The 130,749-nt window shown below is 39.8% G+C and overlaps 4 protein-coding genes across 6 annotated transcripts; 2 read left to right on the top strand and 2 right to left on the bottom strand.

The window, feature by feature from the left end:
• Window positions 1–45,824: 45,824 nt before the first annotated feature.
• On the bottom strand, window positions 45,825–46,786 carry LOC102970143 (phospholipid scramblase 1-like). The gene is made up of 2 exons (XM_042967979.1): window positions 46,655–46,786; window positions 45,825–46,616 (listed from the first exon to the last, which is right to left on the bottom strand). Exons 1-2 carry the CDS (start codon window positions 46,784–46,786, stop codon window positions 45,825–45,827), a joined length of 924 nt encoding a protein of 307 aa, XP_042823913.1.
• A 9,002-nt stretch (window positions 46,787–55,788) lies between these two features.
• LOC102954189 (putative protein ZNF720) lies at window positions 55,789–59,928 on the top strand. Its single transcript, XM_042967980.1, has 3 exons — window positions 55,789–55,803; window positions 59,195–59,321; window positions 59,822–59,928. Exons 1-3 carry the CDS (start codon window positions 55,789–55,791, stop codon window positions 59,926–59,928), a joined length of 249 nt encoding a protein of 82 aa, XP_042823914.1.
• Window positions 59,929–78,561: 18,633 nt separating this feature from the next.
• Window positions 78,562–81,076, top strand: LOC122234237 (zinc finger protein 345-like). Its single transcript, XM_042969999.1, has 2 exons — window positions 78,562–80,829; window positions 80,996–81,076. Exons 1-2 carry the CDS (start codon window positions 78,562–78,564, stop codon window positions 81,074–81,076), a joined length of 2,349 nt encoding a protein of 782 aa, XP_042825933.1.
• Window positions 81,077–105,623: 24,547 nt separating this feature from the next.
• Window positions 105,624–130,478, bottom strand: LOC102954470 (zinc finger protein 345-like). Of its 3 annotated transcripts, none has more exons than XM_042967973.1 (5): window positions 130,257–130,478; window positions 125,544–125,670; window positions 124,943–125,038; window positions 109,627–110,436; window positions 105,624–106,870 (listed from the first exon to the last, which is right to left on the bottom strand). In XM_042967973.1, exons 1-5 carry the CDS (start codon window positions 130,269–130,271, stop codon window positions 106,833–106,835), a joined length of 1,086 nt encoding a protein of 361 aa, XP_042823907.1. In that variant the 5' UTR covers window positions 130,272–130,478; the 3' UTR covers window positions 105,624–106,832. The 3 variants fall into 3 exon arrangements, with proteins under 3 accessions (XP_042823907.1, XP_042823906.1, XP_042823905.1); XM_042967972.1 differs by having other exon boundaries at window positions 105,624–106,110; XM_042967971.1 differs by lacking the exon at window positions 105,624–106,870 and having other exon boundaries at window positions 107,921–110,436.
• Between the last annotated feature and the right edge of the window lie 271 nt (window positions 130,479–130,749).

Below are 130,749 nucleotides of genomic sequence, written 5' to 3'. Positions count from 1 at the left end.
TGATCTCACAGTTGGGGAATTAGAGCCTAGCATGGGCTGTCTGCTGTCCTTGTGGAGCCTGCTCTAGATCACCTGTCCCTTCTCCCTTTGCCCCTCCTTTGCCCGTGTGCTCTCTCTCTCAATAATAAATAAACATTTAAAGAAGAAATTCCATATAAAAAAGGATTGTTCATAAATGTAATTTTACTTCAGAAAAAAATTAATCACAAGATTATTCTTCTACTTTGTCAGAATGTATCTGAATTTCATCCCAAATATTGATTTGTTTATAAAGTGATTGTCAGGATATTTTCCAACTTTGACAGTGTTTGTTGATTTAGAAAGGAAAGTTTTGTGCTAGTCAGCTTGGTTCTAAACAATGGATTATACCCTTACACTCTGTGTAAGAGGAGGAATATATTAAGAAAATAATACATTTTTAATGGGTTTTAAGTGCTTATTTGTAAAATTTTTCGTTAAAGCATTTTATGCTTGATATAAAAAAAATACCTTTCCTGTTTTACTGTCAATGAAGACATGCCAACAATCCAAATGCTCCTTTTTCATGGGTACGTAGTCGCAGTTTAAATTACAGTTATATAGTAGGTTTCCTTTGAAAGGATTAATCTATTTTTTTTATATGTAGACTGCGGTTAAATTTTGTCTTATTCTGGTTTTGCATTCTATAATAATGTACTTTCTTTTGTATGGGACTTTCCCCACGAGGTGGTTGTGGTTTCATTTACCTGTGTATCTTGTTACAGGATGACAATGTTCATCTAGTGCATTTTAAGACAATGTGAGTTTAAGTCAATTATGAATCAACCAGGCCCCTTACCAATAAATTTATGTATGTATTTCTTGGTATAAATATGACCCATACATACTTTGGGACTCATCTTCTTTCCTTCCTTGGTTAGTGGTCAGTAAATGTTTTATCATGTCTAGGTGAATTGTCATAATAATAGACAACTAATGTCTTGGTGAGTCATCATAACAGATAAATAATTTCATCATGTATTTATTGGTGACCTTATATTCTTCTTGCGTGAGAGAATTACTTTTGTGCATTGAAAGTCATTTTTCAACATTCTATACCTGCAGGGTGCCTGGGTGACTCAATCTATTAAGGATCTGAGTCTTGATTTTGGCTCAGGTCATGAACTCAGGGTCATGAGATTGAGTCCCTTGTTAGGCTATGAGCTAAGAATGGAACGTGCTTCGGATTCTCTCTCTCTCTCTCTCTCTCTCTCTCGCTTCCTCCCTCCCTCTCTCGTTCTGCCCTTCCCCTGCTCTCTCTCTCTCATGTATGTATGTGTGTATATTACACACACACACATATTCTGTACCTCTGTATCAAATTTAGATTTTTTATCCTTATTTGTGGTCTTATACTCATGACATGCTTTGGTACCATTCTCTTCAACTTTTCCAACTTCTGTAGTATTTTCTCTGTGGTTACATAGAGATTACATAAAACATGTATACAAACACATTTTAAACTGATATTCTCAATTGCATACAAAATTATTCTACATATCACCTCCACCCCTGCACCCACCTTAAATTACTGATAATACAATTTCTGTCTTTTAATATGTACTTACCTAGATTGATGATTTTTGTACTGTTTTTTTTTTTTAATTTGTTTATTTAGAGACAATCGGCAGGGAAGGGGCAGAGATAGGTGGGGATAGAGGATCAGAAGTAGGCTCTGTGCTGACAAAACAGAACCTGATGTGGGGCTCAAACTCAACCTGTGAGATCATGACCTGAGCTGAAGTCTGTTGCTTACCATACTGAACCACCCAGGCACCGCTGATTTTTTATACTCTCATTGAAAAAGATACTGTAGCAGAAACTAAAGTGACTTGTGCTCGCTCATTACAACATGACAGATTTGTGTATTTTTTATAAATTTTTAATGAGTTTTTATTTTTGAGACAAAGACATTGCAAATGGGGGAGAGGCAGAGAGACAGAGACACAGAATCCGAAGCAGACTCCACGCTCTGTCAGCACAGAACCCAAAGTGGGGGCAAAACTCATGGACCTTGAGATCCTGACCTGAGCCAAAGTCAGTCACTTAACCAACTGAGTCGCCCAGGCTCCCCAATTGTATAAATTTTTACATTTAGCAGAGGGCTTTATGTTCTCATGTGTTTTTAGTTATTGTTTAGAATCCTATTATTTCAACCTGAAGGACCTCCTTTAATGTGTCTTGTAGGAGAGGTCTACTTGGAAACGTAGAGGGGTTCTTACTTGGGAAAGTCTCCATTTCTACATTCATGAAAAACAGTTTGGACAGGTAGGGTATTCTTAGTGGATATGTTTTGAACTTTCAATACCTGAATACATGGGCCTGTGCGCTTCTTCCTATAAGATCTGCTAATCATCCCACTGAGCTTACAGGAGCTCTCTTGGACGAGATGAGTGGCTTTTGCCATGCTGGTTCAAATTTCTCTTCTCGCCTGTGAGTTTTGATAGGCTAATTATAAGGTGTCACCGTGTTCACGTCTTGACATTTACCCTACTATGAATTCACTGCGCTTGTTACATTTGTCTCTTCTTTCCACATACAAGACTTGAGCTCTTCATATCAATGCTCTTCCCCTTTCCCTCCCCTCTCCTCAGGGGTTCCCTTAATATACATATTGGATGGCTCTTGGTGTCCCATGAGTCCCTAGACCCTGTCCTTTGATTCTTAGCAGGTAATTGAACACAAGAGTACTTTAGGTTGTCTGATTCTTTCTTTTACTTGATGAAGTCTGTTGTTGACCCCTTAGTGTATTTTTAAATTCAGCAATTGTACTCTTCATCTCTCAATTTCTTGTTCATTGTTGGTGATATGTTCTGTTTCCTTGGCTTTACATTTTGGTCATGAATAGTTTTCCTGCTATCATTTAGTTACCTACCTATTTTTATTCTTCCCCCATGAGCATCTTTATGACGGTTATTTTGAATGCCTTGTCAGTCAATTAATAGTGCTTGTAATTTAGGGCCACTTTTGGAGATGTATTTTGTTCCTCCAATTGGAACACAAAATCCTATTTCTTTGTATCCTTTTATATCTTTGGTTGACATTTGGGAATTAAAAAGCAAACAAACAAAAACCCACGAAAACAATGAAAACAAAACAAAACAGAAAAGTGAAAATAACAGCCTCTGGGCCCAGGATTATGGACTTGGTTTGTACAGAGGAACACAAAGTACAGTAATTCTAGGTACAGTGACACATGTTCTGGGCATTTGTCATGTCTGAGTTTCTGTAACTGCTAAGGTAAAAAGTGTAGTTACTCTTTGGAGACCATGATACCTTCCTCTCTCATTCTTCAGCTCTGTAGTCTCCCCAGTGTTTGAACAAATGCTCACCTTTTGTCTGAGCAGCCACCACAGTGTATCCAGAAGATGCTCTCATTCCTTCTGCTTCCCATGCCGTGCATGACAGAAACAAGTCCCTCAAGACAGCAAAGAAACCAGATCGTTGAACATACATTTGTTTCTCTCCTCGACAGAGGGAAGACTTTTGTCACTGTGTTGTCATGGAGTGTCAGGCAGCTCTCATGGAGAGTGGGCAGCTGTTGTAGGCAAGTGTCCTAAACGTTCTTTGTCTTTTTACTGTGACTCTTCTTCCTTTGTACTTGTCTGGGTGTGCTGTATTCTCCTAATGGACTTCTGGAGCCCTCAAAAACTCCTTTGGTCTATTTGTGTCTCCAAGGAGGAGCAAAGTCCTGGTGCTTCCTATTTCTTCATTCTGCTGATGTCCTATCATGGATATTACTTTTGCACATTAGCATACTTACATATATGCAATGTAGTAAGTGTGATGACTTCTTTTGTATCTTTTAGTTGTGTCTTCCCATAACACCCTAGGCTTGTTGGTCGACAACCAAGAAGAGTCCTTTGGTACAGTGATATGGGAAAAAGTAGACACTGTGGCCCTGAGTATTTAAACTTAAGGGATGATGGGGAAGGTGATGGGGTGTAGGGAAATGCAGAATGTTTATTATGAGGGATATAACCAAACAGGCACAATTACTGGTAATGAAATGCTACTGCTAGAAGAGATCAAGGATAAAAAACCTTCTGGGGAAAACCTCACCTTAACTCATTATATTTGGAGAAAATGTCTTTGGAGCAAAAGTCAAAAATCCAGTTTTTAAAGAGACATATTCTCTGGAAGGACATTTGGAAATTCTGAAAAGTCACCTAGCCCATACTGAAAGTATTCCAAATATAAAATTGGATTAACCACTGACTGAAACAATTCTGTGAGTTACACATTTGAAAAGGGAGATAAAAATTTTAAATGTGATTGATTTGAGAAGTCCTGCTTGGAGGTCTCATTATTCTTCCACCAACACGTAATCCCCCTGTTCCCAAGGCTCTGATTTTGATAAACACAGGAGGGTTTTATCCAAACATCACTGTTCAATAGTTACAATACAACATTTGATTTGGAGCAACTATTTGTGTGTGTGTTGTTACAAAGGCCTTTAGTTGAGGACTCTAGCTTCTGTAATTACTGAGGTGTTTATAGTGGAGACAGAAGTTACAAAAGCAATGAGTTGGGGAAAACATGAATTGAGGGTGAAATGCTAATAAGCATGAGAGAACTCCATCTCCAGAGAACCAGTATAAAAGTAAGAAATGTGAGAAAGTCTTCTATGTAAGCTCGAATCTTCTTGTACATCATCGTATCCTGACTAGAGAGAAGACTTAAAAATGTAGAGATTCTGAGGACCCTGATCACTTAGAGATGTAATTTTGTGGTAGAGTTTTTTCTTACAGTCCAATTAATTACTAAGCACTAAGCAGTATCATTTAAATTACGATAGTTGCATGCCTACATGGATTAAAACACTGCAAAAAGAATTTTAAAAAATGTAGTAACTCTGGGACAGCTTTTAACTAGTCTTCAAAACTCACTCAACAGCAGAGATTTCATAATGGGAAGAAATCTAACAAATTTATACAAGGAGGCAAAGACCTTACCACTCAAAACTTATCAACCTAAGGAAATACATATTGGGGAGAAGGCTAAATAAAAATATTTAAATATGAGCAAAATTGTTAAGCCCAACTACAAACTTTCTGAACCTCAGGGAGAGCACACTGAATGAAACCCTACAAATACAAAGGATGTGGTGAAGCGTTTAGTTTGTAAGCAAAACTATTCAACATGAGATAATACGTCCTGGGGAGATGACTTATAAATGTCAAGAATATTGGCAGTCTTGACCTGAACTGAACCCTTACGTAACATCAGAGAAGACATACTGGACGGAAACTCTGGAAATGTAATGAATGAGGAAGGACTTTTGGTTTTAACATACACTTCAGTAAATACCAGTGTCTTTATAAAGGGTAAACACGTCACAGATGTAGACATTTGGCAAACTATGGAATGAAAAGGTAAATCTAAGAAAGTCAGAGAATTCACAGCAGGAAGCAATAAGTCAATACCACTTTTCACATATGATTCTAAATCAGAGTGTTTATTTAGAGTAAAACCCAAAGTTTAAACACCGAGAACACTTACATCAGTGTGGGCGTATCGGGCCCTAACCCCCCTCCCCCCAATGGAAAATATGTGGGTATCTCTTGAGTCTCCAGAGCTTAAAACCATACCTACTTTTCCATGGAAATAGCTTAGTGTTGACCTGAAGCCTTACATAGAACATTGCTGGTGAATCATCCCATTCTTTTCTTTGTTGTCTGTATTATAAGTGGTATTGTTACAATTAAGTAAGCTTGAGAAAACAAAAGATTAAGGAACCTATAATGAAAACATATTTACAGTAGTTCATTGGATTTATATTTAAAATAATCTCTGTATAAATGGATGCACACTGTTTAGACCCATATTCTTGAATGGTCAGCTATATTTTGGAGATGCCTGAAAGGATCAAGGGGTAATGGATATCTGGGAAGGATAATTATTCTCTTTGTTTCTATTGACCATATCTGAGGGTTTTTTTTTTGCATGGCATATTCTATTAATTTTTTAATTTTTTTTAATGTTTATTTACTTTTGAGACAGAGTGTGAGCAGGGGAGGGGCAGAGAGAGAGAGAGTGAGGCACAGAATCTGAAGCAGGTTCCAGGCTTGGAGCTGTCACCACAGAGCCAGATGCGGGGCTCAAACTCACAAATGGCGAGGTCATGACCTAGGCCAAAGTCGGATGCTCAATCAACTGAGCCACCCAGGCGCCCCTGCATGCCATATTTTATTAGTTTTACTCATAGATCATCTCATGCTATGGCTTTATTGCTTATGTCATGCAAAATGTTTTGACTATTGTCTCACAGACACGAGGGTCTCTTTTATGATGGGAAATTCATGCTGACCTACATAGTGTTGGAAGTTCTAGCATCAGCAATTAGACAACAAAAGGAAATCAAAGGCATCAAAATTGGCAAAGATGAAGTTAAGCTTTCACTTTTTCCAGATGACATGATACTATACATGGAAAATCCGATAGACTCCACCAAAAGACTGCTAGAACTGATACATGAATTCAGCAAAGTTGCAGCATACAAAATCAATGTACAGAAATCAGTTGCATTCTTATATACTAACAATGAAGCAACAGAAAGACAAATAAAGAAACTGATCCCATTCACAATTGCACCAAGAAGCATAAAATACCTAGGAATAAATCTAACCAAAGATGTAAAAGATCTGTATGCTGAAAACTATAGAAAGCTTATGAAGGTAATTGAAGAAGATATAAAGAAATGGAAAGACATTCCCTGATCATGGATTGGAAGAATAAATATTGTCAAAATGTCAATACTACCCAAAGCCATCTACACGTTCAATGCAATCCCAATCAAAATTGCACCAGCATTCTTTTCAAAACGAGAACAAGCAATCCTAAAATTCATATGGAACCACAAAAGGCCCCGAATAGCCAAAGTAATTTTGAAGAAGAAGACCAAAGCAGGAGGCATCACAATCCCAGACTTTAGCCTCTACTACAAAGCTGTCTTCATCAAGACAGCATGGTATTGGCACAAAAACAGACACATAGACCAATGGAATAGAAAAGAAACCCCAGAACTAGACCCACAAACGTATGGCCAACTCATCTTTGACAAAGCAGGAAAGAACATCCAATGGAAAAAAGGCAGTCTCTTTAACAAATGGTGCTGGGAGAACTGGACAGCAACATGCAGAAGGTTGAAACTAGACCACTTTCTCACACCATTCACAAAAATAAACTCAAAATGGATAAAGGACCTGAATGTGAGACAGGCAACCATCAAAACCCTAGAGGAGAAAGCAGGAAAAGACCTCTCTGACCTCAGCCGAAGCAATCTCTTACTCGACACATCCCCAAAGGCAAGGGAATTAAAAGCAAAAATGAACTACTGGGACCTTATGAAGATAAAAAGCTTCTGCACAGCAAAGGAAACAACCAACAAAACTAAAAGGCAACCAACGAAATGGGACAAAGATATTTGCAAATGGCATATCGGACAAAGGGCTAGTATCCAAAATCTATAAAGAGCTCACCAAACTCCACACCTGAAAAACAAATAACCCAGTGAAGAAATGGGCAGAAAACATGAATAGACACTTCTTTAAGGAGACATCCAGATGCCCAACAGGCACATGAAAAGATGCTCAACATCGCTCCTTATCAGGGAAATACAAATCAAAACCACACTCAGATATCACCTCACGCCAGTCGGAGTGGCCAAAATGAACAAATCAGGAGACTATAGGTGCTGGAGAGGATGTGGAGAAACGGGAACCCTATTGCACTGTTGGTGGGAATGCAAACTGGTGCAGCCACTCTGGGAAACACTGTGGAGGTTCCTCAGAAAATTGAAAATAGACCTACCCTATGACCCAGCAATAGCACTGCTAGGAATTTACCCAAGGGATACAGGAGTACTGATGCATAGGGGCACTTGTACCCCAATGTTTATAGCAGCACTCTCAACAATAGCCAAATTGTGCAAAGAGCCTAAATGTCCATCAACTGATGAATGGATAAAGAAATTGTGGTTTATATACACAATGGAGTACTACATGGCAATGAGAAAGAACAAAATATGGCCCTTTGTAGCAACGTGGATGGAACTGGAGAGTGTGATGCTAAGTGAAATAAGCCATACGGAGAAAGACAAATACCATATGGTTTCACTCTTATGTGGATCCTGAGAAACGTAACAGAAACCCATGGGGGAGGGGAAGGAAAAAAAAAAAAAGAGGTTAGAGTGGGAGAGAGCCAAAGCGTAAGAGACTCTTAAAAACTGAGAATAAACTGAGGGTTGATGGGGGGTGGGAGGGAGGGGAGGGTGGGTGATGGGTATTGAGGAGGGCACCTTTTGGGATGAGCACTGGGTGTTGTATGGAAACCAATTTGACAATAAATTTCATATATTGAAAAAAAAAAGAAATAATAGCAGAAATCTTGGTAATCCTGGAAGGAAACAGACTTCCAGATCCAGGAGTAGCAAAATGGATAAAAACAAAAAAATATATGTTTCCTCTAGGAGACTCATTCAGACATAACTCACCTGCAGATTGACAATGAGGAAATGAAGAAACACATAGCATGCAACGGATGTCAAAAGAAAGTCAGAGTGGCAATACTTCTATCAGACAAACAAGACTTTTTTGTTCTTCTATTGTGTTTATCCTGCTTGGTGTCATAGTAATGCTGGCCTCACAGGATAGTTTGGAATGTGTTCCTGATCTTCCACGCTTTATAGGATTTTGAAAAGATTACCTTTAGTTATTATTTTTTTAAATGTCATTTAGAATTGACCATGGAATGCATGTGATCTTGGGCTTTTCTGTGCTGAGAGATTTTTGATTCTGAATTCAACTTTCATTCTTCTTTTACCTATAAGAAGATTTCTAAATTTGTGGGTTTAAGGTTCACAATTTAATCTTAGTAACATTTTTAGGAATTAAGTGGATTTTTTTAAATGTTCATTTATTTCTGAGAGAAAGAGAGAGTAGAGCAGGCAGAGAAGGTGCAGAGAAAGAGGGAGACACAGAATCAGAAGCAGGCTCTAGACTCTGAGCTCTGAACACAGTGCCTGACCCATGGGTCAAACTCACTAACCCTGTGATCAGGACCTGAGCTGAAGTTGGGTGACCAACTGACTGAGCCACCCAAGAGCCCCAGAGGATTTCTTTTCTAAGTTACTTGTTAGGATACAATTGTTTATATAGTTGAAGCATTATCAATTTGTTATTTTTCTGGTTAAACTGGACATTACTTTCAAGGTTATGTTATTTTTTATTCTGGTCTCTATTTTATTTAGTTCTGATTTATCTTTCTAAATAAAATGATTTCAGATTTCCATTTGTTATTTCTTCTCCTACTAAATTTCAGCTAAGAGTCTTCCTATTCTCGATCCTTTTGGTGTAATGTTGTTGACTTCAATGTTTTCATTATTTGAAGCATTTATTTAAAAAATAAATTTTTAAAATTTAAAACCTTAAAAAATAGGAAAATCGAAAGTAGTGAAAAACCTACCAGAAATGAAACAAGCAATGACCAAAATAATATAAAATAAAAATAAGGATTCTTTAGAGTTTTCTAAAGATCATATCATCTGTGAACAGAGATTTTTTTTTTTTTTTTGAGTTTGTAGCCTTCTTTAGAGTAGTGTATTCCTTTGATTCGGTAACCTGGCAATGCTGGTACCACAGAGTATTTTCATATTTTCTCTTTTCACTCCTTGGAAATACTTGAAGAGATTTAAAGTACTTTCTCATGAGCTGTTTGTTTGAATTCTCCAATGAATTCATCGGACATAGGACTTTTCCTTATTTGGAGTTAGTTTGATTTTTTTGTTTTTCATTTGTTTTGCATGTTTTTTATTACTCTTTAAGTCTACATAGTTGTCAGCGGTAGTGATTTTTTTTTTTCAGGATGGAGTACAGGTCCTTCTACCATTTTTTGAATTCATTCTCATCTCTTGGTATATATTTGTGGGCATATAAGTATCCTCTATTGCCTCTCATAATTATTTTTATTTCAGTCATGTCAGTTATAATGTGTCTACTTTCACTTCACTGCTGCATTTAGTTGGTCTTTTCTCTTTCATTCTGACTTGATTGAAAGGTCTATCAATTTTGTTCATCTTTTCTGAATGCCAACACTTCCTATGGTTGATATGGTCTTAGTTTTACTGTATCCTGTCTTAAGGATTTCACTTTTATGTTTAAGTTTCCTTCTGTGGTGATTTTGGGCTCATGTGGTACTTTTCTTGATTATTCAAGGTATAGGAAAATGATTTGCACGATAGCATGACAATACTACAGAATTATCTATTCGGCTATATGGTCAGTGTCTTGTGTGCAAGGTTATGTGTCCATGGAGAAATGAAGTCCTGATGATTCATTCTCAAACATTTGGCTGACGTTTTCTGATTGATTCTAAGGTTGCACAATAGAAGTCTTCAGTATATTCATCTGAGAGTAGTAAGTGGGATGATTTTACTTTTCTGTTATTTGATATCTTTCAGCTGTATCTTCACAATGCACCCAGAATTTCCCGCCAAAGCCGTGCTTAGAACCTTCTCTCCAAAAAGTGTCAATGGGTGAACATAGTACCCATGAGAATTTACACTTAATGATAGACTGGGACAACGATGGGGAGAGTGAAGGACATCAAACATATCATGACGGACATTTCCAAATGGAGACATCTGCCCATGAGAAGAATCTCACTGCCCCATATGGTGAAGGATATAAAGCATTTTGCAAAACCTCCCCTTGTAAGTTAGCTACTTCTACAAACCAGTGTGTTTCCGTCACCAAAAACTCACGTCAAAGATTCAAACATATTTATTTGTCGAAAGAAAACTTGGAAAATCTGGGAAGTTACCTCATTCAGTTGGGAAATAAGTACTTGAACCAATTTGAAAATAGGATTGGAATGACCTTTCTGAAAACTATAGATTTAAAAATAAAGAAGAAAGTGTTAAGGGGTGTCAATTTGAGGGGCAAGACACAAAGAAGTCAACCCTACAAAACTATGAGAGTATTTTCAATGGACATAGAATTGCTCCTTGCAGTGAATCTGAGAAAACATTTAACCAGGGCTCAAATGTTAACAAATGTCTGCGTACTCATTTGCCAGACAACCATTTTGAATGTAATAGAGGTAAGGAAGTCTTTTCTCAAAGATCTAAATGTATTATACAGAAGAGTACACATATGAGAGAAAATCCTTATAAATATAATGAATGTGGAAAAGATCTCAAGCAGTCTTCTGATGGTGATCATCAGACGATGTGTGAGGGGAAACACCCATACAGATGTTATAAATCTGGAAGTGTGTTTAGTCAGTCACCAAGACTAAATACACATGAGACAATTGGTACTGGAGAGAAAAGGTACATGTGTAAGGACTGTGGCATAGTCTTTCATTGACAGTCAACACGATCTCAACATCAACAAATGCATGCTGGAGAAAAATCATACAAATGTAAAGAGTGTGGTAAAGCCTTTAAGGACTGCTCATAACTAAATAGTACCGAGCAAATCCATAATAGAGAAAGACTTGACAAATGTCAACAATGTGGCAATGTCTTTACCAGGCACTCAATTCTTATTCACCATCTCAGAATTCATAGTGGAGAGAAACTTTACAAATATAAGGAATGTGGCAAGGCCTTTAGCCAGCACTCAAACCTTATTCAACATCACAGAATTCATACTGGAGAGAAACCTTACAAATGTAAGGAATGTGGCAAGACCTTTACCGGGCACTCAATCCTTACTCAACATCTCAGAATTCATACTGGAGAGAAACCTTACCAATGTACGGAATGTGGCAAGGCCTTTACCAGGCACTCAATCCTTACTCACCATCTCAGAACTCATACTGGAGAGAAACCTTACCAATGGAAGGAATGTGGCAAGGCCATTAGCCAGCCCTCAATACTTACTCCACATCACAGAATTCACATTGGAGAGAAACCTGATAATGTAAAAAGAATGTAAGTCAGTCCCTATAAGTGGTGCCCAGGCCTTACGGGAAATCAGAGAATTCCTATTGGAGAGTAGCCATGCAAATGTAAAGAATGTGCAAGCTCTTCCTGCAAGTCACATCTTACTCCACCTTCTAGCTATCACATAGGAGCCAAACTGTGATATGGAAAGTGGCCACACCTTACCTGCAATTCAATCTTTGCTCACTATCACAAAATGCACCCTACATGCAAACCCTAGAAATGTCATGAATGAACAAAGACCCTCATTTTAAATGTACACTTTAGGAAACACAAGAGACTGCATATAAGAAAGTCACTGGAAAGGTAGATTTACAAAAGTATTTCATTGAACATCAAATGTCAATGTTACAGAAATCGAGTAGAAAGGAGTACACCAGTCACTCTATTCAGACATTGCTTCAAAATACTTAAGGAATAACACAGAGTTAGACACTTGGAAAACATATATGCTATTCTGGTTCAAAAGATCTAGGGGATAGGTTTTTGCATAGGTATACTTAATTTCAAAATGTGCTTTTTTTTTTTTTTTTTACATTGACCCTATTTGGGATTTGTAAGTAGCAAGTATTAATGTATTCCTACTCTCAAATGACTTCAGAATATTCATTTATTCCTAGTGGGTGTGTGAAACCATGTGGCTGACTGTTGTTGCATCAAAGGTATGAGATGCCCTTCTTCATTAGGTGGGACCCAGGCATGTCTAATTTTCCACAGATGATAAAGGACAGTATGATGCACAACATCTGAAACAAATCTAAATGGAGATGCTGTTTGTGGTTATACCATTGATGTAAGTTGTCATGAGACAGGTGTTGAGAACACCATTGTCCATTTATTAACTCTAAACACTTCCTGCATATTAGAAAGGAAATGTTTTATGATAAGGTCTTAAAGGCAAAGAGGTGGCAGTCCAGTGAACTGATAGATCTTTATAAGAGCAGTAGTCAGAGCACATGAGTTGATGTGGCTGCATTGAAGACATCTTCACAGATGGCAGCCAGAGCCTAGCTAACTCTTCCCCCAAATGGCATAAATTGTACATCCACATCTCTCAACAATTACATCCTGCCTGATATTTATGGAAATCACTACTCCCATGTCATTGTGCCAACACATGAATGCTTTTTTACCACTTGTATTCTATATTTTGAACGATTTGTTGAGTCGAGTGGATTTGAAAGGCATAAATTGGTCTGTGTGAACTTAATATATTTTAATTAATAAAACATAATTGTTTTTAATGTGTTAACATGGATGTGTAATGAATGAAGTGTGATCCAACCAGCAATGTTACCACATCCTCTTGTATTTAAGGTTGTAGGTAACTGATGGAATCTATAACTCTTTTCCTAACACAACGGCATAACATACCCAGTAATCCGTTTTCTCCGCGGCCTTAGGATTTACATAATGTGCCATTATTTTTCCTCTCGTTTATCCATGATACCATTTTCTCCTCTTTGTGAATACTGTGATATTATTATGGATATATTATGGAGTCTAGAAGGGTACTGCTGACCTTTTACCTAAGGTCCCCCGTGAAACGCTATTTGGCATTCATTTTGCACAGCCAGTCCATTTGTTTTTAAGTTTATTTATTCTGAAACAGAGCATAAGCATGGGAGGGGCGAAGTAGTGGGGAGAGAATCCCAAGCAACTCTGCTGTCAGCACACAGCCAGACACAAGCTTCAGACCCATTAACTGTGGGATCAAGAGCCACATGCTTAACCTACTGAGGCATCCAGGTGCCCCTAGCCAGGAGTTTTACAGGGTCTTGACTGACACCAGCCCCTCTCACTAGTACATTCCCTAGACAACACCCTACAGACTCACAAGATAATGTAACTTTTGATAAGACCGTTTTAATCTGCCCCTGTGACCAACCGGGTCTGCTTTCTCCCAGTGCTTTCCCCTCTGTGTCCCCTACAGAAGGCACAAAGCATGCTTAAACCTGCTTTAGTTTGGCAAAATCTGGACTTAGCCGGGGCTCTAAAGCATGCCATCATGGCAGCTAAGACAGCTAGCCTCCAGTCATTGGGGGGTGGGTGTTGTTTTCATGTGCATATGAAGCAAACATGCACATATGCTAGTACTGGGTGTGTAATAGATACCCCATAAGTAGGAGAAACAAATTCCAATAGCAGTGATAATGTAGCCCAGATGAGACACAGAAAACATACAAGGTAAAGAATTAGCATAGTGGATTCTGCGTGTGGAGGAAACACCTGTCCCAGGTTGCACAACTGAGAATGCATATAGAAACATAACTTCTACTTGCTTTATTTCCCAGTTGTCACCATATCTCCGGTGCTATGTTTGTTTGTTTTTGGTGCCAGATTTGTAGACATCACAAACATTCTTCTGTGCCTGTGTTGTGGTGAGAGTGTCCTCACTAGCTGCTTAGTTGAGATGAGAGAGATGTAAGGCTGTAGGTATTTAGACCTGTAGTGTTGGGATGATGGGTGGGAATATAAGTAAAACATGATGAAGCCATCATCCTCAGAGAGTAAGCTAAGACCTATGAAAATAAAATTGAAGAACTCTTTCCAATGCAGGGAGGTACCTGGAGGTGGTACCCTTTAGTCACCCAGGGTCCTAGGCAGTTCTTGGTGGTGTCATTGGATGAATAAGTGTCATGGAGATAAGGAATTGGCAAATATGGTGGGTTTCTGAAGATTGGGGATGTCCTCCTTTATCTCCATGATTGCACTGAATTCCTTTGTCTTACTGAGGCCCAGAAGCTGTCAGATGACAATGATTACTGGTTTGCCCAAGCCTAGATTAGAGGCAGTGGATGGAGGAGGGGTATTAGATGATGTAAACATTTTGGGCATAGCTTTAAAATATCACATGGTAGAGTCAATTTTGGAGATGAAGATTTCTGGACACTGTAATGGGATCAGCAGGACGTGTGCTGTGGTCGTTCAAGCACTAATACCCCAAGATATAACTCCAATGAAAGTGAGATCCAGTGTAGATGGGTGAAGACAATTCATTGTTGTGAGGGATATTCCTGTCATCAGTCAGCCTCAAGATGAGTATAGTCCTGTCCTCTTGCTCTGTCCAGGGCCCAGATTTGTTGGAGCAGCAGTTCAACTGTGACAGGCAGTGAGTTTTCCTGATTCCAACAGTCCAGCACAAGTGTTCACTGACTCCTGAAAGAATAAAGATTTGGTGTGTATGTGAATGTTAGTAGACACAAAAAGGTATGAAACCTTGCCATTTTTTAACATTTATTTGTGAGAGACAGAGCATGAGTAGGAGAGGGGGGGAGAGAGGGATAGAGAATCTGAAGCCAGCTACAGGCTCTGAGGTGTTTGTTAGCACAGAGCCCAATGTGGGGCTTGAACTCATGAAGTGGGAAACCATGACCTGAGTTGGAGTCAGAAGCTCAACCAACTGAGCCACGTAGGCATCCCTAAAATCTTGGCATTTGTATCAATGGGTGGTGTTAGAGAGTGTTATGCTAAGTGAAAACAGTCAGAGAAAGACAAATCCTATATGATTTCATTCACATGTGGAAATCAAGAAACAAAACAAGTGAGCAAAGAGAAAGAAAAATAGCAAAAGGGAGAGGCAAACCAAGAAAAAGATGCTTAACTATAGAGAGCAAACTGATGGTTACCAGAGTGGAAATGGGTAGGCAGATGGGTTAAATAAGTGATGGGGAATAATGAGGTCCCTTGTGAGTTGAGACCTGGGTGTTCTATGGAATTGTTGAGTCAGTATATTGTCCACAGGAAACTAATGTTACACTGTATGTTAACTACCTGGAAGTTAAAGAAAAAACCTCTGGGAAGTGTTTTGTTGTTTACTGATTGAGGAACCTTTTCCTCTTAGGTTAACTGACTTCAGCAAGTGCACAGAATATAACTTGGTGAACAAATGGAAACATTTATCTCTTCTTCCTACCTGGTCCTTCCAGATCTCAGAAACTCTCTATTCTTATATGTTTATTCTAATACATGTATTTGCGTAATTTCCATAAGAATCATTTCTCCATGTGACAAGACGCAGTGGAAAACACTGTTAGGTAACCAAGACTTTGACTAGAATGTCATAGCTGAGAAAGACCGAAATCGATTCAGAAATGAGGAGACGGCTATAAGGATCTCTGATGGACTTCATGGACCCAATCAAGCCCCCTTGGAAGTATGAGCATGATTCCTTGCTTACAGAGTCCCTGGAAGCCTTCCCAGGTGAATCAAGAACTTTATTTCCTAATAGGTTCAATAATCTTGGCATGTTTTAGAGACCTCAAGAATATAGAAATTCACCCAAAACTATGGATGTTGCAAGTGAAACCTGATGGCAAGTATTTGGCTTCGTTTCTGCCCTTGAGAGGCTACTAAAAGTTTAATCTAGTGACGTCTTATGAAAAATTCCAGCAAAGCTGGTTTTAAAGAGTCTATTGGTCAAATCTCTATTGTGGCTGCACTTATGTAAATAAGGAGGTCAAATTTTTTTCTCCAAATACACTGAGTTTGCAATCCCATTACTGTTAATTTGGCTCTACTTGGTAAACTGAGGATGATTATTGACAAAAATGTTTCAATAACACATCTTTGTAGATTTAGACTTTAATAGTATTCATCATAAATTGTACCAGATCCTGTTTTCTTCTTGTGTCCTCCAATGAGTGGCTAGAAATCCTGAGAAGAAAATTTCTATTAAATCTGCATTAAATTTGAGAGAGAGAGAGAGGGAGAAAGAGTGCACCAGTGAGGGAGGGGCAGAGAGAGAGAGTGAGAGGGAGAATCCCAAGAAGTCTCCGTGCTGTCAGTCAGGGCACAGCCCAAGGCTGGCTCAATGCCAGCAACTGTGCAGTGATGATCCAAGCCACAATCAAGATTCGGACACTTAATGGACTCGGCCATCCATGGGCCCACCACCCCCATAAAGGAATATTTTGATTTTTCTCCTACCTTTCTGTCTTGGAATCATTTGAGAACTAAAACTGCCTTCTTTCCTGAAGCTCTGGAAACTTTATATAAGTACTTGATGGAAAGAAATCGTCATAATAGCTCATGTACAGACAATCTTAGTTCTGTGGCTGTATAGGCCACTGAAAAGATTACCAGAGGCATTTGAACTATAAACCAGGAAGATCCTTCAGGTTGCTCCTACTTGCCCTCACTGTATCTGAAGATGATTCAAGTCTGACATCTACACGTCTGTGCCTCTGGCTACCCTGAGAAGTCAGAGACTGGCATAAGAGTTGATCTCATCATGAAGCATAGTTGTTTTCTTTGGTTTTCATAGAAATGGCTCATTGAATAACATTACATGAACCACAGGGCTAACTTTGAAAAGGCACCTTCATCGTGGCCTCCTAAAACAAGTTTGACTAAACAGTTCTATCGTCAGGACTAAAATGCTAGATCAGTGACGTGAAACAACGTAGGCCAATTTTAATATGTGCAGCTTCCAGGGAAGTTTCATATGGGGGAATGGAAGGGGTTTAGGACAGCCTTTCCAGTCCCCTCACCCCCAGGATGGCCACTTTGTCATGCAGATACTTTGACATGAAGGTACTTGAGAACCTGCTGGTTCAGGAGAAGCTTTTCCCCCTTAACCACCCAGAAGAGTCTAAATTGGGGAGTCTTCCCAGAAAAAGAGTTATTAACAGAGCCAAAGTTACCTCAGTGACCCATCTGTAAGGTAGGACAAACATCTAATTACCAAGAATGTGCTCTTCTGATCACCCCGTGAAGTGCATTGCTTTCCTCTGAAGCTTCAGGCCCCTACCCCTTTTTCCTTAGTTCACCATGATATTTGGCCCTGATGCTGCTGGACAGTCTTTGGAATTTCCATGTTTGTGTGGATTTCCTGTACATATGTGTATTAAATTTGATTTTCGCCTGTCAATCTGTCTCATGTCCATTTGATTTCTCATCCAGCTAGAAGGACCTTTGGGGAGACAAGAATTCTTGTTCTCTGACAGAGGGTTTGACTTTAATGCCTCATTTCCTGTCATTCCATTTCACGTATAAAAAGATGCTGGGGCAGTAGAAAGTACTTCCACAGGAGTTCATCTTTTTGAGCACAGTTTTTGTCACTATTTCAGCAGATTCCTTATTTATTATCAGTGTGGACACTAGCTTGTCAGTGTTTTCCTTAAAAGCTTCTAAGGAGCACTCAAAATATGTATCCCGCTCAATTTGTCTAGCCGATTAGATGGCTCTCTGAAGGTGGGTGATTAAGCACACAGATTAAATGTTTCAAGGGACCTCACTTAAGCCACTTGAGCATTGAAATCATCCTTAGGATCATTTTCTATTTATTTAGGTTTTTGCAAACATGTCCTCCATGTGTGTTAAACACGAGTCCCACCAGATTGTTGGAAGGTGGTTCTCCATCCTTTTTCCTCATTGTGATGGTTTATTCTGATTCCTAGTGGGATTAGATGCTCAGCACTACTTTAGGAGTTTCAGCTGTGAATGATCTTGCTTCCTCAGGCATCATTCTGGAGTTGGTTGATTGTATTTTGTGTCTTGGTTTTCTCTGGACTTAGCCTGCCTAAATTCACAGTGCTACAAATGTTACGGGTCTCATTTGTCTATTCTTGATGTGAGAGTGCAACTAAATTATTTGTGTTGTGAGTGGGAATCCTTGTAGGATGGCTTTTGGGTGCTATTGACTCTGCCCCTGTCTAATGATGGAGCTAATGCCCTTTGTCTTTGGATTCATTCAGAATCTCATCTACAGAATGTATCAAGCATTTACATTGGAAACACTGTGAAGAAGTTTAAGTTTCTAAGACAAAGAGTCATTTCTGCCACACACCTGCAATCTGTGGTTTCCTGACCATAAAGTTTATTGTGGTCGTGCAGTGTTACCAACAAATTTGTCTTTCTTTTAGTAGAGTCCCAAGGGAACACCAATTGATTGTGTAACATGCAGCCTCACAGGCTGCACGTGGGGAGCCAAATCAGCAACACTTGCCCATTGCTAGCCAAGAAGCAACTGAAACATCACACACAGAAAACTAGAATGAGAGAGCATCTCAGATGCTGAAACCTGCTATAAACAGAAGAGAACCAGTCCTCAGGAAAATGAGTTGATGATGAAACACCAACCAAGTAATTAAGAAAGTTCTTTACTTTCTTAATTCCTTATTTCTCTCCAGCCAGATTCCTTATTTCTCTCACTGCAAAATGAAAGCACCATAGTCAAGAGACATTTCACATTTTCCTTCATAGTCTTCTCAAAGGTAACTTTTTTATTTGCTCAGTCATTTTAAACTAACCCTTTGTGGGGCACCTGGGTGGCTCAGTCAGTTAAGAGTCTGAGTCTTGGTTTCATCTCTGGTCGTGATCTCACAGTTTCATGCATCTGAGCCCCAGTGGGGCTCGGCACTGGCAGCACAGAGCCTGCTTAGGATCCTCTCTCTCCCTCTCAAACCCTCTCCAACTTTCACTGTCTCTATATCCCTCAAAGAAATAAACTTAAAAAAATGATAAAAATAAAAATGAACTACCCTTTGTGTGTGTGTGTGTGTGTGTGTGTGTGTTCCTGACAACCTAATTCTAAATTTTTTTGTGTGCCTTTAATATAGAACAATTGTTTTGACATGAATTTTCCTGATGTATATATTTTTAGGTTGAAAGCAGATGCATAAAGTTTGGGACAGGTGACATTTGTGGTGTGTCTGTATCACAACAAATGTAAAAATGTCACAAATATTAGTCTGCTAAAAACTCCTTGCATTATAAATGCATTACTTCTGGTTCGTAGTTAGTTTTCTTAAGTCCATTTTTAATACCAAATATTGTTTAGGTTGGTGACCTCTCTTCAGGCCAATACTGTCCAGATGGTATAAATTTGTAAAATAAATCTTCAAAACTGACCATTCCTCTGCATTCAAGAGCAAAGCACATACATGCTTGTGTAGAGCTCAGAGGTGCAATACATTTCTCTTGAACATTTGGGAAAACATGAAGTCTTTTCAAGAACATCTGAGAAACAGAATAATCCTAGCCTGCTGACACTAAGGAAAAAAACTTGCCTGAAACTCTGATTTTGTTTCTTAGCAATTTCTGTTGCTTAGAGAGCTCAAGGGCATGGTTTAGTTGAGGATCACTAAGAAACTGGGTGTCCTTGATTGGAGACCTGTGAGGCCATGTTAGCAGATGTTACTTGATAACTTCTGCTGCCACTTTGCCTGATACCCCAGAGGTGTATTCCATCTCAAAAGACTTTGAGTTACAAAAATATCTTCTTCTTTTTCTTAAAGGATTTATTAGGTGCATATGGTAGCTCAATCTGTAGGGTAGTGCTGATTAACTGCTTGTAAGCTAGTGGGGTTACATTACTATCTCTTGAGCTTCGGCTGCATAATCTTTGGCTGGCACAGCTGGGACTGGGGCCAATATGGCCTGTAGTGTGCATTCTCTGCTCAGGTCCTGGTCTCTGGGTGGTGAATTCAAGCGACATATTGGGCCTCTACTTAAACACCAAAAAAAAAAAAAAAAAAAAAAATTCTCTTGGGCCTACAGTGTATCAGTTGTCTTTGGCCCCAAAATCCTTTATGCCAAAGTTACTCATCTTGGGGCAACCTATCCTCGGCCCCTAGGGAACATTGCTTTAAGGTATTCTCTGCATACAGAGCTGTGTATCATGTTAGATAAACTCTAGGTCAGATAACCTTGGTAAAAGCTTGTTTTCCATTTGTTGGTTGTTTGGCAAAATACTGTCATAAAAGCCAAAGGAATTATATATTTGGTCTCAAATTATTTTTGTATTTATTGTTTTGCATTAACTTACAAAGAATTGTTACAAGGCTGTCTAGTGACTACTTAATGTTTAAAATGGATTGCTGTCATAATTCAGATACCAGGAGAACTTGTACTTGCCATAAGAGCATTCGATTCAAATCCTTCAAGTATTAGCTTTTTTAGGAAATGATTTTCGAGAATTCTACATTGCCCTCTCTCCTCTATCTACCGAGGGCAATGTTGGGCTGGAAATTTGAGAATCTCCAACACAACTCATATTCCTATTTTTAAAATAAATGGATTTTGTTCTATCTAAACCATACTTGGTCACCATTTTGGAGCAAAGATGGAGCCCTGGGATGTAAAGAAAAAGTGTTTTACATCCAGATTGGTGGGAATGAATCAGCAGATGACACAGGTTCGGTCCAAAGGCAAAGGAGGAGACTGCACCTTGCCATGTGGTTTGAATGGAAATGATTTTCAAGAAGCTTCCGTTCATTGATCTTGCTGTCACCAACAGACAATCCTAACACTCACCAAGCTTTTACATCCTGTGACATTCTCGTTCTTCTCCCCTGCTCGTCCATCATATTCAAAGTGAGGGGCAAAGAACTTTCCATAAGCAGTTAGGGTCTGCAGGATCTGTCTACTTTTCTATGGTTTTTGCGGGTCTGGGGAAATTTGTGCAATTTTCTGAGGAACTCTACACTAGCCATTTTCTAAGTTCCATTTTGCCCTCATGACAGAAGTTGCTTTTTACCGTATTTCTTAACAAGTAGGATATTCTAGTTTTATTTATGTGAAGTTCCTGTGACTGTGTTCTATATATATTACTCAGCATATTTAACAACAATCATAGTGTTTCTTTATGCAGAGATTTCTTACTGTTGTTGCTGTTGCTTGCAAAGGACGAATAACACCCTTGGCATTTTCTGTAACAGTGAGATTATCTCTTAATAAAAAATTCTCTAATGTCATTTAAAGGCTTATCATAAAATTTTTCTTACCACCCATTTCTTTACTTCCAATTTCAGTCTCAGTTATTACAACCCATGCTCAGTAATAATGGATTGTCTGAGAAATTTATTTCTTTAATGTTTCTTTGTTTTAAGAGAGAGGGCAGGGAGGGGTAGACGGAGTGGTGGAGAGAGAATCCCAAGAAGACTCCTGGCTCTCAGTGAGGAGCCTGCTGTGGGGCTTAATCCCCGGAACCATGCGATCGTGTCCAGCCAGAAATTAAGAGTTGGACACTTTACCTAATGAGCCACACAGGCACCCCATTCTGAGCAATTCATGTCATATAACATATGCTAGTGCCTCAAATGCATGGGATTTTTGAGTGTACAGTCTCAGTTTATACTGATATGAAAGGATCCTTTTAAAATAATAAATGTTTTATTCAGATTTTTTTGTTACAACTACTCTTATTGTTGTTTTGTATTTCAATAAAAAAGCTTCCTTTTTTGTGAATGGAAAATAGCTTTATTTTAAAATATCTTTTTTTTTCTCCAAGTTTTTATTTAAATTCAATTACTTAACATATAGTATAGTATTGGTTTCAGGCATTGAATTCAGTGGTTCCTCACTTACATACAACACCCAGTGCTCATTACAGGTCCTCTCCTTAATGCTTGTCATCCATATGGCCCAGCCCACTACCACCTCCCTTCTGGCACCCCTCAGTTTGTTCTCTATACTCAAGAGTCTTTTAAGATTTGCCTCTTTCTCTGTTCTTATTGTATTTTACTTTTCTTTTCCTTCCCCTATGTTCATCTGTTTTGTTTCCTAAATTCCACATATGAGGGAATTCAATTGTCTTTCTCTGGCTGACTGAATTCACTTATCCTAATACACTCTAGTTCCATCCACATTGTTGCAAATGGCAAGATTTCCTTCTTTTGGATGGCTGTATAATATTCCATTGTGTATATATACCACATCTTCTTTATCCATTCAACCCTCCATGGACATGTGGGCTCTTTCCATAATTTGGCTATTGTTGATAGGGCTACTATAAATATAGGGGTATATGTGCCCCTCGAATCTATATTTTTGTATTCTTTGGGTAAATCCTAGCAGTGTAATGGCTGGGTCATAGGGGGGTTCTATTTTTCCCTTTTTGAGGAAACCCCATATTGTCTTCCAAACTGGCTACACCAGAATGCATTCATACCAACAGTGAAACAGTGTTCCCCTTTCTTGGCATCTTCACCAACATCTGTTGTTTCCTGAATTGTTAACTTTAGCCATTCTGACAAGTGTGAGGTGGCAGCTCACTGTGGTTTTGACTTGTATTTCCTTGATGATGAGTAATGTTGAACATCTTTTCATATGTCTGTTGGCTATCTGGATGCGTTCTTTGGAAAAATGTCTACTCGTGTCTTCTCATTTCTTATCTGGGTTATTTATTTTTGGAGAGTTGGTTTTGATAACCTGTGTATAGCCTTGGTTTACTTGCCCACTAATTGAGCTGTCATTTCCAAGTATCTTCTTCTAATCTCTAGGTTGTCTTTCAGTTTTTCTGATTGTTTCTTACGCTGTGCAGAAGTTTTTATCTTAATACTTCATTTTTGCTTTTGTTTTCCTTGCCTTTGCCAGCATGTCTAGTAAGAAGTTTTTTGTGGCCAAGGTCAAAGAGGTTGTTCCCTGTGTTCTCCTGTAAGATTTTGATGGTTTCCTGTGTCACATTTAGGTCTTTCATCTGTATTGAATTTATTTTTGTGTATGGTATAAGAAATGGGTCCAGTTTCTTTGTTTTTTAAGTTTAATTATTTATTTTGAGAGAGAGAGAGAGCATAAGCAGGGGAGTGGTGAGAGGGAGGGGAAGTGAGAAGGAGAGAGAGAAGATTCCAAAAGGAATCATCCACGCCAACAGCACAGAGCCTGACACAGGGCTACAACCCATGAACGACGAGATCATGACCTGAGCTGAAATCCAGACTCAGATGCCCAACCAACAGAGCCACCCAGGTACCCCAGAAGATGGCCTACTTTCATTTCTCTGCATGTCACTCTCCAGTTTTCCCAACACCATTTATTGAAGAGACTGTCTTGTTGCCTTGAATGTTCTTTCCTGCATTGTCAAAGATTTGTTGACCATATAGCTATGGGTCCCCTTCTAGGTTTTCTATTCTGTTCCATTGATCTACTTGTCTGTTTCTGTGCCTATACCATACTGTCTTGCTGATTACAGCTTTGTAACATAGCTTGAAGTCCAGAATTGTGGCGCTTCCTGCTTTCCTTTACTTTTTCAACAACACTTGGCTATTTATGTTTTCTTGTGGTTCCATACACATTTAGAATGGTTTATTCCAGCTCTGAAAAAAATATCAGTGTTATGTTCGGGATTGCATAGAATGCGTAGATTGCTTTGCAGAGTATAGACATTTGAAGAATATTTGTTCTTCTAAGCCATGAGCATGGAATGCTTTTCCATTTCTTTGTGTCATTTTCAGCTTCATTCAGAAGTTTTCTATAGTTTTTAGAGTACAAATATTCTACCTCTTTGGTTAAGTGTATTCCTAGTTTTTTTTTGCGGGTTTTGGTGCAATTGTAAATATCTTGCGGTTTTTGGTGCTATTATAAATAGAATTGATCTCTTTCTTTATTTTTAAATTCTTTTTTTAATTTACATCCAGGTTAGTTAGCATATAGTGCTCTAATGATTTGAGGAGTAGATTCTAGTGTTTCATCCCCTATGATAAACCCAGTTCTCCTCCCAGCAAGTGTCCTCCATAATGCTCATTACCCATTTTGTCCATGCCCACACTCCAATCCCTCCAGCAATCCTCAATTTGTTCTCTGCATGTAAGAGTCTCTTATGTTTCCCACCTCCTTGTTTTGATATTATTTTTGCTTCCCTTCCCTTAAGTTCATCTGTCTTGTATCTTAAATGTCTCCTATGAGTGAAGTCATATGATATTTGCCTTTCTCGGACTGACAAATTTCGCTGGGTATAATACCCTCTAGTTCCATCCATGTAGTTGCAGATGGAAAGATTTCATTCTTTTTGACTGCTGAGTAATACTCCATTGTGTGTGTGTGTGTGTGTGTGTGTGTGTGTACACACCGCACAACTTCTTTATCCATTCATCCGTCCATGGACATTTGGGCTCTGGAATCGATGTCTTGGTTTCTCCTTCTCCTGCTTCATTACTGGAGTATAGTCATGCAAATGATTTCTGTGTTTTGACTTTATATCTTACAACTTTGATGAATTCGTGTATCTGTTCCAGCAGTTTTTTGGTGGAGTCTTTGGGGTTTCTACATAGAATATCATGTCGTCTGTGAAGAGTGATAGTTATACATCTTTCACGCCAATTTGGATGGCTTGTATTTCTCTTTGTGGTTTGATTTCCGAGGCTAGGGCTTCCAGTACTATGTTGAACAAGTGGTGAGAGTGGACATCCCTGTTGTGTTCCTGACCTTAGGGGAAAATCTCTCATATTTTCCACAGTAAGGATGATATTAGCTGCGGGTCTTTCATATATGGCCTTTGTGGTTGTGAAGTATGTTCCTTTTACCCCTCCTTTTTGAGGGTTTTTATCAAGAAAGGATGCTATATTTGTCAAATGCTCTCTATAAACCTTCTTTGTAAAGATAGTAGCCACTACATTAATTAATTGTATTTTTGGATTTTCACCTATTTTTTATACTTTTGGATAACAATTTTCACCTGAGTACTTTTGAAGAGACTGTAGAGTTTTTTTTTTTTTTTATTGTTGTTTATTTACTTTTGGGAGAGAGAGGGAGACACAGAATCCAAAGCAGGATCCAGGCTCTGAGCTCTCAGCACGCATGCAGGTGTGGATCTTAAACTCACACACCCAAACATCATGACCTGAGCTGACTTCGGACGCTTAACCAACTGAGCCACCCAGGCACGCAGAAGACTGTATCAGTTTTAATCCAAATAGGAATCAGTCAGATTTCAATTGTCAATAACATTATATGTGTATTTGTTGTGTCAATATTAAATGTACATTTTCGGTATGACTTAACTTGTTTGTTTCTTTTCATGGTAACTTGTCAAAGGTTGTTTCACCCTGGGTAGGCTGTCATATGGTATTCTTGTCATCACCTATTTGTGGGTGAATTTATATTCTCTTTGAGAAGCAAACAGGTTTTGGAATTGAAAGTAATCTTTTTTACCTTGGGTTGGTAATCTTATTTTATGTGAATTCTTCCTTCTAAAACCCTGGGAAATGAGTATGAGATGTTCATTTATCAAATGAGGGTTTGGTTGCTGGGTGAGCCTTCCTGGGAGTAGAGATTGTTTCTCTTCTTTTGCATTATCTTAAAAATAATATTAAGAATAATATTGGAGGTGAGGGCACAAGTATACACAGCAGAGTGGGAGATAGTAAAGAAGGCTGAAATAGAGGCTCTGAGGAAAATTTGATGGGCCAATCATTTGCATTTGTGTATTTGGTCAATTTGAATGTGTGACTGTCAATGCACATCCCAGAACTGGAAGATGAGATGTGACATATTACCTTGGAGGCACAGTTTGAACCATAAAGGTGAAACTGCCTCCCCAAACTGTAAGTCCTTTCTCTCCTCTAGTCTGAATGTCAGAAAAGTATGAATGCCAACTTGGGCCGCCCAGCAGGTATAGTAGTCAGGAACTCTGTTCTCAGAGCTGTTTTGAGAGGGGGGGATCAGAGACTAGCAGTGGAGCTGTGGAGAACAATTTCTGGTGTAAGAGGTAATTTTTGACAGAATCTGAAGGGAGAAGTCTCTGTTAGGGTCTGCAAGCCCCATGTAGGCAGAGGTACTATTCCCGATTCATATTCTGGGGCAGCTGAGCTGTGTACCCACAACATTAAGCCTGAAGTATGAAACCAGCAACTGGGGACGTGAGAAGTTCCACTGGAGAGGTGGAACTGATGGTTGGCTTATGAGTTTCTACTACACAGGTAGTCCTGGGGAGCCAGACCCCACTCCCCATCCTTCTCTGTGGTCCTGTGCATTGCGAGAAGGTCCTCATCTAGGTCCTGGAGGGCTTCACCTGCATTCACCTTGTGCACATGTGGGAAGTTTTGGCAACAGGAAAGACAGAATTGGGAGAGGATATCAAAAACTCTTGGTATGATAAGGGTGTCTAGGTGACTCAGTCAGTTGGGTGTCCATCTTTGACTCAAGTCATGATTTAGCAGTTTGTGGTTTTGGGTGCTGCTTGGGGCTCTGTGCTGTCAGCCCAGAGCCTGGAGCCTGCTTCAGATTCTGTGTCTCCTTGTCTCTCTGTCCCTAACCCACTCGCACTCTGTCTTTGTCTCTCTCAAAAATAAACATTAAAAAGAAGAAGAAGAAAAACTCTGGGTGTGGTTACAACATTGTTCAGAGGGAGGACTGGTCTGGACATAGGCTCTGGTGTCAGTTTATCAAAAATGTGAACTCAGGTGTGTGGGCTTGGTTGAAATGGGATTCAAGACTTGTGCCCTGGAGACCTGGGATGGTGGGAAAAGGAGCACATGAATGCAGGTTTTGGCGCTGGAGGAGCTGTTGGTGCCACCCATCCTCTGTGCGCATGTACATTTGTTGGAGAAACTCTACCTGTGCAGGAGCTGTGGAGAGCCTTTGCCAAAAGTGAGGTCTAGGCGAGGGAGGGCAGAATCACACTGGTGTCCTAGGTGCCAGTGCAAAGGGAAAGGTGAGATGCTGGTAATGGTGTCATACTGAGTCTTCTGTCCAAGGTGCAAGTGGGCGAGGTGTTCAGACCAAGTGGGAAAAGCGATCAAAATAAAAAGGGGTACTGTGCAGGGTTAAAAGATGAACTGATGTACATTCCAATTTTCAAGACTTCATTTGGCTCTTTGATTTGTCCATTCAAATAGGCATGGTCTATCTGTAGGAAGTTGTGGTAAGGTTTTTATAGAGACGATGTGGAAACAAAGCAAATGCAGGGTTTGATTGGATATATCGTAAGCATTTCCCTTCTTTTTGGGAGTCCTAATTGACTGCAATTATTTGCTCATATTTTTTTTCCATTCAAGTGCAATACTGAGAATTAAGTTATGGTTTCCTTATAGAGCCTACCAAGGCATTAGAGCCTCTTCAGGTTTTGGCTTCACTATTTATTTAACAGTGGAAACACATTTGGTAGGACATTACCGGATTCATATGTTTTATTGTCTGTTGTTCTTGTTGTTTTTCGTTTGTTTTTCTTCTTTTCCTTTTTTCTTTCATTCCTTTTTTTTTCTATTTTGAGAGAGAGAGTTCAAGCAGGGGGAGAGGGGCAGAGGACAGAGAAAGAGTCTTAAGCAGGCACCATGCTCAGAGTGGGGCCCAACTCAGGGCTGGATCCCACAACACTGGGAATATGAGCTGGGCTCTAATCACTAATTGGTTTCTCAGCTGACTGAACCACTAGGGCACCCTTTTGGTTGGTTGGTTTGTTTATCCATTTGCCAGTGTGATTTAGCAATTGTCCACCCATTGTAAGAATGGTTCTTATGGTACAAAAATCCCTGTCCCAGAACCACCCAATTAAGTCACATGTATACAAAACAAAGATCCACATTTCAACATGTGTGTGATAACAGAAGACAGATACATTCAACCATGCAGTTGTATAAAAAAGAGTGTTTCCACATGGAGGTTTTCCTTACAATTACCTTGGGATATGAGGTGTTTCTGTGTTGCAGTAGATCCGTTTCTACCTGTGTGAAAATATCACCTTCATGTAACATGGTTAAGGAAAGCATTTGATTAAGTTCAATGTGACAATACTTATGTAAACGTTGAACCAAGTGCAAACTATTTTAGTGTCTTTGTGTTATACAATTGCAAATGCAATTTACATACACTGTGAAACTGCATAGTAGGCAGGATCCACCTCAACCTCACAGACTGTTATGTTTGAAGATCGATCTATTATTGATATAGGTAATTAATGGAGATTTTTACTTGATTTAAATATTTTATGAGTTTATCGATTTCATTTTATTTTATTTATTTATTTATTTATTTTTAATTTTTTTTAACGTTTATTTATTTTTGGGACAGAGAGAGACAGAGCATGAACGGGGGAGGGGCAAAGAGAGAGGGAGACACAGAATCGGAAGCAGGCTCCAGTCTCTGAGCCATCAGCCCAGAGCCTGACGCGGGGCTCGAACTCACCAACGGCGAGATCGTGACCTGAGCCGAAGTCAGATGCTCAACCGACTGAGCCACCCAGGCGCCCCTTCATTTTACTTTTAATGACAGGCCAATGTGTCGTTGTTTTCTACCACTACCACAATCAATTGCATGCATTGAGGAGCTATAAAAACATAATTCTGTTGTTAATAAGCCTGAAATTCAGTGGACTTGGCTGAGCTTTCTGTGGAGGACACTCTAATGTTAAAATCAAGGCTCATGAGGCATTGGATCTACTTGGGAACCTCTACAAGAGCAGTCACTTCCAGGACCATTCAGGTTGTTGGCAGAATCCATTTTTTGTTACCATGGTTTCCACATGATCTCCATGGGCACACCTTGTGCGTGGTATGTCCAAAGAAGAGAAAAAGTGTTGAGTCTCACTGTTTACTCAAGATTTCAACTGTGGTCCTTCATTGTCTATTCAGTTGAAAGGCTTACTGGGTGTTTTATAGAAGTAAGGTTTTTGCCTCATGGGCTGAAATTCGAAACCGTTCACAATTGTGAAATCAGAGAATTAATGGGTAGAATGAATTCATGACAGACAAATGGACCCTGCAATTGTCATCTCCCCCAGCTGCACCCCTCTTCTCCTCTGTGTCCCACATTGTGACCTCAATCTCTTCACTCCTGGAGCCTCTAGATATCCATGAAACCTGACTCTTTCCCTGCAAATGACACTTCTGGTCGTCTTCATTGCTGTTCTCAGTCCATCAGGTGCAATTTTTTTTATTTCTATATGTTTATTTAATTTTGAGAGAGTTTGAGCAGAGGAGGGGCACAGAGTGAAGGGGACAGAGGCTCTGAAGTGGGCTAAGCACGACAGCAGCAAGCCTGATGTGGGGTTCAAACCCATGAACCGTTAGATCAAACCTGCGCCAATGTTGGACACTCCACCTACTGAGGCACCCGGCATCTATGTTTCTTTCTCATTTAAAAAATAAAATAACATGTTCATTTGCTTTTGAGAAAGCATGAGCAAGGGACAGGTAAAAGGAGAGAGCGGCAGGGGATCTGAAGCTGGCTCTGCATGACAGCAGCGAGCCCTATGCCATCAGGTGTATTTAGACCTCTATACAAACAAAGCACATTTCACGTGATCCCAGAGCCCTCATCCCGAATTTCCTTCCCTTCCACTGCCCCTAAATACTCCATTCTCCATTCTTTCCTCCTTCCCCATTCCAGTACGTCAGCCCACTTCCTGTGTCTTTTATGTCCACTGCTCTCGTGTGCCAGCCAACATTTATCAGGAGTCTTTACTTCCTCATGACCCAGAACTTATTATCCCCACCCCTACACTTCCTGACTGTTTCTCATGGGCTCTGTAGCTTACTGATTCCCGCCGTTCTCCCAGCTGTCAATGTCCCCGAACATCCACGCTAATCATCTTTTCTTTCCACGCTTTCTCTCTGGTTGGAGCACTGAATTCTCTCTGGACTCCATTCACAGGCAACTATCTCCCTTCCATCCCTATGTTCTCTAACCGTTCATAGGCAGAAAACGTTTGTATGCTCTCAACCCAACCTTGCCACTTCACTCCCTTTCGCGAATTAATTTGTCATCCATTATTCCCCTCCTTCCTAGGATTTTTTTTTTTACCCTCTTATTCTCTCCACACATATAGGCCAGCCTTACTGTCCCTGCCTACACTCCACTCCCAACCTCAAACCGGTAGTGCACCTTAACCCCTCAGTCACATTTCACAACCTAGTGTCTTTTAGCCTTAGTGTGGGTTACATAGTGTGCATCAAATAAATATGCCCGAGTGCTAACCCTCAGTACCTGTAATTGTACCCTTATTGGGCAGTAAGCTCTTGGCAGATGTCTTTACATTAAAATGAGGTCATGCTAGATTTGGGTCAATTTTACTCCAATGACTAGTATCCTTATAAGAAAAGAAAAATGAAGACACACAGAACAAGATGTGATGATGAAGGCAATGATGGAGTGAGATACACCGACAAGCCAAGCCAGACCAGGGACAGCTGACAGTCCCCGGAGTTAGAAAGAGCCAAGTCTCAATTCTTGAGGTACAGTGTGGCTCTGCCAACTGCTCACTTCTGACTTCAAGAACATCCAGAACTGTGAGATAGTAATTCCTCAGTGTGCTTAGACTAAGAGACCAATGCAGCATTGCTCATTTTAGCCAGCCTATATTGTATATATGCAGCATATTATCTACGCAACTGACTATGGACACAAGTTATTTTCATGTCTTGGTTATTATGAATAATGGGGCATGTTGTTTAGTTTTTACATATTTGTGAGTTTTCTAGTTTTGTCCTTGTAACTGACTCTAGTTTCATGCCATTATGGTTGAAAAGCTGCTTGATGGGATTTCACTCATAAATTTATTAAGATTTGCTTTGTGTGCCAACATATAATCTATACTGGAGAATGTTCTGTGTCCGTGTGAGAAGAATGTGTTTTCTGTTGCTGTTGGATGCAATGTTGTAAGTCCGTCTGCTGAATGTCCTTGAAGTCCGATGTTTCCATATTGATGTTGTGTCTGAATACTCAATACATTATGGAAAGCGCAGTGCTGAAGTCCTGCTGGATACTTATATAGGTGCTTTTATGTGGGGGGGGGCGGTAAATATACAAGTTCTATCCTTTGGTGGAGTTGACTCCTTTATTTTTGCAGTTTTCTTCTTAGCAAAAGCAGCTTATATTTATTCCAAAAAACTGTAAAAGTTTACTATATATCTATAAAAGAAAGTGATTTTAAAAATAAGTGATGCGTATGTATCCAAATGTGACCAAATCAACACAACAATTCAATGCACAATAAGAGTATTATGTAACTCATGGAACAAAAAGCAAGACACAACTAAATGGTTTGTCAATACAAATGCTACACACATTTACAAACCTACAGCTGTAATGCAACACAAACAAATCCTCAGTACATGGGATAGCTACCTTTCTCCTACATTAAAGGAGTGAATGTCTTCTATGTAGTAAATAGGCATATAATGTATAAAAACTTTAGTCACATGTAATGTAATCTAAAATGTGGGACCCAAGTGGAATGTAAGGTTAGCTTATGGAAAGATACACATTTCAGAAATAACTCAACTTGAAATAAATCTGCTATATTGACACAGTGATCCATAAAAAAACCATCATTGCAAATGTATACAAAGAACTGCCCAGAAATATCAGAAACATTACTGAGAGGTATTATGGTACCCTGCCTGAAATAAAAAATAACTTGCTTGATGTGTTTATAAGCATAGATAACAATGAAAATTAAATACCATGTGAGTGAAAAAAATTGCAAGGTATAATAGCACGATGTTTCAAAAGTGAATAATCTGGGAAAGATGTATTAGCCTGTACAGGTTGGTTTTGATGAACTCTTGGCTGCTTTTGCAGTAAATTACCAAGATTTTCATTGCAACAGTATTTTCCCCCACACTTCAAAATCTGGAAGCATTAGTCTTTCCAACATTGTCATTTAGCGTTCTTTTTTTTTTTTTTTTTTTCCCAACCCTCTAAACAGAGCAATCGGTTTTTGAATATCAAGTTGCCATTTCGAGGAGTCATAAGATACAGATGTTCAGAAACATTACACAAACTACAACTCAGGCACCTGCACAAAAACCACCAACACTTATGGAAAAAGGTGTTTCTTTTCAATGTGGTCAGTACGTGAGTTAAAGAACCACACTATTACTGTCCTCCAAAAACAAAATGGGGACAAACTTTATTGTAATTCTGCCAAACAGCACATTAACTAGAAACCCTGCACAAACTGACCTGTTTAATACTGACCTTTGCCGTGTCTTATTATAGTCCTTGCACTCAATTCTATTTTGTCTGAAGCATAGCTACCCCATTTCTTTTGGTTTCTGATTGCATGCAATATCGTTTTGAATATCTACACTTTCAGGCTGAGTGTGTTGTGAGTCTTGTGAAGGCAGCATAGTATTGGGTCTTGGATTTCTTTCCATTCAGCCAATCTCTATCTTTTGATTGGGGAATTTAGCCCCATTATATTTAAAGGAAGCATTGATACAGGCATGGAGCTACTGTTGTCATTCTTTTCTTGGTTTTCTGGCTACTTTAGAATTCTTGCTCCCTTTCTTATCCATTTTCTCTTTACCTTTGTGATCTGATGATTTTCAAGAATAGTAAACCTTGATTCTTCTCTCTTTACCTTTTGGGTATCGATTGCCACTTTGGCTTGGTGGTTACCATGAGGATTCAGAAGACATGACAGTCTATTTTAAGTTATATACACCTTAGATTTGCCTACTGAAATTCCTTCAGGCCTGAGGTGATTCTTCAAAAATGTGAATGTAGAATCCTAGCCATTTTAGGAAGGTTTTGCTATTCTCTTTCTGATATCTGTGAATGTTTTTTTTCCTTTCAATCACATCAGTTGATATTCTGTACTTGTAACTATTGCTATGATAAGCCGCATTACGTTTTTGAGTGGACTGACCCTCTTTTCCTTAAAGACCATTTACTACAACATTTTATTTGTAATAGACACGTTTAGTTGAAATAAATGGACAATGGTGTCCTGAACACCTCTTTCATGATAATTATAGCAAGGTTAGAAGCACAGAAAGTATCTCCATTTAGATTGTATTCAACTCTTCTTCACATTCCTTGGAGAATTACATACGTATAAGTCCGACCTAAAGAAGAAGGGAACTCATATCATCGATGTAGCAACACTCAGGCACATACTTTCACACACCCAGTAGGAATAAATGAATTTTCTGAAGTGATTTGAGAATAAGGAGTATATTAAGGTTTACTAGTCACAAATCTTAAATAAGGTTAATGTAAAAACATTGAGATTATACCTATGCAAAACTCCATCCCTTTTATCATTTAAAGCATAATAACGTATACATTATCTAAATGTTTAACTTTGTATTATTCCTTCTAATAAGTGTTTTGATGTAATGTCTGAATACATTGACTTACTGCTTTCTGCTGTGAATCCTGTGACACGTGTTGACATTTTATGTTCAGTTACATATGTTTTTAAATACTTCTTTCAACTTAAGTTCTTTTTTTTTTAACTGAATAGAAAAAATTTTATTTTATTTATTTTTTTTCAATATATGAAATTTATTGTCAAGTTGGTTTCCATACAACACCCAGTGCTCATCCCAAAAGGTGCCCTCCTCACTACCCATCACCCACCCTCTCCTCCCTCCCACCCCCCATCAACCCTCAGTTTGTTCTCAGTTTTTAAGAGTCTCTTATGCTTTGGCTCTCTCCCACTCTAACCTCTTTTTTTTTTTTTTCCTTCCCCTCCCCCATGGGTTTCTGTTAAGTTTCTCAGGATCCACATAAGAGTGAAACCATATGGTATCTGTCTTTCTCTGTATGGCTTATTTCACTTAGCATCACCCTCTCCAGTTCCATCCACGTTGCTACAAAGGGCCATATTTCATTCTTTCTCATTGCCACGTAGTACTCCATTGTGTATATAAACCATAATTTCTTTATCCATTCATCAGTTGATGGACATTTAGGCTCTTTCCATAATTTGGCTATTGTTGAGAGTGCTGCTATAAACATTGGGGCACAAGTGCCCCTATGCATCAGTACTCCTGTATCCCTTGGGTAAATTCCTAACAGTGCTATTGCTGGGTCATAGGGTAGGTCTATTTTTAATTTTTTGAGGAACCTCCACACTGTTTTCCAGAGTGGCTGCACCAATTTGCATTCCCACCAACAGTGCAAGAGGGTTTCCATTTCTCCACATCCTCTCCAGCATCTATAGTCTCCTGATTTGTTCATTTTGGCCACTCTGACTGGCGTGAGGTGATATCTGAGTGTGGTTTTGATTTGTATTTCCCTGATGAGGAGCGACGTTGAGCATCTTTTCATGTGCCTGTTGGCCATCTGGATGTCTTCTTTAGAGAAGTGTCTATTCATGTTTTCTGCCCATTTCTTCACTGGGTTCTTTGTTTTTCGGGTGTGGAGTTTGGTGAGCTCTTTATAGATTTTGGATACTAGCCCTTTGTCCGATATGCCATTTGCAAATATCTTTTCCCATTCCGTTGGTTGCCCTTTAGTTTTGTTGGTTGTTTCCTTTGCTGTGCGGAAGCTTTTTATCTTCGTAAGGTTCCAGTAGTTCATTTTTGCTTTTAATTCCCTTGTCTTTGGGGATATGTCAAGTAAGAAATTGTTACGACTGAGGTCAGAGAGGTCTTTTCCTGCTTTCTCCTCTAGGGCGTTGATGGTTTCCTGTTTCACATTCAGGTCCTTTATCCATTTTGAGTTTATTTTTGTGAATGGTGTGGGAAAGTGGTCTAGTTTCAATTTTCTGCATGTTGTTGTCCAGTTCTCCCAGCACCATTTGTTAAAGAGACTGTCTTTTTTCCATTGGATGTTCTTTCCTGCTTTGTCAAAGATGAGTTGGCCATACGTTTGTGGGTCTAGTTCTGGGGTTTCTATTCTATTCCATTGGTCTATGTGTCTGTTTTTGTGCCAATACCATGCTGCCTTGATGATGACAGCTTTGTAGTAGAGGCTAAAGTCTGGGATTGTGATGCCTCCTGCTTTGGTCTTCTTCTTCAAAATTACTTTGGCTATTCGGGGCCTTTTGTGGTTCCATATGAATTTTAGGATTGCTTGTTCTAGTTTCGAGAAGAATGCTGGTGCAATTTTGATTGGGATTGCATTGAATGTGTAGATAGCTTTGGGTAGTATTGACATTTTGACAATATTTATTCTTCCAATCCATGAGCACGGAAATTTTTTCCATTTCTTTATATCTTCTTCAATTCAAATTACGTTATTTTTGGTACTCTCTGCTGTTTTCCAAATGGTATATTTATGAAGAAGGGCTTTCTTCATTCATTAGGTTTGTATGGTTTGAACTCACATGCATTTGGAGATATTGAATAAGGATTGAATTCCAGATGAAAGCTTTGTCATTCTCTTTACATTTTAGAGATTTCCTCTTATATGAGAACTATGATTTTGAATAAGGTAGGACTTCCACCTAGGGGTTTGCCACATTCATCACATTTGCAATGTTCCTCCTATGTATGAACCATGTGATAGTGACTAAGGCTTGAGCCATGTGAAACGTTTCACCACATTCTCTACAATTATGAGGGTTCTCTCAAGTATGAATTTGGTGGTGTGGAATGAAGATTGAGCACCATTAAAGGGCTTCCTAGATTCTTTCTATGTGGAAAATCATTTCTATAACACATTCTTTGACAAGAAATCAGGGATCAGCATTGAGCAAAGTCTTGCCACATTGTTTACTTGTGTATCGTTAATCTTCCATGTGGAGTCTGTGATGTGGAGTAGCATTGAACAGTCCTTAAAAGTTCTCTTAGAGTCTTTGGGAGCCTAGGTGGCTCAGTCACTGAGGCATCCAACTTTACCTCAGGTCATGATATCACGACTTGTGGGTTCGAACTCTGCCTCAGGCTCGGAGGTATCTAGTCCGACAGCTCAGACCCTGGAACCTACTTTTGATATTGTGTGTCTCTTTCTCTCCACCCTCCTACTCATTCTGTCTAAGAAAAAAAATTTTTAATAAAAAAAAGTTCTCTCAACGTCTTAAACTCTGTCTTAAACGTTTGCTCCAAAATGGTTTGTGTGATATTGAATAAAGGATGAATGGTGATTAAAGCCTTTTGCACACTCGTTACATTGGTAAGGTTCTCAACTGTGAATTTTGTCATGTCGAGTAAGTTTTGAGTGTTTGGTAAAGGCCTTGCCACATGTCTTACATTGTTAAGGTTTCTGTCCAGTATGAATTCTGTGATGATCAGTAAGGTTTGACTGCAACCTAAAGGCCTTGCCACATTCTTGACATTGGTAAGGTTTCTCTCCAATATGGATTCTGTGATGCTGAATAACGCTAGAACAGAAATTAAGAGTTTGCTGCATTTGTTACATTGGTAAGGTTTCTGTCTGGTATGAATTCTGTGATGTCGAGTAAGGATTGAGTACTCACTAAAGGCCTTGCCACATTCTTGACATTTGTATGGTTTCTCTCTGGCATGAATTCTCTCATGTCGAGTAAGCTGTGAGTACACCTTAAAGGCCTAGCCACATTTGACATGTGTAAGATTTCTCTCCAGTATGAGTTCTGTGATGTTTACTAAGGTGTGAGTGCTGGATAAAGGCTTTGTCACATTCTTGACATTGGTAAGGTTTCTCACCAGTGTGGATTCTGTGATGCCGAGTCAGGGTTGAGTATTCACTAAAGTCCTTGCCACAGTCTTGACATTTGTGAGATTTCTCTCCAGTGTGGATTCTGTGATGTTGACTAAGGGATAATTGCTAGCTAATGGCCTTGCCACATTCTTGACATTTGTGAGGTTTCTCTCCAGTGTGGATTCTGTGATGTTGACTAAGGGATGTTTGCTGGCTAAAGGCCTTGCTGCATTCTTGACATTTGTAAGGTTTCTGTGCAGTATGGATTTGCCCGTGTGCATGGAGTGATGACCCATGCTTAATGGTTTGACCACCTTCTTCACATTTGTCAATTTTTTTGCAGTATGCATTTGCTGATGTTGAGGTAGTGTCGAGTGCCTGTCAAAGGTTTTGCCACATTCCTTGCAAATGTACCTTTTCTCTCCAGTACCACTTGTCTTATAGGTATTTAGGCTTAATGATTGATTAAACATGTTCCCAGATTCATTATATGTGTATGGGTTTCCACCCCCATGAATCCTCTGATGATCAGCAATACTGGAGGACTGCTTCAGAGCTTTCCCACATTCATCATACTTAGAAGTATTTTCTCCCCTCTGCATACTCTTACTCTTGGTACATTTGGAGTTTGGATAAAAGATTTCCTCATCTTTATTAGATTCAAAATGGTTTTCTTGCAGAGGAGTCCTCAGACGTTTGCTAACATGGGAGCCCTGGTTAGACTGTGTCTCAGATTCACTGTATTGAGCCAGTGTATCTCCATTGAAAATGCTCTGGTAATGTTGCAGGGTCACCTCCTCTGTGAAGCACCTCCCAAATTGAGACGTCCTAGGCCTTTTATCTTCATTTTTGAATCTCTGAGTTTTAGAAATATTTGACTGAAAGGCCAATCCAATCCCACTTTCACAACGGTTCAAAGCATTGTTTTCAGCGTGGACGAGGTAACTTTCCAAATGTTCCAAATTTTCGTTGTACAAATATGTATGTTTGCATATTTGAATGGAACTTCTGCTTACAGGTGAACAGTGCTTTGCACAAATAGTGGATGTAAAAAGGGCAGTTTTCCGAGAAGTTTTATGTCCTTGGCCACCTGCAGCTGTGAAGTTCTTGTTATGGGCGGTCGTCTCAATTGGACCACGTCCTTCATGAAACTTCTGATGTGCTTCATTCTTTCTTCCACTGTCCCAGTTTATCATTAAGTGTAAATTCTCAAGGGCATGATGTTTCCATGTACCCAGTGACACATTTTGGGAAGAGGCTTCTATGCATGGCTTTGGCAGGAAGCTCTGGGTGCCATGTGAAGATATAGCTGAAAGATAGCAAATAACAAAAAAAGGAACATCATTCCAATTACTACTCTCACATGAATGTACTGACAACTTCTAATATACAACCTTCAAATCAGTCAGAGAATGTCAGGAAGATGTTGAGAAGGATTCATCGGGAATTCATTCTTCCTTGACACAGAAACTTAAACACAACGTGCTGAAGATATAGCCTAATAGATCATTCTGTAGTTGTTTAACAGTGTAGCACAAATCACATTCCTGTGCCACAAGAATCAGGAAAGTACTTTATGAGCCAAAATTTAGAAGGACATTTAACTGAAAAGTCAAACAGAAATTATGCAAATACGATATAGCAAAAGTAGGAATAAAACAACAGGACGAGTTTGTTTTCAGAAATAACCCAAAAATTTCACAGATCTATAACGCCATCAAGTAAGGATGAAAAATTGAAGTTCACCTAAAATCTGAAGTGAAGAAATAAAACAAGACACAGTGCAAGTGATATCATAGAAATAAAAGTAATTATAATTGGGAAAAAGGATAATAACATGCTAACAAATATGTATCCAAAAAAAAAAAAAAAAACTACGTATTTCAAAAAAGGTATAACCTACCTGACATCATCATGGAGAAAAGAACATAATGAAAGGGGAGCCTGGGTGGCTTAGTCGGTTGAGTGTCCAACTCTTGATTTTGACTCAGGTCATGATCTTAGGGTCATGTGATGGACCCCATATCAGGCTCTGCCCTAAGCATGAAGTCTGCTTAAGATTCTCTCTCTCTCTCTCTCCCTCTACTCCCACTCACTGAATCTCTCACATTCAAAGAAAAAGAAAAAGAAAAAGAATAAAGTCAACTGATTTACAACCACTAAGTATATTAAAACTGTAACAAATAAACTCCCAACAAGGAAGTCCTGTACCACATGAATTCACAGGATCATTCATAGACACACACGACAAAGTACTAGAAATCTCCCCAAACATTTCCAGGGAGGGAAGAGAAGGGAGATTATGAAACCACTTGATCATATGAGCATTAACAGGTTATCAAAGCCAAAGGAAGGTGCGACAAGTATACAAGAATATGAATTACTACCTGTGGGGAATATTCATGCAAAGTCCACCATAAAACTAAGCAAATAGGGGAGCCTGGGTACCTAAGTCAGTTAAGCACCCAACTCTTGACTTCAGCTCACATCATGATCTCAGTCGGGAGATCAGACCCCATGTCCAGCTCATTGCAGACTGTGAAACCTGCTTGGGATCCTCTTTCCTCCTCACTCTCTACCCCTCCCATTCTCCTCTTCCTCCTTCTCCTTCTCAAAAAAACAAAAACCAAACTGAATCAAAAGCACATTTTACCATTTTACAACATAATCAACTGGGAATTCTTCTTGAAATTCAAGGGTGTTTCACCATATGGCAAACTATCGAGTTGGGACTGAGTTGGGACTGCACGTTACAGACTAAAGATCACAAAGAGAGGATAATCTCAATTGATACAGGACAGGAAGTGAGCATATTGGACACCATTTTACGATTAAAGATACTCAATAAAGGAGAAATCAAAGGAAACTTAGTCAACCTAATAAAGATCATGTATGTGTGAAAAGCTGAAATCTAACATAATCAATGAGAAGACCAAAAGCTCCTCCTATAGGATCAGAAACAAGGTAATGAAGCGACTATCCCACTCTCATTCCACACAGTACTGGGACTCTTCACAACAATTAGGCAAGAAAAAATACATAAAAGGAGACCAAATTGGGGGCGCTTGGTTGGCTCAGTCAGTTAATTGTCTGACTCTTGGTTTTCAAGTGGCTCCTGATCTGACACTTTGTGAGTCTGAGCCCCTTTGGACTCCTCTGCATTCAAAGACTATCCTTGAACATGCCTTGGAGTGCTGTTCCAGTGGTCACAAACTCCTTTAGTTTCTGTTTGACTGGAAATCGCTTTCTCTCCCCTTTAGTCTGGATGATAGTCTTCCTGGATACAGTATTCCTAGCTGCATATTTTCCCCATTCAGCATTTTGAATCTACCTTTCCTCCCATCAGGCTTGCCAAGTTTCCGTTGAGAAATCTTGAGCTGGTCTTATGGTTTGTTCATGGTAGGTGAAATACTTCTTCCACATTGCTGCTTTTAAGATTTTGTCATTCTCATCATCGTTTGCAAACTTGATTCCAAGATGTCTTGGTGCTGGCCTCCTTTTGGTGATTTTAATGGAGTTCTGTGCCTCCTGAGTCTGTAGGTCTGTTTCCTTCAACTGATTAGGGATGCCTTCTGCTACTGTTCCCTGAAATAACTTCTCTAACCCCCTTTCTCATCGTCTTCTGTGACCCCTGTAATATAAATGTTATCACTTTTGATGGAGCCCCTGATTTCCTAAGTCTATTACATGTTGCCTAAGTCTCCTCTCTCTGTCTGTCTGTCTGTCTCACTCTCTCCACCTTAAGCTTCACTATTTTCCATTATTTTGTTTTCAAGGTCACTAATTTGCTGCTCTAATTCCCCCAACCTGCTGTTCATTGAATCAATGTGTTTCTCATCTCATTTATTGCATTCTGCATCTCTCATCCTTTGTTAAGCCTCTTGTCTCTGTGTTAAGAGTCTCACTGTTGTTGTCTTTTCACAAGCCCAGTGAGTATCCATAATGTAGTTCCTTCAGTTTACTATTGAGAATGTTACTGACAAAGGTTTCACTTAGAACTCTGGCTGTGGCCATAACTTGTTCTTTCATTATGGATAAAATCTTCCATCTTGGCATTTTGTCTAAGTCTCTGGCACCCTCTGTATGTTAAAACATTCAGTTATGTCTCCTGCTCTTTCGTTGTGGCCAGTGGTCTGCTGAGGCTCTCCTTCCAGGGTTTGGACCCTGTCCTCAATGGATTGAGTTTTAACTAGTTATGCTGTGGGCTGCTTGTGAGATGAGACCTGACATCACCTCCACCAGAACTGAGGCCCTACAGAACTGTGTGGTCATGTGAGGTGTGGGAAACAGCTTAAGCAAATCTCTTGGGGAGGGGCAGCCTTGCTGGGATTGAGTCAGGCTTGACTGAGATGGGCAGTCCCACCAGAGGATAGGGGCTTGGGGCTTGTTGTAAGTAAGGCAGACAGCCAGTGTCCCCGCTGTGCCCTTTCTCTCAGGGTGCTCTGTGTTCCTGCTGAGGAGGATGGGAAGGAAATGGAACGAGCCAGCTCATTTGTTGCCATCATGCACCTCATTGAAGGGCCACTAGGATATCAAATAATCTCACTCATGTGTGCCCCAAGTGCTCTTCACATTGCTGTTTCCATGCTGTCTACCCTCAGGTTGTGGGCCTACCTTCTGTTCAGGAGCAGTGCAGAGCCCTCTAGAATCTTTCCCAGCCAAGCTTGCTGATCTTGAAAACTCGAGGCTTGAAGCCACACTGCTTGCAAGAACACAAAAAATGCAGGCCTTCTCATTTTCCAAGACAATGACACTAGGGAAATATTCTCCTTGTGCATTCTCCTTTGGGCTCCACTCTCCTACCCTTCTCCACAACCACTGCTCCCTGCTTTCAGCAGCACTATAATCTGTTGCTTCCCCAGCCAAATCTCTATACTTCCTACAATCTTCGATGTGCCTCTTCTCTCTCATTAGCTGAGTAGTTCCTCTGTCAGTCTTAAGGTTACTTTTTGGGATACTTAGGATAGCTTGGTGGTTATCTACATGTGTGTGGGTGGGATGTGATGAGGGTAGGATACTCCTAGTCTGTCACGATACTATTTTCTTTTTCTCTGAAGAATCCCTATTTTTTTTTTATTTTAAATTATTTTATTGGAGAAAGAGAGTTTGTGCAACTAGGGAGAGGGGCACAAGGAGGCAGAGACTCTCAAGCAAGCTCCATGCGGTGTGGAGTCTGAGGCAGGGCTTGATTCCATGACCTTGGGATCATGACCTGAGCCAAAATCAGCAGTCAGACACTCCACCAACGAATCAGCCAGGTGCCCCTGAAGAATCCTCATTTTGAAAAACTTATTAAAACTCAAACAAATTTTACAAAATTGGAGATTACAAAACCAACACACAAAAATTCATTCTTTATACACAACAAAGAACAATTCCCCCAAAGATATAATTACAGTTACATTATCGTCACAAAGAATAAACTGCTTAAGACTTAAAATAATGTTAGAGGTCAAAACTAGTGAAAAGAAAACTATAAAATATTGTGAAGAATCGAAAGAAGTAAGTGAAAACACATCCATGTTCTTACATTGGAATACATCAAATTATCCAACTGTCAGTATACTCTAAATGATCTACTGGTTTCTTGCCCCCTCCATCAAATTCCCAATGACATTTTTGGCAGAAAGATCACAACCAAATGGAACATTCACATGGATATTACAGGATAATATATAACCACAATAATCTTGAAACATAAAGAGTACTCTGGTGGCACCAAACTTCCTGATTTGCAGCATACTAGAAAATCATTTATCAAAATAATATACTACAGAAGAAAACAGAGGCATGCAATAATGAAAAAGTGATGGTGACCTACACGTGCACTTCAATGTCAATGTGTATGAAAACAAACAGAGCATCTTCTTAAAACTCACATTTTGATTTGGATTTTTAGGTGGGGCCTGAGTTTCTACATTTCTCACAAGCCTGAAACTCATGCCAACATCTTCACTTCAAGAGCCACGCTTCTATATTCCAAGAAAAAAAAAAAAAAGAAGAAGAAGAAATCACGGAGGACTTTGAACTTGAAGAATAATGAGCAAATTACTACTCCTCATATCATGAACAGAAACAACCATTCTCCTTGAACACTTACTACACAGTACAGACCATTCTAACAGTTTTGCATAAATTCACCCACCAATCCCAGTAACTTATAAGAACACTAGTATTGTTTTTCATCTTTCAAAAGAATATGTGGCACAATTGCAGTAATAGTATAGTATGTGTCTTTATCCAGATGATCTGACTTAATTCACCTAAGAGAAACACACCAACCATTATACAGAGATCATCCTATAAGAAGGTTCACAGAAAGTTTCAATATGACAATGGTAATGCAAATATGATAAAACCACAAAACTGAGTAACATAAAACGAAAAGTGAGGATACCACATAAATTACGAATATTACAAATTGAATACAAAAGAATAAAAGTGATAGAATAAAATGTTTACTCTCCTTAAAACTAAGAAATGTTTTCAATGACATAAAGCTTATATATCTATTGGTGGAGAAGGGTTTGGTGACTTGCTAACACCACAAATATACACACTCACAAATAGAAATAGGTATTGTTTTTGAGTCTTTTATAGCATTGAAAGTCTAGGTCTCAATTCTCTTTTGTGCTGGATTACATTTTACAATTTGAAGGCATTTGAACATATATGATGCATATTTTCTTTTTCTGGAGCAACAGAAAAGAGATAAGGAAGAGTATATATGGGTCACACCGGCAGAATACAATGGAAATTTACAGGACTGAGCCCTGATTCACAATCTCTACTTCAAACAGCAATTCCTACAGCACACATAGGAGAAATCCTTCATTCCAAAGCAGACAAGAAACAAAGAGAAATGAAGGAGGAAGCTTCCAGAATAAATGAGATGATTATGCATATCTTCCCATAAAGATACTTAATGATAACAGAGAAAATATATCCACCTTCTAGTGGAGGGATCCAGCATAGAGCACACAGGAAATAAGGAACCTGTAATGGGTCACATTGGGATCAAGTGCCTAACATTCTTCAAAGGACACATATGACAGCTGTGAAATAAACGTCCAGAACAAATATGTAATCAGTGTCTACATGCCAACATGAAAATATCCATTTTATTCAAATATCAAGCCAATAAAGCATGGCAAACAATTCAAATGATCATCTTAGAGAGACTCCTGGAGGAAGAAGAGGGAACACGTAACTAAATTATATCAGGAAAACTCTGCACGACCAACAGGTCAACCCAAATGATCTACCTCATACCTCATGAGGTGCATGCCATGTCAGAATTTCGATCTAATGAATCAGAAATGAATCTCATGAAGAACCCTCAGAAAGTAAAAACGTTTATGACAAAGACACAGGAATTTGCTATTATACAAGAAAAAAAGTTGGAAATGATGAAGTTACTAAGAAATAATGTAACCATTGAGACTTCATTACAGATTGTGAGTTCTAAGTTCTCAATGTTCTAGTTCCCCTGTGGCATTAATGTTGGTAGGAATGCGAGAATACACATAGACTAGTTCACCATTGAGGAATGGAACACATAGAGTGGAAATTTCTTATCGTTCATAAGAAAAATGAACTTCTGAAGTGAAACAGAGGATGAGATTTTCTCATTTTAGAAAGTGCTTTTTTATCTGATGAAAGTACTCAATCTCAGTGTTGTACGATGAAGATGAAAGCCTCAGTGGGGTGCCTGGCTGGCTCAGTTTGTTGAGCATCCGACTTCAGCTCAGGTCATGATCTCATGATCTGTGAGTTTGAACCCCACGTCAGGCTCTGTGGTGACAGCTCAGAGCCTGGAGCCTGCTTCTGATTCTGTGCCCCTCTCTCTCTGTCCCTCCCCCACAATGGCTCTGTCTCCCTCTCTCTCTTGCTCAAAAATAAATTAACATAAAAATTTTTTATATCCATAATTTTTAATTCAGTTGTTTGTTCATGTAAATAACAGACAGTTACTGCAGTTTCTACTCAGATGGAATATATATGTTCTATTGAACACCTGAGTGCTCTCCTAACTATCATGCTCTGTGAAAGACAGAATGAATACTGGAGCTAAACATTCCACGTGTAAATAATTACTTCAAAAATTATAACAATCCTCCAGTTCTAAATGAATTTTTAAATGCATCCTTCTTTAGGGCATGTCTTTTTCAGAAAATCATTTAAAAAATCTGTAATTTATTTTCTTATCAATAATGAAAATTTTTTTATAGTAGCAGATTAGCTTACAAAAGAAGCTTAATATACTGTGACTTGCTGAACAAAAGACAAATATATGTTTTATTTTTCTTTGGTAATATGAATATTAAGTATTAGTTTAACATAATTGTAAAGGAAACAAATTATATTCATTTTTAACTTTTTTGAACATACATTATTTGGAAAATAACTATTGTTACGTGTGAAATAAATTGGAACCATATTTAATAAAATGCACATTTATATTTTAAAATTAATAAGGACTTAATTTGGTGTAAAATTTGAAAATAAAACAGATTGTAGTTCGGAACAATTTGCCACAGGAAGTTTCATGATTAAATATAAAAAAAATAACATATCCTTTCTCTAAAATACACAATGAAAAAGAAAATGTATAAAACAAAACAAAATGCATAAAAACATTTATAGGTAAGTGATATAGAAAATAAACTCTATAATTTGAAAAATCATCACATATACCAGGCATCACAGTAGAATTCACAAATGCTAGAAGTCATTTCAATAAAGAAAAGAAAACCAATTAGTTTTTCCTTGGCAAAGTCCCAGTAAGTATACAGACTTCACACTTTCTGAGGCTTTCATTGATCCCCTACCACACTCCTTTTTATTCTGTGTTTCCACTCCTTCCAAAAAACAAGAAATCAATGCGGAAACATGCACCAAGCATTACAGCTTTCATTTTCACATCAAGGTCTAAAGGGAACTGGATACCAAAGTTGTCAGCATCCGTAAATGCCTCTCTCACAAAACCAGTCCACTGCTTGGAAATCTTGCCAACTATAGTTTCTTCATCAAAAGATTTAATCTCAAAATCAACATCTGCACAACAGCTGCACACAACACATGGACCAATAATTTTTAGTACATCCTCTCTCCTCTCATTTTGAATTGTAAACCTTGGCAGGCATGGATGCCAGGTCTGAGTAACATAACCTACAGGTACACGAGGAGGAGCGTGGACTTCAATCTCCTGAAGGCAGCAGGGGCAACAACAGCTGTCACACCTTAGTGGTCTCTCCAGAGTTATAACTTCTTGGCCCATATTATCGATAATCCTCATGGTAAAAGGCCGAGAAGCCCCACAGCAATTCCGGGTACAGCAGTCTGTATCCTCTACTGCAAAGTAAATCTGTCCAAAGCTGTTCTTAATTTCATATTTGTTATTAGTTTCAAAACCTGTTATGACTTCCAGAAGCTCAATTTGCTGACAAACCAGTATCTGATCTATCTGACTTAAATATTCCAATCTGGGTGGACAGCCTGATGGAGGTGGTGGTGCTGGCATCCAGGGTACCCCTTCAGGTCCACCTGGCTGATTATACACAGGCTGGTGTTGGACAGGAAACCCTACTGGGCCAGCACCTGAATAACCAGCTGGTGGAATTGAGTAGCCAGCCTGGGGGCCAGGATAGCCAGCCTGGGGGCCAGGGTAGCCAACCTGGGGCCAGGGTAGCCAGTATGTCCTGGAGGTCCTTGGAGTGTTGCTGAAGGATATTGAGTAGGATACTCAGATGGTAAATTCATTCCTGGGTGAGGAGCATTCAGTTGTCTGTTTTGCTTTTCCATGATTTATAGAGTTCTGGGGCTACAGGTGCTCTACACTGCCGAGAACCCTAACATAAAAATTTAAGAAAAGAATTAAAGCCTCAGTAGCATTGGAAAGCATAAACCAGAAATCACATGATCCCTGTCCCCAATGTTCCTGCGATTTGGGCACCAAACACAGTATGTCCACCACTACCCTGACACCCGTCTCACAGGAGGCAAAACAGAAATTGGCAATGGCTTAGGATAGAATATCTCAGAAATATGGAGAATTCCCCAGGCCCCTCAATGCAATGGAGAAGCTCTAAGACTTTGGAGACCATCAAACTCCAAGGGGGCGGTCTCCTGGCACTCACTGTGGAGATGATGGACCATCACTGGAACAGAAGAAAGAATCCTTAGAGAATGTAAGAGCATGATGTGTTGGATAGCTGATGTCCTGCCATGAGAGGGACAGACATAATACTAGGCTTCTCAAACTAATTTCCTTTCAAGGAGAGCTACTCCCACCACATTTTAAGGTCTAGTTCACCCTGTTTACATTTCACTTTTGTCATCTTTTCATTCATGCCCAGCAACCTAGGGGTGAGGCTACAGTCTTCTTTCTCTTCACATTCCAGAGCTCCCTCTTTTGTTCTAAAAAATAAAATAAAATAAAATAAAATAACCAGGTCTGGATTTGACACAGTGACACTTGGTTATCAGAAAAAAAAAGGAATGTAACTATTTCTCAGATTCTACCTTTCAACCCAATATTGTGCTCAGTACACAAGAGAGGACAGTGCAGAATTCTAGAAAATGATTTCCCAAATGCTGTGGCCCAACAGCCCCTTTAGTACACTCAACAGGAATTTCCAGTGTTCACATCATAACCTCACTTCCAAGTACTACCACTACAGGAAGGAGTAGCAGTTGGGAGCATGCATATGTGGGCAGTACCAATTTATGCCACTCAATGTTTACAATTACCACTCATCTATAGATGATGATGCTCTTACCAAACCTTAGAGAAGGGGAATCTACAGCTGAAAAGGACACCTCAGGAAGATATTTCTCTGTATCTACAAACCCCTACTTCTTTCCCTGACTGCAGGGATCTGAATCCCAGTCATGCAAAGAGGATGTTTCCAAGAGACAGTCTTCAAAGGAAGGAACAAACCCCTGAGTGTGGTTTGGGAAGTCTGGAAGGAGTTATCCTCACCCAAGAAGAGGAGGTGTCCATAGGTCCCTAACATCACATCCCTGTACATTTCTCACTGACTCTGGTTCAGGCATCCCCACTCGTCCTGGGAGAATTCTATGGCCACATCCCTGAAGGTCAGAAGTCCCCGCAACAAATGCCACAGTTACCAAGTAGCCATAGGCAGCATTCATAATGGTACCTAAGATGCAAGAGGGAGTTAATGTCACCAGCTGGACCCCAAGACCTGACCTTCACTGCTTACTTGTTGGTACCCACTGCCCTTAGTCCCTCATTTTATTTCACTTCTTCTTTCAACCTTATCTGTTACTTCAGGCAACAACACCCCAGGGCCATCGTCTCCTGTGATGGAAACAGAAGGTTTACAACAAAAGGTAATGTCTTCTGAGAAAGAGCTTATACCCACCTTGTCTGAGCTCATCCCCTGACTCACTCCTAAGCACGTGGACAGTGGTGCCAACCAAGGGAATAAGATTGTTACCATGACCTCATTATAATACTGAACTCTCCAGCCAAGGGAAAGCACAAACCTCATTTACTATGTAACATCTAGAGTATGTATAGAAGGGTTTGCTTTAAAAAAGAAAAAATTCGAATGTGTATTTATTTTTGAGAGAGAGACAGACAGAGCATGAGCAGGGGAAGGACAGAGAGGGAGACATAGAATCAGAAGCAGGCTCAAGTCTTTTGAGTTGTCAGCACAAAGCCCAATGCAGAGATCGAACTCACAAACCGCAAGATTTTGAGCACACAGCCTGCAAGATCATGACCTGAGCTGAAGTCGGATGCTCAGCCAACCGAGCCACCCAGGCACCCCTGTATACAACTGTTTTCTTCAGGCCAAAATGGTGGCATGAAACCAACAGCAAGTCTTGCTATTAAACTAAGTAAGCTTTTTTTCTATTGGGGAAACCTCTCCTTATCCCTTCTTACCCCCTCCTTTTTTTTTTTTTTTTTTTGTCTTTAAGGAACCAAGTCCCACACTGGAAATATGATGACAAAGGCTGGCAACACAAACACACTTCCTGTTGAAACCTATGGATCGTGTATTTCCCTATAACCCCCCCACCCCCACCCCCAGCCCCTTCTTCTGGGTGGGCTTGCAAGATTGAAGGCTTTAACCTGCTTCAGCCTCTTCTGCCTGGGAAAACAATAAAGCTCTTATTCCTCTTTTCCCAAACTCTGTCTTCACGTTATATTTTAGCTCTGAAGAACAGAAATCAGTTTTTAACAGCAGAAAGAATGTGTACGAGAAGACAATATTTTTCTTCATCTGTTCTCTGTTCTTTGGCCAGCCTATCAATTAAACTGACATAAGGCATGGTCACAAGAGAAAAAAAATAATTTCTTAGTTATGAAAAACTGAAAGATGATGAGACTCAAAGTCAGGCAGTTGATACTTATATACCATTTTGAATTAAGGAGAAGGGGATAGGGATTTACATCTCAAAAAGTAGGAAGTACATTCAAAGAGAAAGGAAAGAGCAAAAGTTATACAACATATGTTTGCCCTGCCAGGCAGGTAACTCTTTATAAAATGTTCATCGTGGGTGCACCTGAATGGCTGAGTCAGTTAAGTGTCCCTCCTTGGCTTAGGTCATGAACTAAGTTGGTTAGTTTGAGTCCCACATCGGGCTCTCTGCTGTCAGCAAAGGGCCCACTTCAGATCCTCTGTCTCCCTATCTGCTCCAACCCTGCTCGTTCTCTCTCTGTCTCTCTCTCAAAATAAATCAATAAACTTTACAATAAATAAAAATTAAAGTTTCATCTTTGCTGTTAGCTCCTTCCTGGTAGAGATCCTTCATCTAATTTATTCTTGGTATATGTATCAGCCTCAGAAAAGAAGGACATTTTTCCATTGCCAGCAACTTAGAGGTTGCTAGAGGATATTTTGTTAAGTTAAATAAGCCACATGCAGAAAAATATATACTGTATGAAATCACATACACGCAAATCTTAAAAATGGCAAAATTATTAAAGATTAGCAAGTTTGTTGCCAGGGGCTGAGGATGGGAGAAATGTTTAGATGTTGGACAACTGGCAAAAAGCACTAGTAATGCAGGATGTGTGAGCAGTGAATGTTTACACCTCGGTGAGTGTGCTTAATACTAGTGTATTGTACCCTTGAGATTTGCTAAGAGAGGCTATCAGAAGTGTTCTCAAGACACACGCGTACACAAACACATATTAACAATGGGAGATGAGGGATATGTTTATTGGATAGATTGTGGTAATGACTTTGTAAGCAGGACCCAAGGGTACAGGAGCACCTGGTTCCAGTGGCCCCAGACCCAGTTCTGCCACTCATGGCTGTCCAAATCAAAGGGCAAGACAGAGGACTTTTGCTGCCTCAATTTTGACCTCAAACTTGCTCACTGGTTTCCTTCCAGCTTGTCTCCTGGCTCAGGAGGAAGACCCTGAGGACGAAGTATCCCTCAGGGGAACTGGAACTACCCCTCAAGCCTCAAAGACTGTCCTGAGCCAGAAAGACCCTACCCTAGACTGACTCGTAGACAATGACAGACTTCATTGTCTACCTGCAGGTCCTGACTCCTTTTGCCCCTCCACCCACCTCTCCCCTTTTCCCTTCCATACACCTGGAAGTGTATCCAGCACTTTGGAGACAGTCCTTGAGACGTTATTCAGCCATCTTTGCAGTGTCAGCCTCCCTGAAATAACTACCTCTCGTGTTTCACCACCTCTCATCTCTCTGCCTTTGGATTTTGTCAGTGGCAAGTGGCTAAACCTGGTCTGCGTGGGTCCCCCAGAGAAGGCAAGAACAGCAGTGGGATGATTGGTGATAAAACAAGAAGGAGATTTTTTTCACGGAGGCCAACACTGAGAAGAGAGGTGACCAACAACTCAAACACTGTCCCCAACCTGCTGAAAATCCTTCCAGGTTTATATAAAGAAAATGTAGGACGAAGGGTGGTGGTACAGGCAGGTGGTGAAGGCCAGGCCAATCATTGCGTTGCTGTCAGGCAGGTAGGGTCCTGCTGGCTCAGGGCAGTCCCTATTGCTGGAGGGGGTAGTTTCCTTCCTCATCCTGGGATGCTTTGCCTGCTGGGGCTTCTTCCTGAGCTAAATGCTGACCTGGAAAAAAGAATGGAATCAGTTAGAAAGTACAGACAAGGTCAAAAGAGAGACAGTTGAAGGCACTGCTGGGTCTTCTTTCCATTTCACAAAGTCTATGTATATATTTACTTTTTAAAACTTGACTGACCTCTAGATGTTCAGAAATGGGAAACAGGGTGATGAATGGGTTGGCTCCTGAAACTCCCATGGAGCAAGAATGTCATATCCCCTTTTGGGGGTGTCAGAATTCCTGTCCCTTTCCGGTTGTTCAGGCTGAACTAAGAAATTGACATGAGACTGGGTGGCTCAGTTGGTTGAGGGTCTCTTGATTTTGTTTATGAGATCAGGGTTTGTGAGATCAAGCCCCACATCAGACTCTGCTCTGACAGCACAGAGCCTGTTTGGGATTCTCTTTGTCCCTCTCTCTCTGCCCCTCCCTGGTTCTCACTTGCTCTCTCTCTCTCTCTCTGTCTCCCATTCTCTCTCTCTCAAAATCAATAAACTAACATTTTTAAGAAAATTGAGACTGGCAAAGACTATCCTTGTAACCTGTTTCTTTTCAAAAGAGTCAATTGACATCAAAGCTCAATATAGACCAAGTGAACTTCAGCACATCTATCCATTTCAGTTCCTCAGCCTGGAAATGTCTATTCATTATTGACTACCACCAGCTTTCTTTTTATATGTATCAGCTGACACATCCACCTGCATTTTCTTCTGTCCCAGGCAGTTCACTATTACAATTATAACTGAAAATACTTAAACATGCTAACGGATTTCCTTGAGTATTTCATCTGTCAAGACATCAACATTTCTCCTAGGATACAAGACACAATGTTCACCACTTGGTCTCTAATGCCTGCATTCCCTAAATCCTAGCTTTCCCTACAGCTTCACCTGTAGTCAGTTGCATTACAGTTCAGAAACAATTTCCTTTACCTCTGTTTCTTGAAGGACCTTCTAACCTTTAAACTGTCTTTGTGCAACAGTCTTCAAACTCCGCACCCAGAAATATTGGGAAACTATAATGTCTCATATTGAAGATACACATTCAAAGATAATTTCAAGTGTTTCTTCATTATTACAGGGAAAACTGTTATATTACTGCTAAGACTCTGGCCTTATTGCTGGAACCATTAACAACATAATTGTTAATAACAAGCTGCTTATATGATAATTATGAAAGGTTTCATTTTATGCATGTAATTTATTATTTTTTACTAGATAGATTACATTTTTTCTTAGTTTATTTTAATTAATTTATTTTGAGAGAGAGAGACTTCCAGCACAAGAAGGGGAGGGGACAGGGAAGGGAAGACTGAATCCCAAGCAGTCTTCACGTCATCAGTGCACAGCCTGATTGGGGCTGAACCTCAAACCGTGAAATCACCTTAGCCAAGATCAAAACTCAGAGGCTTAACCGCTTGGGCCACCCAGGATTCCCTAGAATACATTACTTTATTCACAATTTTACTTACAACATCACTGACATGTAATTGGCATAACATTCTGGGAGGCATGAATATATAAATGACTGACAGGAAGAACAACAGACTACATTTTTCTCATGAGATGGGGGAGTTTGGGTATAAAGGTTACAAAGATGCTCCCTAGGACAAGGATGCTTGGGGTAGCTGTTATTTCAGGAGACAATCTACTTGTGGTACTACTCCTATCAATAGGTTGGCCCCTCAGCTTGCACATGCAAAGCAGGAAAACCATAAATGAGTCCTAAACACAAAATATCTGAGGTGTGAGGAACATCATCCTGTCTAGAGGATGTGAGAGTCTGCAAAAGAAGTCTTAGGAAATTTAGGAAGAGTAAAATCATACAAGTATCTTATTTTGGCCACCATGGACAGAAACTAAGTTATTCTTTGCTTTTAATGTGTATTTATTTGAGCGATAGAGAGTGAACAAGTGTGAGTGGTGGAGGGGGAGAGAGGCTCCATACTCACTGTGGAGCCCCATGTGGAGCTTGACCCATGCCCATGAGATCAAGACCTGAGCAAAATCAAGAGTTAGACACCTCACCAAGTGAGGCTCCCAAACATCTCCAATTCCATTTTTAGTTATTTTAAAACCTCATCTACTGTTCTCCTGAATGGCTCCTGCACCACTTTGCATTCCCACCTACAGTGCAACAGGGTTCCCCTTCTCTTCATCCTCTCCAACACCTGTGGTTTCTTGTGTTGTCAATTTTACCCATTCTGACATATCTCATCAGTGGAAAGTGATATCTCATTTGTGTTTCCCTGGTGATGAGTGATGTTGAGCATCTTTTCATGTGTCTGTTAGCCATCTGCCTATCTTTCTCCCAAAAGTGTCTATTCATGTCTTCTGCCCATTTCTTAACTGGGTTGCTTGTTTTTTTGGGTGTTGACGTTGAGAAGTTTTTTATAGATTTAGACTTTTCATTCAAGTCTCAATTACTATGTCATCCCCATCTTTCCAAATGATAGGGTTAAGTTTGTCCTTTTTTGGTAAAGTACATACACTTTGAGCTATAAGAGAGAATTTTGGAATCGAATTTCGGCAAAAACCAAACAGTCACAAAAAGCCTCAGAATTGGTACTTAGTGGTAGGTTTTTGATTTTCAGGATGCCTTGAAACCTAGTCCTTGTTCTGACAGCAAGTGCCTTAAATACCCATGCTGGTTTTGAGCAAACTGCAATTTTTCTTTGGACACTTGATATCTCTTTAAAAACCAGAAGTTTTCACAGGTGTATGCTGGTGTCATGCAAAGAATCTTGAGAAGGGGAGCAGAGAACAAAATTATGTACATACTATAACAAAGGAGAGCCTGCAGAAAACTTACTATCATCCAATATAGCCTTAAGATTGTCATCCATAGGATGGACCCTCTGTGGGACCCTGAGGCATTACTGCCCAGGTGTATTGACTTTCCTCCCAAGTAAAGGTAAAAAGATACTGGATATCCCTGTCAAATGGACTATTTTTAAAAGGACTACATGGGCCAGTTTCAGGTAAAAATTGGTTTTCAGTAGGAATCAATGTCATTAGGGCATGAATGTTGGGAAAAACAGGACACAGACAGATACGAGTGTTATTTATTGCTCAGGAGTCCTAATCAAACTTCCATCCTCAGCCTTCGGGTTTTCTCACAGTTACAATAGGGGTGACACAGGACTGGAACAACTCCCCTCCTGATATACCCTTCCCTTGCCAGGACTCTCCTTCCCAGGAACCCCCTTTCCCCCAGGACCCCTCCTCTTCCCCAAAGGAGCTCCTCCACCCCCTGCTCTCTGCCCCCTCACCCAAGGCTACCATGGTCCCAGGTCCTGGCCTTCATAGCAGCAGTGGCCCAATATGGCTTGAGCATGACCATTGATCTAGGGCCTAAGCCTTGTAATCCACTATAATGTGCTTGATGCCTTGTTCTGTTTCTTTATTTATAGGGTAATAATTCCAAGCATAGATTTTGAGGGATCTATTTGAAACTCAATGAGTGATGCTCTGTGGACTGTGCCAATATCCATTGAACATTTTCCTCACAAGAAGGTTGGTAGCTCATCCAATAGGACTAAATGATCAGTTCCACTAACCTCACATCAAGTGCCATCAGAGACAGAGCATAGAAAACACGTTGAAATGTCATTTATCTCCCCTTGTTTCCAAATGTGGTTACTACTGTCAAATCCTAGATTTTCCCCCTTTTTGGGAAAAAGAAATTTTGGCATGACATTTTCCAAAGAAATCTCAGTCCAGTAAAAGAACTGCAGCAAGTGAATAAGGAGAAATGGGTGTGTAATGCTCCAAAGGCCTAGACACAAAGGAGTAAGTTCATAGACAGGGACCCATTGGTATTTATTGAAGACCTGTATTCTTTGAATTGTTTTAGTTCTCTGAGGCAGGGGCTGCTGGTAGCATTGGGTTGGAGCATTAAGAGTGTAGCTCAGGTGTCAGTAAGGACAAAGACAGGTTTATTCCCAGGGCACAGAGTAGTTTCTCCAAGCCAACTGACAGGGAGGTCTAGGAAGACACCTGTGGTTCCTTGGAGCCCTGTCTTTGGGAATTAGGAAGACATGGAAAAGGCTGGCTAAAGAGCTGAAGGTGTGTTTGGCTCTTAATTTTGTAACTCTCTTTTTTCCAATGTCCAGAAACTCTGATCACTGGGGAAGAAATGGGTTTAAACCTGGATAATAACCAAAGCCTTCCTTACTGCTCCCAATGGTTCCCAATGGGATCGCGTGTGGAGTTTCAAAACCGACCCTTGCTGTTGGCCCCCTCCTCAGATTCTGTCGATTGTTGTAGTGGGAAACAACAGTGTTGGCTTAATTAAGTGCTCCAGGTGATGCTACCTAAGGCCAGAGTCAGTCGGCAAGGCTTCCCATTAATTTATGAGATTTGAGTGCAGGCTTTTGCTCAAGGAGAGGTAACAGGATCTCCTCTACGTGAGTGTGGGAGGATTAGGTCTGTGCAGCACACTGTTCCTATGCTGTAGCAGAATTTGTGGGTGTCTGTGGGAGTGGAAGCCACTGAAAGTATACAAGGAAAACTCAAGAGATTGGGCTCCAAGTACGTAGTCTCCATTTCTGAAAAGCTCCTGACACAAAAAACTCGGAAGTTTGGCCCACCTGCACTTCAAAGTCCTCCCTGCCAGTGAGCACTTTTCTGGTGAAGACGTTCTATTGGTGCCTTTAAAGGCATTTTCTCCTGATGTAGCTGAGATTTTTCCACAAATACCTTCTGAGAAAGAAATCTAGAGGACAAGGGGAAATAAGAAATGGCCAGCTCTCAGGTAAGCTTGGTGCCCAGGTCAGAGGCTGTGTCACCTTTTCCCCCTAAAATTCCATGCATTTAGAAATCACAAACGTTGATTTCTCTGTGTTTGGTGTTTCTGCTGTATGTTTTCACCAAAGCTTTAAAACTTTCTCAGGAAAGATATTCAAGGTTAGGTCTTTAGAACTCTTCCCCCGTATAAGCACGGATCTTCTCTACATTCTCAAACAAGGCTTTCACTAGGACATCAACACTTGTCACTTTGAAGTAAAGTCCTGCAAGTATTGCAAACATTCCCTTTAGGACAGATCCAAAGGGGAAGTTGTTGAGTCCAAGATTCCAGTTGCTGATGGGGTCTGGTGCTGGGATTTCAGTCGAGGAGAACTGTTCCCCTTTAGTTCATCATTTAGTACCTGTCTGTAGAGCAGGATTAAGAAAATGAAAAATACAAGGCCCCCAGTATCTTAGGAGTCCTCTTTAGCATATGAGAGTCCTTCTGGAGACCACCCTTTTGTTTTTCCCTCCCACACCTGTATAGTATATAACCAGTCACTCTTCACAACCCCACTGTGGCACATGGTGCCCACAGGTCCTCTCCTTGTGCCATAATAAAGCCACTTTTTCGCAGTAAAAAAATTAATACAAATATACACAGCCTTGATATAAGGTCCAGAACAACTTGGAAAGTTAAAAAAGTGGGGGGGGGGAATGTTTATAGCAGCACTCTCAACAATAGCCAAATTATGGAAAGAGTCTAAATGTCCATCAACTGATGAATGGATAAAGAAATTGTGGTTTATATACACAATGGAATACTACGTGGCAATGAGAAAGAATGAAATATGGCCTTTTGTAGCAACGTGGATGGAACTGAAGAGGGTGATGCTAAGTGAAATAAGCCATACAGAGAAAGACAGATACCATATGGTTTCACTCTTATGTGGATCCTGAGAAACTTAACAGAAACCCATGGGGGAGGGGAAGGAAAAAAAAAAAAAAGAGGTTAGAGTGGGAGAGAGCCAAAGCATAAGAGACTGTTAAAAACTGAGAACAAACTGAGGGTTGATGGGGGGTGGGAGGGAGGGGAGGGTGGGTGATGGGTATTGAGGAGGGCACCTTTTGGGATGAGCACTGGGTGTTTTATGGAAACCAATTTGACCAGAAACTTCGTATATTGAAAAAAAAATAAATAAAATAAATAAATAAATAAATAAAATTTAAAAAAAAAAAGCGGGGGGGGGTAGTCTTGGTTTGTAAAATGTGAAAAAGATACTCCGTTTAAATATACTAGACATTACAGGACAGGGAAACAGCCATCTAAATGTGGCTGTTCATTCAGATGGGGGCTTCCAAATGCAGGTCAATGATCCTGTGGAAGCTGAGGGCATGAGCAGTGAAAAGAATTCACCTATGGCAGAAAAGGTGATAGATTTGTGAATACACCTCAAGGGAGTGGTGGGCAGGACAGCAGAGGAGAGGCTCCTGCCTTGAGGCAGTGACTTGGGGCTAATTTTGCAGGGGGAAGATGCGTATGTATGCTAACTTACGGAATTTGCCCTCATGTGGTAATTCTGCCTGGATTGTAATGGGTTACAAATGGGTTGTAAGTACCCATTTGTTAGTTCGTTAGGGCCTATAGATATTTTAAGGCAGGTCACCTGTTGGGCCTGCCTCTCTTCAGCCAGGTGGGCCCTGTGAACTCCTTTACAATCTGGTGCTCAAGCCTGTTTGCCTCAAAGCAGCCTCTACTGAAAGTATATGTGATTGAAGTTTGTATAAATCCACTGTATTCTCTCATAATTAGACTGACAATCAGATTTACTGTTTGGGGGCCAACAGAACACACCAGGGATCATGTGTTCTTTGGTGTGTCTTAGGCACTGATAGCAATTCGTCTCCTTACACTTCGTGTTCACTTCTTTAACTGGCCTGGTTCACTCTGCCAGATTTCTCCTCTATAACGTTGATCTTTCCCCCCATCTTTGCTAAGGATCTTAGATTTACTGAGTGATGTGCAGAAGCATCACATTTCAGCTGGAAACTTCTTTCTTCTGGGTTTCTCTTTGCTTGTAATTTCTGGTGAGGAGAACGGAGCCAAAACAAATGTAGCTTCCATTAAATTTCCTTACACCTTGAAGCCCATTAATAAAGGAACGTTATACCCTGCCTGTCTCAAGTATTTAATAAAAATTAAACATTGAGGCATGAAAGCAGCTATGATTTCCTTGAGGTAGGGCATACCCTGCATGTCTTAGGTGCCTATCATTGGCTGCAAGGTGTAAGGAAATTTAATTGAAGCTACATTTCCCCGCTTGAACGAATTACAGCCTTACATCCTTAAGGTTGTTAAAGATGGAAGGTCTCCTCTTCAGTAGCTTCTTCCTGCTGAATCGGTTCCTACCGTTGAGTGGAGGTTGGCCAGTTGAGAATTTAGTAGGAGTTGGAAAGGCAAGGCAGTTGTCTTTAGAGTTGATAACATGTGGGAGTTTCCGTGAACAGAAAGAGTCATCTGTCCCCTTGAAGTCCTGCCACTGAAAGGGTCTTGTCACCAGGTGGAGAGAAAAAGGAGAAAACAGCAAAACATGATAAAATGACAAAAATGAAAGAAAGCCAAGAAAGTTTGTATTTACCTCCACGCTCTGGTCACAGAAACACCCTTCTATTTACTGCTTTATATTTTCAGAAAATGAAAACAAGATTCACATACTTGACATGTTTGTGTGTTAAAATCCTCAAATATAATAGAGTCGTAGATAGAAAGTGCAGCACGTGAGGTTGTCACACACAGGAACCTTGATTTGCAGCCAATAAGCAGATCAAAGGGAATAACTTCCAAAGGAGAGATGCACAGAGCAAGAGGGAGGGGCGTGATCATTTCCTTTTATTTAAGATTTGGGTGGACAATTAGGAAGTGGAGCCATGTCATTTTCTCTGAACTGGGCATAGGGCGGCACACGTGCCTTAAGAGAACACTTCTGTACATACGCATGTGTTATGCAAATGAGGTTTGTACTCCCCCTCGGGTGGAGATTTTGGTATTACACGGGGGTCAAGGTAACAGTCCTCACTCCATGAGTTAACCCAGTCATCCATCTGCATAGGTATGAGTCGGGGGTTACACGCAAAGTTGGCCTGCCCAAGCTCTTCCTTAGGGCGGTCGTTACATGTTGTTGTATGTTTTCTGTTTCCATGACAGGAGACTGTGCCCATAGGGTGTTTTGCCAGAAGTAAAAGATAAGGTAGAAAAAAGAGGTGAAGTAAAATGATGGAGTATGGTCTGTGGGTACAAGTAGGTAAGCGGTGAAGAACAACTCTTGGAGTCTAGCTGGTGACATTAGCTTTCTCTTGCCTCTTAGGTGCCATTATGAACTCTGCCGATGGCCACTTCATAACTGTGGTTTTTATTGCAGACACTGCTGACCTTCAGGGACGTGGCCATTGAATTCTCTCAGGAGGAATGGGAATGCCTGAATCACAGTCAGAGGGAACTGTACAGAGATGTGATGTTAGAGACCTATGGACACCTCCTCTTCTTGGGTGAGGATATCTCCTTCTAGATTTCCCAAACCCCGCTCGGGTTTTGTTCCTTCCCTTGAAGAGTCTCTCTTGGAAGCTTCCCTTTTATATGACTGGGACTCAGATGCCTGCAGCAAGGGAAAGAAATGGGGATTTGTAGACATAGAGAAATATCTTCATGATATTTCCCTTTCAGCTTTAGCCTCCTATCTTTTAAAGGTACCATCATCATTTTTGTAGATAAATGGCAATTCTAAACATTGAGTGGCATAAGACAGTATGGCCCACATCTTAAACTCCAACTTTTACTCCTTATTGTATTGGTAGCACTTGGAAGGTAGGTCATGATTGAATGTTTGAAAGTCCTCCTGCATGTTGTAAAGGGACTTTTTCTTGTGCAACAGTGTTTGGGAAATAATTTTTTAGAATTCTCCCATGTCCCTTGTTGTCTGCTGAGTACATTACCACGTTGAAAGGTAGAAACTCCAGCAATAATTATATTCCTTCGTTCTGATAAACAGGTCTTGTGTCAAAACCAGACCTGGTCATCGTTTTGGAGCAAAAGAAGGAACTGTGGGGTGTGAAGAGAAAAGAGACAGTAGCCTCACACCCAGGTAGGTGGGAGTGAAGCACACGACACAGGTGAGGTCCAAATGTGAAGGAGGAAGATGGATCTTACAATGTTGTTCAGGTAGCTCTCCTTGAATGGAAATTCATTTGCAAAGCCGAGTTTTATGTCTTTCCCTCTTACAGAGGGACATCTGCTCTCTAACACATCATGTCTTTGATTCTCCGAAGAGTCTCCTTCAGCTCCAGGGAAGGTCCACCATATCCATGGTGAGGACCTCCATAATCTGAGAGCTTCTCCATTGCTGTGAGAGCCCTAGAAGATCTCTCTGTATTTCTGAGGAACTCTATGCTAAGTCATTTCTAAATTCTGTTTTGCTGCTTGTGATAAGTGTGTGAGGGTAGTGGTGGGCCCATTGGGGTTTGAGGCAGAAGCCTTGAGAACACTGGAGACAGAGCTCTCATGTTTTCTGGTTTAGGATTTCCAAAGTTACAGAGGATTTAATCTTAAGTGTACAAAATTGAGGCTCAGTAATTTCATAAGATCACAGAACACATCCTTCAAATGAGAAAATCTAATCCTTTATTTCACCTCAAAATTTATGTGTCTTTGTAGTAATTAAAATTTGAAAAATCCACTCTGTGTTCCACTGCTCAATGGTGAAATAATTTAATGTATCTATGTGTTTCATAATTAACTATACATTAATGCCATAAGGGAGCTAGAACATTTACAAGTTAGAACCCACAGTCTATAATAAAGTTTCCATCATTACCTTTATTTCCTAGTAATTGCATCATTTTATAATTTTGTATAGTTGGAAGTTCCTGTGACTTTTTCATATGTGTCTTCACTTTCTAAAAACTTGTATATGAGACGCATCTCTGATTTTTTAAATCAAAAGTTCTCTATGACCTGGGTATGTGCCTTGTAGGAAATAGAGGGTGACTGAGTGGCTCAGTCAATTGAACATTGGACTTGGGCTCAGTTCATGATCTCACAGTTGGGGAATTGGAACCTAGCATGGGGGTGTCTGCTGTCCATGTGGAGCCTGCTTAGATTATCTGTCCCCTCTCCCTTTGCCCCTCCACCGTTTGCATGATCTCTCTCTCAGTAATAAATAAACTTTAAAAACAAAAGGAATTGAAGTAGATAATTACTAAAATCCATATTAAAAAAAGAAAAGGATTGTTTATAAATGTAATCTTACCTCATGAAAAATTAATCACAAGATTATTCTCTCACTTTCCTCAACATGTATCTGAATTTCATCCCAAATATTTATTTGATTATGAAGTGATTGTCACTGTATATTCCAACTTTGGCAGTGTTTGTTGATATAAAAGGAAAGGTTTTTTTTAGTCAGCTTGGTTCTAAAGAATGGATTATACCCTTACACTCTGTGTAAGAAGAGGAATATCTTAAGAAAATAATACCTTTGTAATGTCTTTTACGTGCTTATTTGTAAAATTTTTCAGTAGTTGATTTTAATGGATATCTTTCCTGTGAATTGCCAATGAAGACATGACAATTCAAAAGCTTCTTTTTCATGGGTCCATAGTTGCAGTTTAAAATTATAGTTACATAGTACATTTCCTTTGAAAGGATTAATCTATTTCTTTTATGTAGACTGGTTGGAGTTAAATTTTGTCTGATTCTGGTTTTGCATTCTATAATAATGTACTTTCTTTTGTATGGGACGTTCCACACATGAGTTAGTTGTAGTTTCATTTACCTGTGTATCTTGTTACAGGATGTCAGTGTTCATCGAGTACATTTTAAGAACATGTGAGTTGGAGTCAAGTATGAATCAGCCATGCCCCTTACCAGTAAGGTTATGTATGTATTTCTTTGTATAAATATGACCCATACATAATTTGGGACTCATCTTATTTTTCTCTTTCCTTGGCTAGTGGTCAGTGAATGTTTTATCATGCCTCAGTGAATTGTCATAATAATAGACAACTAATGTCTTGGTTAGTTGTCATAATAGACCATTAATTTCATCTTGTATTTATTGGTGACTTTATATTCTCCTTGCATGAGAGAATCTCTTTTATGAATTGAAAGTAATTGTCCAACATTCTATATTTCCAGAGTACCTGGGTGATTCAGTATGTTAAACATCCAAGTCTTGATTTGGGTTCAGGTCATGAGCTCAGGGTCATCAGATTGAGTCCATGTCAGGCTATGAGGTGAGAATGGAACCTGCTGGGATTCTCTCTCCTTCTCCTTCTGCCCTCCCCCTGTTCTCTCTCTCAAAATAAATAAATAAATAAATAAATAAATAAATAAATAAATAAATAAATAACAATAATAATTCTCTACCACTGTATCAAGTTTAGAATTTTTTTATTATACTCTTTTCCATAAATTTTATTATGAGGATTTTTTTCTTATAGTTTATCTGAATTTTCTTTTTTTAGTTTACATCCAAATTAGTTAGTGTATATTGCAACAATGATTTCATGAGTAGATTCCTTAATGCCCCTTACCCATTTAGCCCACCCCCCTCAACACTCCCTCCAGTAACCCTCTGTCTGTTCTCCATATTTATGAGTCTCTTATGCTTTGTCCCCCTCCCTGTTTTTATACTATTTTTGTTTCCCTTCCTTTATGTTTATCTGTTTTGTCTCTTAAAGTCCTTATATGAGTGACGTCATTTGATATTTGTCTTTCTCTGACTAATTTCGCTTAGTGTAATACCCTCCAGTTTTATCCACATAGTTGCAAATGGCAAGATTTCATTCTTTTTGATTGCCGAGTAATACTCCATTGTATAGATGTACCACTTCTTCTTTATCCATTCATCCATCAATGGACATTGGGCTCTTTCCATACTTTGGCTATTGTTGATAGTGCTGCTGTAAACATTGGGGTGCGTGTGTCCCTTCGAACAGCACACCTGTATCCCTTGGATAAATACCTAGTAGTGCAATTGGTGGGTCATAGGGTAGTTCTATTTTTAGTTTTTTGAGGAACCTCCATGCTGTTTTCCAGAATGGCTGCACCAGCTTGCATTCCCACCAACAATGCAAAAGAGATCCTCTTTCTCTGCATCCTTGCCAACATCTGATGTTGCCTGAGTTGTTAATATTAGCCATTCTGACCAGTGTAAGGTGGTATCTCATGGTGGTTTTCATTCATATTTCCCTGATGATCAGTGATGTTGAGCATTTTTTCATGTGTCCATTGGCCATCTGGATGTCTTCTTTGGAGAAGTGTCTATTCATGTCTTTGCCCATTTCTTCACTGGATTATTTGTTTTTTTGGTGTTGAGTTGGTAAGTTCTTTGTAGATTTTGGATACTAACCCTTTATCTGATATGTCATTTGCAAATATCGTCTCCCATTCTGTCTGTTGCCTTTTAGTTTTGTTGACTGTTTCTTTGGCTGTGCAGAAGCTTTTTATTTTGACAAGGTCCCGGTAGTTCATTCTTGCTTTTGTTTCCCTTACCTCCGGAGACTTGTTGAGTAAGAAGTTATTACGGCCAAGATCAAAGAGGTTTTTGCCTGCTTTCTTCTTGAGGATTTTGATGGCTTCCTGTCTTACATTGAGGTCTTTCATCCATTTGAGTTTATTTTTGGGTATGGTGTAAGAAAGTGGTCCAGGTTGATTCTTCTGCATGTCGCTGTCCAGTTTTCCCAGCACCACTTGCTGAAGAGAAAGTCTTTATTCCATTGCATGTTCTTTCCTGCTTTGTCAAAGATTAGTTGGCCACACATTTCTGGGTCCATTTCTGGGTTCTCTATTCTGTTCCACTGACCTGCGTGTCTGTTCTTGTGCCAGTACCAAACTGTCTTCAGGATTACAGCTTTGTAGTGTAGCTTGTAGCTCTGGGATTCTGATGCCTCCTCCTTTGGTTTACTTTTCAAGATTGCTTTAGCTCTTTGGGGTCTTTTCTGGTTCCACACAGATTTTAGGATTATTTCTTCTAGCTCTGTGAAGAATGCTGGTGTTATTTTGATACAGATTGCATTGAATATGTAGGTTGCTTTGGGTACTATTGACATTTTAACAATATTTGTTCTTCCATCCAGGAGCATACATCTTTTTCCATTTTTTGTGTGTCTTCAATTTTTTTCATAAACTTGCTATAGTGATTTTCAGTGTACAACTTTTTCACCTCTTTGGTTAGATTTATTCCTAAGTATTTTATGATTTTTGGTGCAAATGTAATTGAGATAAATTCCTTGATTACTCTTCCTGTTGCTTCATTGTTGGTGTATAAAAATGCAACCGATTTCTGTGCATTGATTTTATATCCTGAAACTTTGTTGAATTCATGAACCAGTTCTAACAATTTTTAGTGGAATCTTTAGGGTTTTCCATATAGAGTGTCATGTCATCTGCAAAGAGTGAAAGTTTGACCTCCTCCTGGCCGATTTTGATGGCTTTTATTTCTTTCTGTTGTCTGATTGCAGAGGCTAAGTCTTCCAATACTATGTTGAATAACAGTGGTGAGAGTGGACATCTCTGTCTCATTCCTGACCTTTGGGGGAAAGCTCTCAGTTTTTCCCCATTGAGGATAATATTAGCATTGGGTCATTCATATATGGCTTTTATGATCTTGAGATGTGATCCTTCTATCCCTACTTACCTGAGGGTTTTTTTTTTATCAAGAAAGGATGCTGTATTTTGTCAAATGCTTTTTCTGCATCTATTGAAAGGATCGTATGGTTCTTGTCCTTTCTTTTATTGATGTGATGAATCACGTTATTTGTTTTGCAGATTTGAACCAGCCCTGCATCCCAGGTGTAAATCCCACTTGGTTGTGGTGAATAATTTTTCTAATTTATTGTTGGAACTGGATGGCTAATAACTTCTTGAGGATTTTTGCATCCATGTTCATCAGGGAAATTGGTCTATAGTTCTTTTTAGTAGGGTCTCTCTCTGATTTTGGAATCAAGGTAATGCTGGCTTCATAGAATGAGTTTGGAAGTTTCCTTCCATATCTATCTTTTGGAGCAGCTTCAAGAGAATAGGTGTTAACTCTTGCTTAAATGTTTGGTAGAATTCCCCTGGAAAACCATCTGGCCCTGGAATGTTGGTTTTGGGAAGATTTTTGATTACTATTTGATTCCCTTAGTAGTTATGTGTGTGGTTCAAATTTTCTATTTCTTCCTGTTTCAGTTTTGGTAGTGTATATGTTTCTAGGAATTTGTCCATTTCTTCCACGTTGCCATTTTATTGGCATATAATTGCCCATAATATTCCCTTATGATTGTTTCTATTTCTGCTGTGTTGAGATCTCTCCTCTTTCATTCTTGATTTTATTTATTGGGGTCCCTTCCTTTTTCTTTTTGATCAAACTGGCTAATTTATCAATTTTGTTAATTCTTTCCAAGAACCAGCTTCTGGTTTCATTGACCTGTTCTACTTGTTTTTTGGTTCTGGTAGCATTAATTTCTGCTCTAATCTTTATTATTTCCTGTCTTCTGCTGGTTTGGGGTTTTATTTGCTGTTCTTTTTCCATCTCCTTAAGGCATAAGGCTACGTTGTGTATCTGAGATCTTTCTTCCTTCTTTAGGAAGGCCTGGATTGCTATAAACTTTCCTCTTATGACCACCTTTGCTGTGTCCCAGAGGTTTGGGTTGTGGTGTTATCATTTTCATTGGCTCCCATATACTTTTTAATTTCCTCCTTAACTTCTTGGTTAGCCCATTCATTCTTTAGTAGGATGTTCTTCAGTCTCCAAGTATTTGTTACCTTTCCAAATGTTTTCTTGTGGTTGATTTGGATCAAATTTAGAATTTTTATCCTTAATTGTGGTGCTATTCCCATGACATGATTTGGTACCATTCTCATTAACTTGTGTGTCCTCTGTAGTATTTGTGGCTTAATAAAGATTACTTAAAGCAACTTCAAGGTATAAAAACTCATTTTAAACTGATACTCTCAGTTGCATACACAATCATTCTACTTTTCATCTCCACCCCTGTGCCCACCTTAACTTACTGATGTCACAATTTCTATCTTTTCATAGGTACTTTATTACCTACATTTATGATTTTTTATACTCTTTTTTTAAAGTTTGTTTCTTTTTTTATTTATTTAGAGCAAAGGATCAGGGAAGGGTCAGAGAGAGAGTGGGACAGAAGATTGAAAGAAGGCTCTGATAGCACAGAGCCCGACATGGGGCTCAAACTCATGAGCAGCGAGATCATGATCTGAGCTGCAGTTTGATGCTTAACTGACTGAGCCACCCAGGCACCCCTGATTTTTTTATGCTCTTACTGAAAAAAGTATTGTAGCAGAAATTAAAATGACTTGTTCTACCTCATTACAAGGTGACAGGTTTCTATAATTGTGTAGTTTTTTTAGATTTCGTAATGTGTTTTTATTTTTGAGAGAGAGACAGAGAGTGCAAATGGGGGAAACGTAGAGAGAGACAGACACACAGAATCTGAAGAAGACTCCAGGTTCTGACTGCAGCACAGAGCCCGACATGGGGGTAGAACTCATGGACCTTGAGATCATGACCTGAGCAGAAGTCAGTCACTTAATCAACTGAGTCACCCAGGCACTCCAATTGTGTATTTTTTATATTTAGCAGAGAGCTTTATGTTCTCATGTGGTTTTAGTTACTGGTTACAATCCTCTTATTTCAACCAGAAGGATTTGCTTAATATTTCCTGTAGGACAGGTCTACTTGGAAACTTAGACTGGTTTTTACTTGGGAAAGTCTCCATTTCTACATTCATGGAAAACAGTTATGCTAGGTAGGGTATTCTTAGTGGATATGTTTTGAACTTTCAATACTTAAATACACTGGCACTTTTTCCTATAAGATCTACTAATCATCCCACAACTAATCTTACAGGAGCTCTCTTGGATGAGACGAGTTGCTTTTGCCATACTGGGTCAAATTTCTCTTCTTGCCTGTGAGTTTTGATAGGTTAATTATAAGGTGTCACTGTGTTCACGTCTTGATATTTATCCTACTGTGAATTGACTGAGCTTGTTGCAATTGTCTCCTCTTTCCACATACAAGACTTGAGCTCTTCATATCAATGCTCTGCCCCCTTTCCCTCCCCTCTCCTAAGGGGTTCCCATAAGGTACATATTGGATCACTTGTTGGTGTTCCATGAGTCCATAGACCCTGTCCTTTGATTCTTAGCAGGTATTGAACACAAGAGTACTTTAGTTTGTCTGATTCTTTATTCTACTTGATCAAGTCTGTTGTTGACCCCTTAGTGTATTTTTAAATTCAGCAATTGTACTCTTCATCTCCCAATTTCTTGTTCATTGTTGGTGATATGTTCTGTTTCCTTGGCTTTACATTTTGGTCATGAATAGTTTTCGTGCTATCATTTAGTTACCTATTTTTCTTCTTCCTCCATGAGCATCTTTATGGTGGTTATTTTGAATTCCTTGTCAGGCAATTAATACTACTTTATTAACTTAGGACCAGTTTTGGAGATATATTTTGTTCCTGTAATTGGAACGTGATTTCCTCTTTCTTTGCATCCCTTGATATCTTTGGGTGACATTTGGTAATTAACAAACAAACAAAAACAACGCAAACAAACCATAAAAACATAAAACAAAACAAAGAAAAGCCTCCGGGCCCTGGATGATGGACTTGATTTGTAAAGAGGAACACAAAATAGAGTAATTGTTGGGGCAGTGACACACGTTCTGGGCATTTGTCATGTCTGAATTTCTGTAACTGCCAAGTTTAGAAATGCGGTTACTTTTTAGAGCCCGTGATACCTTCCTGTCTCGGTTTGTCTTCAGCTCTGTAGTCTCTCCCGTGTTTGAACAAATGCTCACCTTCTGTCTGAGCAGCCAACACAGAGTATCCAGAGGATGCTCTCATTCCTTCTGATTTCCATGTCATGAATAACAGAAGGGAACCCCTCAGGACAGCGAAGAAGCCAGATCGTCGAACATACATTTGTTTCTGTCCTCAACAGAGGGAACACTTTTCTCACTGTATTGTCATAGAGTGTCAGGGAGGGTGAGCAGCTGTTGTAGGCAAGTGTCCACGTGACTCTTCTTCATTTGTACTTGACTGTGTGTGCTGTATTCTCCTAATGGGCTTCTGGAGCCCTCAAAAAGGTCCTTTGGTCTATTTTTGTCTCCATGGAGGAGCAAAGTCCTGGTGCTTCCTATTTCTCCATGCTGGTCGTATCCTATCATGGGTATTTTTGCACATTAGCGTACTTACATATATGCATGTCAGTGTACTAACTGTGATGACTGCTTTTGTATCTCTTAGTTGTATCTTTCCATAACACCCTAGGCTTGTTGGTAGACAAACCAACAAGAGTCCTTTGGTAGAGTGATATGGGAAGAAGTGGACACTGTGGTCCTGACTATTTATACTTAAGGGATGATGGGCAAGGTGATGGGGCGCAGGGAAGTGCAGAGTGTTTACTATGATGGGTATAACCAAACAGGAACAATTATCCGTAATGAAATGCTACTCCTAGAAGAGATCAAGGATAGAAAACCTTCTGGAGAAAACCCCACCTTAAGTCAGTTATTTGCAGAACAGTGTCTTTGAAGCAGTAGTCAAAAATCCATTTTTAAACAAACATATTCTCTGGAAGGACGTTTCGAAATGCTGGAAAGTCATCTCGTCCATACTGAAAATAGTCACTGGAAGTATTTCAAATATAAAGTTGGATTAGCCATTCCCTGAAATATTCTGAGAGTTAGGCATTTGGAAAGGAAGATAAAAATTCTAAATGTGATTGATTTGAGAAGCCCTGTTTGGAGGGTTCATTATATTTCCACCAACACGTAATCCCCCTGTTCCCAAGGCTCTGATTTTGATAAACACAGGAGGGTTTAATCCACACATCACCGTTCAATAGTTACAATATAAGACTTAATTTGGAACAGGTATTTATGTGCTGTGATCTTAGGAAGGCCTTGAGTTGAGCCCTCTAGCTTCTGTAATTACTGTGTGTTTATAGTGGAGATAGAAGGTACCAAGGCACTGAGTGTGGGAGAAACATGAATCCAGGGTGAAATGTTAGTACACAGGAGAGAATTCCATCTCCAGAAAACCAGTATAAGATTAAGAAATGTGGAAAAGTCTTCTATGTAAGCTTAAATCTGATTGTACATGATTGTATCCACACTGGAGAGAAGACTTACAAATATAATCACTCTGGACAGCTTTTAGCTAGTCTTCAAAACTCACTCAACAGCAGAGATGTATTTAATAATGGGAAGAAATCTAACAAATTTATACAATGAGGCAAAGTCTTTACCACTCAATACGCTTCTACCTAAGGAGGTACATACTGGGGAGAACCCTAAATAAATGTATTTAAGTATATATAAACACACACACACACACACGCCCAGCAAAGTTGTTAAGCCCAAATACAAAATTTCTGAACATCAGCGAGAGTACACTGAGTGAAACCCTACAAATGTAAAGAATGTGGTGAAGCATTTAGTTTGTAAGCAAAACTGTTCAAAATGAGATAATACATCCTGGGGAGGTAACTTACAAATGTCAAGAATATTGACAACCTCTTTCCATGGAACTGAACCCTTCCTCAGCATCAGAGAAAACATACTGGATAGAAACCTTAGAAATATAATGAATGAGGAAGTATTTTGGGTTTTAATATACACTTCAGGAAAAACCAAAGCCTTTATAAAGGATAAAAACTTTACTAAGATGTAGACATTTGGCAAAGTATGGAATGAAAAGGCAAATCTAAATAAAATGAGAGAATTCACCCCAGGAAGCAGTAAGTCAATACCACTTTTCAGACATGATTCTAAATCAGAGTGTTTATGGAGAGGAAAATCCAAAGTTGAAACCTGGATATCACTTCCATCAGTGTAGGCATAAGGGGCACTAACCCCTCCATCATGGAAAATCTGAGTATCTCTTGAGTCCTCGGAACTTAAAACCATACCTACTATTCCATGGAAATAGCCTATTGTTGACCCCAAGGCTTACCTACAACATTACCAGTCAATCATCCCATTCTTAGTTGTCTGTGGTATAAATGGTATTGTTAGAATTAAGGAAGCTTGAGAAAACAAAAGATTAAGAAAACTATAATGAAAACACATTTACAGTAGTGAATGGGTTTATATTTTTAAAAACCTGTGTATAAATGGACACACCCAGTTTACATGCATGCTATTGAATGGTCAGGTGTATTTTTAAGATGTCTGAAAGGATCAAGGCAGAATGGATGTCTGCAGAAGGACAATTATTCTCAGTCTGTCTCCTTTTTTCTATTGTCCATATTTGAGGGTTTATTTAACATGGCATATATTACTAATTTTACCCATAAATCATCTCATGCTATGGCTTTAGTGCTTCTGTGCATGGAAAATGATTTGATTTTTGTTGTCTCACAGACATGAGGGACTCTTTTATGATAGGAAATTCATGTTTACCTATTTTTTCCTGGGAAGATTAAGGACTCTGGTATGTCCTACGTAGGAAGGAATCTTACATGCGGATGCTGTTTGTGATGGATATATAAGAGTGACATCAGCCACCAAGAAGTGTTCAAGGCATCATGTTTTGCAAAAAAATGCTTGACAGAGAAACGTTCTGAATTTAAATATTTTGCCAATTCGTGTGTAGAAAAAATACAGTGGTAGCTCATAAATACCTGAGTATATCGTCATAATAGCAATTGTTACAAGTCAAGAATATTAGTTATGTATCTGAAATCAAGATATTTTCACGGATATCTGAGGAAAGTATAGCTAACTCTTCTCTAAAGGGGTGAAAGATGATTGTCGATCTACTTTTACTCAATAATTAGCCTTAGTTTGAACAACATGGCAAGTACAACTCACAAATCAATACATTAGAGAAAAACATAGTGGTTCTTGAAAGATTTCAATGTGTATTTTGACCAAGGATCACACAGTGATTTTGTAGTGGTTTGTTAAGAGTCTATTTGAAATTAATATATATTCATTAATCATCCTGAATGGATTTGAATATGTTAACACGGATTTATACTGAAAGAAGTGGTATCCTAATGCAACCTTAGCCTGCCCCATCTTCATCAAGGTTGCAGGTAAACAGGAACACAAGGTACGCTTGACTCTTGTACAAGATGAGTTTGAGCTGTGTGGGTCCAACTTATAGGCAGATTTATTTATAGTACAGTACTGTAAATATAACTTCTCTTCCTTTGAATTGTCTTAATGTTTTCTTTTCTTGGGCTTCCTTGGTGGTAAGAATACCATAATAAACACCTATAACATACAAAGTATATTTTAATTGACTGCTTTTCTTGTCAGTAGTAGGCTATTAAAATGACGTGTTGGGGAGTCAAACTTGTACACAGATTTTCAACTGCATGGGTGGTGGGTACACCAAACCCCTGCCTTATTTATGGGTCACTTGTACTTGTTTAAGCAGTGCGGTGCTATCACTAATAATTTTTTTTTCCAGTGGACTTAAACCTCAAATTCGTTGAACTTAATTTTCCCAAAGTTTACATATTATATCTTTTCTTCCTTTTTTAAGTGCTGGGGCATTAGGTGCTTTTAATAAGGATGCTATAGGAGTATTATTGAGAATGTAGCTGAACAATTTCCTGATACTGCTGCCTTGCAGTCCATTTTGTATAAACAGACTGACTACAGGGATTTCAACTGACTCTAGCTTCACCCAATAGCAAACTCAGTAAATAATAGCCCCACAGTCACAAGCAAACAGAGGTTCCTGATAGGAGTTCCCCAATCATCATTTGTGTAAGAGTGCCCACTCTCAGTATATTTGCCTGTCACATCCTTTAGAGAAGGCCCCTGCAGAGAGCGTCTGCCATTCTCCACTCATTTTGATGTGAATTGTGCATTCTAGACTTAGCCCAGGAGCTCCACAGCTGTCCAACCACGCACTCCAAAAAAGACACATGTCCCAATTCCTGCCATTCCCTCTGCCTGGGCTCATCCTTGACCTCTACATCTTGCCCCCCATGACATGTTATATGCATACTCCATGGCCTATGAGTAGTCATTTATTTCTCTTTATTGATCCTTGGCCCACGGAATGATGCACACTGGTTCTACCTAACACCTACTAACCGAACAAAGTTACTACAAATATAAGACCTCTCTACCGAACTCAATCACTATTTAAAGTCTTAACCTATGTGTTTAGTTTAGTTTTTTTTTCCTTCTGCGGTTTCTGTGACCATGTGGAACACAGATTTTTATGGTTTTGATAGGCACAGAATGCAATATGTTATATTAAGTTAAAGAATGATTTTGGAATAACAGTACTAATTAGGAGGAAGTAGACGTGTGCATATGTGTGTACCCAAATATAGATCTTAAGAAGGAATGGGAATATTTGTTCAAATGAGGATATTCAAAATCTCAAAATTGATGATTTCCTTACAACCAAAAATGTTACGAATTTAAAAAAAAAAAGGAATACTTCTCTACATTGTTTGTATTGGCTGTATGTGTCCTATATCTCTGTGCATCTTGGTGTGAGAATCTCCCCATGCAAATCCTGTCGTGCCTGCCTGGCTATCACTCATGTAGGATGTACTCTGTTGCCATGTTCCAAAGTTTATAAACTGTTGTTTCTATGACTTGTGCAGTGATTTTAAGATTAGTTTGCATGAAATGACATGGTGTTCAAATGTTATTTGAATATGGCAGTAATTCTACAGGGAGTATATTAAATTCCATGTAGTTTATTTGATACATTTCCTTCCTTCTCGATTGGAGAAGAACACTGAGTAAAACTTCTTTAGATACTATTCTTTTCCCTTCTCAAGAGTGACCTCATCCAAGTTACTCCCTTTAGTGGAAGAATTTGCTGAGGTGAAAACTTGGAGAACCGTGAGTCATGGGTTGTTTTCAAATTTATTTGAAAGGAACATGGACAGTGCTGAGAGTTTAGTAGATGTTCTAACTGTAGGAAGAAAACAGTATTCTATTAAGAGTGATGATGCAGCTCAAGATAAGAGATAAAAAAAACATCCAGGCTGAAGCATTGGCATGAATTCTTCATGTGGGGAAGGACATCTGTTCTAGGCTCCACGAGTGACTCTGAATTATAGAAGGGTAAATTTTACTCGTTTTCTTTCCAAATCCTCTCCAGTTCTTCTGTCTCCTCATCTCCATTCCAGTGATGTAGCCATCACGATTGTTCTTTCCTCAGTTAGGGAGACTGCCCCCTCCCACAAAAGCCATGCTGGCTCTTCTTGGTTTTTAGTAGCTTAGAATTTTTAAATTTTTAAAAAGTATGCTTAATTATCAGAGGGAGAGAGAGAGAATGGTGAAGGGACAGAGAGGGAAAGTGAGAGAACCCCAAGCAGGATCTGCACTGTCAGCACAGAGCCTGATGCACGGGGCTCAAGCTCATAAACCGTGAGATCATGACTTGAGCTGAAGTCAGATGCTAAACTGACTGTACCATCCAGGCGTTCCTAGAATTTTTTAATATAAAAGAAATGGTTGGTAGTTGAATCAACTGAGCCATTTCTAATATCGCAATACATTGTTGACACCACTTCAATGGAAGGAACAGGAAAAAAAAAACATCAATTGTACACAGGATTCCTTCAGGCACTTAGAATGGAGAGAATTATGAGGACAGATAAAACATGAGGATAATATACTTTGAGAGGAAGATAGTTCCTACTAAAAGCAAGTATGAGAAACTCCTGAAATGTGATGAAAGCTCTGACAAGAAGCTCCCTGTGGTCACTGCAAGGTCTTTGAAAACTTCTTGTGATGAACAAATGTGACAGAGATGGGGACTTGTGAATCAACGTGGTGGTTTTCTGGGATTGAGTCAGATCCTTTTCTCATGATTGATTAAATTGTCTAGTGGTACTGTGGACAAGATGATGTTGGATGCCATAGGTGTCTGTCCTTTCCCAGGCCCAGTTTTGTGGAGGTTGATGGAGAGGAGAACGTTGTGGGCATAGCTTGAAGATGTCACATGCCAGAGATGGTGTTGAAGAGGAAGAAGGCTGCTGGACACTAACAGTTAGAACCAACAAGGCATGTGGGTAGTTCCTCAAAGCACTGGCATCACAGGAATATAAGCCCAACATAGGTCTGATCCAGTGTTGATGGGTGTTCTTCCAGGGATCCTGACCCACAGCTGGCAGAGACCTTCCTCACATCCACTCAGCCCTGTTGTGAGTCAAGTCTGTGCTCCGAACTGTGTGCAGAGCACTGATTGCTTGGGAAGCTGGTCACCAGTCACCAGCACTGAGCATATTTCTGCTCTAAACAGCCTACCCAGTTTTTAGGCTAGATGACGCTATGATGTTTCACAGCCTGGGCTGTCCTTACACCCATTCGGACCTGAGTGGGAAGAGGATATCTATCAATTGTAGAAACCAATAAGATAAAGTAGGGTAGCATGTTCTACCCACATTTCACATTGGCTCAACAGAAGGACAAGAATTCCTTTTCAATACCTGTTATTTGGGGGTATTGAGATTTCCCCAGTGATGTCTCATGTGAATAGTTGCCAGTTGAGCTTACTCTGAGAAGTACTGAGTGGAAATTACCTCTGTCACTATTTTTGTGATGTCACTCCTTTATGATGAATGTTTTTATGTCTCATGAGCTAAGAAAGGTTTCCCTATATACATGTATTTATATTTGTATGCTTAATACAAGTGTACATGTGTGTATAAATATGCACACACACACACTAAGATTGTTTATCCATGGAGTAGAATATTAAAATAGTGTAACTTGATATTGAAAAATAACACTATTAATACAGTGACAAAGTCCTTCCTTTTTTTTTCATTAAATTTTTTTTTTACATTTATTTATTTCTGAGAGACAGTGAGAGATGGAGCATAAGTGGAGGAGGGGCAGAGAGAGAAGGAGACACAGAATCCGAAGCAGGCTCAAGGCTCCAAGCTGTCAGCACAGAGCCCAACGCGGGGCTTGAACCCACAAACCGTGAGGTTATGACCTGAGCTGAATTCGGACGCTCAACCGACTGAGCCACCCAGGAGCCACCAAAGCCCTTCCTTTTAAAGATTATTCTATATGATATATTGCTTTGTTGCTTGTTTGATTGGTTATGACTGCATGGTTGTTGTCTTTTGCTTCTTTTCCTATTGTTATCGTCTTCTTGTAGGTATAGTTCTAGGAAAATTTCAATGGACTATCTTCAAGCAAATTTTAGCTGCCAGGAACATATTGTTTACTTACGTTTAGAATTCTAATGAAGATATTGTGGTTTGGATTTACCACGTTTGTTTTTTCCAGATACCTTACCTATTTTTTGTTTCCTGTGTTTCCCTGTATTCATATTCAGAAAATAGTTCTAAATTTCATTCTATTTCTCTGGACATTGTATACTCAGTAACATATTACTTTAGGTAGAAATTAAAACATACTTTTTTTTTGAAGCATGCTTTTAAAATCTAGTCACTGTGTGACATTACTTTCTACATTTAATTTCAATTTGTTACTATATGTACACTGATACTTATCTATTGACTACTATTTTTTGATGAGTTTTTTCTTTTTAAGTGAAATCACATGTACAGATCACAAGGGAACACTTCAGTAGAATTTCACAAACGGATCACATCTCTATGATCCACTGAGAACAAGAAACATAAATGTTGGTCCTCTATAATTCTTTTTCATGGCTAGTGGGTTTTTTTAATATGTTTTAGAAATCTTCTCTAATATTGAAACCACAGGAACAAATCTTTTTCTTTTTCCAAACATATCATTATCTTTACGATTCCAATCAGAAATGTATTAAAAATACCTGTTGTGTGGTTTGCGTACAGACATAGATTTCTATTCTTTGTCTTTCCCCAACATGGCTACAAATTTCAGTGTATTCTGAAAATGTTTGAGCATGCTTTCTTTTCATTGGCTTGAACAAATCATTTCTTCACATGGACTAACCTCATTATTATCTTGGAACAGACTTCTGTCAGTTCTCTGTCTTTTTCTGCCTCTAGTGATGTTGAGAAATCTCACAAAACTACACCCTCAATGTCAGTTTTGAGGTCAAAAACGTTCTATCTGGAGCCCCTTCTCTCCCCTGCCCCTCAGCATAAACACAGAGCCACCCGAGGGAAGTAACTCAGTAGAGACTCTGGATGTCTGCCTACCTTACTCCAAGCTCCCACCTCCCTATGCTCTGGTGGGCCTGCCCTTCTCTGTCAAGCCTGCCTCATTCTCAGCAAGGTCGGTCCCTGCCCCAAGAGACCTGGACAAGTTGCTGCCCACACCTCATTTCCTGACCAAACAGTTCTGGAGGGCCTCAGTTCTGGTGGAGTTGATGTCAGGTCTCAATTCACAAGCAGACTGCAGTGCATCTAGCTATGACTTACCATGTTCAGGCCAGGGACCCTACACTGTCCATAGCAATCAAGGAGAGCATCTACAGGCCGCTGTCTAAATGGTCTATGGGAGACATAACTGTCTTTTCTAACATACAGAGGAAGGCAGGGCCTTAGACAAAATGCCAAAGTGGAAGAATTTATCCAAAGTCAAAGAAGAAGATATGGCCATGAAGAGAGATTTAAGTGAAATGGTTGTAAGTAACATGCATGATGGAGAATTGAAGACAATATTCATAAGGATACTCTCTGGGTTGAAAAAAGAATAGTGAGAACCTTACCAGGGAGCTAAAACAGCTAAAAAAGAATCAAACAGAGAAGAACAGTGCAATGAATGAGATTGAGGGACACTTGGGTGGGTCCTTGAATTAAGCATCCAACTCTTGATTTTGGCTTAGGTCATGATGTCACGGTTTGAGAGACAGAACCCCAACTTGTTCTCTGCAGTGACTGCCTCTGGAGTCTGATAGGGATTTTCTCTCCCTCTTGCTCTGCCTCTCTTGTGCCTTCAGTCTCTGTATCTCTCGGAAAAAATAAACAGTTTTTTTTTTTAAATAAAGAAAAGGAAAAGATTGGAAACAGGCTTAGCAGTGAACAGCAGGCTGGAAGTACCAGAGGAATGACTTTGTCACCTAGAAGAAGAAAAAAATGAAGAAAAATAATGACTCTAAGCAAAAGACAGGAGAAGAATCATGCAACAGTATTGACTCGGGGAACTCAGAGACTCCATCAAATGTAATAATATTGGCATGATAGGAGTCTCAGAAGCAAAAGGGAGAGAAAAGGGGGGGGGGAAGTACTTTATTTTAAGAAATATTAGCAGAAATCTTCCATAATCCTGGAAGAAAAGAGACCTCCAGATCCAGGAATATCAAAATAGATAAAAACAAAAAAATAAAAAACTATATGCTGCCTCTAAGGACTCATTTAGACATAGAGACACCTGCAGGTTGTTTTCTTAGAAAAGAAACAGGTTGTTTTCCACTGCTCCCCAGTGGATTTCTTTTCTAAGTTATTTGATTTGTTAGGATATCATTGTATATCTAGTTGAAGCATTACCAATTTTGTTATTTTTCTTGTTACACTGGGCATTACTTTCAATGTTATGTTATTTTTTATTCTGGTCTCTATTTCATTTATTTCTGATTTTTCTTTCTAAATAAAATATTTTCAGATTTTGCTTTGTAACTTCTTCCTCTACTAAATTTCAGCTAACAGACTTCCTTTTCTAGTTCCTTTTGGTGTAATGTTGTTAATTTCAATGTTTTCCTTAACTGAAGCATTTATGACATTAAAAAATAGAAAACTCGAAAGCAGTAGAAAACCTAGCAGAAATAACTCAAGCGATGACCAAAATAATACAAAATAAAAATAAGGATCCTTTAGGGTTTTCTATAGATCGTGTCATCTGTGAACAGAGATAAGATTTTTAGGAGTTTGTAGCCTTCTTTAAAATAGTTATTCCTTTCATTTGTAACCTGGTAATGCTGGTACCACAGAGAGTATTTTCATATTTTCCCTTATCTTCACTCCTTGGAAATACTAGAAGAGATTTTAAGTACTTTCTCGTGAAATGCCTGTTTAAATGATCCACTGAATTTATCGGACATAACAGCTTTCCTTGTTTAGAGTTAGTTTGTTTTTTTTTTTGTATTTGTTTAAATTACTCTTTGAATCTACTTACTACTCAGCAGTAGTGATTTTTTTGTTGTTGTTTTCATGATGGAGTATAGGTGGTTATACCTTATTTGAATTCATTATCCTCTGTTGGTATCAGTTTGTGGGCATATAATTATCCATTGTTGCCTCTTTTATTCATTTCATTTCAACAGTATCAGTGATAACATGTCTGCTTTCACTTCACTGCTGCTTTAGTTGGTCGTTTCTCTTTCATTCTGACTTGATTGAAAGGTCTATCAATTTTGTTCATTTTTTCTCAAAGCCAATGCTTCCTCTGGTTGCTATGGTCTTAGTTTTACTGTATGCTATTTTGTTGATTTCAGTTTTATGTTTAAGTTTCCTTCTGTGGTGATTTTGGGCTCATGTGGTAGTTTTCCTGATCATTCAAGGTGTAAGAAAATGATTTCTACGATAGCATGACAGTACTACAGAATTATCTATTAGGACATATGGTCAGTATGTTGCATGCAACTTTATGTGTCCGTGAAGGAATGAAGTCCTGATGATTCCTTCTCAAACATTTAGTCGATGTTTTCTGATTGATTCTAAGGTTACATAATAGAAGTCTTCAGTATATTCATCTGAGAGGAGTAAGTGGGATGATTTTACTCTTCTGTTATTTGATATCTTTCAGCTGTATCTTCACAATGCACCCAGAATTTCCTGCCAAAGCCGTGCTTAGAACCTTCTCTCCAAAAAGTGTCAATGGGTGAACATAGTACCCTTGAGAATTTACACTTAATAATAGATTGTGACAACGATGGGGAGAGTGAAGGGCATCAAACATATGACGGACATTTCCAAACGGAGACATCTGCCCATAGGAAGAATCTCACTGACCCATATGCTGAAGGATATAAAGTATTTTGCAAACCCTCCCCTTTTAAGTTAGCTACTTCTGCAAAGCAGTGTGTTTCCGTCACCAAAAACTCAAGTCAAAGATTCAAACATAAATATTTGTCGAAAGGAAATTTGGAAAATGTGGAAAGTTCCCTCATTCGGGTGGAAAATAAGTATTTGAACCAATTTGAAAATAGGATCGGATTGACCTTTCAGACAACTGTTTCTGAAAATCATAAATTTAAAAATGAAGAAGAAATTGTTAAGGGGTGTCAATTTGAGGGGCACGTCACAAAGAAGTCAACCCTACAAACCTACGAGAGTATTTTCAATGGACATAGAATTGTTCCTTGCACTGCATCTGAGAAAGCATTTAACCAGGGCTCAATTGTTAACAAATGTCTACGTACTCGTTTGCCAGATAACCATTTTGAATGTGATAAAGGTAAGGAAGTTTTGTCTCAAAGATCTAAACATATTATACAGAAGAGTATGCCTATAAAAGAAAATCTTTATAAATATAATGCATGTGGGAAAGATCTGAAGGAGTCCTCCAGTGTTGGTGATCATCAGACAATTTGTGTGGGAAAAAACACATACATTTGTAATAAATCTGGAAGTGTGTTGAGTCAGTCACAAAGACTAAATGCACATAGGACAATTGGTCCTGGAGAGAAAAGGTACACTTGTAGGGAATGTGGCATAGTCTTTCATTGGCACTCGGCACTATCTCAACATCAGCGAATGCATGCTGGAACGAAATTGTACAAATGTGAAGAATGTGGTAAAACCTTTAAGGACTACTCATCACTAAATAAACACAGGCAAATCCGTATCAGAGTGGGACATCACAAATGTCAACAATGTGGCAAAGCTTTTAGGAGGCACTCCTACCTTCCTAGACATCAGAGCATCCATACTGGAGAGACCCCTTACCAATGTAAAGAATGTGGCAAGGCCTTTAGCCAGCGCTCAACCCTTACTCAACATCTACGAATTCACACTGGGGAGAAACCTTACCAATGTAAATATTGTGATAAGGCCTTTAGCCAGCACTCAAACCTTATTCGACATCATAGAGTTCATACTGGAGAGAAACCTTACCAATGTAGAGAATGTGGCAAGGTCTTTGGCCAGCACTCACACCTTACTCAACACCACAGAATTCATAGTGGAGAGAAACCTTACCAGTGTAAAGAATGTGGCAAGGCCTTTAGCTACCACTCAGTCCTTATTCACCATCACAGAATTCACACTGGAGAAAAACCTCACCAATGTAAAGAATGTGGCAAGACCTTTACCGAGCACTCAAACCTTACTCGTCATCTGAGAATTCATACTGGAGAGAAACCTTACAAATGTAAGGAATGTGGCAAGGCCTTTACCCAGCACTCAATCCTTACTCGACATCTCAGAATTCATACTGGAGAGAAACCTTACAAATGTAAGGAATGTGGCAAGGCCTTTACCAGGTACTCAAATCTTATTCGACATCTCAGAATTCATAGTGGAGAGAAACCTTACAAATGTAAGGAATGTGGCAAGGCCTTTAAAGGACCCTCAGACCTCACTCGACATTACAGAATTCATAGTGGAGAGAAACCTCACCAATGTAAGGAATGTGGCAAGGCCTTTACCAGGCACTCGCACCTTATTCAACATCTCAGAATTCACACTGCAGAGAAACCTCACCAGTGTAAAGAGTGTGGCAAGGCCTTTAGCTACCACTCAGTCCTTATTCACCATCATAGAATTCACACTAGAGAGAAACCTCACCAATGTAAAGAATGTGGCAAGACCTTTACCGAGCACTCAAACCTTACTCGCCATCTGAGAATTCATACTGGAGAGAAACCTTACAAATGTAAGGAATGTGGCAAGGCCTTTACCCAGCACTCAAACCTTACTCGCCATCTCAGAATTCATACTGGAGAGAAACCTTACAAATGCAAGGAATGTGGCAAGGCCTTTACCAGGTACTCAAATCTTACTCGACATCTCAGAATTCATAGTGGAGAGAAACCTCACCAATGTAAGGAATGTGGCAAGGCCTTTACCAGGCACTCGCACCTTATTCAACATCTCAGAATTCACACTGCAGAGAAACCTCACCAGTGTAAAGAATGTGGCAAGGCCTTTAGCTTGCATTCATGCCTTATTCAACATCTCAGATCATGCTGGAGAGAAACATTACCAATGTAAAGAATGTGGCAAGGCCTTTACCAGGCGCTCAAACCTTATTCAACATCTCAGAATTCATGCTGGAGAGAAACATTACCAATGTAAAGAATGTGGCAAGTCCTTTACCCAGCCCTCAATCCTTACTCGACATCACAGAATTCACACTGGAGAGAAACCTGATAATGTAAAAAGAATGTAAGTCAGTGCCTGTAAGTGGTGCCCAGCCCTTACGGGACATCAGAGAATTCCTATTAGAGAGTAACTGTACAAATGTAAAGAATGTGCAAGCTCTCCCTGCAAGTCACAACTTACTCCACATTCTAGTTATCACATAGGAGCCAAAGTGTGAAATGGAAAGTGGCCATGCCTTTACCTGGAATTCAATCTTTGCTCGATATCACAAAATGCACCCTAGATGCAAACCCTAGAAATGTAATGAATGAAGACCCTCATTTTAAATATACACTTTAGGAAACACAAGAGATGCATATAAGAAAGTAACTGGAAAGATAGATTTACAAAAGTATTTCATTGAACATCAAATGTGAATCATGTTACAGAAATCAAGTAGAAAGGAGTATATCAGTCATTTCATTCAGACATTGCTTCAAAATACTTATAAGGAATAACACAGAGTTAGACACTTAGAAAACATATGTGCTATTCTGGTCCTAAAGATCTAGTGGATCGGTTTTTGAATAGGTATAATTAATATCAAAATGTGCTTTGTTTTGTTTTTTGTTTTTTGGGTTTTTTTGCTTACATTGACCCTCTTTGGGATTTGTGACTAGCAAATATTAATGTTTCCTACTCTCAAATCCCTTCGGAAGATTCATTTATTCCTGGTGGATGTGTGAAACCATGTGGATGACTTGTTGAATCAAAAGTATGAGATGCCCTTCTTTATTAGATGGGACCCAGGCATGTCTAATTTTCCACAGAAGATAAAGGATAGTTTGATGCACAACATCTGAAGCAAATCTAAATGGAGATGCTGTTTGTGGTTATACCACTGATGTAAGTTGTCATGAGACAGGTGTTGAGAACACCATTGTCCATTTATTAATTCTAAAAACTTCCTGAATATTAGAAAGAAAATGTTTTACGATAAGGTCTTAAAGGCAAAAGAGGTGGCAGTCCAGTGCACTGATAGATCTTTATAACAGCAATAGTCAGAGCACATGAGTTGATGTGGCTGCATTGAAGACATCTTCACAGATGGCAGCCAGAGCCTAGCTAACTCTTCCCCCAAATGGCATAAATTGTACATCCACATCTCTCAACAATTACCTCCGGCCTGATATTTATGGAAATCACTACTCCCCTGTCATTACATCAACACATGAATGCTTTTTTACCACTTGTATTCTATATTTTGAACGATTTGTTGAGTGGATTTGAAATGCATAAATCGATCTGTGTGAACTTAATATATTTTAATTAATAAAACATAATTGTTCTTAATGTGTTAACATGGATGTGTAATGAATGAAGTGTGATCCAACCAACAATGTTACCACATCCTCTTGTATTTAAGGTTGTAGGTAACTGATGGAATCTATAACTCTTTTCCTAACACAACGGCATAACATACCCAGTAATCCGTTTTCTCCGCGGCCTTAGGATTTACATAATGTGCCATTATTTTTCCTCTCGTTTATCCATGATACCATTTTCTCCTCTTTGTGAATACTGTGATATTATTATGGATATATTATGGAGTCTAGAGGGGTACTGCTGACCTTTTACCTAAGGTCCCCCGTGAAACGCTATTTAGCATTCATTTTGCACAGCCAGTCCATTTGTTTTTAAGTTTATTTATTCTGAGACAGAGCATAAGCATGGGAGGGGCGAAGTAGTGGGGAGAGAATCCCAAGCAACTCTGCTGTCAGCACACAGCCAGACACAGGCTTCAGACCCATTAACTATGGGATCAAGAGCTACATGCTTAACCTACTGAGGCATCCAGGTGCCCCTAGCCAGGAGTTTTACTGGGCCTTGACTGACACCAGCCCCTCTCACTAGTACATTCCCTAGACAACACCCTACAGGCTCACAAGATAATGTAACTTTTGATAAGACAGTTTTAATCTTCCCCTGTGACCAACAGGGTCTCCTTTCTCCCAGTGCTTTCCCCTCTGTGTCCCTTACAGAAGGTCAGAGCTTGCTTAAACCTGCTATAGTTTGAATGGCGAAATCTGGACTTAGCCAGAGGATCTAAAGCATGCCATCATGGCAGCTAAGACAGCTATGTGCCCCCAGTCATTGGGGGGTGGGTGTTGTTTTCATGTGCATATGAAGCAAACATGCACATATGCTAGTACTGGGTGTGTAATAGATACCCCATAAGTAGGAGAAACAAATTCCAATAGTAGTGATAATGTAGCCCCAGATGAGACATAGAAAATACACAAGGTAAAGATTTAGCATAGTGGATTCTGTGCGTGGAGGAAACACCTGTCCCAGGTTGCATAACTGAGAATGCGTATAGAAACATAACTTCTACTTGTTTTATTTCCCAGTTGTCTCCATATCTCCACTGCTGTGTTTGTTCATCTTTGGTGCCAGATTTGTAGACATCACAAACATTCTTCTGTGCCTGTGTTGTGGTGAGAGTGTCCTCACTAGCTGCTTAGTTGAGATGAGAGAGATGTAAGGCCGTGGATATTCAGACCTGTAGCGCTGGAATGTGGGATGGGAATAGAAGTAAAACATGATGAAGCCATCATCCTCAGAGAGAACGATAAGACCTATGAAAAGAAAATGTGAAGGACTCTTTCCAACGCAGGGAAGTACCTGGAGGTAGTTCCCTTTAGTCACCCAGGGTCCTAGGCAGCTCTTGCTGGTGTCATTGGATGAATAAGTGTCATGGAGATAAGGAATTGGCAAAAGTGGTGGGTTTCTGAAGATTGGGGGTGTCCTCCTTTGTCTCCATGATTGCACTGAATTCCTTTGTCTTACTGAGGCCCAGAAGCTGTCAGATGACAATGATTACTGGTTTGCCCAGGCCTAGATCAGAGGCAGTGGATGAAGGAGGGGTATTAGATGATGCAAACGTTTTGGGCATAGCTTTAAAATGTCACATGGCAGAGTCGATTTTGGAGATGAAGAAGACTTCTGGACATTGTAATGGAATCAGCAGGACATGTGCTGTGGTTGTTCAAGCACTAATATCCCAGGATATAACTCCAATGAAAGTGAGATCCAGTGTAGATGGGTGACCTTTCAGGAAAGACAATTCATTCTTGTGAGGGACCTTCCTGTTGTCAGTCAGCCCCATGATGAGTATAGGCCTGTACTCTTGCTCTGTCCATGGCCCAGATTTGTTGGAGCAGCAGTTCAACAGTGACAGGCAGTGAGCGTCTCTGATTCCAACAGTCTAGCACAACTGTTCACTGACTAAATGAACAAATATTTGATGTGTATGTGAATGTTAGTAGGCATAAAAAGGTATGAAATCTTGCCATTTTTTTAACATTTATTTATTTTTGAGAGACACAGAGAGGCAGAGCATGAGCAGGGGAGGGGCAGAGAGAGAGAGAGAGATACAGAATCCGAAAAAAGCTCCAGGCTCTGAGCTGTTTGTTAGCACAGAGCCTGACATGGGGCTCGAACTCACGAACTGTGAGACCATGACCTGAGCTGAAGTCGGAAGCTCAACCAACTGAGCCACCCAGGCACCCCACAAATCTTGCCTTTTGTATGAATGGGTGGTGTTACAGAGTGTTATGCTAAGTGAAACAGTCAGAGAAAGACAAATCCTATATGATTTCACTCACATGTGGAAATCAAGAAACAAAACAAGAGAGCAATGGGAAAGAAAAATAACAAAAGGGAGAGGCAGATCAAGAAAAAGACGCTTAACTATAGAGAGCAAACTGATGGTTACCAGAGTGGAAATGGGTAGGCAGATGGGTTAAATAAGTGATGGGGAATAATGAGGTCCCTTGTGAGTTGAGACCTGGGTGTTCTATGGAATTTTTGAGTCAGTATATTGTCCACAGGAAACTAATGTTACACTGTATGTTAACCACCTGGAAGATAAAGAAAACCCTCTGGGAAGTGTTTTGTTGTTTACTGATTGAGGAACCTTTTCCTCTTAGGTTAACTGACTTCAGCAAGTGCACAGAATATAACTTGGCAAACAAATGGAAACATTTATCTCTTCTTCCTACCTGGTTCTTCCAGATCTAAGAAAATCTTGGTGCCTATTCTTAAGGTTTATTCTAATACATAGCTTGCATAATTTCAATAAGAGTCTTTCCTCCGTGTGACAAGACATAGTTGGAAACACTTAGGTAACTAAGACTTTGACTAGACTATCATAGCTGAGAAAGACCGAAATCAATTCAGAAATGAGGAGACAGCTATAAGGATCTCTGATGGACTTCATGGACCCAATCAAGCTCCCTTGGAAGTATGAGCATGATTCCTTGCTTACAGAGTCCCTGGAAGCCTTCCCAGGTGAATCAAGAACTTTATTTCCTAATAGTTTCAATAATCTTGGCATGTTTTGGAGACCTCAAGAATATGGGAATTCACCCAAATCTATAAGTGTTGCAGGCAACACCTGATGGCAAGTATTTGGCTTCGTTTCTGCCCTTGAGAGGCTATTAAAAGTTTAATGTAGTGACTTCTTATGAAAAATTACAGCAAAGCCGGTTTTAAAGAGTCTATCAGTCAAACCTCTATTGTGATTGCACTTATGTAAATAAGGAGGTCAAGTTTTTTTTTTCTCCAAATACACTGAGTTTGCAATCCCATTACTGTTAATTTGGCTTTACTTGGTAAAGTGAGAATGATTATAGACAAAAATGTTTCAATAACATATCTTTGTAGATTTAGACTTTAATAATATTAATCATAAATTGTACCAGATCCTGATTTCTTCTTGTGTCCTCCAATGCCTGGCTAGAAATCCTGAGAAGAATGTTTTATTAAATCTGTGTTGAATTTGAGAGAAAGAGAAAGGGCGCACAAACGAGGGAGGGGCAGAGAGAAAGGGAGAATCCCAAGCAGTCTCCCTGCTGTCAGTCAGGGCAAAGCCCAAAGCTGGATCAATCCCAGCAACTGTGCAGTGATGACCCAAGTCAAAATCAAGATTCGGGCACTTAATGGACTCAGCCACCCATGCGCCCGCCACCCCCTAAAATAACATTTTTATTTTTCTCCTATCTTTCTGTCTTGGAATCATTTGAGGACAAAACTTCCTTCTGTCCTGAAGTTCTGGAAACTTCATATAAGCACTTGATGTTAAGAAATCGATCATTAACATTGGAAACACTGTGAAGAAGTTTAAGTTTCTAAGACAAAGAGTCATTTCTTCCACAGAACTGCAATCTGTGGTTTATTGTGGTCGTGCAGTATTACCAACAAATTTGTCTTTCTTTTAGTAGAGTCCCAAGGGAACACCAACTGACTGTGTAACATGCAGCCTCACAGGCTGCACGTGGGGAGCCAAATCAGCAACACTTGCCCATTGCTAGCCAAGAAGCAACTGAAACATGACACACAGGGAACTAGAACCAGAGAGCATCTCAGATGCTGAAACCTGCTATAAACAGAAGAGGACCAGTCCTCAGGAAAATGAGTTGATGATGAAACACCAACCAAGTAATTAAGAAAGTTCTTTACCAAGACCGTCCTTCCAGCCAGATTCCTTATTTCTCTCACTGCAAAATGAAAGCACCATAGTCAAGAGACATTTCACATTTTCCTTCATAGTCTTCTCAAAGGTAAATTTTTGATAGGCTCCGTCATTTTAAGCTAACCTTTTGTGGGGCACCTCGGTGGCTCAGTCAGTTAAGAGTCTGAGTCTTGGTTTCATCTCTGGTCATCATGTCACAGTTTCATGCATTTGAGCCCCAACTGGGCTTGGCAGTGGCAGCACAGAGCCTGCTTAGGATTCTCTCTCTCCCTCTCAAACCCTCCCCAACTTGCACTGTCTCTGTCTCCCTCAAAGAAACAAACTTTAAAAAAATGGTAAAAATAAAAATTACCTCTGCTTTGTGTGTGTGTGTGTGTGTGTGTGTGTGTGTATCTGTGTGTGTGTTTGACAACCTAATTCTAAATTTCTTTTGTGTGCCTTTAATATAGAACAATTGTTTTGACATGAATTTTCCTGATGTATATATTTGTAGGTTGAAACCAGAGGCATACAGCTTTGGACAGGTGACATTTGTGATGTGTCTGTATCACAACAAATGTAACAGGGTCACAAATATTAGCGTGCTAAAAACTCCTTGCATTATAAATGCATTACTTCTGGTTCTCGATATAACGGGATATACTAAAAAACAATGTGTACAGAGTTATCAGCATTTCGTAGTTACTTTTCTTGAGTCCATTTTTAATACCAAATATTGTTTAGGTTGGTGATTCTCTTCAGGCCATTACTGTCCAGATGACATAAATATGTAAAATAAATTTTCAAAACTGACCATTCTTCTGCATTCAAGAGCAAAGCACATACATGCTTGTGTAGAGCTCAGAGGTGCAATACATTTCTCTTGAATATTTGGGAAAACATGAAGTCTTTTCAAGAACATCTAAGAAACAGAATAATCCTAGCCTGCTGACACTAAGGAAAAAAAACCTGCCTGAAACTTTGATTTTGTTTCTTAGCAATTTCTGTTGCTTAGAGCGCTCAAGGGTATGGTTTGGTTGAGGATCACTGAGAAACTGGATGTCCTTGATTGGAGACCCGTGAGGCCATGTTAGCAACTGTTACTGGATAAATTCTGCTGCCACTTTTCCTGATACCCCAGAGGTGTATTCCATCTCAAAAGACTTTGAGTTACAAAAATATCTTCTTCTTTTTCTTAAAGGATTTATTAGGTGCATATGGTAGCTCAATCTGTAGGGTAGTGCTGATTAACTGCTTGTAAGCTAGTGGGGTTACATTGCTATCACTTGAGCTTCAGCTGCATATTCTTTGGCTGACACAGCTGGGACTGGGGTCAATATGACCTGTAGTGTGCATCCTCAGCTCAGGTCCTGGTCTCTGGGTGGTGAGTTCAAGCCACACATTGGGCCTCTACTTAAACACCAAAAAAAAAAAAAAAAAAAAAAAAAAAAAAAAAAAAAAATTCTCTTGGGCCTACAGTGTATCAGTTGTCTTTGGCCCCAAAATCCTTTATGCCAAAGTTACTCATCTTGGGGCAACCTATCCTCGGCCCCTAGGGAACATTGCTTTAAGGTATTCTCTGCATACAGAGCTGTGCATCATGTTAGATAAACTCTAGGTCAGATAACCTTGATAAAAGCTTGTTTTCCATTTGTTGGTTGTTTGGCAAAATACTGTCATAAAAGCCAAAGGAATTATATATTTGGTCTCAAATTATTTTTGTATTTATTGTTTTGCATTAACTTACAAAGAATTGTTACAAGGCTGTCTAGTGACTACTTAATGTTTAAAATGGATTGTTGTCCTAATTCAGATACCAGGAGAACTTGTACTTGCCATGAAAGCATTCAATTCAAATTCTTCAAGTAATAGTTTTTTAGGAAATAATTTTCCAGAATTCTACATTGCCCTCTCTCCTCTCTCTACCGAGGGTAATGTTGGGCTGGAAATTTAAGATTCTCCAACACAACTCATATTCCTATTTTTAAAATAAATGGATTTTGTTCTATCTAAACCATACCTGGTCACCATTTTGGAGCAAAGAAGGAGACCTGGGATGTAAAGACAAAGTGTTTTACATCCAGATTGGTGGGAATGAATCTGCAGATGACACGGGTTCGGTCCAAAGGCAAAGGAGGAGACTGCACCTTGCCATGTGGTTTGAATGGAAATGATTTTGAGAAGCCTCAGTTCATTGATCTTGCTGTCACCAATAGACAATCCTAACACCAAGTTTTACATCCTGTGAGATTCTTATTCTTCTCCCCTTCTCTTCCATCATATTCAAAGTGGGGGGCAAAGAGCTTTGCATAACCAGTGAGGGCCTGCAAGATCTGTCTACTTTTCTATGTCTCTTGGCGGTCTGGGGAAATTTGTGCAATTTTCTGAGGAACTCGACATTAAGCCATTTTCTAAGTTCCATTTTGCCTTCATGGCAGAAGTCGCTTTTTACCGTATTTCTTAACAAGTAGCATATTCTAGTTTTATTTTGTGAAGTTCCTGTGACTGTCTTCTATGTATATTACTCAGCATATTTAACAACAATCATAGTGTTTCTTTATGCAGAAATTTCTTACTGTTGTTGCTGTTGCTTGCAAAGGATGAATAACACCCTTGGCATTTTGTGTAACAGTGAGATTATCTCTTAATAAAAAATTCTCTAATGTCATTTAAAGGCTTATCATAAAATTTTTCTTACTACTCATTTCTTTACTTCCAATTTCGGTCTCAGTTATTACAACCCATTGCTCAGTAATAATGGATTGTCTGAGAAATTTATTTCTTTAATGTTTCTTTATTTTAAGAGAGAGGGCAGGGAGGGGTAGAGAGGGTGGGGGAGAGAGAATTCCAAGAAGACTCCAGCCTCCCAGCGAGGAGCCTGCTGTGGGGCTTAATTCCCACAACCACGAGGTCATGTCCTGAGCAGAAATCAAGAGTGGGACACTTTACCTAATGAGCCACACAGGCACCCCATTCTGAGCAATTCGTGTCATATAACATATGCTAGTGCCTCAAATGCATGGGATAGTTGAGTGTACAGTCTCAGTTTATACTTATATGAAAGGATCCTTTTAAAATAGTAAATGTTTTATTCAGATTTCTTGTTACTATCCTCTTATTCTTGTTTTGCGATTCAATAAAAAAGCTTCCTTTTTGGGGAATGGAAAATAGCTTTATTTTAAAATATCTTTTTTTTTCTCCACGTTTTTATTTAAATTCAGGTTACATAACATATAGTATAGTATTGGTTTCAGGAGTTGGATTCAGTGGTTCCTCACTTACATACAACACCCAGTGCTCATTACAGGTGCTTTCCTTAATGCCTATCACCCATTTGGCCCAGCCCACTACAACCTCCCTTCTAGCACCCCTCAGTGGTCTATACTTAAGAGCCTTTTAAGATTTGCCTCTTTCTCTGCTCTTACTGTATTTTGCTTTTCTTTTCCTTCCCCTGTGTTCATCTGTTTTGTTTCTTAAATTCCACATATGAGGGAATTCATTTGTCTTTCTCTGGCTGACCGAATTCACTTATCCTAATACACTCTAGTTGCACCAACATCATTTCAGATGGCAAGATGTCCTTCTTTTGGATGGCTGTGTAATATTCCATTATGTATATATACTACATCTTGTTTACCCATTCAACCCTCCATGGACATTTGGACTCTTTCCATAATTTGGCTATTGTTGATAGGGCTGCTGTAAATATGGGGGTGCATGTGCCCCTCGAATCTGTATTTTTGTATTCTTTGGGTAAATCCTAGCGGTGTAATGGCTGGGTCGTAGGGGGGGTTCTATTTTTCCCTTTTTGAGGAAACTCCATATTGTTTCTTTTTTTTTTTTCCAATATATGAAATTTATTGTCAAATTGGTTTCCATACAACACCCAGTGCTCATCCCAAAAGGTGCCCTCCTCAATACCCAACCCCCACCCTTCCCTCCCTCCCACCCCCCATCAACCCTCAGTTTGTTCTCAGTTTTTAACAGTCTCTTATGCTTTGGCTCTGTCCCACTCTAACCACTTTTTTTTTTCCTTCCCCTCCCCCATGGGTTTCTGTTAAGTTTCTCAGGATCCACATAAGAGTGAAAACATATGGTATCTGTGTTTCTCTGTATGGCTTTTTTCACTTAGCATCACACTCTCCAGTTCCATCCACGTTGCTACAAAAGGCCATATTTCATTCTTTCTCATTGCCACGTAGTACTCCATTGTGTATATAAACCACAATTTCTTTATCCATTCATCAGTTGATGGACATTTGGGCTCTTTCCATAATTTGGCTATTGTTGAGAGTGCTGCTATAAACATTGGGGTACAAGTGCCCCTATGCATCAGTACTCCTGTATCCCTTGGATAAATTCCTAGCAGTGTTATTGCTGGGTCATTGGGTAGGTCTATTTTTAATTTTTTGAGGAAACTCCACACTGTTTTCCAGAGTTGCTGCACCAATTTGCATTCCCACCAACAGTGCAAGAGGGTTTCCGTTTCTCCACATCCTCTCCAGCATCTATGGTCTCCTGATTTGTTCATTTTGGCCACTCTGACTGGCGTGAGGTGATATCTGAGTGTGGTTTTGATTTGTATTTCCCTGATGAGGAGCGACGTTGAACATCTTTTCATGTGCCTGTTGGCCATCCGGATGTCTTCTTTAGAGAAGTGTCTGTTCATGTTTTCTGCCCATTTCTTCACTGGGTTATTTGTTTTTCAGGTGTGGAGTTTGGTGAGCTCTTTATAGATTTTGGATACTAGCCCTTTGTCCGATATGTCATTTGCAAATATCTTTTCCCATTCCGTTGGTTGCCTTTTAGTTTTGTTGATTGTTTCCTTTGCTGTGCAGAAGCTTTTTATCTTCATAAGGTCCCAGTAATTCACTTTTGCTTTTAATTCCCTTGCCTTTGGCGATGTGTCGAGTAAGAGATTGCTACGGCTGAGGTCAGAGAGGTCTTTTCCTGCTTTCTCCTCTAAGGTTTTGATGGTTTCCTGTCTCACATTCAGGTCCTTTATCCATTTTGAGTTTATTTTTGTGAATGGTGTGAGAAAGTGGTCTAGTTTCAATCTTCTGCATGTTGCTGTCCAGTTCTCCCAGCACCATTTGTTAAAGAGACTGTCTTTTTTCCATTGGATGTTCGTTCCTGCTTTGTCAAAGATGAGTTGGCCATACGTTTGTGGGTCTAGTTCTGGGGTTTCTATTCTATTCCATTGGTCTATGTGTCTGTTTTTGTGCCAATACCATGCTGCCTTGATGATGACAGCTTTGTAGTAGAGGCTAAAGTCTGGGATTGTGATGCCTCCTGCTTTGGTCTTCTTCTTCAAAATTACTTTGGCTATTCGGGGCCTTTTGTGGTTCCATATGAATTTTAGGATTGCTTGTTCTAGTTTCGAGAAGAATGCTGGTGCAATTTTGATTGGGAGTGCATTGAATGTGTAGATAGCTTTGGGTAGTATTGACATTTTGACAATATTTATTCTTCCAATCCATGAGCACAGAATGTCTTTCCATTTCTTTATATCTTCTTCAATTACCTTCATAAGCTTTCTATAGTTTTCAGCATACAGATCTTTTACATCTTTGGTTAGATTTATTCCTAGGTATTTTATGCTTCTTGGTGCAATTGTGAATGGGATCAGTTTCCTTATTTGTCTTTCTGTTGCTTCATTGTTAGTGTATAAGAATGCAACTGATTTCTGTACATTGATTTTGTATCCTGCAACTTTGCTGAATTCATGTATCAGTTCTAGCAGACTTTTGGTGGGTTCTATCGGATTTTCCATGTATAATATCATGTCATCTGCAAAAAGCAGAAGCTTGACTTCATCTTTGCCAATTTTGATGCCTTTGATTTCCTTTTGTTGTCTGATTGCTGATGCTAGAACTTCCAACACTATGTTAAACAACAGCGGTGAGAGTGGGCATCCCTGTCGTGTTCCTGATCTCAGGGAAAAAGCTCTCAGTTTTTCCCCATTGAGGATGATGTTAGCTGTGGGCTTTTCATAAATGGCTGTTATGATCTTTAAGTATGTTCCTTCTATCCCGACTTTCTCAAGGGTTTTTATTAAGAAAGGGTGCTGGATTTTGTCAAAGACCTTTCTGCATCGATTGACAGGATCATATGGTTCTTCTCTTTTTTTTTTGTTAATGTGATGTATCACGTTGATTTATTTGCGAATGTTGAACCAGCCCTGCATCCCAGGAATGAACCCCACTTGATCATGGTGAATAATTCTTTTTATATGCCTTTGAATTCGATTTGCTAGTATCTTATTGAGAATTTTTGCATCCATATTCATCAGGGATATTGGCCTGTAGTTCTCTTTTTTTACTGGGTCTCTGTCTGGTTTAGGAATCAAAGTAATACTGGCTTCATAGAATGAGTCTGGAAGTGTTCCTTCCCTTTTTTTTTCTTGGAATAGCTTGAGAAGGATAGGTATTATCTCTGCTTTAAACGTCTGGTAGAACTCCCCTGGGAAGCCATCTGGTCCTGGACTCTTATTTGTTGGGAGATTTTTGATAACCACTTCAATTTCTTCGCTGGTTATGGGTCTGTTCAAGCTTTCTATTTCCTCCTGATTGAGTTTTGGAAGTATGTCGGTGTTTAGGAATTTGTCCAGTTCTTCCAGGTTGTCCAGTTTGTTGGCATATAATTTTTCATAGTATTCCCTGATAATTGTTTGTATCTCTGAGGGATTGGTTGTAATAATTCCATTTTCATTCATGATTTTATCTATTTGGGTCATCTCCCTTTTCTTTTTGAGAAGCCTGGCTAGAGGTTTGTCAATTTTGTTTATTTTTTCAAAAAACCAACTCTTGGTTTCGTTGATCTGCTCTACAGTTTTTTTAGATTCTATATTGTTTATTTCTGCTCTGATCTTTATTATTTCTCTTCTTCTGCTGGGTTTAGGCTGCCTTTGCTGTCCTGCTTCTATTTCCTTTAGGTGTGCTGTTAGATTTTGTATTTGGGATTTTTCTTGTTGCTTGAGATAGGCCTGGATTGCAATGTATTTTCCTCTCAGGACCGCCTTCGCTGCGTCCCAAAGCGTTTGGATTGTTGTATTTTCATTTTCGTTTTTTTCCATATGTTTTTTAATTTCTTCTCTAATTTCCTGGTTGACCCACTCATTCGTTAGTAGGGTGTTCTTTAACCTCCATGCTTTTGGAGGTTTTGCAGACTTTTTCCTGTGGTTGATTTCAAGCTTCATAGCATTGTGGTCTGAAAGTATGCTTGGTATTATTTCAATTCTTGTAAACTTATGAAGGGCTGTTTTGTGACCCAGTATGTGATCTATCTTGGAGAATGTTCCATGTGCACTCGAGAAGAAAGTATATTCTGTTGCTTTGGGATGCAGAGTTCTAAATATATCTGTCAAGTCCATCTGATCCAATGTATCATTCAGGGCCCTTGTTTCTTTATTGACCGTGTGTCTAGATGATCTATCCATTTCTGTAAGTGGGGTGTTAAAGTCCCCTGCAATTACCACATTCTTATCAATAAGGTTGCTTATGTTTATGAGTAATTGTTTTATATATCTGGGGGCTCCGGTATTCAGCGCATAGACATTTATAATTGTTAGCTCTTCCTGATGGATAGACCCTGTGATTATTATATAATGCCCTTCTTCATCTCTTGTTACAGCCTTTAATTTAAAGTCTAGATTGTCTGATATAAGTATGGCTACTCCAGCTTTCTTTGGGTTCCAGTAGCATGATAAATAGTTCTCCATCCCCTCACTCTCAATCTGAAGGTGTCCTCCAATCTAAAATGAGTCTTTTGTAGACAGCAAATAGATGGGTCTTGTTTTTTATCCATTCTGATACCCTATGTCTTTTGGTTGGCGCATTTAATCCATTTACATTCAGTGTTATTATAGAAAGATACGGGTTTAGAGTCATTGTGATGTCTGTATGTTTTATGCTTGTAGTGATGTCTCTGGTACTTTGTCTCACAGGATCCCCCTTAGGATCTCTTGTAGGGCTGGTTTAGTGGTGACGAATTCCTTCAGTTTTTGTTTGTTTGGGAAGACCTTTATCTCTCCTTCTATTCTAAATGACAGACTTGCTGGATAAAGGATTCTCGGCTGCATATTTTTTCTGTTTAGCACACTGAAGATATCGTGCCAATCCTTTCTGGCCTGCCAAGTTTCAAAAGAGAGATCAGTCACGAGTCTTATAGGTCTCCCTTTATATGTGAGGGCACGTTTATCCCTTGCTGCTTTCAGAATTTTCTCTTTATCCTTGTATTTTGCCAGTTTCACTATGATATGTCATGCAGAAGATCGATTCAAGTTACGTCTGAAGGGAGTTCTCTGTGCCTCTTGGATTTCAATGCCTTTTTCCTTCCCCAGTTCAGGGAAGTTCTCAGCTATTATTTCTTCAAGTACCCCTTCAGCACCTTTCCCTCTCTCTTCCTCCTCTGGGATACCAATTATGCGTATATTATTTCTTTTTAGTGTATCACTTAGTTCTCTAATTTTCCCCTCATACTCCTGGATTTTTTTATCTCTCTCTCAGCTTCCTCTTTTTCCATAACTTTATCTTCTATTTCACCTATTCTCTCCTCTGCCTCTTCAATCCGAGCTGTCGTCATTTCCATTTTGTTTTGCATTTCGTTTAAAGCTCTTTTCAGCTCCTCGTGACTGTTCCTTAGTCCCTTGATCTCTGTAGCAAGAGATTCTCTGCTGTCCTCTATACTGTTTTCAAGCCCAGCGATTAATTTTATGACTATTATTCTAAATTCACTTTCTGTTATATTATTTAAATCCTTTTTGATCAGTTCATTAGCTGTTGTTATTTCCTGGAGATTCTTCTGAGGGGAATTCTTCCGTTTGGTCATTTTGGATAGTCCCTGGAGTGGTGAGGACCTGCAGGGCACTTCCCCTGTGCTGTGTATAACTGGAGTTGGTGGGCGGGGCCGCAGTCAGACCTGATGTCTGCCCCCAGCCCACCTCTGGTGCCACAGTCAGACTGGTGTGTGCCTTCTCTTCCCCTCTCCTAGGGGCGGGATTCATGGTGGGGTGGTGTGGCTCATCTGGGCTACTTACACACTGCCAGGCTTGTGGTGCTAGGGATCTAGTGTATTAGCTGGGGTGAGTAGGCAAGGTGCACGTGGGCAGGAGGGGCAGGCTTAGCTTGCTTCTCCTTAGGTGATCCACTTCAGGAGGGGCCCTGTGGCAGCAGGAGGGGGTCAGATCCGCTGCCAGAGGTTTGGCTCCACAGAAGCACAGAGTTGGGTGTTTGCGCGGAGCGAGCAAGTTCCCTGGCAGGAACTGGTTCCCTTTGGTATTTTGGCTTGGGGCTGGGCGGGGGAGATGGCGCTGGCGAGTGCCTTTGTTCCCCACCTAACTGAGCTCTGTCATCCGCGGGCTCGGCAACTCTCCCTCCCTTTGTCCTCCAACCTTCCCGCTTTCTGAGCAGAGCTGTTAACTTATGACCTCCCAGACGCTAAGTCGCACTTGCTGTCGGAACACAGTCCGTCCGGCCCCTCTGCTTTTGCCAGCCAGACTCGGGGGCTCTGCTTGGCCTGTGAGCCGCCCCTCCGCCCCGGCTCCCTCCCACCAGTCCGTGGAGCGCTCACTGCCTCGCCGCCCTTCCTACCCTCTTCCGTGGGCCTCTCGTCTGCGCTTGGCTCCGGAGGCTCCGTTCTGCTAATCCTGTGGCAGTTTTCTGGGTTATTTAGGCAGGTGTAGGTGGAATCTAAGTGATCAGCAGGACGCGCGGTGAGGCCAGCGTCCTCCTACGCCACCATCTTCTCTCTCTCCCTCCATATTGTTTCAAAACTGGCTGCACCAAATGCATTCATCCCATCAGTGAAAGAGGGTTCCCCTTTCTTGGCATCTTCACCAACATGTGTTGTTTCCTGAATTGTTAACTTTAGCCACTCTGACACGTGTGAGGTGGCAGCTCACCGTGGTTTTGATTTGTATTTCCTTGATGATGAGTGATGTTGAGCATCTTTTCATATATCTGTTGGCCATCTGGATGGTTTCTTTGGAAAAATGTCTGCTCGTGCCTTCTCATTTCTTATCTGGGTTATTTATTTTTGGAGTGTTGGTTTTGATAACATGTGTATAGGTTTGGGTTACTAGCCCACTATCTGAGTTGTCATTTCCAAGTATCTTCTTCTAATCTCTAGGTTGTCTTTCAGTTTTGCTGATTGTTTCTTTCACTGTGCAGAAGCTTTTTATCTTGATGAGGTCATAATACTTCATTTTTGCTTTTGTTTTCCTTCCCTTTGCCAGCATGTCTAGTAAGAAGTTTTTGCAGCCGAGGTCAAAGAGGTTGCTGCCTGTGGTCTCCTGTAGGACTTTGATGGTTTCCTGTGTCACATTTAGGTCTTTCATCTGTATTGAATTTATTTTTGTGTATGGTATAAAAAAGGGGTCCAATGTCTTTGTTTTTTAAGTTTAATTATTTACTCTGAGAGAGAGGGAGCATGAGTGGGGGAGTGGTGAGAGGGAAAGAAAGTGAGAAGGAGAGAGACAGGATTCCAAACGAATCATCCACGCCAACATCACAGAGCCTGACACAGGGCTACAACCCATGAACGACGAGATCATGACCTGAGCTGAAATCCAGACTCAGATGCCCAACCAACAGAGCCACCCAGGTACCCCAGAAGATGGTCTACTTTCATTTCTCTGCATGTCACTCTCCACTTTTCCCAACACCATTTATTGAAGAGACTGTCTTGTTGCCTTGAGTATTCTTTCCTGCATTGTCAAAGATTTGTTGACCATATAGCTGTGGGTCCCCTTCTGGGTTTTCTATTCTGTTCCATTCATCTACTTGTCTGTTTTCTGTGCCAATACCATACTGTCTTGCTGATTACAGCTTTATAACATAGCTTGAAGTCCAGAATTGTGGCGCTTCCTGCTTTCCTTTTTCAACAACACTTGGCTATTTATGTTTTCTTCTGGTTCCATACACATTTAGAATGGTTTCTTTCAGCTCTGAAAAAAATATCAGTGTTGTTATGTTCGGGATTGCATTGAATGTGTAGATTGCTTTGCAGAGTATAGACATTTGAAGAATATTTGTTCTTCCAAGCCATGAGCATGGAATGCTTTTCCATTTCTTTGTGTCATTTTCAGCTTCATTCAGAAGTTTTCTATAGTTTTTAGAGTACAAATATTTTACCTCTTTGGTTAAGTGTATTCCTAGGTTTATTGCAGTTTTTGGTGCACTTCTAAATAGAATCAATCCCTTTCTTTATTTTTAAGTTCATTTTTTATTTTACATCCAGTTTAGTTAGCAATAGTGCTCTAATGATTTCAGGAATAGATTCAAGTGATTCATCCTCTATGATAAACCCAGTTCTCATCCCAAAAATTGTCCTTCCTAATGCACATTACCCATTTTAGCCCATGCCCCCACCCGACCCCTCTAGTAATCGTCGGTTTGTTCTCTGCATTTAAGAGTCTCTTATGTTTTCCCCCTCCTTGTTTTGATATTTTTGCTTCCCTTCCCTTAAGTTCATCTGTGTCATACCTTAAATGCCTCATATGAGTGAAGTCATAAGATATTTGCCTTTCTCGGTCTGGCTAATTTCGCTGGTCATAATACCCTCTATTTCCATCCATGTAGTTGCAGATGGCAAGATTTCATTCTTTTTGATTGCTGACTAATACACCATTGTGTGTGTGTGTGTGTGTGTGTGTGTGTGTGTGTGTGTTTGTGTGTGTGAGTGTGTGTGTACACACCCCACATCTTCTTTATCCATTTATCCGTCAATGGACATTTGGGCTCTGGAATTGATTTCTTAGTTTCTTCTTCTGCTGCCTCATTACTGATGTATAGTCATGCGAATGATTTCTGTGTTTTGACTTTATATCTTACAACTTTGATGAATTCATGTATCTGTTCTAGCAGTTTTTTGGTGGAGTCTTTGGGGTTTCTACATAGAATATCATGTCTTCCGTGAAAAGTGATAATTACACTTCTTTCACGCCAATTTGGATGGCTTGTATTTCTCTTTGTGGTCTTATTTCTGAAGATAGGACTTCCAGTACTATGTTGAACAACTGGTGAGAGTGGACATCCCTGTTGTGTTCCTGACCTTAGGGGAAAAGCTCTCAGATTTTCCGCAGAAGGATGATGTTATCTGCGGGCCTTTCACATATGGCCTCTCTGATTGTTGAAGTATGTTCCTTTTATCCCTACTTTCTTGAAGATTTTTATCAAGAAAGGATGCTATATTTTGTCAAATGCTCTCTATAAACCTTACTTTTTGATGATAGTAGCCACTACACTAATTGTATTTTTGGATTTCATCTATTTTTTATGCTTTTGGATAACAATTTTCAACTGAGTGCTTTTGAAGAAACTGTAGGTGATTTTTGTTGTTGTTTATTTACTTTTGAGAGAGAGAGGGAGACACAGAATCCAAAGCAGGATCCAGGCTCTGAGCTCTCAGCACGCATGCAGGTGTGGATTTCAAACTCACACACTCTAAGATCATAACCTGAGCTGACTTCAGACACTTAATCAACTGAGCCACCCAGGCACCCAGAAGACTGTATCAGTTTTAATCCAAATAGGAATCAGTCAGATGTCAGTTGTCAATATTGCTATATGTGTATTTTTTGTGTCAATATTAAACGTACATTTTTGGTATATGACGTACCCTGTCTGTTTCTTTTCATGGTAATTTGTCAAAGGTTGTTTCACCCTGGGTAGGCTGTCCTATGGTATTCTTGTCATCACCTATTTGTGGGTGAATTTATATTCTCTTTGAGAAGCAAACAGGTTTTTGAATTTAAGGTAATTTTTTTTTACCTTGGGTTGGTAATCTTATTTTATGTGAGTTCTTCCTTCTAAAACCCTGGGAAATGAGTATGGTATGTTCATTTATCGAGGAGGGTTTGGTTGCTGGGTGAGCCTTCCTGGGAGTAGAGATTGTTTCTCTTCTTTTGCATTATCTCAAAAATAATATTAAGAATAATATTGGAGGTGAGGGCACAAGTATACACAGCAGAGTGGGAGATAGTAAAGAAGGCTGAAATAGAGGCTCTGAGGAAATTTTGATGGGTCAATCATTTGCATTTGTGTATTTGGTCAATTTGAATGTGTGACTGTCAATGGACATCCCAGAACTGGAAGATGAGACGCGACGTATTATCTTGGAAGCACAGTTTGAACCAGAAAGGTGAAACTGACTCCCCAAACTGTAAGTCCTTTCTCTCCTCTATGTGAGTCTGAATGTCAGGAAAGTATGAATGCCAACTTGGGCGGCCCAGCAGGTAGAAAAGTCAGGAACTCTGTTCTCAGAAGGGAGGATCAGAGACTAGCAGTGGAGCTGTGGAGAACAATTTTGTGGTGTAAGAGGTAATTTTTGACAGAATCTGAAGGGAGAAGTCTCTGTTAGGGTATGCAAGCTCCATGTAGGCAGAGGTACTATTCCCGATTCATATTCTGGGGCAGCTGAGCTGTGTACCCACAATATTAGGCCTGAAATATGAAACCGGCAACTGGGAACGTGAGAAGTTCCACTGGAGAGGTGGGACTGACGGTTGGCTCATGAGTTTCTACTACACAGTGTGGTGCTGAGTAACCAGATTCCACTCCCCATTCTTCTCTGTGGTCCTGTGCATTGCGTGAAGGGCCTCATCCGGGTCCTGGAGGGCTTCACCTGCATTCTCTCTGTGAACATGTGGGAAGTTTTGGCAACAGGAAAGACAGAATTGGGAGAGGACATCAAAAACTCTTGGTATGCTAAGGGGGTCTGGGTGACTCAGTCAGTTGAGTATCCGTCTTTGACTCAAGTCATGATTTAGCAGTTTGTGGCTTTGGGTGCTGCTTGGGGCTCTGTGCTGACAGCTCAGAGCCTGGAGCTTGATTCAGATTCTGTGTCTCCTTGTCTCTCTGCCCCTAACCCACGTGCACTCTGTCTTTGTCTGTCTCTAAAATAAATAAACATTAAAAAGAAGAAGAAGAAAAAATCTGGATGTGGTTACAACATTGTTCAGAGGGAGGACTGGTCTGGACATAGACTCTGGTGTCAGTTTATCAAAAATGTGAACTCAGGTGTGTGGGCTTGGTTGAGATGGGATTCAAGGCTAGTGCCTGGAGACCTGGGATGGTGGGCAAAGGAGCACATGAATGCAGGTTTTGGCCCTGGAGGATCTATTGGTGCCAACCATCCTCTGTGCGCGTGTGCATCATTTGTTGGGGAAACTCTGTCTCTGCAGGAGGTACCCAAGGGTGAAATCTGGGCAAGGGAGGGCAGAGTCACACTGGTGTCCTAGGTGCATGTGCAAAGACGATGGTGAGAGGCTGTGAAAGGTGTCACGCTGAGTCTTCTGCCCAAGTTTCAAGTGGGCAAGGTGTTCAAGCCATGTGGGAAAGCAATCAAAATGAAAAGGGGTACTGTGTAGAGTTAAAAGATGAACTGATGTACATTCCAGTTTTCAAGACTTAATTTGACCATTTAATTTGTCTTTCTTATTTGTATGCAAATAGATAGACATGCTCCATCTGTAGGAAATGGTAGTAAGGTTTTTACAGAGACCATGTGGAAACAAAACAAGGGCAGTTGTTGATTGGATATATCTTAAGCATTTCCCTTCTTTTTGGGAGTCCTAATTGATTGCAATTATTTGCTCATATTTTTTTTTTCCATTCAAGTGCAATGACTGAGAATTAAGTTCTGGTTTCATTACAGAGGCTGCCATGGCATTAGACCCTCCTCAGGTTATGGCTTTCCTATTTAATTTACTTCACAGTGGAAGCACATTTGGTAGGATACTACCAGATTTATGTTTTTTGTTGTTGCTGCTGTCATTGTGTTTTTTTGTTTTTCTTTTCTTTTTGTTTATTTATTTATTTATTTATTTATTTATTTATTTATTTTTTTTTTTTTTGAGAGAGAGATAGTGCAAGCAGGGGAAGAGTGGCAGAGATTAGAGAAAGTCTTAACAGGCACCATACTCAGAGTGGGGTCCAACTCATGGCTGTATCTCACAACTCTAGGAATATGAGCTGGGCTCCAAATTCCAATGAGTTTTTCATCTGACTGAAACACTAGGGCACCTTGCTTGTTTTTGTTTTAATCCATTTGCCAGTGTGTTTAGCAATTGTCCACCCATTATAAGAATGGTTCTTATGGTACAACAATCCCATGTCCCAGAACCACCCAATTAAGTCACATATGTACAAGGGAAACATCCACATTTCAAGATGTGTGTGATAACAGAAGACAGATACATTCAACCATGCAGTTGTATAAAAAAAGAGAGTTTCCACATGGAGGTTTTCCTTACAATTACCTTGGGATATGAGGTGTTTCTGTGTTGCAGTAGATCCATTTCTACCTGTGTGAAAATATCACCTTCATGTAGCATGGTTAAGGGAAGCATTTGATAAGTTCGATGTGACAATACTTATGTAAACATTGAACCATGTACAAAATATTTTAGTGTCTTTGTGTTAAACAATTACAAATGCAATTTACATACACTGTGAAACTGCATAGTAGGCAGGAGCCACCTCAACTTGACAGACTGTTATGTTTGAAGATCGATCTATTATTGATATAGGTAATTAATGGAGATTTTTACTTGATTTAAATATTTTATGAGTTTATCATTTTCATTTTACAATTAATGACATGCCTAGGTGTAGTTGTGTTCTACCACTACCACAATCAATTGCATGCATTTAGGAACTATAAAAACATAATTCTGTCGTTAATAAGTCTGAAATTCAGTGGACTTGGCTCAGCTTTCTGTGGAGGGCACTCTGATGTTAAAATCAAGGTTCAAAACTGAGTGTTGATGGGGGGTGGGAGGGAGGGGAGAGTGGGTGATGGGTACTGAAGAGGGCATCTTTTGGGATGAGCACTGGGTTTTGTATGGAAACCAACTTGACAATAAATCTCATATATTAACAAAATAAAAATTAAAAAAAATAAAATAAAAATTCATGAGGCATTGGATCTACTTGGGAACCTCTACAAGCGCAGTCACTTCCAGGACCATTCAGGTTGTTGGCAGAATCCATTTTGTTACCATGGTTTCCACATGATCTCCATGGCCACACCTTGTGCATGGTTATGTCCGAAGAAGAGAAAAAGTGTTGAGTCTCACTGTTTACTCAAGATTTCAACTGTGGTCCTTTATTGTCTATTCAGTTGAAAGGATTACTGGGTGTTTTATGGAAGTAAGTTTTTTGCCTTGTGGGCTGAACTTACACCACTCACAATTGTGAATCAAGTGTAAATCAGAGATTTAATGAGAATGAATCCATGATGTACAAAGGGACGCTGCAATTGTCATCTCCCCCATCTCAACCCCTCTTCTCTGTGTCCTACATTGTGACCTCAATCTCCACTCCTGGTGCCTCTAGATATCCATGAAACCTGACTCTTTCCCTGAAAATGACCCTTCTAGTCTTCTTCATTGCTCTTCTCAGTCCTGCAGGTGCACTTTTTTTTTAAATTTGTATATGTTTGTTTAATTTTGAGAAAGTTTGAGCAGAGGAGGGTCAGAGAGCGAGGGGGACTGAGGATGTGAGGCGGGCTCAGCACGACAGCACCAAGCCTGATGTGGGGTTCAAACCCATGAACCGTTAGATCAAAACCTGTGTCGATGTTGGACACTCCACCTACTGAGGAACCCCGACACATGTATTTCTTTCTCTTTTAAAAAATAAAATAACATGTTTGTTTGCTTTTGGGAGAGCATGAGCAAGGGAGAGGCAAAAGGAGAGAGTGGCAGGGGATCCGAAGCTGGCTCTGCATGACAGCAGCGAGCCCTATGCCATCAGGTGTATTTAGACCTCTATACCAACAAGCATGTTTCACGTGATCCCACAGCCCTCATCCCGAATTTCCTCCCCTTCCGCTGCCCCTAAATACTCCATTCTCCATTCATTCCTCCTTCCCCATTCCAATACGTCAGCCCACTTCTTGTGTCTTTTATGTCCACTGTCCTCGTGTGCCAGCCAACATTTATCAGGAGTCCTTAGTTTCCCCATGTTCCTGCACTTATTACCCCCAACTCTACACTTCCTGACTCTTTCTCATGATCCCTCTAGCCTCCTGATGCCAACTGTTCTCCCATCTCTGAAGGTCTCTGTCCACCCACACTAACTCCCTGTGCCCATGTTTCCTAGGCATCATCTTTTCTTTCTACTCTTTCTCTCTGGTTGGAGCACTGAATACTCCCAGGACTCCAGTCGCTGGCAACTATCTCCCTTCCATCCCTATCTTCTTTAATCCTTCATTGGCAAAAAGGTTTCTATGCTCTCTACCCAACCTTGTCACTTCACTCCCTTTTGCGAATTAATTTGTCATCCATTATTCCCCTCCTTCCTAGGACTTCTTTTACCCTCTTATTTTCCCACACATATAGCCCAGCCTTAATGTCCCTGCCTACACTCCACTCCCAACCTAAAATAAGTAGTTTGCCTTAACCCTTCAGTCACATTTCACAACCTAGTGCCTTTTAGCCTTAGTGTGGGTTACATAGTGTGCGTCAAATAAATATGCCTGAATGCTAACCCTCATTACCTGTAATTATACCCTTATCGGGCAGTAAGCTCTTGGCAGATGTCTTTATGTTAAAATGAGGTCATGCTAGATTTGGGTCAATTTTACTCCAATGACTGGTATCCTTATAAGAAAAGAAAAATGAAGACACACACAGAACAAGGTGTGATGATGAATGCAATGGTGGAGTGAGATACATTGACAAGCCAAGCCAGGCCAGGGACAGCTGACAGTCCCAGGAGTTAGAAAGAGCAAAGTCTCAATTCTTGAGGTACAGTGTGGCCCTGTCAACAGCTCACTTCAGACTTCAAGAACGTCCAGAACTGTGAGACAGTAATTCCACAGTGTGCTTAGACTAAGAGACCAATGCACCATTGCTCATTTTAGCCAGCCTATATTGTATATATGCAGCATATTATCTACGCAACTGACTATGGACACAAGTTATTTTCATGTCTTGGTTATTATGAATAATGGGGCATGTTGCTTAGTTTTTGCATATTTGTGAGTTTTCTAGTTTTGTCCATTTACCTGACTCTAGGTGCATGCCATTGTGGTTGAAAAGATGCTTGATAGAATTTCACTCATAAATTTATTAAGACTTTTTTTGTGTGCCAACATATAATCTATACTGGAGAGTGTTCTGTGTCCGTGTGGAAAGAATGAGTTTTCTGCTGCTGTTGCATGCAATGTTGTAAGTCCGTCTGCTGAATGTCTTTGAAGTCCGATGTTTTCATATTGACGTCATGTCTGAATACTCAATCCATTATTGAAAGTGCAGTGCTGAAATCCTACTGTATACATACATAGGTGCTTTTATGTGGGGGGGGGATAAATATTTATACAAGTTCTATCCTTTGGTGGAATTGACTCCTTTATTTTTTCAGTTCTGTTCTTAGCAAAAGCAGCTAAAAACTATAAAACATTACTTTATATCTATAAAAGAAAATGATTTCAAAATTAAGTGATGCACATGTATCCAAATGTGACCAAATCAACACAACAATTCAATGCACAATAAGTGTATTATGTAATTCATGGAACAAAAAGCAAGACACAACTAAATGTTTTGTCAATACAAATGCTATACACATGTACAAACCTACAGCTTAGTGCAACACAAACAAATCCTAAGTACTTGGTATAGCTACCTTTCTCCTACATTAAAGGATTGAATGTCTTCTATGTAGTAAATAGACATAGAATGTATAAAAACTTTGGTCACATGTAATGTAATCTAAAATGTGGGACCCAAGTGGAATGTAAGGTTAGCTTATGGGAAGATGCATATTTCAGAAAGAACTCAACTTGAAATAAATCTGCTATATTGACACGATGACCCATAAAAAACTGATCATTGCAAATGTATACAAAGAACTGCCCAGAAATACCGGAAATCTTACTGACAGGTATATTATGGTACCATGTCTGAAATAAAAAATAACTTGCTTGATGTGTTTAAAAGAGTAGATAACAATGAAAAGTAAATAACATGTGAGTGAAAAAAATTGCGAGGTACAATAGCATGGTGTTCGAGAAGTGAATACTCTGGGAAAGATGTATTAGCCTGTACAATTTGGTTTTGATCAACTATTGGCTGCTTTTGCAGTAAATTGCCAAGATTTTCATTGCAACAGTATTTTCCCACACTTCAAAATCTGGAAACAATAGTCTTTCTCACATTGTTATTTATTGTTTTTTATTTTCCCCAGTTCTCTCAAGGTAGCAATCGGTTGTTGAATATCAAGTAGCCATTTCAAGGCGTCATTAGATACACATGTGGAGAAACATTACACAAACTACAATTCAGGCATCTGCACAAACACCACCCACACTTATGGAAAAAGGTGTTTCTTTTCAATGTGTCAGTACGAGTTAAAGAACCAAACTATTATTGTCCTCCAAAACCAAAACAGGGGGAGACTTTATTGCCATTCTGCCAAATAGTGCATTAACTAAAAACTGTGTACAAAGTGACCCATTTGTTTAATACTGACCTTGCCGTGTCTTATTATAGTCCTTGCATTCAAGTCTATTTTGTCTGAAGCATAGCTACCCCATTTCTTTTGGTTTCCGATTGCATGCAATATCGTTTTGAATATCTGCACTTTCAGGCTGAGTGTGTTCTGAAAGCAGATGTGAGTCTTGTGAACACAACATAGGATTGGGTCTTGGATTTCTTTCCATTCAGCCAATCTCTATCTTTTGATCGGGAATTTAGTCCTTTTATATTTAAAGGAAGTATTGATACAGGAATGGAGTTACTGTTGTCATTCTTTTCATGGTTTTCTGGCTACTTTAGAATTCTTGCTCCCTTTCTTATCCATTTTCTCTTTCCTTTGTGATCTGATGATTTTCAAGAATGGTAAACCCTGATTCTTTTCTCTTTATCTTTTGGGTATCAATTACCAGTTTGCTCCATGGTTACCATGAAGATTCAAGAAGACATGACAGTCTATTTTAAGTTATGTACAGCTTAATTTTGCCTACTGAAATTCTTTCAGGCCTGGGGTGATTGTTCAAAAATGTGAATGTAGTATCCTAGCCATTTTAGGAAGGTTTTGCTATTCTCTTTCTGATATCTGTGAATATTTCTTCCTTTCAATTACACAGGATATTGATATTGATATTCTGTACTTGTAACTATTGCTATGATGAACCCGCATCACGTTTTTCAGTGGACTGACCCTCTTTCCCTTAAAGATCATTTAGTACAACATTTTATTTGTGATATACACTTTTAGTTGAAATAAATGGACAATGGTGTCCTGAACACCTCTTTCATGATAATTACAGCAAGGTTAGAGGCACAGAAATTATCTCCGTTTAGATTTTATTCAACTCTTCTTCACCTTCCATGGAAAATTACATATGTATGAGTCCCACCTAAGAAAGAAGGGAACTCATATCATTGATGTAGCAATACTCAGCCACATACATTCACATGTCCACTAGGAATAAATGAATTTTCTGAAGTGATTTGAGAATAAGAAGTATACTAATGTTTACTAGTCACAAATCTTAAATAGGTTAATGTAAAAATATTGAGAGTATACGTATGCAAAACACCATCCCTTTTATCATTTAAAGCATAAGCATATACATTATCTAAATGTTTACCTTTGTATTATTCCTGCTAATAAGTATTTTGATGTAATGTCTGAATACACAGACTTACTGCTTTCTGCTGTGAATCCTGTGACACGTGTTGACATTTTATGTTCCGTTAAATATATTTTTAAATACTTCAATCTTTCAACTTACTTTCCTTTTGGTACTCTCTGATGTTTTCCAAATGGTATATTTATGAAAAAGGGCTTTCCTCATGCATTAAGTTTGAATGGTTTGAACTCACATGCATTTGGAGATATTGAATAAAGATTGAGTTCCAGATGAAAGCTTTGTCATTCTCTTTACATTTTAGAGTTTTCCTCTCATATGGGAATTATGATGTTGAATAGGGTAGGACTTCCACCTAAGGGTGTGCCACATTCATCACATTTGCAATGTTCCTCCTATGTATGAACAATGTGATGGTGAGTAAGGCTTGAGCCGAGTGAAATGTTTTGCCACATTCTCTTCAATTGTAAGGATCTCTCAAGTATGAATTTGGTGGTGTGGAATGAGGCTTGAGCACCATTAAAGGGCTTTCCAGAATCTTTCTATGTGAAAAAATCATCTCTATAACACATTCTCTGACACCAAATCAGGGATCAGCATTGGTTAAAGCCTTGCCACATTGTTTACTTGGGTATCGTTAATCCTCAATGTGGATTCTGTGGTGTGGAGTAGCGTTGAGCTGTCCTTAAAAGTTCTCTCACAGTCTTGGGGTGCCTGGGTGGCTTAGTCAGTGAAGCATCCAACTTCACCTCATGTCATTATATAGCAGTTTATGGGTTCGAGCTCTGCATCAGGCTCTGAGCTGTCTGTGCCAAAACCTTGGAGCCTGGAACCTGCTTTTCATTCTGTGTGTGTGTCTGCCTCTGCACCCTCCTACTCATTCTATCGAAGAAAAACTTTTTAAAAAGTGGGGGAAAAAATCCCTCACAATCTTAACTCTGAAACATTTGCTCCAAGATGATTTCTGTAATCTTGAATAAAGGATGATTGGTGATTAAAGCCTTTTGCACACGTTATATTGGTAAGGTTGGCTCAAGTATGAATTCTGTGATGTTGACGAAGTCCTGAGCATTTGGTAAAGCCCTTGCCACATGTCTTACATTGGTAAGGTTTCTCTCCAGTATGAATTCTGTGATGGCCATTACGGTCTGACTGCAACCTAAAGGCCTTGCCACATTCTTTACATTTGTAAGGTTTCTCTCCAGTATGAATTCTCTGATGCTGACTAAGGGATGATTGCTGGCTAAAGACCTTGCCACATACTTGACATTTGTAAGGTTTCTCTCCAGTATGAATTCTGTGATGCTGAGTAAGGGTTGTTTGCTGACGAAAGACCTTACCACATTCTTGACATTTGTAAGGTTTCTCTCCCGTATGCATTCTGTAATGCTGAGTAAGGGATGATTGCTGGATAAAGGCTCTGCCACATTCTTGACATTGGTAAGGTTTCTCTCCAGTATGGATTCTGTGATGCTTAGTAAGGCTAGAAAACAAATTAAAGGTTTTGCTGCATTTGTTACATTGGTAATGTTTCTGTCCGGTATGAATTCTGTGATGTCGAGTAAGGGCTGAGTATTCACTAAAGGCCTTGCCACATTCATTACATTTGTGGGGTTTCTCTCCGGTATGAATTCTGTGATGTTCAGTAAGTCGTGAGGAATAGCTAAAGGCTTTTCCACATTCTTGACATTGGTAAGGTTTCTTGCCAGTATGGATTTTGTGATGCTGAGTAAGGGATGATTGCTGTCTAAAGGCCTTGCCACATTCTTGACATTTGTGAGGTTTCTCTCCAGTATGGATTCTGTGATGTCCACTAAGGGATGATTGCTGGCTAAAGGCCTTCCCACATTCTTGACATTTGTAAGGTTTCTCTCCAGTATGAATTCTGTGATGTCGACTAATTGATGTTGGATGGCTAAAGGCTTTGCCACATTCTTGACATTTGTAAGGTTTCTCTCCAGTATGCATTCTGTGATGCTTAGTAAGGGATGCTGGCTGGCTAAAGGCCTTGCCACATTCTTGACATTTGTGAGGTTTCTCTCCAGTATGAATTCTGTGATGTCGAATAAGGGATGATTGCTGCCTAAAGGCCTTGCCACATTCTTGACATTTGTGAGGTTTCTCTCCAGTGTGGATTCTGTGATGCTGAATAAGCAATGATTGCTGGCTAAAGGCCCTGCCACATTCTTGACATTCGTAAGGTTTCTCTCCAGTATGCATTCTGTGATGTTGAATAAGGGATGATTGCTTGCTAAAGGCCTTGCCACATGTTTGACATTTGTGAGGTGCAGTATGGATTTGCCTGTGTGCATGGAGTGATGACCCATCCTTAAAGGTTTGACCACCTTCTTCACATTTGTCAATTTTCTTTGCAGTATGCATTTGCTGATGTTGAGATAGTGTTGAGTGCCTGTCAAAGGTTTTGCCACATTCCTTGCCAATGTACCTTTTCTCTCCAGTACCACTTGTCTTATACGTATTTAGACTTAACGATTGACTAAACATGTTCCCAGATTCATTACCTGTGAATGGGTTTTCCCCCACACGAATCCTCTGATGATCAGCAATACTGGAGGACTGCTTCAGAGCTTTCCCACATTCATCATATTTAGAAGTATTTTCTCCCCTCTGCGTTCTCTTACTCTTGGTACGTTTGGAGTTTGGGTAAAAGACTTCCTCATCTTTATTAGATTCAAAATGGTTTTCTTGCAGAGTCCTCAGATGTTTGCTAACATGGGAGCCCTGGTTAGACTGTGTCTCAGATTCACTGTATTGAGCCAGTGTATCTCCACTGAAAATGCTCTGGTAATGTTGCAGGGCCACCTCCTCTATGAAGCGCCTCCCAAATTGACACGTCCTAAGCCTTTTATCTTCATTTTTGAATCTCTGAGTTTTAGAAATATTTGACTGAAAGGTCAATCCAATCCCACTTTCACAATGGCTCAAAGCATTGTTTTCATTGTGGATGGGGTAACTTTCCAAATGTTCCAAATTTTCATTGCACAAATATGTATGTTTGTGTATTAGATTGGAACTTCTTACAGATGCACACTCCTTTGCACAAACAGTGGATGTACAAAGGGCGGTTTTCCAAGATGTTTTATGTCCTTCACCACTTGCGGCCGTGAGGTTCTTATTATGGGCACTTGTCTCAATTGGACCACGTCCTTCATAAAACTTCTGATGTGCTTCATTCTTTCTATCACTGTCGCAGTTTATCAAGTGTAAATTCTCAAGGGCATGATGTTTCCATGTACCCAGTGACACATTTTGGGAAGAGGCTTCTATGCATGGCTTTGGCAGGAAATTCTGGGTGCCATGTGAAGATATAGCTGAAAGATAGCAAATAACAAAAAAAGGAACATCATTCCAATTACTACTCTCACATGAATGTACTGACAACTTCTAATATACAACCTTCAAATCAGTCAGAGAATGTCAGGAAGATGGTTGAGAAGGATTCATCGGGACGTCATTCTTCCTTGACACAGAAACTTACATACAACGTGTTGAAGACATAGCCTAATAGATCATCCTGTAGTTGTTTAATGGTGTAGCACAAATCACATTCCTGTGCCACAAAGAATCAGGAAAGTATCCTATGAGCCAAAATTTAGAAGGAAGGACATTTAATTTAAAAGTCAAACAGAAATGATGAAAATACGATATAGCAAAAGTAGGAATAAAACAACAGGACGAGTTTGTTTTCAGAAATAACCCAAAAATTTTACAGATCTATAACACCATCAAGTAAGGATGAATAATTGAAGTTCTCCTAAAATCAGAAGTGAAGAAGTAACGCGACACAGTACATGTGATATAGATATAAAAATAATTATAATTGGCACAAAGTATAATTACATGCTAACAAATAGGTATCCAAAAAAAAAAAAAGTACCTATTTCAAGAAAAGGTATAACCTACCTGACATCATCATGGAGAAAAGAACATAATGAAAGAGGAGACTGGGTGGCTTAGTTGGTTGAGCGTCCAACTCTTGATTTTGGCTCAGGTCATGATCTTAGGGTCATGTGATGGACCCCCGTATCAGGCTCTACCCTAAGCAAGAAGCCTGCTTAAGATTCTCTCTCTATATACCTCTGCCTTCTCCCCCACTTACTGACTCTCTCACACTCAAAAAAAAAAAAGAAGAAGAAGAAAGAAAAAAAAGAAAAAGAAAAAAAATATATCAACGGATCTACAACTACTAAGTAGATTAAAACTGTAATAAATAAACTCCCAATGGGGCGCCTAGGTGGCTCACTTGGGTAAGCATCTGACTTCAGCTCAGGTCAGGATCTCACAATCCATGAGTTTGAGCCCAACATCGGGCTCTGTGCTGACAGCTCAGAGACTTGAGCCTGCTTCGGGTTCTGTGCCTCCCTCTCTCTCCTCCCCTCCCCTGCTCATGCTCTGTCTCTTTCTGTCTGTCTCTGTCTCAAAAATAAATGAAAACATTTTTAAAAAATTTTTAATTAAAAATAAATATAAAAATAAATTTCCGGGGCGCCTGGGTGGCTCAGTCAGTTGGGCAGCCGACTTCGGCTCAGGTCATGATCTCGCGGTCCGTGAGTTCGAGCCCCTCGTCGGGCTCTGTGCTGACAGCTCGGAGCCTGGAGCCTGTTTCAGATTCTGTGTCTCCCTCTCTCTGACCCTCCCCCATTTATGCTCTGTCTCTCTCTGTCTCAAAAATAAATAAACATTAAAAAAATTTAAAAAAAAATTTCCAACAAGGAAAATGCTTATGCCAGATGAATTCACAGGATAATTCATAGACACACATGATAAAGTACTTGAAATCTCCCCAGACATTTCTAGGGAGTGAAGAGAAGGGAGATTATGAAAACCCTTGATCATACCAGCCTTAACAGGTTATCAAAGCTGAAGGAAGATGCTACAAGTATAGAAGACTATGAATTACCATCTGTGGGGAATATTCATGCAACGTCTGCCATAAAACTAAGCAAATAGGGGAGCCTGGGAGCCTAAGTTGGTGAAGCACCCGACCCTTGACTTCAGCTCAGGTCATGACTTCAGTCGTGAGATCAGGCCCCATGTCCAGTTCATTGCAAACTGAAAAACCTACTTGGGATCCCCTTTCCACCTCACTCTCTGCCCCTCCCATTGTCCTCTTCCTTCCTCTCCCTCTCAAAACAAATAAACAAATGAAAAACAAACTGAATCAAAAGCACATTTTACCATTTTACGACATAATCAACTGGGAATTCTTCCTGAAATTCAAGAGTGTTTCACCATATGGAAAACTATCGAGTTGGGACTGCACATTACAGACTAAAGATCACAAAGAGAGGATTAATTGATAAAGGACAGGAAGTGAGCATATTGTACACCATTTCATGATTAAAGATACTCACTAAAGGAAGAATCAAAGGAAACTACTTCATCCTAATAAAGATCATGTATGTGTGAAAGGCTGAAATCCAACATAATCGATGAGAAGACTGAAAGCTCCTCCTATAGGATCAGAAATAAGGTATTGAAAGCGACTTTCCCATGTCCATTCCACACAGTATGGGGACTATTCAGAACAATTAGGCAATAAAAAAATACATAAAAGGAAACCAAATTGGGGGCGCTTGGTTGGCTCAGTTAATTGTCTGACAGTTGGTTTTCAATCTGGAACTTTGTGAATTTGAGCCCCACATCAGGCTCCATGCTGATAGCACAGAGCCTGTTGGGGTTTTCTCTCTCTGTCTCTCTCCCTCTCTCTCTGCTTCTCCCCCACTCCCACTCTCTCAAAATAAATAAAATTAAAACAATTCTAAAATCGAAACAAATTGGAAAAGAAAAAGCAAAATTATCGTTGTTAGAGGATGAAATTATCTATATAAAATCCTAGGGAACTTTTTTTTTTGGTAACCATTATTATTCATTTTTGCTAATTTTTCTACTAGACCCTCCACTTTCAATTTTTTATGCTATAAATGATTGAGTTAATTACTGTATTTCACCTTTTTTCTTTTATTACACTCAATGAACAAAAGAAAAGAAATTTAGATAAAATTCTGTAAAAGGAAACACTAAAGAAAAATAAGAAAGAAGTAAAATGAAGACCCCAATAAACAATAACATAACATTGGAAGTAATTCCATTTCTCCAATACAACACACAAAATTGGCAATACCTTAAATACATTTACAATGAAAAACAACCCCACAAACGAAAAATGGAAAAGAAAACGAGGCAACAGTTACCCACAGAAACATATAGTGTGATAAAAGATTCCTAAAGCAATCATACACTAACATATTAGATTTTGGAAAAGACCAAGACCACATGCCTTCACTGGTCAATTGACCAAACATTTAAACAAGTAACTCCTTGGATGTCCCGGTGGCTCAGTTGGTTAAGCATCCAACTGTTGGTTTGGGCTCCGGTCATGATCTCACTTTGTGAGTTCCAGGCCCACAATGGGCTCTGCACTGACAGTGGGCATCCTTTTTGGGATTCTCTCTATTTCCCTCTCTCCTTACCTCTTCCCTCTTATCTCTCCTGTCTCTCAAAATAAATAATTATTAAAAAGGTAATGGAGAAAATTATATTTTTTTAAAAAAGCAATTATGATAAAATTCATCAAAATTCTACAAATAGTGGAATAGAGGGAACCCATTGAAAATAATTCTAGGTAGCAGGCATTACCCTGATACCAAAGAGGACATAACCACAATACAAGAACAAAAAAAGGCTAGTTTGTCGAATATAAATATTGCTACACTGGCCTTCTTTTGACATCCATTTGCATGATAACTTCTCTAGCCCCTCACTTTCAATTGGCAGACAGATTCAGGTCTAAATTGAGTCTTTTGTAGGCAGCAGATTAATCGGTTTGGGTTTTTTTTAAATCCATTCAGACACCCTACGTGTTTTGATTGGAGTGCATAGTACATTTCCCTTCAAAGGAATTATTGACTAGATACCTATTTGCTGCCATTTTAATATTACTTTTGGCATTGTTTCTGGAGATTTTTTTCTGATACTTTCTTGTCTTTCTCACTTTTGGTCTCTCCTCTGAAGTCAAAGACTATCCTTAAACATGTCTTGGAGGGCTGTTCCAGTGGTCACAAACTCCTTTAGTTTCTGTTTGACTGGAAATCTCTCTCTCTCCTCTAGTCTGAATGATAGTCTTCCTGGAGAGACTGTTCTTGGCTGCCTATTTTCCCCATTCAGCATTTTGAATCTGTCATGTCCCTCCCTCAGGGTTGCCAAGTTTCTGTTGAGAAATCTTGAGCTGGCCTTATGCTTTTCAAGGTGGGTGAAATACTTCCTCTGTGTTGCTGCTTTTAAGATTTTGTCATTATCACCATAGTTTGCTAATTGGATTCCAAGATGTCTTGGTGTTGGCCTCCTTTTGGTGATTTCGATGGAGTTCTGTGCCTCCTGAATCTGCAGGTCTGTTTCCTTCAACTGATTAAGGATGCTTTCTTCTATTATTCCCTGAAATAATTTTTCTGACCCACTTTCTCATCTTCTTCTGTGACCCCTGTAATATAAATTTTATCACTTTTGAAGGAGTCCCTGGTTTCCTAAGGCTATTTCATGTTGCATAGTTCTACTCTCTGTCTCTCTCTCTCTCTCTTCCTTAAGTTTCACTATTTTCCATTATTTTGTCTTTAAGGCCACCAATTTGCTGCTCTCATTCTTCCAACATGCTGTTCATTGAATCAAGTGCATTTCAAATCTCATTTATTGCATTTTGCATCACTCATTCTTTCCTAAGCCTCCTATCTCTGTTGTAAGAGCCTCACTGCTGTCTTCTTTTCACAAGCCCAGTGAATATCCTTATGATAGTTGCCTTCAGTTTTCCATTTGGAATGTTAGTGATACAGTGTTTCACTGAGATCTCTGGCCATGGCCACAACTTGTATCATTTCGGATAAATTCTTCCATCTTGGCATTTTGTCTACATCTCCACCACCCTCTGTATGTTAAAATAGCCAGTTATGTCTCCTGCTCTATCTTTGACGCCAGTGGTCTGCAGAAGCTCTCCTGCCAGTGTTTGGACCCTGTCCTCAATGGGGCGAGTTTTGACTGGTTATGCTGTGGTCTGCTTGTGAGATGAGACCGGACATCAACTCCACCAGAACTGAAGCCATGCAGAACTGTGTGGTCACATGTGGTGTGGGCAGCAGATTATGCAGGTCCCCTGAGGTAGGGGCCAACCTTGCTGGGATTGAGTCAGGCTTGACTGAGAAGGGCAGTTCCACCAGAGCATAGGGGCTTGGGGCTTGTTGTAAGCAAGGCAGGCAGCCAGTGTCCTCACTGAGCCCTTTCACTCAGGGTGCTCTGTGTTCATGCTGAGGAACATGGGAAGGAAATGGAACCAGTCAGCTCCTTTGTTCCCCATCATGCACCTCATTGAAGGGCCCCTAGAATATCAAATAATCTCACTCATCTGTGCCCCAAATGCTCTTCACATTGCTGTTTCCATGCTGTCTACCCCCAGGTTGTGAGCCTACCTTCTGTCCAAGACAGGGCAGTACCCTCCTGGATCTTTCCCAGCTAAGCCTGTCGACCTTGAAAACTCGAGGCTTGAAGCCACACTGTAAGAATGCACAAAATGCAGGCCTTCTCCTTTTCCAAGACAATGACATCAGGGAAATGTTCTCCTTGTGCATTCTTCTTTGAGCTCCACTCTCTCTCATCCTTCTCCACAACCACAGCTCCCTGCTTTCAGCAGCACTATAATCTGTTGCTCCCCCAGCCAAATCTCTATACTTCCTACAATCTTCGATGTGCCTCTTCTCTCACATTAGCTGGGTAATTCCTCTGTCAGTCTTAAGGTTGCTTGTTGGGATACTTAGGATGGTTTAGTGGTTATCTAGATGTGTTTGTGGGATGTCAGGAGGGTAGGGTACTCCTAGTCTGTCACGATACTATCTTCTTCTTCCCTGAAGAATCCCTATTTTTTTTATATTTTAAGTTATTATTTTTTGAGACAGAGTGTGTTTGCAAGTAGGGTACTTGCACAGGGAGACAGAGACTCTCAAGCAAGCTCCATGTTAGGTGTGGAGCCTGAGGCAGGGCTTGATGCCATGACCCTGGGATCATGACCTGAGCCAAAATCAACAGTCAGACACTCCACCAAAATGAGCCATGAGTGCCCCTAAAGAATCCTCATTTCGGAAAACCTGTTAACACTCAAGCAAATTTTACAAAATTGGAGATTACAAACCCAACACATAAGAATTCATGGTTTATACACAACAAAGAACAAATCCCCCAAAATATAATTACAGTTACAGTAGCATCACAAAGAATAAATTGCCGAAGACTTAATATAATGTTAGAGGTCAAAACTGGTGCAGAGAAAACTATAAAGTATTGTGAAGGAATTGAAAGAAGTAAGTGAAACCACATCCATGTTCTTACATTGGAATACTTCAAATTATCCAACTGTCAGTATACTCAAAGTGATCTACTGATTTCATGCAATCTCCATCAAATTCCCAATGACATTTTTGGCAGAAAGATCACAACCAAATGGAACATTCACATGGGTATTGCAGGATTATATATACCCACAATAATCTTGAAACATAAAGACTACTCTGGTGGCACCACACTTTCTAATTTACAACATACTATAAAATTAGTTGTCAAACTAATGGATTACAGAAGAAAACAGACATAGAATAATGAAAAAGTGATGGTGAGCTACATGTGCACTTCAATGTCAATGTGACATTCTCAATGTGACATATGAAAACGAACAGAGCATCTTCTTAAAACTCACATTCTGATTTCGATTTTTATGTGGGGTCTGTTTTGACATTTCTCACAAGCCTGACCCTGATGCAAACATCTTCACTTCAAGAGCCACACTTCTATATTCCAAGAAATAAAAAAACACAAGAAGAAATCATGGAGGACTTTGAACTTGAAGAAAAATGAGGAAATTACTAATCCTCATATCATGAACAGAAACAACCATTCTCCTTGAACACTTACGACACAGTATAGACCATTCTAACAGTTTTCCATAAATTTACCCACCGATCCCAGTAACCTATGAGAACAATACTATTGTTTTCATCTTTCAAAAGAATATCTGGCAAAATTGCACTAATAGTATAATATGTGTCTTTATCCAGATTATCTGACTTTGAATTCATCTAAGAGGAACACACCAACCATTATACAGAGACAATCCTAAAAGTAAGTTTACAGAAAGTTTCAACCTGGTGATGGTAATGCAAATATATTAAAACCATGAAACTGAGTAACATAAAAAGAAAAGTGAAGATTCCACGTAAAATACAAAAATTACCAATTGAATACAAAAGAATAAAAGTGATAGAATAAAAAATGTTTACTCTCCCTGAAACTAAGAAATGTTTTCAGTGACATACAGATTATACATCTATTTGTGGAAAAAGGTTTTTGTGACTTGCAAATATACCACAAACACACACACTCAGAAATACAGATGAGGACAAAAGGAGGGGAAGATGGCAGTGTAGGAGATGCTGGGCTCACCGTGTCCTGCTGATCACTTAGATTCCACCCACATCTGCCTAAATAACCCAGAAAACTGCCAGAAGACTAGCAGAATGGACTCTCTGGAGCCAAGCGTAGACAAGAGGCCCACGGAAGAGGGTAGGAAGGGGGGAGAGCGTTATGCACTACACAGACTGATGGGAGGGAGCCTGGGCAGTGGAGGGGCAGCCTGCCCAGCAAGGTAGAGCCCCTAGTCTGACTAGCAAAAGAGGAGGGGCCGGACCGAGTGTGTTCTCACAGCCAGCGGGACTTAACATCTGGAATGTTATAAGTCAACAGCTCTGCTCTGAGAGTGTGAGGGCTAGAGGACAATGGGAGGGAGAGTTGTTGAGCCCTGGTGGACAGAGCTCAGCTCAGTGGGGAACAAAGGCGCTGGCCAGCGCCATCTCCCTCTCCCATCCTCCTCCAGCCAAAATCCCAAAGGGAAGCAGTTCCCATGAGGAAACTTGCTTGCACCGCGCAAACACCCAATGCTGTGCTTCTGTGGAACCATCCCTCCAACGGGTCTGCCTCTGTCCCAGTGCCACAGGACCCCTCCTGAAGTGGACCACGGACCACCGAAGGCAAAGTGAGCTGATTCTGCCCCTCCCGCCCCTGTGCACCTTGCAGATCCACCCTGGCTAATACACCAGATCCCATAGAAGCAGCACCACAGGCCTGGCAGTGTGGAAGTAGTCCAGACAGGGGCCACACCACTCCACAGTGAATCCTGCCCCTGGGAGAGGGGAAGATAAGGTACACACCAGTCTGACTGTTGCCCCAGCGGTGGGCTGGGGGCAGATATCGGGTCTGACTGTGGCCCCGGCCACCAACACAAGTTACCCCAGACAGCATAGGGGAGGAGCCCTACAGTTCTGAACCATTCCAGGGACTATCCAAAATGACAAAATGGAAGAATTCTCCTCAAAAGAAACTCCAGGATGTAGTGACAGCTAACGAACTGATCAAAAACGATTTAACCAATATAACAGAAAATGAATTTAATATAGTAGTCATAAAATTAATCTCTGGGCTTGAAAACAGTATAGAGGACAGCAGAGAATCTATTGCTACAGAGATCAAGGGACTAAGGAACAGTCAGGAGGAGCTAGAAAATGCTATAAATGAAGTGAAAATAAAATGGAGGGGACCACAGCTCGGAATGAAGAGGCAGAGGAGAGAATAGGTGAATAAGAAGATAAGATTATAGAAAAAGAGGAAGCTGAGAAAAAAGATAAAAAAAATCCAGGAGCATGAGGGAAGAATTAGAGAACTAAGTGATGCGATGAAACGCAATAATATAGGCATAATTGGTATTCCAGAGGAGGAAGAGAGAGAGAAAGATGCTGAAGGTGTACTTGAAGAAATCATAGCTGAGAACTTCCCTGATCTGGGGAAGGAAAAAGGCATTGAAATCCAAGAGGCACAGAGAACTCCCTTCAGACGTAACTTAAATCACTCTTCTGCATGACATATCATAGTGAAAGGATAAAGAGAGAATTCTGAAAGCAGCTAGGAATAACCATGCTCTAACATATGAATGGAGACTGATAAGACTCGTGACGGATCTGTCTACTGAAACTTGGCAGGGCAGGCCAGAAAGGAATGGCAGGAAATCTTCAATGTGGTGAACAGAAAAAATATGCAGCTGAGAATCCTTTATCCAGCATGTCTGTCATTTAAAATACAAGGAGAGATAAAGCTCTTCCCAAACAAACAAAAACTGAAGGAAATCACCACCACTAAACCAGCCCTACAAGAGATCCTAAGGGGGATCCTGTGAGACAAAGTAACAGAGACATCACTACAAGCATGAAACCTACAGACATCACAGTGACTCTAAACCAATATCTTTCTATAATAACACTGAAAGTAAATGGAATAAATGCGCCAACCAAAAGACATAGGGTATCAGAATGGACAAAAAAACAAGACCCATCTATTTGCTGTCTACAAGAGACTCATTTTAGACCTGAGGACACCTTTAGATTGAAAGTGAGGGGATGGAGAACTATCTATCATGCTACTGCAAGTCAAAAGAGAGCTGGAATAGCCATACTTATATCAGACAAACTAGACTTTAAATTAAAGGCTGTACCCTTCATAAGTATATAAGAATTGAGATCATACCATGCATACTTTCAGACCACTATGCTATGAAGCTTGAAATCAACCAAAGGAAAAAGTCTGGAAAACCTCCAAAAGCATGGAAGTTAAAGAACACCCTACTAAAGAATGAGTGGGTCAACCAGGCAATTAGAGAAGAAATTAAGAAATATATGGAAACAAATGAAAATACAACAATCCAAAGGCTTTGGAATGCAGCGAAGGCAGTGCTGAGAGGAAAATACATTGCAATCCAAGCCTATCTCAAGAAACAAGAAAAATCCCAAATACAAAATCTAACAGCACACCTAAAGGAAATAGAAGCAGAACAGCAAAGACACCCCAAACCCAGCAGAAGAAGAGAAATAATAAAGATCAGAGCAGAAATAAACGATATAGAATCTAAAAAAACAGTAGAGCAGATCAATGAAACCAAGAGTTGGTTTTTTGAAAAAATAAACAAAATTGAGAAACCTCTAGCCAGGCTTCTCAAAAAGAAAAGGGAGATGACCCAAATAAATAAAATCACGGATGAAAATGGAATTATTACAATCAATCCCTCAGAAATACAAGCAATTATCAGGGAATACTATGAAAAACTATATGCCAACAAACTGGGGAACCTGGAAGAAATGGACAAATTCCTAAACACCCACACACTTCCAAAACTCAAACAGGAAGAAATTGAAAGCTTGAACAGACCCATAACCAGCAAATAAATGGAATCATTTATCAAAAACCTCCCAACAAATAAGAGTCCAGACCAGATGGCGTCCCAGGGGAATTCTACCAGACATTTAAAGCAGAGGTAATACCTGTCCTCAAGCTATTCCAGAAAGTAAAAAGGGAAGGAAAACTTCCAGACTCATTCTATAGAGCCAGCATTACTTTGATTCCTAAACCAGACAGAGACCCAGTAAAAAAAGAGAACTACAGGCCAATATCCCTGATGGATATGAATGAAAAATTCTCAATAAGATACTAGCAAATCTAATTCAACAACATATAAAAAGAATTATTCACCATGATCAAGTGGGGTTCATTCCTGGGCTGCAGGGCTGGTTCAACATTCGCAAATCAATAAACATGATACATCACATTAATAAAAGAAAAGATAAGAACCATATGAGACTGTCAGTCGATGCAGAAAAAGCATTTGACAAAAATCAGCATCCTTTGTTAATAAAAACCCTCGAGAAAGTCGGGATAGAAGGAACACACTTAAAATCATAAAAGCCATTTATGAAAAGCCCACAGCTAGTATCATGCTCAATAGGGAAAAACTGAGAGCTTTCTCCCTGAGACCAGGAATACGACAGGGATATCCACTCTCACCACTGTTGTTTAACATAGTGTTGGAAGTGGTAGCATCAGCAATCAGACAACAAAAGGAAATCAAAGGCATCAGAGTTGGCAAAGATGAAGTTAAGCTTTCACTTTTTGCAGATGTCATGATACCAAACATGGAAAACCCGTGATAGACTCCACCAAAAGTCTGCTAGACCTGATACATGAATTTAGCAAAGTCGCAGGATACAAAATCAATGTACAGAAATCAGTTGCATTCTTATACACTAATATTGAAGCAACAGAAAGACAAATAAACTGATCCCATTCACAATTGCACCAAGAGGCACAAAATACCTAGGAATAAACCTAACCAAAGATGTAAAATACCTGTATGCTGAAAACTATAGAAAGCTTATGAAGGAAATTGAAGAAGATATAAAGAAATGGAAAAACATTCTGTGCTTATGGATTGGAAGAATAAATATTGTCAAAATGTCAATACTACCCAAAGCTATCTACACATTCGATGCAATCCCAATCAAAATTGCACCAGCATTCTTCTCGAAGCTAGAACAACCAATCCTAACATTTGTATGGAACCACAAAAGGCCCCGAATAGCCAAAGTAATGTTGAAGAAGAAGACCAAAGCGGGAGGCATCACAATCCCAGACTTTAGCCTCTACTACAAAGCTGTCATCATCAAGACAGCATGGTATTGGCACAAAAACACACACATAGACCAATGAAATAGAATGGAAACCCCAGAATTAGACACACAAAAATATGGCCAGCTAATATTTGACAAAGCAGGAAAGAATATCCAATGGAAAAAAAGACAGTCTCTTTAACAAATGGTGCTGGGAGAACTGGACAGCAACATGCAAAAGGTTGAAACTAGACCACTTTCTTACACCATTCACAAAAATAAACTCAAAATGGATGAAGGACCTGAACGTGAGACAGGAAACCATCAAAACCCTAGAGGAGAAAGCAGGGAAAAACCTCTCTGACCTCAGCCGCAGCAATTTCTTACTTGACACATCCCCAAAGGCCAGGGAATTAAAAGCAAAAATGAAATATTGGGACCTCATGAAGATAAAAAGCTTCTGCACAGCAAAGGAAACAATCAACAAAATGAAAAGGCAACCAACGGAATGGCAAAAGATATTTACAAATGACATATCGGACAAAGGGCTAGTATCCAAAATCTGTAAAGAACTCCCCAAACTCCACACCTGAAAAACAAAAATCCAGTGAAGAAATGGGCAGAAAACATGAATAGACACTTCTCTAAAGACATCCAGATGGCCAACAGGCACTTGAAAGATGCTCAACGTCGCTCCTCATCAGGGAAATACAAATCAAAACCACACTCAGATACCACCGCACGCCAGTCATAGTGGCCAAAATGAACAAATCAGGAGACTGTAGATGCTGGAGAGGATGTGGAGAAATGGGAACCCTCTTGCACTGTTGGTGGGAATACAAACTGGTGCAGTCGCTCTGGAAAACAGTGTAGAAATTCCTGAAAAAATTAAAAATAGCGCTACCCTATGACCCAGCGATAGCACTGTTAGGAATTTACCCAAGGGATACAGGAGTGCTGATGCATAGGAGCACTTGTACCCCAATGTTTATAGCAGCACTCTCAACAATAGCCAAATTATGGAAAGAGCCTAAATGTCCATCACCTGACGAATGGATAAAGAAATTGTGGCTTATATACACAATGGAACACTACTTGGCAATGAGAAAGAATGAAATATGACCTTTTGTTGCAACGTAGATGGAACTGGACAGTGTTATGCTAAGTGAAATGAGTCATACAGAGAAAGACAGATACCATGTATTTTCACTCTTATGTGGATCCTGAGAAACTCAGGACCATGGGGGAGGGAAAGAAAATAAAAAACAGGTTAGAGAAGGAGGGAGGCCAACCGTAAGAGACACTTACAACTGAGAACAAACTGAGGGCTGATGGGCGGTGGGAGGGAGGGGAGAGTGGGTGATGGGTATTGAAGAGGGCCCCTGTTGGGATGAGCACTGGGTGTTATATGGAAACCAATTTGACAATAAATTTCATATTAAAAAAAAAAGAAAGAAATACCAATAGGTATTGTTTTTGAGTCTTCTATAGCATTAAAAGTCTAGGTCTCCTTTATGTTTTGTGCTGGATTACATTCACAATTTTAAGGCATTTGAACTAATGCGATGCACATTTTTTTAATTTGCAACAACAGAAAAGAGATAAGGAAGAGTATCTATGGGACATGAGGGCAGAATAAAATGGAAATTTACAGGGCAGGACTCTCATTCACAATCTCTACTTTAAACAGCAGTTCCTACAGCAAACCTAGGAGAAATCCTTCATTTTCCAAAGCATACCACAAACAAAGTGAAATGAAGGAGGAAGCTTCTAGAATAAATGAGATGATTTGTGCACATCTTCCCATAAAGATACTTAATGATAACAGAGAAAAAATATCAACCTTCTAGTGGAGGGATCCAGCAGAGAGCACACAGGAAATAAGGAACCTGTAATGGGTGACACTGGGATCAGGTGGCTAATGTTCTGAAAGGACACAGAACGACAGCTGTGAAATAAATGTCCAGAACAAATATGTAAATCACAGTCTAAAGGCCAAAATGAAAATAACCATTTTATTCAAATATCAAGCCACTATTCCATGGCAAACAATTCAAATGGTCATCTTAGAGAGACTTATGGAGGAAGAAGAGAGAACAGGTAACTAAATGATATCAGGAAAACTCTGCAAGACCAACAGGTCAACCCAAATGATCTACCTCATACCTCATGATGCACATGCCATGTCAGAATTTTGATCTAATAAATCAGAAATGAATCTCATAAAGAGCCATGCAGAAAGTGAAAACATTTATGACAAAGGCACAGGAAGTTTCTATTATACAAGAAAAAAGATGAAAATTATGATGTTACTGAGAAATAACGTACCCATTGAGTCTTTATGGCAGGCTGTGAGTTCTAAGTTCTCAGTGTTCTAGTTCCCTTGTGGCATTAATGTTGGTAGGAATATTCGAATACACATGGACAAATTATTTCACCATTGAGGAATGGAAGACATAAATTGGAAATTTCTTATTATCATTCATAAGAAAAATAAGCTTCTGAAGTGAAATAGAGCATGAGATTTTCTCATTTTAGAAAATGCTTTTTTATCTGAGGGAATTACTGAATCTCAGTGTTGTATGATTAAGCCTAAAGCATCAGTGGGGCGCCTGGGTGGCTCAGTTGGTTGACCATCCAACTTCAGCTCAGGTCATGATCTTGTGGTCTGTGAGTTCGAACCCCACATCAAGCTCTGTGCTGACTGCTCAAAGCCTGGAGGATCCTTCAAATTCTATGTCTCTGTCTCTTTCTGCCCCTCCCCCACAATTGCTCTGTCTGTCTGCCTCTCTCTGTCTCTCTCTCAAAAACAAACATTAAAATAAAAGAAAAAGATTATAGCCTCAGGAACATTGGAAAGCATAAACCGGAAATCACGTGATCCCTGTCTCCAGTGCTCCTGGGATTTGGACACCAAAACCCACTCTGTCCACCACTACTATGACACACTTCTCACGAAAACAGAAACTGGTAATGACTTACAATAGAGTTTCTCAGAATATGGAGAATTCTCCAGGGCCTCCAAAGCAAAGGAGAAGCTTTCAGACTTTGGAGATACTCAACGCGCAAGGGGAGTCTCCTGGCACTCACTGTGGATGTGATGGACCATCACTGGAGCAGAACAAAGAATCCTTCGAGAATGTAAGACTATGACGGGTTGGAAAGCTGACGTCCCGCTATGAGTGGGACAGACATAAAACTGGGCTTCCAAACTAATTTCCATTCAAGGAGAGCTACTTGAGCCATATTTTAAATATTTGCATATCACCACTGTCATGTTTTGTTCATGCCCACCTACCTGCTGGTGAGGCTACCGTCTTCTTTCTCTTCACATCCCAGAGCTCTCTCTTTTGTTCCAAAAAAATGACCAGGTGTGGTTTCGACACAATGAGGCCTGATTATCAGAAAAAAAAAAAAAAAAAAGGACATACCTGTTTCTCAGATTCTTTCACCCCAATACTGTGCTCAGTACACGAGAGAGGACATTGTAGAATTCCAGAAAATGATTTCTGAATGCTGTTGCCCACAAGCCCCTTTAATATACTTGACAGGAATTTCCAACGTTCACATCGTGACCTCACGTCCAAGTACTACCACTACAGGAATGACTAGCAGTTGGGAGCTTAAGTGGGCAGTACCATTTTATGCCACTCAATGTTTACAATTACCACTCATCTACAGATGATGATGCTCTTACCTCACCGTAAAGAAGGGGAATCTACAGCTGGAAAGGAAACATCATGAAGATATTTCTCTTTATCTACAAACTCGACTTCTTTCTCTGACTGCAGGGATCTGAATCCCAGTCATGCAAAGAGGATGTTTCCAAGAGACAGTCTTCCAAGGAAGGAACAAACCCGCGAGTGTGGTTTGGGAAGTCTGGAAGGAGTTATCCTCACCCAAGAAGAGGAGGTGTCCATAGGTCTCTAACATCACATCCCTGTACAGTTCTCGCTGACTCTGGTTCAGGCATCCCCACTCGTCCTGGGAGAATTCTATGGCCACATCCCTGAAGGTCAGCAGTCCCTGCAACAAATGCCACAGTTACCAAGTAGCCATAGGCAGCATTCATAATGGTACCTAAGATGCAAGAGGGAGTTAATGTCACCAGCTGGACCCCAAGACCTGACCTTCACTGCTTACTTGTTGATACTCACTGCCCTTAGTCCCTCATTTTATTTCACTTCTTCTTTCAACCTTATCTGTTACTTCAGGCAAAAATACCCCAGGGCCATAGTCCCCTGTGATGGAAACAGAACGTATACAACAAAAGGTATGTCATCTGAGAAAGAGTTTATACCCACCCAGTCTGAGCTTATCCCCTGACTCACTCCTAAGCAGGTGAACAGTGGTGCCAACCACCGGAAGAGGATTGTTACCATGACCTCATTATAATGCTAAACTCTCCACCTAAGAGCGAGCACAAACCTCATTTACTATGTAACATCCATAGTAGGTATGGAACTTCTTGCTTTCAAAAAGTAAACATTCTAATGTGTATTTATTTTTGAGAGAGAGACAGAGCAGGAGCAGGGGAAGGACAGAGATGGAGACACAGAATTGGAAGCAGGCTCCAGGCTCTGAGCTGCCAGCACAGAGCCAAATGCGGGGATCGAGCACAAGATCTCGAGCACACAGACTGCATGATCATGACCTGAGCTGAAGTTGGATGCTCAGCCAACTGAGCCACCCAGGCGCCCCTGTATACAACTGTTTTCTTCAGGCCCAAGTGCAACCTTATCCCTACCTTCACATAAGATGATGGGCTCTCCCTCTAATTCTCCACCCTGACTATATATGAAACCATTCCCTTCCCGGGGTTTCTGCTTTGGAAATGATTCCCTGTGATCTCCTTAATTGTTGAAATTCACATTTTCCTTGTGTGACAACCCCAGCTGGTATAGATTCTATCTGTGACTCACCAAGAAGTGAATTCCTGTTTGTTCAGGTACATTAGGAAAACTGGTTCTGACGTAGAGGAGTTTCCTGCTTTCTGCAAGAAGACCTTTTTCAACACAGTAATATGCTTTCATGTATTTTCTACCTTTGAGGTAAGAACTAGTGTAAATATTGTTTTATTCAAGCGAATTTATAAAATGAAGGCATCAACAAAGACATCCACGTTTTTAAATACTATATTCACATCACGTAGCATACCTGGTGTCTCTTTCTTGGATAGAAAGTCTGGGTGTGTTACAATGTACATAGCATATTCTAATATGAATTACAATTTCACAATGGTACATTGAAGAGCTTTATTTTTTTTTAAGTTTATATGCTTATTTTGAGAGAGTGAGAGAGAGAGCAAGTGGGGGAGGGGTAGAGAGGGAGAGAGAGAGAATCCCAAGGAGGCTCCCCACTGACAGTGCAGAGCCTGACTTGGGGCTCCATCTCAGGAACCATGAGCTACTGACCTAAGCGAAATCAAGAGTCAGATGCTTAACTGACTGAGCCACCCAAGTACCCCCAGATTCTGCATTGCTGACAAGACATTAGCCTATTGGCCAGGGAATAGATATTTGAATAACAAAGAGCAAGAATTCAAAGGCAGGAACTCATGGAGTACTTGGAACTAAATGGGTTTTATAACAACCACAGGTTCTATTAGAATAGCAAAAAAGGCAACAAGGAGACTTCTGAGCATTTCCTACTTAGTACATAGCATCTACTCATTTTTCATAAATTAATGGAAAATGAATAATCATAATTATAAACAATTATCATCTATGAGAGCAAACAGGTTATTCTTCTGTTTCTCTGTCAATATTTTGTCAAGCATCCAGTACATGGAAGAGATTCCGTTTTAACCCAGGTTATGTGACCTAGAGTTGATCTAAAACGACACAGTGGTCAATATCCAGACGGGACCCTAAAGCAATGTTCCTAACACGTGTGAAAGCTAAAAAGAATGATGGAAAGAAGAAAGTGTCCACACAAAATTGATCTCCTGTTTTACACTTCATGCACACATCCATACATTTAGAAAGCAGTTATATACATATTAAAAGTGATAGAGTGGAAGGCCACCTGGGTGGCTCAGTTGGTTAAGCATCTGACTTTTGATATTGACTGAGATTGTGATCTCAAGGCTCCTGAGTTTGCGCCCTATGTTGGGCTCTACGATGATAACAGGGAGCCTGTTTTTAAACTGTCTTTCTCTTCCTCTCTCTCTCTGCCCCTTCACTTGTTCTCTCGATCTTCCCGTCTCTCACACAAACTACAGAAAACAAGGGAAGAGCAGAAAATGGTCGTGGAAACTAAGAAACATCTTCAATGACATTACACTCATAAATCTAGTTTTGGATAATGATGCTTAGGTCTTTTATTCACACTGTCAACACAAACACATTGAATGATATACATAAACCAGCTATTATTTCTGAATCTAGTATGATGAGGGATACAAACAGGAAAATGTGCACCTTCACCAGAGAAGGCTGACCTAGAGCCTGCAGAGTTTTAAGAAGCATCAAGTAAGTGCTGGTTGCTACATTCTTAAGGGGTCTCCTGACTGCCTATACATGTCTCAATAAGTAATGTTGAACTGAATGGTAATCACCAGAGAAATCCTGCAGAAGCAGTTTTGCACTCAGAAATTCAAACGAAGGGGCTCCTGAGTTGCTCAGTGGGTTAAGCCTCTGTCTCTTGGTTGCAGTTTAGGTCATGATCTCACAGTTCATGAGTTTGAGCCCCCAGGAGGGCTCCATGCTGCCGAGTATGTGGAGCCTGCTTGCGATTATCTTTATCTCCCCATTTTTCCCCGTTCCCCCCACACGTGCTCTGTCTCCTTCTCAAAATAAGTAAACAGGGGCGCCTGGGTGGCGCAGTCGGTTAAGCGTCCGACTTCAGCCAGGTCACGATCTCACGGTCCGTGAGTTTGAGCCCCGCGTCAGGCTCTGGGCTGATGGCTCAGAGCCTGGAGCCTGTTTCCGATTCTGTGTCTCCCTCTCTCTCTGTCCCTCCCCCGTTCATGCTCTGTCTCTCTCTGTCCCAAAAATCAATAAACGTTGAAAAAAAAAATTAAAAAAAAAAAAATAAGTAAACAAACTTAAAAAAAAATAAAAGGAACATTTGTGATCTTATACTGTGTGCAATTCCCCTCCCCCCCAGGACATATAAGCTTCGTGAAGCCACAGTATCGCTCTGACCACAGGTCCAGTCTCTGTGCTACTCCAATAAACTATCTTGCATCATCCAACATCTCAAGAATAGTTTCTCGACCATTGTGCTTGATGATCCCACCATATACTGTTGCATTGAAAGCTTTTGTTTCAATCCTCATTTCTACTCTATTCTATTTCAGGATTCTAAGGTGCAAGCATGTAAACTATGGGATTCTTCTTTCCTTGTTCTGAAAAGACAAAGTAAATAGATGAATAGATTTGCATCAAGAGTGTGGAGTAAACTAGCAATCTACAGGATGGAGGTCTGAGTGATTTAGAATCTCCATTCCCAGAAGTCAATATCTCTATTACACAAAGGTGAGGGCCTTCATTGTCCAGTGGAAACTGCTGGGATGTGGGTTGGGAGAAAGGGTCAAGAAAGGATTCTGGAGCCCTCTTTGGTCAAAAAAGCTGTTTTCATGAAAGCACAGAGAGAGGAATTGTGGCACCAAGGGCTGCAGTAGGATTGTGAGGAGACACTGATGATATGCTTTAAGTTGGAGGCATAGAGATAAAAGAAGTTTCTAAAGCATTTCCAGATAGTCAAGAAGACACAGAATACTGGCAGTCTGACTCTCATCATGCTAAGCTTCCCTTCTGCCTCTAGCAAAGCACTCACACGAAGGCAATTGTGAATTCCTTGAGCAATGTCATACTCTGCCTATATCTAGTGTTTATCAATGGATGGCAAGCTGTAAGAAAATTTAATCCTATCGGTATTTCTTTTGCCTCTGTTCCTTTCATCAATAACTACAGGCAAAGAGAAACTCAGAAGAGGTTTTCAGTTGAAATGGGATGGTTTCTGCACATCACTCAGGAAATATACCTAAAACCCTTACAAATGAGAAGGGAAATGTGAAAGTTATAGAGGAGAAATCTAGCAGAGAGCACAAAGCCAAGTTAAAGCATTTCATATCAGCAGTAATGAAATCAATTGTAATGAAATAAGCTGAAAATGGGGTATCTTTTTTACATTCTAAAGAGCAAAAGTCTTCTTTTTATCAGACAACTTTGGAGTTAATCCGGGCCTCATATCCAACCTGTGTATTTGTGCACTTTCTTCCTCCTGGTCTCTAAAGAGGCGATTAAGCATCCAGATCTGACCTAAATGGGAACGGTTTTCCTTGAGTGCTATCCCAGTACCAGACCCCAATCAGCAATAGGAATCTTGGACTCAACGCCTTCCCCTGTGGATCGTTCACAAAGGGAATATTTTCAATACTTGCAGAACTTTAATTTGGAGTTGGAGAAGGGGGAGAAGGCTCAGCGATACAATGCAAGAGTGTTCTACAAACCTAATCTTGAGTATCATCGGAAAAGGTTAAAAATTAGGTGAAAAAATAGATCAGAAATCTCAGAACTAGAAAAACCAACACTTGTAATTTCAGTTAGCATGGACTTTCAAGAGAAAAAGAGGGAATGGGCTCTCCCCTCGAAAGCACAGCTTACCTGAGAACTGGCCATTCCTTCTTTCACCTGGTCCGCTAGATTTCTTCTCCAAAGATTTTGCTAGAGATATCACAGCTGCAGAAGGAAAAACTATCTTCCAAGCCACTAACACAGCCTCTTCCACTGTAAACTGATCACCTGCAGGCCAGACTTTGAAAAGTAGAAAAGACCCAACTTCCTACTCCTTTGCGTAAAAAGCTATTCAGAACCTTTTGAGCTCCTAACTGGATGCCAACCTCTGAGTTTTCATCCTCTGGCTTCTGGAGGCTTCTCCGCCCACAGATGCCACTACCCCCACAAATGCTACTACATCATAGGCACACTTTGTTACACGGCCCTGATCCTCTCCAACTCCTGTAGAGGAGAACCTGGTACCTCTCCTAGAGCCAAAGCCTGCACTCACCTCTCCTCAATTATTGGGAAACCTTTGTGCTTCATCCTGGATTCCCTTAGAATCACCTGGAGCACTTAATTAAAACAACACCATTGTTTC

Source organism: Panthera tigris, chromosome E2 (assembly GCF_018350195.1).
Source record: "Panthera tigris isolate Pti1 chromosome E2, P.tigris_Pti1_mat1.1, whole genome shotgun sequence".
Taxonomy (NCBI): Eukaryota; Metazoa; Chordata; class Mammalia; order Carnivora; family Felidae; genus Panthera; species Panthera tigris.
Note: the sequence above shows the minus strand (reverse complement) of the source record. Positions and strands in the feature narration are given on the sequence as shown.

Excerpts from the sequence above, each read along its gene's own strand:
- LOC102970143 (XM_042967979.1), bottom strand. The coding sequence starts at position 46,786 with ATGGAAAAGCAAAACAGACAACTGAATGCTCCTCACCCAGGAATGAAT. Across the intron at positions 46,617-46,654 it reads GCTACCCTGGCCCCAGGTTG|GCTGGCTACTCAATTCCACC; the intron begins GCTACCCTGGCC and ends CCTGGCCCCCAG.
- LOC102954189 (XM_042967980.1), top strand. Across the intron at positions 59,322-59,821 it reads TGGACACCTCCTCTTCTTGG|GTCTTGTGTCAAAACCAGAC; the intron begins GTGAGGATATCT and ends TCTGATAAACAG.
- LOC122234237 (XM_042969999.1), top strand. The coding sequence starts at position 78,562 with ATGGGTGAACATAGTACCCTTGAGAATTTACACTTAATAATAGATTGT. Across the intron at positions 80,830-80,995 it reads AGTGTAAAGAATGTGGCAAG|TCCTTTACCCAGCCCTCAAT; the intron begins GCCTTTAGCTTG and ends GAATGTGGCAAG.
- LOC102954470 (XM_042967971.1), bottom strand. Across the intron at positions 125,039-125,543 it reads TGGACACCTCCTCTTCTTGG|GCCTCATTGTGTCGAAACCA; the intron begins GTGAGGATAACT and ends TCTGATAATCAG. Across the intron at positions 110,437-124,942 it reads GACGGTAGCCTCACCAGCAG|CTATATCTTCACATGGCACC; the intron begins GTAGGTGGGCAT and ends GCTATCTTTCAG.